Source organism: Falco rusticolus, chromosome 5 (assembly GCF_015220075.1).
Source record: "Falco rusticolus isolate bFalRus1 chromosome 5, bFalRus1.pri, whole genome shotgun sequence".
NCBI lineage: Eukaryota > Metazoa > Chordata > Aves > Falconiformes > Falconidae > Falco > Falco rusticolus.
In genome coordinates this window covers 76,992,001-77,136,179 of record NC_051191.1, presented here as the reverse complement: position 1 = coordinate 77,136,179, position 144,179 = coordinate 76,992,001, and the positions used below count along the sequence as shown (strand labels likewise).

At 40.2% G+C, this 144,179-nt stretch overlaps 1 protein-coding gene and 1 long non-coding RNA gene across 6 annotated transcripts; one reads left to right on the top strand and one right to left on the bottom strand.

Annotated features, from left to right (window-relative positions):
• The first annotated feature begins 44,322 nt into the window (after nt 1–44,322).
• On the top strand, nt 44,323–131,128 carry SHISAL1 (shisa like 1). Of its 5 annotated transcripts, XR_005104563.1 has the most exons (8): nt 44,323–44,848; nt 84,613–84,711; nt 93,620–93,833; nt 101,708–102,031; nt 103,574–103,603; nt 105,351–105,542; nt 119,789–119,905; nt 127,229–131,128. XR_005104563.1 is itself a non-coding variant. In XM_037389931.1 (6 exons), the coding sequence occupies exons 2-6, from the start codon at nt 84,645–84,647 to the stop codon at nt 127,239–127,241; spliced, it is 648 nt and encodes a 215-aa protein (XP_037245828.1). In that variant the 5' UTR covers nt 44,323–44,848; nt 84,613–84,644; the 3' UTR covers nt 127,242–131,128. The 5 variants fall into 5 exon arrangements, 3 of the variants coding, with proteins under 3 accessions (XP_037245828.1, XP_037245830.1, XP_037245827.1); XR_005104564.1 differs by lacking the exons at nt 103,574–103,603; nt 105,351–105,542; XM_037389931.1 differs by lacking the exons at nt 105,351–105,542; nt 119,789–119,905.
• LOC119149066 lies at nt 105,463–113,941 on the bottom strand. The gene is made up of 3 exons (XR_005104565.1): nt 113,898–113,941; nt 111,458–111,508; nt 105,463–105,566 (listed from the first exon to the last, which is right to left on the bottom strand). It is a non-coding gene; the product is annotated as an uncharacterized LOC119149066 (long non-coding RNA).
• Nucleotides 131,129–144,179: the final 13,051 nt, after the last annotated feature.

The following is a 144,179-nucleotide window of genomic DNA, read 5'->3' as shown; positions in this document are numbered from 1 at the left end:
TTCAAGCAGCATTAGAGCTATTTTTACTACCAAAAATCTAGAAAACAGTTCTTTTAAGAACATCTGTCATTATTCACTGAAACAACTGTTCTGTCTTTACTGCAAAGGGCTATCTGAAGCCCATCTATTTTCAGTGTGCCATTGCTGGGTCACGTTTTCACCTCTGCATGAGGGCAGACATCACCACTAAGTCATAGCGCAAATTTATCTGCCAGCAAGTACACGTACTGTGTTCACCGAAACCCAGCCATAAGTCTGAGCCTTGTCACACTGTGATACAAAATCATCTCCTTTGAAACCTCAAGGTACGTTTGACAAGTGTGACCAGTGCCCCTTACACCTAGTCCCTGATGGACCATCTTGTAGGGCAGGTGGCCATCTGCCAGGGGTGAGCTGGTCACATACCCACTTTATCTTTAAAAGAGGTCCTGGGTGCCTGGGCCGATGGGAATGACACAGGCTGGGGAACAGGGACACAGGTGGCATGCTGCTGGTAACCATGCACCACGGCAGCGAGCCCCAGGCAGGACCTGGGCTGCGATCCGGTGGGTCAGGGATGTGTCTGCTGCCGGCTGCTTCCTCTGAGGACCGAGCAAGTTCCATATGTGTACTTTAAGCTCATGCCGTGGTTGATGTCTAACAATGACCCTGTCTGCAGAGGTCCTGCATATAAATACCATTTTGATTGTAACAGCAGCAGTGTTGTGTCACAGTTCTAGTGAGGGTCTGTGAAGATCAGGCTGTTCCCATGGTGTTGGGTGAGGGTAAGGTAGCTGAAAAGCAGATTTTACTGTGCATCATCGGTATTCAGTCAAAGTCCCTATTTGTCTTCTGTAATATCACTGAAGATATTTTGGATAACTCCCAGGTGTAGCTTTAATAGACTTATTGGGTATGGTCATGAGAGCTTTGATTGTCAGGGTATTCCCAGCTTTGCCCTGTTTCTTAATGCACTTCAGAAGTCAATAGTACTTGGAAAAAAGCCTAGAACTTGTGTGAAAATAGTAATATGCATTGTGAATGTTATGCTTGTCACTGGTTGTCAGTAAAACATGTTGCCTCCATATCAAACAAAACTTCCAAAATTTAGCTTGCACAAAGCCATATTTTGTATACCATCTACTTACTGAAGGCTTCCTCAACCCAGAAGAAGAGAAAAGAGCTGGAGTTGAGTGACATCTCTGTAGAAGCTATTTGGATCAGCTGCCTTTAAAAATCTTGATGTGATTATAATCCTGATGATATGCAACTACATAAATATGAATGTGAGCCCTACATTCAGGCATAAAAAACTGTCTGTCCCTGGAGTTTTCCTCTGTGCATTTCAGCTAGACAATTAATTTATCCATGTATTTGTTTTGTGATACTAAAGCAAAGCAAGACGGGATAGTGAAGATCAGAATGTGGATATTAATGGTCCAAATTCACCCTTCCTGAAGGATAACTGACTTTAGCTGAAGTCACCAAGAATTAAAATATTCCAACAAATACAGGAATTTTTTTCTCTGCAGTGATGAAGTCCTAGTGGTGCATCAGAGGAGTTGGCTGTGAAGTTTTTATCTCCCAGGAAGTATCCACAGGATAAGACTTCTGGCAATTAAAGCCCAGTTCCCTGTTTCACCATGCTTGTGCTGGCAGAGCAGGGGGTGTTGTTTGTGAGTGGGTGGTAGGAAATGTGAAGGATGATCTGTCAGGGAGTTCGGTACGAGTGAGCTGCCTTCACGTCCCTGAATTTCGCCTGTCCACATAGCAGCTATATAGAAGCTGCAGCATTACGCCAACCTTTGGCAATTGGCAGTGACCTCAAGGGAACAGCAGCAAGCTGACCAGCCCGCCCCATTCAGTGGAAGAGTGTACTATTGTGCATATGGGTCTTCTGGGGAATCCATGCTAGTGCAGCCATTCTCTGCCCTCTCTAAGGAATAGGTGGGGAACATAGTCTGCCTGCAATTGTCCACATGAAATCCTGTCCTCAGGAGATGATGTTAGTGTGCACACAAATGATAAGTCTTCTTAGACAGCAGGCTTTCCATGTAGCTATCAGTGACACAATCTACTCTGTGTACATTTCAAATAACAAATGCAAACTATTAGATTAAACAATGCTAAGCAAAGACAAAGGTGGATAATTTTAAAGTCATATGAATTGTTCTATAAATGTCTGTTATCCTCAGCGAGGCTTTTATGTCAATACAAAATGCCATACAGTGTAGCAGTGTTTGTTTGTTTCATTCTGCAAAGGCCAATTCTCAAGGCAAGACAAATGACAGATGAGCAGGTCCTTGTAGCCAAATATTTGCCAAAAGGAAAATCAATCTTTTTTTTTTCTTCTTTTTTTCTCTTTTTTCCTCCTGTCTGCGATAGTTCACTTCAAAGCTAAGCAGAAGCTGAAGCAATATCCCATATTTCTTGTGCCTCTGTTCATGCAGTGCAATACCTGCTGCAGTAGGTCAGGCCCTTAACTGTTCAGGAAGTCTTGTTAATTTATGTGGCCAATAACATGGTTGATAATAATCACTCCCCAAATACTACTTTCGTACCATTATCAAAAGGTGAGACATGGAAATCATCCTGTCCCCACATTCCCCTCAGAGGATGAGTGTCTTCCTTGGAAGAAGCACTTCTTATCCCTTCAACATCTCCATCTGCTCTCTCCCATAAAGCAGGATCCAACTGCAGATGCCTCCATGCCAAGCGGAAGGCTGAAGGCTGCATTTAGCTGGCAGGGTTGCGGAGGGAAAGATGATTCAGGCAGTCTTTTTTTCCCTCCTTTCTGTGCTGCCCAATTCCCCAACCCCTTTATAGGAAGCAAAACATGATTTGGTTCAAGCTGAGCTCTGCTGCATGTGCAATGGAAGTCTGGAAGGTGGCTGGATCCGGGAAAGATGCAGGTGACCAACAACTAGCACACTCAGCAGTGTCACCAGGGTCAGTGGAGTCCCAGCCTGAGCAGTGGGCAGAACAAGATGAGCCATGAGACTAAGGCCTTCTGAAAACCAAACTCACTAGATTTCACAAGCTCAAAGGGAAATGTGTGAATTTTGCAATTTTACCAGCTGTATAGCACCTGACAAAAAAACAAGAGCCAAGCCCTCAGGGTTAAAGCAACTGTTACAGTTACTAGACAGTGGGGAAAAAAAACCAACCAAACAAAAAGCCCTGTAGTTTTGTCTGATTTCTGTGATTCTTGGAAAAGGTATGCTTAGTTTCCCTTCTTATAAAAGGTATCCACTCCTGTCTCACAGGTTAATTTTGCAGATGTTTTATGACGTCTAATGAATCTGTCATTCTAAATTTCTTCTGGGAAGAAGGACAAGAGCAGAGACATGCTTGCCAAATGCAGATTAATTGAAGATATTAACAGTACATCCAACCCATTTATAATGAAATGGCTTAATATTAATCACATCATTAGTAGTGTAATTCTCTAAAAAAGTATGAGAGAGAAGACCAGAATTCCAGGGTTGGCAAGTGAATCTTATAAGCTGTAATAGCCTTTTAAAGCTATTGAAATTTAATTAGGAAGATGCTGATAATGTAAAACCCTTTATAGAACCTGTGTCTCTGAGCTGAACAGGAGTAGCAAATCCACCTGAGAGGATATCACTTCTATTGCCACTTCTTTGGTCTTTGGAAATGTCTGGACACTTTGAGTCCCCCTTTGCATATCAATTTACCCATGTTTGAGTACTAATTAGCCCTCAGCAAGATGCCTTTTCCAGCAATAGGTGCAAAGAGAAGAGAGGAAAGACAGCATCCTCTCTGATCCCTGTGTTCAGGAAGCCCTGAATGTTAGAAAGACTCACTAGAATGAATAAACTATGTGCAGGTCTGGGTATTATCTCCTGTTATCCCAGTCAAATATGCAATATTTTGAAAGAAAAAGAATGGAGGCTTCATACAATCTATACCGAAAAATGTTCACAAATGTTTCCACAATGTAGCTCATATGAGAGGAAACATATAGTAAAGGAAATTCAGTTCAATACCGGATGCTTCTAACTTGAGTAAGTGAGTTAAGACCTTGCTAGAACAAAAACAAGCTGTATTTTTATTACTTTGTTCCATTCAGATTATGTAATGCCTTTTTTTAGAATGTTGATACCAGGGTAAGTGTTGTGAATTGGATTCTGGATTTGCCACTTTGAAATTATTTTTGTATTTCTTATGTCATGGTTTGCAGAGAAGCTTCCCTCCCTTCCAGACCTCTGTCACACACTTCCATTCTTCGCCTCCATTCCTGTTCAAAAGGAAACATTTCTGAATTTGAGGCAGACTTCCCCTGCGTGTGTGGCAGAGTGTGAAGGGACTTTCATAACAGCAAACAAAAGAGGTGCATAAACTATCACTACAGTAGGCAGGGATCGCTTCCTCCCACGGCCGAGGCACATATAGTTCTATGGGAAGAAGGAGTAGCAAAGCACATCAGAAAATGCAGCACCATGGAACAAATTTAGGACCACGGTGTAAGCTTTGCCTGACTGGAAACACAGCAGTAGTGTTGATAGATTTGCCTACCTGCAGACGTTAAAATCCTGCTGAGTTTGGGGGTTTTTTTTACAAGCAATGTAATTGCTTTAACAGTGCTCTGTTTCATATTAGAATAATCTTTCTCAAGATCATTGGTAATTGCCCTTATCTGTTTTGGTTCAGTAATTATTTATTACTGCAGTAAGGGAGGAGGCTTGATATTGTTCTACTTGGTATACCCCACTGAAAGGCTCTGTCCCTACCCCAGGAAGTCTGCAAAAGCAATCTTCTTTCTTTTCCACTAATGTCACTTCACTCCAGCTCTGACAGGTTAAGAAAAGTGGGATATTGCTTTCTGACTTGCAATTACTAAATTACGACAGCTTTGCAAATTTCTGCTTGCAACTGTGTTCATGATCTTTTTAATCCATTTGAACCAAGAAGTAAAATTAGCTTAAAGAAACTAAGCATTCATATTAGCTAGCATATATAAAAGGCTATGAATTATCATGGTACCCAGCTGATATACAGTAACATAAATTCCAGTACTTCATTTGCTTTGGATTATATGACCATAGGCTTGCACTCATCTTAGCAGTTTTTGTGCTGATGTAGCTATTATAGCCCTCCGTGGCTATAAGAGTGACAGATGTATGGTTATACTGGTACAAACCTTAGTATGGATCTTTTCAGTATTTGTCACTACTTCTTCCTTTACCCTATAGTTAATAGCGATAATTGAAAAAAACATCTATTTGTCCCGGTAGCCGTGCTAGAGGAAGGAATCTGCTTCATGTATTACTCTGTAATGAAAACCAGTACAACACATGCAAAATGAACAAGTCACTTAACTGGGAGCAAAAGCAATGCTTCTTAAAGCAGAAGCTTGAGTGTTAGAGCAGCACTAGCCCCTTGGTAGGAAAACACTGCAGGTCTTTGCAACACAGAGGAATGTGGCCTTGTGCATGCCCGGGAGGGGAAGTTGGAGCAAGGATGAGCAGGATGGGTGCTGAAGGCATTTCCAAGCCAGGGGCACAGCTGGGCAGCAGGTCAGGTCTCCTGAGCCTCACTGTGGCTCTTCACACTACAGAGCTTTGTGAAATCTCGTTTGCTTGGGGTTTGGTGGGGTTTTTTTACTGTTTTTGTGGGCTTGAGGTCTCTGAAAATGGAGGCTAATTAGTATCCAGTTCGATGCTTAACCTCACAAGTATCGGATAACATGCATACATGGTTAAGCTCATGCGTATCTGTAACACTGACAGCAACTTCTGGAGTTTTTTCTGTCTACTGTCACTCTTCCTGACAGCTGGGGCTTGATTTTCTGTTTTCCATGTCTTTGTTGTGGAGTAAGGTGCTTGGTGTGGCAATTAGTTTTTATGAGGTCTAATTGTCTTTAGACTGATGAATCCCACAGGACTCCCTTTCATCCAAATGGTGCCATGTAAGCCATGTCTGTGCACAACACGCACTGTGGCTGAGGAGTGATCACCAACCAGTCCTGAACAGCAAAGCCAACCTTATCCCCAGTTTTATTCTCTCACCAGCTTTGACAGTTGCCAACCCAGAGGTAAATCCTTTGCAGCTGATAGTGTCCAGAAACACTTCTGGGAGGTTTGAGAAAGGGTCCCAAATACTTTACCGCTGTGGGTAGCACCACCATCTCAACTTCTGCAGTAGAGCCTGAAAACTGTTCACTTTCTTGAAAGGCTTTAGCCTCTCTGTAAGCTACATTATTAACACTGTATAATTTAATTTTTATATTAACAACTTAAATAAAATTTTAAACGCTGCATTAAAGTGTGATGTATGAGATGAAAGCTGCTCAGAGGAAATTCATTAAGACTCACCATTCATTTTCTACTTTTCCATGCTGCCTCCATTTTCTATCAGTCGTCATAAATAATACTGACCAAACTTTTTTGACCAAATTTTATCATTCCCAACAGTGGCAGGTGCCATTGTCAGTGCTGGCAGCAGCTGTACAGATGAGCAGAGGAAAGGGAAGCCCTTCTCTGAACCTCCTCAACCTAAGCTCTATGCTTGGGAACAGCATAGAGTTGAGACCTGCCCCAACCCTGATTCACAGTACATCTTGCTCTTTCTAGGCCGTCTCTTGCAGGGATGCTCAGCCTCACCAAGCTGCCGGAGCACTTAATGCTTTTCACTTTGTCTGTGCTGTTAAATGAATCGGGATTCAATTCCAGCTACCACAGCTGCAGCACCGTACAGGCACAGCACTTTAAAATGGTTTGTATACCATAGTTGGAGAGCCCCTGACGCAGAGTAAGATGAAGTCAGAAGTGAAAGCTAATTCAGAGGCTGTATTGATTCCTGGGTTTATTTTGCAAGAATTGGGTCTGGTAGCTATTGAAAGCAATAGGAAAGATCGTCTTCTGCAGACAGTACAGCAGGGCTTGCTGTGTGAGGAGTCTGCCAAATTGATAGCTCTGCAGACCAAACCCTCTCATTCGTGGGAGAGTAACATCATACGCTAGTACAGACAGTATAAACTTTTCCTTGTCTTGTCAATATGCTGCGGTTCTTACCCAAAGGGCATAATTTGCTGGGAGAGTAAGTATTTTGTGTGCATCCTAAATGCAGTCCTGTGTATTTCTGCTATTTAAGAGGCCTAGAGAAAGTGTTTGCTATTTCTCTTTGCATGATCCTTTGTTTGATTTTAATGCCATGTGCCTGAGTTTCTTCCCTATAATTCCATGTGATACTGTATAATCTTCAAACTCATCCTTTTACTCTTTTTCACCAAATGCATTTTTAAAAACAGTTTTCCATCTCCTTGTCTATCAATGCTTGAGAAGCGGTCTTCAATCTTCTGTCTTAGTAAGAGCTGATACTTAATTACACGCCTTCTAAACTGATTAGCAGAGGTGAAGAGGGCTCTTAAAGATGTTTGGACTATTATTGAAATCAAGAGCCTGAGACTGCAAGCTGTGCTGTGATAAAACGTTGTACAAAGTGCAGTTCACCGCTACCACACAACTCTTCCCGTGCTGTCAGTGCTGTTGTACAAAAGGGTTCCTGTGTTCCACCTGTCAGTCGGTTACCTGGAGTAAGAGATATGCATCTTCTCCTCCTTCAGAAATGCTTCCAGAAAAGTTACTTCTCAGAAGAACCAGTTTTTCCTTTAAAGAAGGAGAAAGTGTTGATGCCCTGCAGTTGACTGGGTTTGTACTGTTTGTAACAAATGTGTTGAAGTTACATCTGGTGTAGTTTTAATGATGGCAGCAATAGGTTTCAAATAAAGGATCTTATAGGAATTCACAGAATGGCTGAGGTTGGAAGGCACCCCTGGGGATCATCTGGTCCACCTCCTCTGCTCAAGTAGGGACAGCTGGAGCAGACTTCCCAGGACAATGTCCTGTTGGGTTTTTAATACCTCCAAGGATGGAAACTCTAAAACCTGTGGCAGTGCTCAGTCACCTTCACAGAAAAAAAAAAATAATTTCTTAGGTATAAACAGGATTTCTTCTGTTTCAGTTTATGACCATTGTCTCCTGATTTCCCCTTCATAAATCCATGCTGCCTACTCCTAACCATCTTTTTGTCCTGTCCTTGCCTTGAAATGACTTCCAGGAGGATTTGCTCCATCACCTTCCCAGGGATTGTGGTGAGGCTGACTTGTTGTTCCCTGGATATTCCTTCAGCTCCACAGTGTCATTAAAATGCTTCTCCTGGTGCCAGTGGTGACAGCTAGTGTGGAAGTTGGTTATAAATTGAAGGGGCAAAGAACATTGCGGCACTTTCCTTCCTTCCTGAAGACTGCTTGGTGCCACGTCCACCCTTGGTCACAAGTCTGGAGGGACAAGGCCTCTGTTCAGCTCTCCACATATCCCCAGAACAGCTCCACACTGCCTTTTCCAAACAGACACCTTCCAACCTGAGCCGAAGGAGAACCCCAGTTTACAGTACAGGGCTTGTGCTCGGTATGGGTTAGCTGAACTGATCATACAAAATGCAATGCTGCAGCCTAGGTAGCTCCACAGCGAACAGTACAGTGAAAGGCAATGCTTGTGCTTTGAGGGATGGGAAATAGCAGATTCCTCGCTGCTAGAAGTTTTCTGTAAATGGGACAAGATTGTTTAACATTGCAATGGTTGCTGATACAGTGTTCTCTGTTACTTGTAAACGTAGCTGGATCTCAAGTGTAAAGCAGCGTTCACTGGGCTTGAGGGACTGAAAAGTAGCTCACAGATACATTGGCCTCCTACTGAATTCAGGCAAGTTCCCACCCTAGATTTAATTTAGCAGTTGAAAAAAGTCATAAATTCAAAGCAAGACACAACTGAACCTAGAAAATTTAGCATGATTTCCAGTGAAACCATGCAATTCCAGGGAGCTTACCCTATTTTTTTTCCAAGCTGTAATGTGGCTTCATACTCATAAAATTCAGTCCAGTTTTTCTGAAGTCTTATGAACTCTATTCAGCCTGGGAACTAACTCAATTTTCAGACAGATAACATCATATCTAGATAGACAGTGTGTGGGTGGGAAGATGGATATGTGGCAATGACACAGGTTTTCATATCTATTTGAATTAATATTTTAGAAAACAAGAACATTAATATTAGCTGAAAAACTAACTTCAGAATCAATTTTGTTCAATATATCTTGGATTGAACATCTGCAGCCCGAAGCTGATGGGAGTTTCTGTCTTTGATGCCACTGCCTGGAAACCAAAAGTGAATATTCAGAGTGCATCCACAGAGGGACCCGCTCCCTGGTGCTCCCCATACCCACTCACTGTTCCTCAATAGCTGAAACTTCCACAGGATGGATTACACATTTTTGGTCAATTTATGGCTGATAGATGATAAAATCTCAGTGTCAAGATGTTGAAAAAAAAATCCAAGATGTTTACCGAGTAAATAAAAAGTACAGCAGTAAGGAAATGAAGGCTGTGGGAATCCTGTCAGAATGGTCCTGGTCATGGGAAGCTCCAGGCAGGCAGGGTGTTTCCAGCTCATACCTTACTTCTCACAGCTGCTGTGTCAGATTGCTCTTGCTTGATGTTTAATGATCAGATCAGCCATAGTTTAAGGCTGTATATTTTCTGATCGCTCTCTCTGTGCCTATTCATGACGATAAGGAGAGCAGTGGTGCTGCTATACTTGCCAAACATCAAAGTAAAAGGACTTCTGGTCCCCTGGCGGGTTCAAATCATATGGCCCATGCCCTGAAGAGCTGGGTAGCGTTGCTTTGTGCTGCTGCAGGGCAGTGGCAATGCACTGAGAGCTTTGTAACCCCTAGGTAGCTGACATCTATACGGCATGCCTGTAGCAATCATTGTGACTGACAGTTGACATACCTGGGCAGAGCTCAGCCTGTGAAAAGGGCTGTGGTTATGCATATTCAGCTTATTGAATGTAATGTTTAAATGTAAACTTGCTACGTAGAAGCACATATTTCATAGGGCATTTTCATTTGCAGGGTATGTTTTTTGGTTGGTAGATCATTAATCACTGGCATGTTAAAAATCATTTAATGTAAATTGTGTAAAATCCTTCATGCAATGAAATAATGTTCAAAATTATATTCATTGCCATTAGGGCAGTTTTCCCACCATGAAATCATTTTTCGAATGACTTGACTCAATAGACAAGAGTAGCAGTTGCAATAATAAGGCGTCATTTGTCTTGGAAGAGCTGATTGGGAAGTCTAAAGACAACAGCTCTGTAACATTTCAAATGATTGAATTTTGAATTGCAGAGAAGACTGTAGCTGTTTTTGACCGCTACAAAACAAGCTGGTTGGTTTTTTTGAGGTGTATTATCAAATTCTTTCCACAGTTCATATGTAAACTACATTAAAACTGTTGAATCCCGATTGAAAGAACTGTAGCTTCTCTTAATTACTGAAGGAAGGAAAGTTTTTTAAACTGCAAAAAATGTAAATTTACTTCCAGGTTTTCCTTCATGGCAATATCATGCAAAATTTTTGCTTTCACTGTTCTTAAGCAACAGTATTGCAAGCACAGAGGAAAGGCTTTTTTCTTCCTTATAAAGATCTGCCAGTGCTTGGGAGCCTTTTTTAACAAGTTGTTTTGTCATGGTAGTGAAAAGGTAGCAATTCATAAATAATGCAGTTGTATGTTTTTACACAAAAGCTCAAGAGAAATTAATCAGATGTACCCAAACACTTCCAGCATTGCTTCCACCTCCATGTTCCAGGGCAAAATGAATGTGTGGGTCAAGAGCTGTGGGCACTTGGTAAGAATGATGCAAATGTGCTGGCTGCTGCCAGACCCTCCAGACGGGGAATGTTGCTGTTCAGTGTGTCCAGAGCAGGGCTTGCCTGTGACCTGCCTTTCGCCACCACCTAAGGAAATAAAAAGCTACTTTGAGCTACTTTATTCCCTCTTTGGTGGGCAGCTGCCCTGCCCTTCACAGAAGAGCAGTGCTTGAAATCCCTGCAAAGCTGAGGAGATGGTAAAGAGTAAGCTGAGCGTAGACTGGGATGCTGGTTGCTGTCCCCAAGAACTGAGAGAGGGGAAGCTGCAGACAGGAGTGTAATTATGGCCCAGCTCTAAAGCAACCCGGTACCATCTTGAAGAGGAGAACATCGGCTCTTTTTTTTTTTTTTTTTCTTTCAATCTCAGTAACTTGGGACACCTTGACTCAGACTGAGGCATAACTTAGGTGTGGTTTCAAACAAAGAGGAAAAAGTAATACATAGTCTGCAAAACAAAGTGTCTTGTGTTAAATTAAGGTTTTTCGCACTTGGAAGTCATTTCAACTTCAAATGTGAATGCAAAATGAAAAGGCCATTGTGAAGCAATGCCCTGTGCAGATGCTCTTGTTCTGTAACAGGTGTGCACATTTTGATATTGATTGATCCTTTTCAGAAGTGTATTATGTTTGCCTGGAAAGAGCAAGGGTGTCCAGGAAAGGAGCTAGTTAAAAAACAGCTGCTGCATGAGGGCGTCTTTCACCGTGGCTGTGTGGCTGCAGTCTCACGGCAGGTGGGCACCTGCAGCTTCATGGGCCTTGTTTCTGGAGGGCTATTTGCTCTGTTCTGGATGAAGTGGTGGTTCACACCCAACACACAGAAGAGTGAATTGCCGGAGTCAGCCCGGGGAAGTTGCTAAGCAACATTGCTGGTCCCTGGCATCCTCAGCCACCAGCCACCTCTGCTGCCACTTGATGCCTGTGGTCCAGCACCTGCCCTGCACGGTGCAGCAAGGGAGTGCTCTGAAAAATCCCCTCACATCCTGAGATCCTGCAGTCTAATTAAGCTTACCTGATGAAAATATCTATTTAGTAAATTTAGCTCCAGTTGCTTAAAAATTATTCCGAGTATGAAGTTTGCCTGTAGACTAAAAACAATTTATTCAGTTAATATCCTTTCATTTAAGGTGTTTAAATCTGTCATTCCTGCCTGGTGATGAGCTGATTGGCTTTTATGATTTTAAAGTGTCATTGTAACAGGGGAACAGAAGTCATGTAAGTCTGAAATGGGATAAACATCTACCCAGTCGCTGCAGTAAATATGCTTTACAGAACTGAGCCTGAGATTTTCCAATAAATGACCACATGCTTTTCAGCCTGGCATCCTAATCAAAACAAAGCTATCAGGGAACTTGCAAACTTTGGGTAAATCAACAAGTACTGAAATCATCACAAATGCAGGACTGTGTGTGCTGTCACCCCAGCCTGCTCACAGAATTCTGGGCTACACCATCTGCTTTTAATGGAGCCATAACCCTAGTCCATGCACACCGTGAATTTTGCTCTCTGTAAAAGGTTAAAGTTCTGAATACCCTTGAGACAGTAGCAAAACTCCTAATCAGTAATACACCTATTGTTACATCTGTTCTCAGGACAAACCATTCTGGGACTGCCAGAGGTAATAAAAACTGCATTTTTAAGGGTTAGTGTCCCACAGTGATTTTGAGGTCTGACTGAAAACAATGGCACGCAACGGGTTTGCTTTCTGTGTGGATTCTTTGGTGTCAAGCAGAGTAAAACTCACACTGCAGCTCCTCCCGCATGCCAAGGTGCTCCTACTCTCATGCCTTTTTTACCTGACTGGGCTTACAAAACTTGCAGGACCTTAATTATTGGTCAAGTTTGGCTGAACTTGGACTGCTCAGAAGCTGCTGGTGGAAAAGTAAGATAAACAAGCACACAAAAACTATGAGTAAAGCCGTTTCTTTTCCTTAGGGAACCAGGCTAAAATCTTAGTAACCATAAAGAACCCATTCTCGTATAGGTTCCCTGTCTATCAAATGTGCATGGATTTCAGTCTGAGGAAGGTACCTTGATGAATAGGTTCGCACGCAGATTCTAACCCCTCATTACAGTGGTTTGCTACTCCATTTTTTGTGATAAGTATTTTGCATTAATATTGATAATCCTAATTTTCTGAGTTCACTTGTGACACCTTGCTAACAAGTTTAGCAATATCACTGTTCTAACATGTTTGATTTTTCAACTTCTTTGAAATTTTGGATTCTCAAAAACTTCCATGGGCAGCACAGGCATCTGCAGAGTGAATTTATGTTTGCTGGCAAAATAAATGCTTTTCCTCATTGCCTTTTCTAGGATTTTAGGAATAGTTTATGGCGCTATAGCCATTTGCAGACCACAGGTAGAAATGGCTACTCTAAATTTGTCCTTTTATTTTAATTTGATTATATTGTGTTTAAATTCAGCCACATCTTGAAACCAATCTCAGCTACAGTCTGAACAGCATTCTATAATATTTAAGTAGGATTTTTTTGTGTCTTTTGATTTTCAAGCAAATCTGTACTCCCTTGGTCTAAATCAGGTTAAGTATGTGGGCTGCTGTGAGAAGTGGATCCACATCTCTGGAAATCAGAGTGCAAGTAAGAAGGGTAACAGTGAAATATTTTTGGGATCAGTCACATTTTAATGATGATTGCAATAGAGTGTAATACTGACTAGCACCTTGTACAGTGACAAGAAAACAAGACTGCTGTGGAAGTAATTCTGCTCTTGTTCAGGTTAATGGGAGTTTTACCATTGACGTCAGTGGAATCAGGATTTTGATTTTTTTTGTTATTATTGTGGTTTTTTTCATATTTGCATCACTATACAACATAGAAGATTGACAGAAATCTAACATATTCTGCTTTTCTTAGTATTGCTGTTCTTCCTCTCTTCTTCTCTGAGTGTTTTTTGAAATTCAGTGTAACGCTTCTCAGCTAGCCTTTATCTAATTTCTTATCATTATAGACAGACTCCAGGTATCCTGTTACTGTTCACATGGTAATTACAACTTCTTTTCTTCTGAGTAGACTGTAAATATATTGGGGGGTTGGGGTTTGAATGTGGAGTCTGGAACAGCCAGTGGTCATCTGAGATCCATGAAGGAGCAGCAATAGCACTGTGCCTTGGCTGGCAAGTAAGAACTGTTCTGCATCAGCCTGTTCGGTGCAGCAGTGGTTAGCTTGGGTGACTGGTAATGACATAAGGAGCCTTTTCCAGAAACGTGCTGGAAGGGGGCTCACAAGAACATGTTGTTAAAATTCCACTTTTATAAGTGGAAATTTCTTTGCCTCAGAGATCAGTCCCTTTCCACGTATCTTTTAATCATGACTATGAAAGATGAGTCATCTCTAAGGCTATAAAAATATTTTGCCTTCTGACACACATTATATTGTATTTAAAAAAAAAAAGAAAGAAAGAAAAAGGAGGTGATACAACACATAAAAATTCCCAGTGAAAGTGATCTAATTGAGTATTTCCCAAAAACATTAACATTCCTGATTCCCCAGGTAAAGTCCCTGATGTCTAACCTCACAAATCACGACCATCAGAATGAAGAGTATTTGCATATATTTGCATATACTCATAAAATGGTTGCAGAATGGTGGCGTTTTCTTCATTGGTTGTGGCAGGGAGATGGCAAAACATTTCTGTTGTGAAAGCTATTAAATGAGGTAATCACTATCACCACTGTCCTGCTTTCACCAAATAAATGAATCCCATTTGTACTGATTAACCACTGATGACATGCTGAACATAAAACTAAGCAAAGAGGAGATACAGGGTGAAATCCTGATCCCTCTGGAACCACCAGAAGTATTAAAAATTCCAATGACTTCAGAAGGATAAAACATTGGGATTTAGCTTGGGTGCCTGCTCAGGGTCTGTGCATCTCAGAGGCTAGCAGGCACGGCACTGAGAAGCGCATACTAGAAGCCAGGTTCTCAGGTACCCATTTAAGCCCTGAAATAAAAGGCCTAATTTTCAAAAGCATTGAGTACTTACTGGCTGGTGCTGATGAGACCATTCCGATGAACAGTCACTAGCTCACTCTAATGTACACAGACCAGTGCATAGTACCCCAAGTAAGCATTGTTCACTTTTTTTTCTTTTTGCATCTGTCAAAGACATTGCAAAAAAACTCTGAAAAAACCCCCAGCTTATCAAAAAGGATACTGTAGGACTTACCTTTTCTCTTTGGTATTTTCTTCCCCATATGTTCAGGTACGAAATAAAATGAGAATTTGCAACTTGACTGCAGAATTACAAGCAGATGAGAATCAGTGATCTGTTGCCTGCTGGATGGGCTAGATCCTCCGCTGGGAATGCAATGAAAAAACTTACTCTAGAGCACAACCTGAACATACATTGATGAGAAAAGGGATTCAGTATTATATCAAACTCTCAGTTTTTTCTTCTGTGCACTGTAGGAAAGCATTCTGATGATCAAAACTGGTGGGGTTTAAGTGTCCTTCACAGCCTAAGATGATCAGTGCTGCTGGAATACTGAGTATGAGTTTTCCATAAGTATGAAGAAAAAATTGTGGCAATGGGAGGATGATGAACACATATGTAAAACGTAAATAAAGGTAAAAAAAGGATTGATGGAAGACATTAAAGCCCTTTAAAAGTAGGGTCAGCTTTATTATAAAAGGATCATAGGTCAAACCCCAAAATTTACAAGTCACCATCTCAGTTGATCCTTGGTAGTTTTGTATAAATAGACAATCTGAGGTCTGTTCCATAAAATTTAACTCAGACTGATTTGAATCTCCTGTTCTTTGAAAAGTGGCTGTCATCTACCTCTGCGTGTTTACTAAGACCTAACCTGCTATTTAAAATGTTGCAAAAGTGGCTTAACTGAAGTCTTGTTTTAAGTCTATTTAAACTGAACCCTTGCAGTTTTGCGTAGATTCACTTAAGTCAATGTATAGCTGCCATATAAAATTCCACCCTTTGAATTAGAGCTAAATCAACATAAGCCAGCTGTAAATCAATTTAACTGTGTCCACATGTGGATTTGCTTCATGTTTAATTAAATTGATTTAAAGAAACAATCCTAGTGAAACCACTGCCACGTTCTTTTGCAGGCAAAGCCTATTTATGTTGATTTATTTGGAACTAGAACTCTTCTGGCATACACACTGAATAGCCCGCATAGCTCTGCAGCTGCACTGTTGAACATCAACCTGAATTCTTGCTCTTGTTATGGATTTGACTAATAAATTTTCTTGCATGAAGCCACGTTTCTCCCTCATTGAGATTTAATCCATGCATTTGTCTTCCCAAATGGGTTGGGATTTTTTTTTTTTTAATCTGATTAATTTAATCAAAACAGGATTTTACCCTATGTTTTTGTCCTGCCAGAAGTAGTATAGGCTCCTTATATCAGCAGTTACATTCTTAACATAATAGTCTAGCTTTTCAGTTTGATTTATTAACACACAAACAAGGAAAATTTTTAATTCAATCAGAATAAATGGCCATATATGTCTAGCCAGGATGTTCTGGTGGGGTTTCCATTGTATCCTGTAAATTGATGCTTCCATGAATTTATGGCTTCAGATGACAGCGGTCTTCAGGTTGTTCCTGATTAAATAACAACATTAGTTCTACAATTGTAGCTCCAACCATTTGTACTTCTGGAAATTGTGTGAAGATTAATTCATCCTCATGCATATGTTTATTCTTTACTGAGCTAAGTTTTGGTTTTCTTTCCAGAATTCATAAGTGTTTCTTATATATGTGACTCATTTTGGTGAATAACTTCAAAAGGCAGCAAGAACGGAAAAGTTCATACTTGTATATCCCCAGTTCCTAATGTCTTCTCTGATAATCACAAATTTACATCCATGACAGACATATTAAAAAAACCCAGCAAGTACCTATTATTTTGTCTAGACTTTCTTTCCAAAACATGCCAGTTATTCTAGTAAAAACTGTTACTGCTCCCTGCTGACTTTACCTGGCTGGTAGCTGTAGACAACTACAGCTAGAGCAGTGCTGGTGCTGGTGTTGTGCTCTCCGGTGTCATGTGTCCTGCACACCAGTCAGAAATTCAAATGGGGACACTAAGCTAACGAAAAATTAGTAGTGGTGTGGCCTTTCACACCCATTTCATCTGGAGTAATTCATACATCTAACAGCATTTAATTTTGTACCTACTCATTTCATAACTGTATGCAGGACAATACTAAATTTCTTATTTCGCAGTGCCAAATCCTAAAGAATCTTTTCTGTAGTATGTAATGTATTTGTCAGTGATGGTCTTGTCTTCATTATCCCAACTTGTAGTTTTCTGTAAGCACTCTAAAGGGAACTTCAGTAAAAACACAGATATGGAAAGAAGAAAACAGATGCAGAGAACAAGCCAGACCCTCAGCTCATGCTAGAGATATACCAAGTGCAAATCTGTCTGCCAGCCAGTGCCCCCTCAGGGCTGTCATTCCCAGCACAGTGTGATCATACCATTCTCAGTATAACACTAACACAAGCATCCAAATGCTTTGAGATTTTTAGGGGGAAAAATTTGGAAAACCATCTTGGATTTGCTGCAAGTACTTTCTTAAAAAAATGCTTTGGTACAATTAACTTCAGTAAATTATCCAAATGAAAATACTGAAGGAATGCAACCAAGAGAATAATCAAAGATATAGAATTATTGATTCAGTATGTTTCATTACCAAATATGGAAGTTTTCAATCCAATTTCTTGTTTGTCGCCATCAATATTGAGATTCAGACCACTACAGTCGCTGGAGACAAATCCCCCTATTCTGAGCTGTGCTTAACTGTCTCTGATCTAGACCCACCTTTCCCCATCCCTTGCTTCTTTGTCCTTTGTATGCGCTATAGGCCTACCAGCTGCGTCTCTCAATACAAAACAGTCCACTGTCCTTCCTTCATCTCTTCTTTCCCATGTTTCTACTCCCAGATCTTACTCCTTCCCTCTGAAAGGACATAGTCACATCTCCTTATCCCATGCTTACTGCCCAGCTCCTGCTGCCACCTATTCCTTCAGTCTTGTGCCCTCTGGAGTCTCTAAAAAGGGTTTAATTCTCAAACTACTGATCCATGAGGCAATGGTAAGTAGTTTAGGAAATAATTTCATTTTCAGATAAAGTATGTTTTCAATTCAGTTGGTGACCCATGAGGAATTCAGATGGTTGAGAGGCTTTACTGAGCAGAAGACTTAGGAACTCATGGGCTAAAATCCATTTCCACAGTTAATTTGACAATAAACTTTTTCTTGCCACATACGTGACTTTTAAATATGTAGAAAGATTTTTTCAATCTCAGATTTATAATCCGGTGGGTTGGCAAAATCTTCTATGAATTCCTTAACTGTGCACTTTGGCCTGACTTCATCTTTCCTCCAAACCATCAATTCTATTTCTGTTCCCCTAACAGATCTATTTTTACATAAGTACTTTCTGTGTTATTTCTGCGCTGTGCTGGCCATTGCTCTCTCAATCTTCATTCAGTCACACAGTTTCCAGAGCATTGTCTTCCCAAAAACTTCTTGTCTCCCATGACCCTGTTTGCAAGCTAGCAGCTTCTCTTCTCAGTTCTTACTTACTCCAGAGCTATTGTCTTTAATCTCTACCTGGCACTTATCCCACTGCTTCCAGGCACAGGCATCTTCTCCTTGCCTTTTTCTTTTCCTTTTTAAAGCATTCTTTCTCTTGTTACTGTCAAATGTAGCTCCTTTCTTGTACAGATTCTCCTGCAGAATCAGAGCTGCGCTAACCTCCCTGTTCCAGCACCAGCCTTTGCCATGCTGCTTGTTTATGCTGCTGCTCACTGTTCACCATCACATTCAGCAGAGTATCTCCTGGCGACAGCAGTGTAAAAGGATATGCTAATTTTTTAAAATGACAAAAAAGGTTTATCACATTCTCTTTGGAGAACTTGTATTCTAGCCTGTTTGGGGAAGCCCTTTGAATTATTTTTTCTGCAAAATCAGAAAAACAAATGAGAAGTACTTTTTTTTTCTTTTTTTTTTTTTTTTTTTTGCATGTTCCCAAATGCTGCATGCTTCCCAGAATCTCAGAACTATGCAATTAGGCAATTTTAAAGCTTGTCAAAGCTGCAGACAATACAAGGCCAGACAATACAGCGTAGACATAACACATTAGAGTGAGTGTTACAGCTATAAAATAAGAGAAGATGTGCATAATAGGGAAAGGAGTGAATCAAGGGCAGGGGGGAAATGGAGGGCTGAAATTCCTTCAGCGGTCTCAGCGGTTCTTAAAACAATTGTATCGAGCTGCACGCTCCAAGTGTCTTTGAACGTGCCTCATTTCTCTCTAGGGTGAAAAACTGCTCTTTCTGTGCTCTTCCTTCAGAACAGCCAAACACCCTTTTTTCTGTTCTGGGCTCAGGCTGATTTCTGTGTTTTCTGTAAATTCATACACTTGATGCAGGCATGGTGCCTGTAGCTGTTAAAACCCGAAGTCATTGCGGCTGATGTAATACATTTCAGCAAATAAACATAGTGAATGTGATGTTTTGGCAGATGTTTGCCTGCTAAAGGCCACTTTAATTCTTGGGTCTCTCCCTGTTCCTTCAGCTGCCTGACTGCTGGACAGTCCTGGGCAGTGCTTGCCAGTGCTCTCTTTTCTTCGTTAAGGCATTAGAGATAAAGGCCCTCGCCAGCTTAAACTCCATAGTGTATCTAATAAAGCTGATATTTATATTTTTCTATGAAGCTGTCTGCAAGCCATAGAAGTTTCTTATTACAACATATGCTCTGCCACTGGGACCCTTTCAAGGGGTGACCTGCTTTCATAAAAGAGCTTCAGGCTGGTGCAGTTGTTCATTAGCAAAGTGTTGTACGGGGCATTCTGGGACCTGTGACATTCCAGGAGTATCTGATCTACTTTCTTAATTTTAACTATCACTACAGTAGTAAAGGCAGCAATTCAGAACACTATTTAGCACTGGGAAAGGGAGAACACATTTGCCACTTTGCCCATAATAATTTGGATTTTTCTAATGATAGACAGGGTGCTAACCAGAATTGCACAGGAGACCTCAAAAAATGCTGCTAATTTATTTTTAATAAGTTAGGAGGGTAAATGCAGAGAGGCAACAAAAAATACAGATATATTTATGTAGAATACTCCTTCTTGTACTTAAAAATCCTTCTGCAGCAGCTCTGGGACAGATGACACTCCCTGTTCACCTCACTGGGGGAACTCAGGGTTTAAATAAGGCTTCTCTAGCTAGTTAAAATTTCTTGGCAGTTTATTACCTTGGTCCTTAATTGCATTCATTTCCCTGCGGAGATTCCTTTGAGAGAGATTCTCCATTACATGACTGCTGGGAGATTTCCAACAAATCGCATTTTTCCCAATTAATTTCATGCTCAAATATTGACTCATTTTGGGAATGAAGGGATAATAGGACTGAATTTCTGGTTTGGAGAGTTGGATATATATACCATGGGGTATTAATCAGTATGTACTATTAATTTGTGCCCCACTGGATGACTTCGTAATGTGTGCCGTCTGGATGAACTCTCAAAGTCTTTGCTTCAGAAGCAAATCGAAAAGGATAATGTGGTGATGGCTTAATGCCTCTGAAGGTAATGAAAGTGTCAGAGACTCTTTAGCTTATGATGTGAGAAGCTGGTGAGAATACAAGATCTGAATGCTGGAATTAAACTCAGGATGAAACCCAAAAGTTTGTAGATGGCAGAAGATAAACCTCCTTTCTTCTATGTAAGCCTAAAATGTCACGTCATGATCACTGGACTGCATGCAGTGGTACAAATAAGTTGTCAATGGCTCCCAGAGTCTTTAACAAATCCAACTTTATTTGGATACAAAATAGATCCCAAAAGCATCTTCAGGCTCATTGCTAGGATTCATTCTGCCCGTATCAGTTTCTAACCAGATGTCTACCAGCACTGCTGAAAAGTGATACCAATTTGAAGTTAAAACATAGCATGGCATCCCTGCTCTAGTCAGGGAGTACAGTATTAGGGCTTTCCTCAGTGTTACTCCAAAAATAACACTTAAACTGTCCAAGTACCTTTTAAGAAAAAAAGTTAAAGGAATAGTGTGTGAATCCCTGTGACAATGTCCTCCAGGCTTTCCCTACTTTCAAACTCTTAACGTACTGCCCTTTCATACGATGATGAAAGCCTCCCTGCTGCGTTACCATAGCTCCTGGCAATTTCTGAAAAAGTAGCCCCACCACACTGGTGTGCTCATACCCGGCGGGTCCTCATGTTCTGAGAATTGAAAAGATTCTTTCATTTCATCAATATCATCTTTGGATGATGTTAATAATTTACCATTTCTTATTATAGAGGGCTAGAGTTCTCACCAAAAGGGCTTTTTAATCAGGCCTTTCAACCTTAATCAGCTGAGAAATTCCTGTTTTTTCAACTAATTCCCCAAAATAATGCCTGTCCATAAAGAAGAAATTCAGCCTGACATTAATGCACTTTTTTGAAATCATACTGCTGTTAGCCAGAGCTTGCTACGTACCTGGAAACAGAGCCTGCAATGCCAGTTAGAACACAGTAACTTGTATTTTTTTCTCACAGACTCCTAAAATTTCTCTATAATGCTAATTTAACTTTTCAATAGGATGTATCTGGTAGTCTATGTGTAATAGGTTGAAGTGGGGTTGCTTCTTTAGTTTTCACTAGCAAGTTTATTTTCATCTAAAATTCTCAAATTATTTAACAGAAGTGTATAATCCCTGGAGTGTCTATTCCTTGGAAATGTTTCCATTCAGAATATTACAGGTGCTTAATCAGGGAAAACAGTTGTAGCAATATGGGAGGCAGCTAGAAAATTAACAAACCCTTGCAAAGCAGAAGCAAAAAGAGATTTTTACAAGTACAGAACCCAGATAATGGAAAAAGTATGAATAATCTCCATGTAGTAAATAAATGAACTTCTAGGTATTACTTCCCTGTACATCTTTGAAATGTAATTATAGCACCATTGTAGTTTTGGCTTGTTTACAAGTTTGGGGACAGATGTGCTCATAAAGGGAATCGAAGTACCAAAGCAACTACAAAAGCATATTAATTATACACAACAGTGTATAATTATTTAGATATGTGTGTATATATATATATAATATTTTTTTAGAAAAAGAAGAAAACAGGACTGGAAATGCTTATCATAATATACATACAGATCAACAATGATCCATTAGATCCATTTTAACCTTGTTGTCAGGGCCCTGAGGGCACCAGCAAGCTCTGCAACCTCTTCTCCCACCCTGGGGTTTTGGCTGATGTGATACAGTCAAGTGACGTTGGGTCAGGCTGCTGGGAAAACAGCTAGCTTGGGAGAAGGAGCTGCCAGAAGCCTTGCTGGGGGCTTCCCCGTCTAGCTTGGGAGCCAAATTCATCTCAAGCCTCAGTCTTGGCCCTTGTTTGAGCTACACTGGAGGAATGCCCTGCCTGGCCATGCACTTTGCTGATCCTGACTATGTCTTCATGACTTGACTTCCTGACTTGGTGCCACAGAGCTGCCCTGGCATTGTGGACATGTCTGGAAAACATGGGACTCTTGGCTGACCCCAGTTAACATCAGCAGAATGTCTCAGCTCCCCTTGCACTGGTACCATGGCTCTGACCCTTGGTGAGGACACTGCCCCAGCCTGCCTTGTGGTTGCCCTCAGCTCCCTGCAGCCTGACCTTGCCACTCCTTAACAATCTCTTCATTCATTTGTTAAATATCAAGATGTAATGAAAAAGCAGCACTTAGCATCTCAAACAAGCTAACCAATGTGTATTTGAGATGGAGGCAGAGGTGGGATATGGTGGGAAGATGTGACATCCTGGTCAGAAGGTCTTCCAGCACTTAGCACCTTCTCCAATCATTTGGCATTTCATGGCAGGGTAGCAAGTACATTGTAGGGATATGGAAACTTAGAAAATGTGCTGGGGTTTAACCAATGTCAAAATATTCCTGCCTACTACTGCTTCCTCTTAATGTGTTTGTCAAATGCAGCACATAACTACTTATAAGAGAGACATAGGCTTGAACTGAGACATTTGACACTCTGCAAGCTGTATATCCTCATGAGGAGACTTTACATGCAAAGATTATTTCCTTTCCCATATAAAAGGCAGATAGAAATAACTGAAGAAAAAAAAACCTATTACCACAAATCGTAAACTTTTGTATTAAGGTTCCTGTTAGTATATTTCATGTGCCATACTCAAGGTCTGAGGATTTTTCAGGAGCTCTGACTAGAAAATAGGGACTGGGAACCACAGATCCCAGGTGAGAGAGGGTGGGAAAACAGTGGAAGGGACTGGGCCTGTGGAAAAGAGGGGATGGGTAGGAGCCAAGGGGGAGCATTTGAGACTAAAAAAGTCAAAGGTGGTGAAAGAAGGACAGAGAAAAGCTGTAGATGGCTAGAAGTCACAGTACCCCATAACTCAGCACACTGTATTTATTTCATTTCAGCCCCCCCCCCGGCCCCCGAGTGCATCATTCAGGTTATTCACACATCACAAGGTGCCATTTTGCAAGAACAGCTTTCTTCTACGCTCCCAACGCACAGAGTCACAAGCTGCTGTGGACTCCAAGAAACCAGGCAGGATGGCACAGAGGGGGTTTCTGCATGCACACTTTTTCAAAAGCAAAGTTAGTGCTTTCCTGCAGGGAAACCATCTCTTTGGTGTACTTCAGTGCTGAGATAACATTGTACTATCTGCAAACAAATTATCTGTATTGATCTGTCCAGTTAGGTGTGCCTGCCAACATGTCATTAACTCTCTGCTGCAGCTAGAGGAACCAGACACCTCATGTAGCTCACAACACAATTTAAAGCATCCTTCATACCAATGTTTCATTCTGCTAAGACCCTTGTGGAATGTGATACTCCTTTTACCCTCTTCCTGGACCATTTCACATTCAACCATGAGGTAAACTTAACTATTTCAGGATAAAATAAAGGATGCACTTGGAGCAGAAAAGCTTACTAGATGTGCTAGCCACTGGTTAAATTTTCGTATACAAGCAGAGTAGACAACTGTAACAATAGAATGAACTTGGTGTGAAACAAACAACAAAAAAAATACAGTAAAAGTATTAAAAACTTTTTTCTGGTTTCTGAAAAGGAGCACTATGTAACCAATTTTAAATGAAAGCAGGGCAAAAAGTTCATGGAGAAACATGGTTTCTCCTGATTAGCATATTTCCTTCAAAAGTCTGATCTCTTTTCCTGCCTGTCTTTTGCCTAAATCTTTAAAAGCAATTGTCTTAATACCCTGTGTTCCCTAACACAGTTTCTTTTTTTAGCACAGGCTAACTGCCATTTTTTTTAAGGGGAATTTGAAAAATGTTCCAATCAATTCCTGAGGTTTAGCATTCAATGCTGGCTTTAAAGACAGTAACCTATCAAAATTAATTTTATTTTTATCCAGCAGGGTAAAAAATTCTTCAAGGAGTGGGGAGTGCCATAGTTTCAGGGGGTGCTTTTCTCTGTCCTGTGAGGAACTCTTACAGTTGCAGAATTACCTCTTTTGGAGTTCTTCAATATGTTGGATTTAACATACCCCTGAATGTTTCCCTTCAGCTGCCTACAAAGCTCTTACCCATCATCAGTATTGTCCCTTTCACATCATTCTTCCATAGTATCAATGATGCAAGGCCTTCTGTGTTTTAGCTGCTTTTTCTAGCTGGATAATTTTGTCCTCTTGAGCCTGGAAAGAGAGAAAAAGGAGTCACTGTTCCCCAAGTCTTTTAGTCACTTGTGAGCTTTCACCAAGTAGTTAACTACTTACTCTTCAGAGATTTCGAAGGAGGGAAGGATGGTCAAGGATCCCTGGTGCTGAGTGCAAAAGTACAGAAACCACCACAAAATCAGAAGAAACAAAGGGAAGTCTTAAAACAACAGGCAGTTCAGCAGTGGAATTCCTTGCCCCAGGAAACTGTGGATGACAACAGTTTACACAGCTTAAAGTGGACATTTGACAGGTTAATATAAGAGAAATACAATTGAAGGTTGTTAACTACAAAGGATTCCCCTGAGCCACAGACTGTTAGAAATTGGAAGAATGTTGCAGAAAAAATGTCACAACGTTTGTGCTCCCCCACAGACAAGTATTTCTGGCTGTTGTTGGGGACCAGGTACTGGCAGAGATGGACTTTTGGTCTGACCCAGGACAGGTGGTCATACGTTCCTGAGCAGGAGCCATCTCAACCAGAGCAGGAGGGTGAGGTGTCTATTTTTGGCTTGGGTTCTTTTCTGGAATGGAAGGTCAGAGGACAAAATGGGACATCAAGACTGAGGGACAGAAGTTCTTCTATAAAGTGTTAGAGTTTTCTTCTTATCAGATCTTCATATACCAAATGTGCTTGGGTTCTTTAAACATAGCATGTCTTCCCATTTTGTCCTGCCTTTTTTCTCTCTGTAATCTAAACTTATCGAACTATCTACAGAGCCCTGTATTCCTTTAAACTAACTTCAGATACCTAGCTAAAGAGTCTATTTTTGGATCAAGGTCACTGCAGGGTCCCTTTGCAGTTAATGAAGAATGCCATGCACCTCCACTGGGTGATTCATATCATAGGTGCGCTCTGTCTCCCTCAGGAAGCATGAATTAACTATGTAGGAAGCCTAACATGACCTTGTTTCTAATTTAAGCACATCAGCTAAGTGTCTAACTTGTCAAGGCCTCAAGTTAGGTAGGAACAGAACTTACTATCCTTGTACCTTATATCCATTTAGAGATCTAATATGTGCATGTGTCGTGAAAAGTCATCAGCTCTTTCAAACTTCTAATCCACAGAAACCGTGTCACAGCTGTTGTGACATGAATATAAATACAAAATCTACAATAAACAAAAATAAAGGGCAGGTGCTTGGTATCCTCCATTTCCAGATAGTTTTCATATAGAAAGTACATTATTGAGATAAAACAGAACAAATTTAATAGGCAGAATAGAGCATACATGATACCACTTAAAATCACCATTTTTGCACTATACAGCCAACGACACAGGTCTTGCTATAATATGTGGCTAATCATTCTTCATTGTCTAAGTCAGGAAGAAGGAGCCATAAGGATTTTATTTGCCATACTATTGTTATATCTGTTTCTATTGGAATTCTTTTCTGATTTAGTAATTGAGCTAATTTTGTACACAATAAAATGTTGTCATGATAACTTAATTTTGCATTTTCCTAGGAAAGAAAAAGCAGATGTATAAATGAGGTTTCCTGTAAGCAGTATAACAGAATGTGATTCTTAAAAATGAGCACTTAACAATTCTTACTTGCAATACAGAATAACAATACAGTTACTGTAGCTTTCCTTTTGGAAAGCAAGAATTCACAGTCCTGCTTCTACCACAAGTGGCAGAACTCTAGAAACTGTTATCACGAGTTTTACTTTTCTTCTCGAGAGTTTCATTAGATGAGCAAGGGTGGTTTTCAGTTCTCAGTTTTAGCAAAATCCATGCAAAGAGTATGAGAGTTAAATGCTGTTTCTCAAGATTTTACCAATTCAGTTTTCATTTTATGAAGGGATGATTCATATATACTTTGTGCAGTTTTTTCGTAGGTGGTTTATCCAAAAGGGATTTTTCTCAGTGATGCTTTCATGTTTCTTTTGTCTGGAATGTTCAAGTATTCTCATTTTGCAGATGGGAAGACTCTTGTTCAAGTATCCTCAGATTTATACACTGAGGCTCATCTCTGTCTCTTCACTGATATAGGACGTTCCTCTTGAGATTGTCACAAAGCACCAGTTGGCATAGGTCTTCATATAAATAACTAGTGGTAATGCTATAACAATTACCTGGGAAGACCATGTTAAGGTCCACTCCAGTCCCTCCAAAATAAACTTTTTTAATGTGCAGTAGTGACTTTCCATCTCAAAAGTAACCTGTCATGAAACGGGGCACAGCCTCAGCTTAACAGTGGCCCCCAACAGATCTCAACCCTGCCTGTTCATTGCATAAGTTGATATATATATCAAGGGCAGTAGTATAAAGAGATACAGGAACTAGAGACCTGTCTCTGTGCTACAAGCAATGCAGTTTCCTTAGCCCGGTACTTCACTTGGAGACAGCTGCGGCATGTCTGTCTGGTGGTGTATGTTACAGCTCCAACCTGACAACAGAGCAATCCTCTCCCAGAGAACCGTAAAAAACAGGAACAGTTTTGGTTGCCTGAGAGCTGTTTGTGGACCTTCCTTCCCAGCAGCCTGTTCTCAGTCAGGTACTGAGCATAAAGCTGGGACAGAAAGAGTGAACAGTCTCTTTACCCATTAAATCACAAAGAGAGCTTAGGGAGCAAGAAATGTTTGGCCAGCTGTGATTATGGCCAGGATGGTGACATCCCGAACAATAATTGGAAGTGACTGGGACCATGGTGTTCTGTCTCATGCTGAAGACAGCAGTTTTGTCATTTTCCAGCTTTTCTGCTGTTTCTCAGCAACTTGGTATTCTCCAAAGGTCATCTTCTATTCCAGTGCCGAGTCGGCTTCACCCAGCTCTAGTTGGAAGGCCTGACGACAGCTCAGCCATGGCCTGGGAATAATGCCAGCTCCTCTTAGCATGCCTTGGAATTGTGTGTGAACACCAGGAGAAACACATGTTTAAACACAGCTCCCGGAAGGAAGACTCACCAGCAAAGACTAATTATAAATCACAAAAATAGAGCTGCAAAACACCTCGGGATGTTGTTTAGTTTATCATTTTGCCCAAGGAAGCAAAGTGTCCGCTTTGTTCAAAACAAATGGTGGTACAACCTGTTGAGAAACACTTCCACTGATGGTTTCAGGCATACAGCTTGCCTTCCTATATTCCAGAAACTTTCCTTGAAATCTCTTACCATTGTGAAGACAGCTTGAAACCCAGTGATTATTGCAGTGTGGTGAATTGAGCAGCAATGAGCTGCTGGCTCTTTAAGCATTTTCCTTAAAACACTTTTTCCGTAACAGTAGACAAATGTGCATTCAGGTCAGTGAGATGAAAATAGCAATGTCATTGTTAAGTAACTTTTATGTTTTAGAATGGCCAAAATCAGGGGGGTTGATGGAAGCTGAACAGGACCCTAGCTGTTCTGAAGCTCCTGTCTCATCCACTTTCTTCTCTTCTTGAGAAACCCAAATACCCTTGTTGCAATCACACAGAGAAACTTCCCATGGGAAAGTAACCAATCATTCCTAATGGATGAAATGATGAAATGGATGAAGTGTTGGAAAATGAAGGGGTTTTCCTGTCCATTTGCATAAGATGCTAGTGCCCTTTTAATATTCATTGAGTGAGAAACTTTCCACAAAGCATTTAAAAAAACTAGAGAAAAAGTTGATCTGTGGTGTTAAATATTAATTAAATGGACCACTCTCCTCCTTCTTCCTGGAAAAGGGCTCTTGCTGTAGATCTTGTTTTGCTAGTGAGGTACGGTTGTTGCATAAAGTGAGAGATGCTAACAGAACAGTATCTGCTTTCTTGAAATGGCTTTTCAACACTCTGCAACTCTATACGTGATATAGCTCGGCTCATTATCACTAACTAATGATAAAGAGGATAAAAGTTAGCTTGATCAGAAAGAACTAAATGTTCTAATTTAAATTTATTTATACACAATCTGTTTTGCCAGCAACAATTTAAGGTGGTTTTTTTTTGGGGGGGGGGAGTGGTGGTGGTGTCGTCCTTGGATTCAGAATACAAAGACCATTATGTTACCATATATTTTTGTGTTAATTAAAATTAAAGGTAAGAATTTAGCTCAGTCTCTTTTCTTTCATTTTTTTTCCTCATAGACTTTTATTTTTCCTTTTCTCATAAATAGCTGGACTACTTTTAGCAAATAATTATCCCTAAAGACAACTATATCCATTTAATTTGCATGCCAGCTAGAAGAAAAACAGGTTTCTTTCATATTTCCATGTAATTTGTCTTGTTAAAAACAATTATTTCTCACTTTATGTCTTTCTTCCTGGAAATTTTATTGCAAATAAATACTTGAAATCTCCCAAAGAACATAACATTTTGAATAGGAAAAAAGAAGAACTTGTTATGATAAATGTCTTCCAAAGAGATTTCTTTTTCTGAGAGTATAAATATGGAACCTTTATCAACATATTAAAACTCAGATCCTCATATGCCTCTGAGCCTGTCATTACTTACAAAAATAATGAAGCCTTACATACGTAACGGCTATACACTCCTGATCTCATTTGCAATCATAAACACTTCAGGTACTGGAGGTACCAACAGTGCTTCAACTATGAGCTCTTTGAGAAAAGGGTTATTGTATTTGGGGTGTGATTGCACAGGGCCTACCACAGCCTCATCTGGATCTGTGGCTTAGCCTCAATAAAATATACCAATACAAAGGGCAATTTACAATGAGAAAACCACTCAGCTCACTTGAGACTGTTCTGCACCAGCCATCGGAGCAGTTAGTTTCATGCTCATGGAGACAGAGGCGATCCTTGGCCTAGCAGCTCCACCACATTCAGAGCTCAGCAAATGATGAAACAATAAGTGTGGTTTGTCTCGTCTTTCCAGGAAGGATTGTCTTGTAGTAAGGCACCACAGAGGGCCTCGGGAGGTGGTGGTTCGGTTTCTGATCTCTTCTACAGATTTCTTGCAAAACTTGAGAGAAATCATTCACTCTGCCTTTGTCTCAGGACCTAGCTTCTGAAAAGCAGATTTTGGCATTTTCTTCTTCTACTGATCTTTTTAAAGCATTTGTATTACTAGTGATTCTAAGCAAGGAGATTAGCTTTATTTGCATGTAGTCCAACCCAATGGGAGTCCAGTATCAGTGGGGACACTGGGCTGTGCTGTAGTAGAAATGATAGAAACATTAGTGATTAGCCATCAATCAGTTATAATTCAAAGTTAGATATCCATTCCATGCTTTACAAATAGAAGACAGTGAGACATATTTCTAACCACAGAATGGTCTTAGAAAATTATGACATACAGTATCTAGATTGGAGTGACTCAGACTCATAAATTTTACTAATGATTTATTTACAAAAAATGCATTTGTTCAACTGTCACAGTTCTTCACTGATTTGGCTGATAGTTTAAAAATGAAAAAAATATTGGTAATATAAATATGCTGCAACTCATTGTTTTCAAACAAGATTTTTCAATTTTTGCCTTCAAAATTATTTTCAAGTTGCCAACATTTAATTTTTTTAAAAAACAGGATTAAAGAATGAAAGATAACACTTATGTTTTGGTCAGCCAAAATATTCAGTAATTCCAAATTATTCCTTTTACAATCTGTGATACTGAAAAAAATATATGTTGAGTTTAGCCCAGTAAAAATGTAAGGTAGCAGACACTCAGCTGCTCTGGCTTAAAACAGGCAATTAGCAGTGAAGTTGGCATATGTTGTTGGTTGGACTATTTAGCTGGCTGGATGTTCTTGGGCTTTCTTATAAGCCAAACTATTAAGAAACTGCCTCTACAGATTTCCAGAGCTTTATTGCCATGAATAGAAGAGCAAATGTCAAGAACAGAGTCAACTTTCTCAAATAAACAGCAGTGTCTCAAAATGTATAAGAGCTGTGCTATCGTCTACGTTTACAATTCCATGGAGTTTTATCAACATTTTTTTAATATCAAGGATTAATTGGATTCTCATTTAATATAGTGTGTGTTCCTTATAAAAGACAACGCGGTAGTAACATATTGCGGTTTTCTTTCATATTCCTGTGTTATTTAGCATTTCTGTTTCTGAGTCACTCATCATGTGTGACAGCGCCTAGTGTATCAGGTAATACTGCCGTTCGGTCGGGATTGAAAGGCTCAGTTCACTTTGACCAGCTAGCAAGCTCCTTCTACGGCCAGACGTAGCCCCATACATTTTGATGGGCTCACACTGATCATAAGGGCAGAAGACATTACTGAATGCTAAACATCAGAAAGTACAGAAATGTTACATAGGAGAAGACAGCATGGCCAGAAAGATGATTCTCCCAGTACACCTTGTTGGTGTCTTATTTCCTGGGAATGCTAAAGTAATGTGCTCCTCTGCGCGCTGACAATGATACACCAAAAATACCCCTTAGCATAAATCATCCAGTTTCTGCAGAAGGCTGAGGTACTGTGCATGTACATCTTGCATAAATGCAAGTGAATGAAGTCAATCATGTTATTTTGTCTCTGTAAGTGAAAGGCAAGTTCAATTCATTCAGACTGAAGCATCACCAGCCTAGCCTAACTTCTTTCTTATTTCTAACTGGTCTTACATGGAAGAATGAAAATGGAAAGCTGTTTTAATACTGCGTGCTCACCTTGTGGTCTCAAAAACAACCACATCTCTCCCTTCTATCTTCATTGACTGCCACCGCATTTCATGTTTGCTTGCCGTTGCACAGAGCATTTGTTCTTCCAGACCATAGTAAGCTGACATTTTGGCAAAGCAAGCTTTTTTCTTATGAAGGAAGGAACTGGATGCCTTGGCAGCTTTTTGTCATAGATCACCAAGGTGAGCTACAAACTTGAATTTCTCATGAACAATGTGTACATTCTGCAGAGGAAGAAAGGCCCCACACCAGCCATGGCTGTTTCTGGAATTCACGTCTCAGTTTTCATTGTGCCTCCAATTTAAGCTGCTGCGAGGGCAAAAAGAATGAGATCAGCAGTGAGATTTGCCTGTAGACAAAGCACGTGATGTAAGTTTGTCCTAAAAAAATCCCACCAGATTCCCTTAAAAATTAGTATGACTTATCAAAAGTGATGATTTTTGTCTAGCCTGTAGGTCTCCCTGCTGATTCTACATTAGTAATGGTATCTTTCCAAATTCAAACAGTATTTCAATTGGTGCTGCTCTGAAACAGATTTATACATGTATCAACTACAAAAAGGAAATAAATTAACCTTAAAAATATGTTTCATAAGAAACAATAGAAGCTTCCTTCTGTCTGGCATTGTTGAAAATGCAGTCAGGAGCCTTATCTTGAAAGGAAAATAGGGACATCATTTAGGGAGGAAAGAGAGGTGGAAATTTCCATTAATGACACAATTTAATACAGCAACCTCAAAATTAAAACATCTATCATCATTTAGACTGCAAATAACACTGAAAATATTTATTTCGATTTATGAGTGCAGTAAGACGGTAGGAGAATGGGGTATCCTACTGCTAAAATAACGCTTGTCAAGAAATTGAAGACACTTTTAATTTTGTTTGGCTTCATGATCCATGCACTGTTATGCAATATTCCCTAAATATGGCCAGAGTTACTTATAAGTTGCAATGTGGCATGTGCTGCTTGTATTGACTTTATGACAGTAGCATTTTCTGGTCACTTTAACCTGTAGCTCTTGTTTTGTGCATCACTGTGAACAATTTCAAAGAACATTTAACATAACACTGTTTAGTTTTCTGCTCTTTTACAGTGTTGCACAATGCTATTTAATATATAGGGCAGCCTATTATGCAATGTAAAATGCTGTGCACTTTGAAAGCCAGTACACATGAGCTGAGTTGGCAGTAACATGGGCATTTCCTGTAGAATACAAGCCTGGTGTTTGTGCTCTCTGTAGTCAGTGCGGGATAGCTGTGAATGGGCAGAAACCCCCTTCCCATCACTGCAAATGATCCACCCAAAGCACCGGTGACCTGATATGTTAGGACCAGCATTTCTTGTCTTCCTCCATGTCAGCTGAGGCCCATGAGAAAAGCTGGAGCTCAGAATTTCTGAAATCCAGACTCTTCAAGCCCTATATCCTGCATCTGTTCAAACCAGTATTCTCATGGATTTTAGCGGAAGGAGCACAGTCCTTTGGATTTGAAATTAAAAAGTCCTTTCCCCAGGCACTGGCTGACAGCAATGGATCTATATTGTGTGTATCACTTGGACACATAGATCTAGCCACATTAAAACAAACAAAAAAAATATCTGGATTCTTGACCCATTCCCTCTTAGGTGGTCGTTTACAGCTCATCAGGCATAAAGTACCTAAATTGACACCATTCTACCAGCTTATTTAAGGAGGGAGAAAAGGCGGAACTTCATTGTTTCTCAAAAGAGTAGAGGGAAAATATAGAGATGGAGAGAAATCAGGGGGTGCCTTCTATTCCTATTTATGTTGAAATATATAATGAGTAAGTTTGCTGAAACCGGAGACAAGCAGATAGTAACAAAGGGGGAAGGAGGGTCACAGAGCGCAGAGGGCTAGCTAGCCAGCCTGGGATCTTCCCACACCCTCAGTTTAATGGTATCTTTCTATATGATATTGGCCTGTGACTTACATGGCTTCAGATGGTTTCACTGCCTGGATACGTGTCACCATAAATCACTGATCTCAAAAAAGTGAGAAAGGTCCTAAGTTTATGCCAGCTTTGTGCATCTACAGCTGAGTTCCATGAAAGATCAGCCAGACCCTATGGAGAGACACAAATCACTAGCCTGCTGCTGTAATACCTTAACAACCATTTCTGCTGCAGAAGTCTAATAACTATATACAGGTTTCCAAAAGAAATAGTATCTACTGAGCAGCAAATATAAGTTGTTTGGAAATGCTGGTCATAAAGCTGAGCAGAAAGCTAAGACTGTTAGGTCTTATTTCTGTAACGTGGTGTTTCATTATGATCAGGGGACCTGTTGGGTTGGGTTGGGGTTTTTTTGTACCTGCACAGCCACAGAGACTTCTGCAACTTCGGCTCACAGGAGTAAAAATCCAATGTGAGCTTTGTTCCTTTTCAGAAAAGGTTTAACAGTGTCTGCACTAATGGGAAAATGCTTCACATTCCCCCTGGAAAAAGCTCGGGGGAAGTGTTTGTCCCATTTTGCCTTTATCAATGGCCTGTGTGAATTTGTTCTGCTGCATGTTAGGGAGGTTATCTTTTTAATTCCTCCTGTATTGTTTCCATGAGCAGCTAGCACACTGGAGAAAACGGATTACACTCTGGGGTTCAGGGGTTTGGATGGCACCATCACAGTGTTTCTAGAGGTATGTTGACACATTCTATATTTTTGGTTCAGCCACTCTTTCGTTTTCCTTTTGGAGTATAATGGACCACTGTCAGCAAGCTCCTCATTTTGAGTTAGTTAAGCTGGGTGAGCAGGAAGCAGCTGGAAAAATAGGAGAGAATGCAGTTTTGTTATAGGACCTTCTTGAATTTGTTTAATTGTTTAAAATGCATGGGTGTCAGACAAGGTGGTACTGATGATCTAGTCAAGGGGAGCTTTCTCAGTGCATTGAAGTTCTCACACAATACTCAGATGTTTCTTTCAAAAATTGTGATTGAAGAGTTTTCAGAGAAAGTACATTAAAAGTCCTGCTCCTCCCTTCCTAACTTAGAGACACAGAGCTAGTTAAAAGCTGCCTGCTAGAAGACAGACAGAATAAACCCTCATAGAAACTGAAACCATTAGGAAGGTATAGATGTATATATACATAAAATCCAGAGGAAGTGACTATCTTTAATAAATATTTCTTACAGTAATTGCAATTCAAATGTTATATTGGTGTGTGAGAGCTAGAGAGAGACCTAAAAATGAAAATGACTGGAAAGTAACTATTTTTATTGCAAACAGAAATAAATGTACAAGGTAATCAAACAGCATATACAATGAAAAGCAAATTAGATTTCTGAAACTCTTCCTGTTTTTACTGACTCCCATGTGGCATTTGCAACACAAGCAAGGAAACTTGCTTATTTTGTAAACAGTAAGCCAAATCCTTACCTCCTCCCCATTCCACTCACACCAGTCTAACACCATAGGTGATGATAAATTGATTTAACAGCTGCTTTCTCAGCCAGCCTGCAAAGGGATGTCATCTCCCTTCAGCTGCATCCAGTGTAGAGGGTGAGCTAGAGAAAGGAGGAGGGCTGGTCACAGACAGAATATAATTTAGTGGTTTGAGCTGGGCAAAGGGCAAAATCAGGCACAGCCAGCTTGCATGCTCTGAAATGACAAGAGGGAGCTGAAATATGGTGTAAGTGAAAAGGACAGAGATTGATTCCACCTGGCATGTTAAGACATAATACTTTTCCTTTACCAAATGTAAGATACTCTCACATTTTAACTATAATACCCAATTACATGTGAGATAGGTGAGAAATACTGCCAGAGAGCAGGACTTCATACCTCAGTAGTGACATATATGCAAATTGATGACCCCAGACAGATTGCCTGAGAGCTATTTTAACTAATGGCTGGCATTTCTCACTATTCTTCAGCATTTCTGTTTTCTAAGTATTTTTGACTTTGTAACATCAAGGAACTTGGCAGTGACTCATGTAATCTGAGTTCCCTCCTGCCTCTCCCATCATTTCCCTGAATGATCCTGAACAAGTTACTTCATTAATTTTAATTGGATGCTGTCATGGGAATAGGCTTGTAGGGCTGGGCTGCAAGTCTGCAGTCATTCGACCCTTGTTCAGGCAAATTCCTATTAATTCTAGTGGGAATTTTCTCGGTGTCAATACTGCAAGACTTGCCACAACTGCATGTGCTTAAAAGGCTGCAACTGCAACAGTTGGATTTAGTTTCTGGTCACGTGAAGGTTTATTAGAATCTGCTATTAATACTTATCTTCTTGTTTGCCACTTGGACAAATTCAAAAAGGCCCTTCCTCAATTTTACTGGCTGATTCCAATCAACAGGAATTGTCAAGTGAGTTTGGGTTTCTGCTAGCAGCTCTGCTTAATCCATTCAAACTCGGGGCAAGTCTTGGCCATGAAAGAAAAAAAGCATGAAATGATGTGTCATTTTTTTCCTACCATTGTGCAGCAAAAACGAGCAGGTAGATACAGTTTCCCAGAAAATCTTATGTTCTTGTTCCCATCTTTAACTGGGCTGTGAATAGCCCAAGAGAAGGTGGCCAGGCTGGCTTCAATTGAGAAATCCAGCCAAAAGTGATTCTTCAGCAGAGGAGACCAGAGACAGTTTAAATAATTCTTACCAGGTTCTTCAGAATATTGCAAATACATGGAATGTGGAAATACTGGATTAGAATGTGAGTGTGCCTGATTTACATAGCCTTGTAGAGTGAATATTGCTATTATAAATAAAGCAGTGACAGCTGTTGATTAAACAATATCCTTTTAAATGCAGGAGTACTATAAAAATATAAGAAGAGTCAAAAAAGAATATTGGAACTGTGTAAAATAAAGACAAAAATTAAAACAAATGTTATTATTATGTTCCACCTGGACACTCTGCAATTCCTCACGCATCCATTTCTGGTCCTCGGGAGGCTGGGACAAGCTCTTCATATGTAGGAGGGGTGAGGAGGATGTACTTGTGAATGTTTACCTGCATAACTGTGAAATAGCTCTGAAAATATTTGTGACTTCTTTTTATTTACTCATTCGTACATTTTCCTTTGCAAGTGTTTTTGCCCCAAGAGTGTTCAGAACGCCAGTGGGCATGACCAGTCATGCTGGTAGCATTCCCTGGCTGCCTTGAAGGGGCTTTAGCATGAGAGTCAACACGACAGGATTCAGAAACCCTGACATGTAAAAGCCACCATGCATTTGGTTAGGAAGCAGCCATGGTCAGTATTAAAGACCTCCAGCCCTCTAACGCTGCACATACTTTACAGAGGAGCCCTGAAATCCTTACGGTGCACTGGTTTCTGTTTCATCCCTGACAGTTCCCTGTGTGTTCTTTCTCAAGCCGCTTCGATCCCTCCTTCATCGGTTCTCCCTATAATTCCACATTTCTTCTCTTCTACAGCCCCTTCTTACCTGTCACTCTTATGACACTCTGAAACACCTTGTCTTTTCAACCTCTGTTCTCCACCAACTCCAAAACCTGACATTTCTCTCTTTCCCTGAGCCTCTCCCCTACCACATACTGCCCCAAAGTCCAGACTCTCTCCCTGTTTATGCACAGTGAGCAACTCAGCGCAACGGACATTTCTTGGTGAGTTAGGCAACCTGAGCGTGACTCAGTAATGACTGATACACTTTCTGGCAAAATATAGTTTATGTTGTGAGAAGTAAAAAGAAATATTTTAGCCAAGATAAATCAAAATCTCCCCAAAAAGCAGCATGCAGAACAGTCTTCTATTTTTATGAAAATTATGGAAATACAAGTTTAGTATTATGACATGGAATGACTAGTAATTACTACTTCCAGACAGTGATATTGTTTAATGTATTTCATCCAGAAAAAAAAATTTCACCAGTCATTGCTCACAGAACATCACAGGTACGAGCCATCATTTAGCAAAGGACAGCAAAACTGCAACATCTTATGAGGTTTGTGATGAACAGAAAAGGACCTTGTTTTCAGAAGCTTCACTTATAATCCCTTCCTGTAGGAAGGTACACAGAGCAGTATTTCTTTAGGTCAGAGAGCAGTGGACAAATTTCAACCTATGCTTCCAGAAAGAGCAAGAATTTCTAACGTGCTCAGGTCACCTCTGCTTGCTTTCTCCCTAGGTTTGGCTACCAGCCCATCAGTCAAAATGGTTTGTTCTGCCAGTGGTATGTGGTGTCTTAATGTAGGTGTGCCCCCCCCCCCCCCCCCCCCGAGATGTTCTTGTCCTCAAAATAAACTGGCCCAAGAATGCATGGTTAAGGGACTGAAATACAAAGTAACCTATTTCTGCTTCTTTCACTAACAGAAAGGTGTCTGCTATAAATAAGCAAGAAGGGAAGGAGCAGCATGAAGCAAGTAAATTTGTATTGAAGTTGCACTTCAAAGTGAAGATAAATTTTCTAATACATCTGTGACCCAGATCCTCAAGGACATGTAGCTGTTTTACTCTGATGCTTAAACAATTTTAATGTTATGGGCACAGATGATTTAGCAGGACACCTAAATATCTGTTCTCCAAACTGCCTGTGGCTGACGTGTCCATTTTTGCAAAGGTTTGCAAAGGACAGAATACTGAAGAGAGCATAATACAGGGCATAGCAGAGAAATGAGAACACTGTATGAGCTCACGAGAATTTCTAGAAAAAACCCAGACTCTGGTGAAAGCAGTGGTGCAGTTTGGTACCCTGGCTCCTCATGCATATTTCCATGAACGCTTGCAGCACATTAAGCATAGAAGGGAGGATATGCAGCAGTGCATTGAGGGAGAAGCATGGCATCACAGGGAGGTGACCATCCCAGTTTCCATTTCAAGCAAGAGAAGAATTTTACAGTGGAGTTAAAAATTTCCTTTTCCAGTCCATCAGTAAGAAATCCTAAACAGGAGGATAGAATACTGTTCTGGATGTAATCACTTATTAGTACACAGGGGATTTTGATTATGAGCCATGCCCATTAACAGTAAAGGCACATTCACTGTATGCAAATCCTAGTCCAAGAATGGCAATCTAAAATCTGTGAGCATGGAATATTGTGTGAGAGAAACCTATTTACATGATGGTTTTATAGTTTATTTTCTCTGTGTGTCTGCTCTGCACTGACAGATTCCATGGAGATTGAATATAAAGGAAAACATAAGCAACTTGGCAAAGTATGCCTCAGTCCCTGGGTTCAGCTCACATTTAAAAACCATTTCACCCAGCTTTTGCAGTTCATTACCACACAGTAGAAAAATCCCTTTGCTGGCATGGCTCAGTGTTGCACTGCATGTTTCTCATTCAAATACTTTCTCTTGTGGGTTTTTTTTTTTCCTTTTTTTCCTGTGAATACTAACTTCGAGGAGTATTTCCAGTGAAGTCTAAGATATGAGTGATGTAAATCTTTATTATAGTATAAAGAGTAGGGAGATCCAACATCTTGGCCGCTTCTGCTGAGCAGTATGTTTTGACACTTTCAACGTTTTAGGTTCTCTCCGTAATAACAAGGATTAATATGATGTGCCTACAAAGAGATTACGTGAATGAATTACACAGGAGATTAGGGGAAAATCTCATTTGGTGCACCCATCAAGATAAAACCTTTTCTGACTCAGAGAAAAGCATCCTTCCTTTTCTCCCTCATTGGACCAGATCCTTAAACGACCTACAGCTATCAGAGGACTGAAAAAGACCGGTGAACCTGAAGCCGATCTATATTCCCAGCAAAATTCTAAACAATCTGTCCTGCAAAGGTCACTGAGGCCAGCTGAGAAATATGAACGTGAGTCAGTCCTGTGTGTCTCTCACATGTACCACCCTCCAAACCCCATAAAGTGAGCGTGCAGCGAGGGAGCCAGCTGTAGAAGAGCTCCTACTGGCTTAGAATAAGCGAGATACCATACAAATTCCTTCTCATTTGGAGAACCTTAAAACAATTTGCTAACAATATGTTCCACAGCATATCTGGGAGACCATATATTTTTGTATTTATCTTATGGATAGCTAAACTAAAATGTTTTCCACTTGTCAAAGACCTGGAAAAAATCACCCGATTCCCAAGAATCTTGTGCTGTAACTACAAGAAAGGCAACCCTATTTGCTATCCTCACCTCTTTAGTTTAGTATTTCCCAATAAAATATAGTCACCCCACACCTGTGTAGGTCTATCCATGTCAAGGATTTCGGACTCCTTTAAAAATTGCAAAAGATATAATTCAGCAATAACTATCCCGCCCCTTCAGTGTAGCTGTTTGGAATAAAATGTAGCCACTGTTCCACAATCCAACTCTGTGTAGTAATCTCTAACAGAAAGTGAACACTGTCAAAATGAACTGTGTGGAAAAACTATTAGCTGATATTCATTGTACAATAATCTAAACCATAAATGGTGGAGAATATAAAACTCATCCCAGCATTTGTTCTCTTTTCTCTTGACACTTCCAGTTTGTTTTGCATAACCGTACCTACATTGCAATTGTTCTTCCACCACATTTTTCTCTTATTAAGGATTCTGCATCCAATTCCAAATACTCCATCGAGCTGCATCTCTTTTTTCGTAGCCGGAGGGCTTGGCTGGACACTGTGGCCACAAAGACCTTCTTGGATTTCATAGAGGCGAATCTTCCTTCTTTCCACCTCCTCCCTCCTCTCTCCATCAGCTCAAAGTTTTACAGTCCCATCCAATTCTGACTCTTTTGGAACAGGTAACTTCTCTGCGGTGTGCAGAATGATTCAGAAGGGTGGGTTGTCTTTTAAAAAATGGTGCCTTACAGGAAACTGTAATGATACTTTGCTTTTAATGTCAGACAGGAACACTGCTCCAGCTCTCCGCCCTCTGCTTAACAAGTCCATTGTAACACAACCTAAAAGCACAGATCTATTAAACTTTCGGGAACAATGGACACCATACATTTTCTCCTAGGCAATCAGTAGAAAGTGAAAGAGCAAAAAGTGTTTAGAAGATAAGGAGAGAGAGAGAGGCTGGGGATGGCCTCACTGAGCTATTGAGGGATAATCCACCCATTGCGTAATATTTCTATGACAAGTGTTAATGGGTTTTAAATGTCAGGTGTTGTAGCATAACCCACTGTCTACACAAAGAAGTAACCAATATTTTTTATTTGCTTACACAAAAATAGTCACCCTCCTGTCTTTCCCTTCTGAACAGCAGCTGGCTGGGGAGCATGTGAGTGGGAAAGAGGTGTTGCAGTCTGCCTTGCTTAGCGATCTAATGGAGAAGAGTATCCTGAATTCACAGTAGGCTGCTCTGTGGGAGGAGGAGTGAATGTCCTTCCCTCCTTGATAACAGGATTAATGCCAATCCCACACATTTGTGTGTGTTCTGAGGCAGATTTCTCAGTACAAGCCCTCACCATGAGCTAGCACGGCAGAGGCAGCTGCACGGTGTAATGCTGTGACCTGTCCTGCTCCCCTAGGCGTGAGCTTGAAAGTAAATGTGCATATTTGTGTACATGTGCCTATGTGTGTGTGTAAATCACTACAGTTAGGTGTCCTTGTGCTACTGTAATTAATTATTGTTTTACCTCTGTTATTTTATTTTTTTCTTTTTGGAAACCTCGGCTAATTAAAACAGTAACAAAATGCTTATGCTGTAGCTAGTCCTTTCCAAAGTCATAGCTCCAGCAATGTCTACAGAAGTATATGCCAGTGTTCTTGATTCTCATCCACTTTTAAAATATCAGTTTCTTCTTGCAAATGAAACATACATATATATACACACACATATACAGCCTGGACAGCAACAGTAAGGCCTGTCCCTGAGTCATTTCTTTGACGTTTAGTTCTGAAAACCATCTTTGGCAGTCTTTCAGGGCCATGTGGTAGCCAGGGCCATGTCCAAACCACCTGAGTTTGGACTTCCCTGTTTGCAGTCAGCACTTTGATTGTTAATTCACTACAGATGTCTGACTTCTAATCTGGAAGGATCTAATGCCTTGGGTGTACCTTGTTAGCATGCAAGTCTCTCGCAAAAAAAAAAAAAAATCCATGCAAGTTCCCCTAGATAATATTTAAAGATGAATTATGAAGATGATTGAAACAATACTTGAAAACACTCTCTTTTTCCAAATATTGTGTGGTGACGGTGTGCCTTTCATATCACAATAGTCCAATTAAAACAATTTAAAATACTAGAAAGGTGAACTAGCCATTTAGAAAATGAATCTGATACTGACATGTGCTGTACTTCCGTGCCCATAACGCATTATTAAATTTCCTGACACGGTCTAGGAAAAAAGCTGTGTGTATGTCAACAGTTACACAGAGGGTGAAGGCGCATGGAATTCCAGGGATGGAATAATACAGCCTTGTTGGCTTTGGCAAAGTACAATCTTTAGTGATGAAAACCTGAAAAATCTGGGGTCAGTCCCACAAAGGCTTGCACATACGTTTATCTTTATGCACAACTCATGTGTGCAAATCGTTACAGCATTTGGCCTCTGACACGGCTGCTTCAGCAAAGTTCTGTACTGTAAAGCCCAGGGTGTGATCTTGTCCTTACTGAATGAAGTCAGTGGGACTTTCCGTGTGAGCAGTTATTTATGTCAGCCAGCAGAGCTGGCCCACAAGTGGCTGAAGCAGTAAATTAGCTGCTCAAATGTTGTAAACTTTCAAATAGTGCTTTCCTCTAACTTCAGAGGGAAAAAGGGAATCTTTTAATAGCGGCTCTATGCTATTTTTCATTATTATATTATTTACTGTGGTATCATCCCAAGGCCCAGATGAGGTTCCCATTCAAGGCTTCTTTATACCACAGTTAAACAAGCAATCACTGTTTGGATTCTAACCAACTTCTGTATTTTTATAGAGAGCTTTAATTCTGAAACCTTGAAGTAGTATAGGCTTAATGAGGAACATTGCCATACCTAGCAAACCTGGTCCTAATACCAGTTCCAGCACTGGTTTAGGCAGGAGTGGTAGATAGCTCAGTCAGTTGTCTTCTGTTCAGTGTCACTCTTCGTACCAAGACACGTACTTGAAGTTTACACAGTGATAGAAGTAATGATTTTAAACAGCTTTTATTATATGAGACAGGAGTGCTAGAGCATGAAGACTTATAGGTATTTAAAAAAATATTAAAAAAAAATATTAAAAAAAAATATTTAAATAACTACCTGAAAAGATTGCTTTTATTTTATATTTACTGCAAAAGAGCCACAAGACATCAAGCAGATGACGACGAGGCTGTTGGGACACAAGCATTCGGTTGCTGCATCTGGCATTAGCATGGGATGGCAGAATCACTGATCAGGATTTAATTTTCATTTCTTGTCCTAATTTGCATTTCCTATTACTGTTGTTGCATTTCAGCCCTGTGGGTTTGGGATCTGACCAAAAGCCAATAGAAAGCTCAAACCAGTAAAAGTCCAGCATTTTTTTCTCTCCTCCGGAAAGAAGCGAACAAAAATAAACACCCTCCCTTCCTGCTCTTTCCCCTCACGCATATACCTCCTTGAAAATGTCTGCTCCTCAGGAAACAGGCAGGAGTAATTAATAAGGAATCATTTGTGTCTTATTTAGAGGAGACTCTGGCCACAGCTTTTCCTTCAGTCACTCACAACAATGAAACGGAGGAGGGTGACAGTGTGTCACTAACAAAGAAAAAAAGGAGGGGCTGAAGCCCAAGTACCTCACAAGAATGGCTTTGAATCTTTGTGTCCATGTGGGAAGAGCTTCCTTGATACCTCTGCTTACAAAGAAAAAAAGAAAAAGAAAAAAAAAAGGGGGGGGGGGGGGGTGAGGAAATAGGGAATAGAACAGCTTAATGTCCTTGTCCTTTCAGGGTTGAGTGAAATGGAGGAATCAGCAATCGGGTGGAATTGTAAGAAAAAACCAAACAGATGAACTGGTGGTCCACCATTCCTGTGCTCTATGTTTATTTTATGAAAAAATAACAGCAGCCCACCTAGTCATAAGGAGTTTTATTTGGTGTTTGTAACAGAATTGGTCCCAATGGGACAGTGCAGCCTGGTTTTATGTGGCTGTGTAATGAGACATCCTCGTATGAGAAATTGGCACAAGCTGACAGGGGACCTTGATTTCTGTTTGAAATCGTTCAACTTACAGTTTTTAAACAGCTGGCTAAATTGGCTAATGTGAACGAAGTCATAGGTTATACTCCTGCCTGATCTGAGAAGTACATCTGCGATTGCTCCTTGCCACGTGCAACACGTGTGCAGAACACGCACCTCGCCATGCCTGAACACCCAAAACACGCAGCTTCACACAAGGCTCTGAATTACAACATGTCGGGGGGAGAGACTAGGGGTAAGACAAGATGCTTTACTTCCTTCAGATCATAATTATAGGGAAGCAGTTCAGAACATCCAGATTATGTTATCCGGCAGTATGATTTAAACGTAGCTTCACCCCCAAACAATAAATAATGTACATTTGGTGGGCATGAGTCATCACTCTTGCAACAGCGTCTGTGGTGCTCCCTGCTTTGTACCCGTCACACATTAACATGTAAATGAAAAATAGTTCTTATTAAAATTTGAATTCGTATGAGAGAGCTCATTTAGAGACATCGGTTTAGAGCAGTCTCCTTCCCCGAGGTCAAAACCACCTGCTGGACCGCGGAGCTGTGGCGCCAGAGGAGGGAGGGAGAAGAGGAAGCTTTAGCCATCTTTAGAGAAGGGAGCCCGTAAATCAGCGTCCATCTTCCCCTCCCGAAGTTGCTTTGCCTTTGCCTCGGCGGGGCAGGTGCTGCGGCTGCAGCACCGAGGGCACCCTGGGCGCGCAGAGGCGCTTGCGGGTGGCCGCTTGCGCGGGCCGGGGGCGCGCACGTTGCGCTGCCCGCGCCTCGCGGAGCCACCCCGCAAGAACGCGGGCTGCGGCTGCTCGCACCGCGCTGCGCTCCCGCGGAGCGGCCGGGCCCGGGCTCGTCTGACGCGCAGCGGGACGGGCCCGCTGGGCTCCCGCGCGGTGGCGGAGCGCGGGGCTGGCGCGTGCGTCACGCCGCTCCCGGGGGGGCCGTGCCAGCGCCTCGCGCAGCCCCGCCGCACGCACCGCGGCGGCCCCGCTCCGGCCGCGACGGGCGGGCGCGCAGGTGCGGGGGGCAGAGCCGCCGCCCGGGGCTGCTGCCCCGCTCCCCCGCCGGGCCACCCCCCTGTAACGCGTGTTCTGGGGAAGTCCCAGCGCAGGGGCCTCTGGCCGCGGCTTCCCGGAGGGCGAGCGGCCCCGCGGGACGCGCTGATCCCCCCGATTAAAGCGTCCCCTGGGAGGATTGCTGCTGAACAGGCTGCCGAACGCTCCCGGAGTAATTTAAAAACACCGAATCTCTATTTTATTAACGTAATGCTCTTAAAATTGAAAGTACGCTTAATCCCCGGCGCCCTCGTAACGAGCGGGGGGTGGGGTGCGGCGCGGGCTCGGGTCACCGCCCGCACGCCGGCCGTTGGGAGCCGGGCAGCGCCCAGCGCCCCGCTGCAGCGCCCCGGGGGCGCCGGGGGAGGGGGGCTCGGGGCGGGGAAGCCGCCGAGCTTCGCCCGCCGTCCCCCGCGAGAGGAGCGGGGCCGCCGCTCGCCGGTGACAGAGCCCAACTTCAGCGGGGAAAGCCGCCCCGCGGGCACCGGAGAGCGGCGCCGCACAGCAGCCGCACCTGACCCGCTAACTCCCCCCCCCGCCCCGCTCCCTCCCGCGGGAGGGCGGGGGGCGGCTGCGGCGAGGCACAGAGGCGGCCCGTCTCCTCGGCGGGGCGGCCAGTGCCGGCAGCGCCGGGCGACGCGTATCTCCTCAGCGAGCCCGCCGGAGAAGGAGGAGGAGGAGGGGGCGGGGGGGACTGGGGCGCGCCCCGCGCGCCCGTTAGTTGTCACCTCCATCGGTGATGCCGCGGCGACCGCCAGCGCTGCCTCCACCCTCCACCCCCGGAAGACGCCGCCGGGCTTTCCTGAGGTGAGCGGCCACCTCCGGGGGTCTGCGCTCCCGTCAGCGGTATCCCGAGCGGGGCCGCCCGCTCCGTGCCCCGCCGGGCAGGGAAGGGGCGCTGGGTGCCCGGGCGGGCGGGGAAGTTTGCGAGCGGGACGGGAGAGCGGCACGTCCGCTCCTGCGCCTCGCCTGCGGTAGAGGGGACGGGCGTGGGCGTGGGGAGGCACCTGGAGAGCCGGCCCCAGGTGGGGGAGAGCAGCTGGCTGGGGTGGAGGCGGAGGGAGGGAAGTGGAGAAGCTGGGGCGGGCGGGGGAGCCGCGGACAGGGCAGATGGGGAAGCAGGCAGCGGCTCCTCCCGAGCAGCGGCGCCTCGCCCCCCGGGTCGCGGAGTGAAGCACCGCGCTCCGCTCCGGGAGGTCGGTTCCGCTGCCGGCCCCGCCTCGGCGGCGAGTTTTCCTTCGGGGGCTTCGCCGGGCAAGTGTTGGGAAAAGTGGCCGTGCCCTGGGAGCGACTTAGCGCAAGGTGGGGCTGATTCTGACGGGGGCTGCGGAGGGCTGGGGCTGTGTGTGTGTCTGTCCGTCTGTGTGGTGTCGCGGATCGCGCTGGACCGAGCGAGCCCCGTTCGCTGCCGGGCGCTACCTCGGAGGGACCTGGAGGCGCCGTTCCCGGTCCCCGATAGCGCCGCGGCGGCCGGGCCGGCCGGAGCGCAGCAGCGGCGGGAGCCCTGCCCGGCCCGGCCCGCCCTGTCCCCGGCGCGGCTGGTGGTCGCTTGCCGCTCGGAAACTTTGCGGGGTCGAGGGCGCCGGGGCGGCGGGTGAGCAGCGCGGCTCGGGGACCGGCGGAGAGCGCACGCCGCGGGATGCCGGTCTTGCTTGTTTACCCGTTATCTAGGCTGCTGGCAGTAGGTTTATTATGTGTGTGTTTGGGGTTTGAATCAATATTTATTTACAGGACTTAAGTATTAATCACTCATGTCTTGGAAAGCTCATTAGTGGGGACTTGTTTCCATGACAACAGGACCCCTCTGTGTCTTCAGGGTTATCTATTTGCCCGATTTAATTTTTTTTTCTTTTCATGAAGCGTATTTGTACTAGTACTGTGTTTTGTCACCGAGGAGAAAATAAAGGAATTAAAACCTGCATGATCCTGTGGCCTCTATTCAGTGTTCCTCTAACGCTCAGTTATTTCCCCAGCCTTAATTCACGATATACGGATGGGACTAAGCAAATGTGTGAGTTATACAAGGTTTCTTAATACTTCTTTTAGTGCCTTACCTCCTTTAGCTGTAAAGCAGAGACTAACATACGGTTTGACTTGTCTGCTGTTCAGAGTACCCCTTAGACGTGTTAGTACTGAAAAAGGTGATGTCTGTTGCCTTTTTGTTTGTTTACCATTTAGTAGCCCTTTGAGAGGCATTGCGTTGTGGTCTCTGTAGTTTTATTGGTACAGCAAAGCTGGGTATCGGTAGTGACTTACTGTGTAACTTTGTCACCTTCTTGTGGTGTGACCTTGACAAGTCTTTTAACTTCTTGATATCCCACCCTGTGTCAACAAAAGGAAATGCCCACTTGCACCTGTGAAGCGCTCCAAGTTAATCAAGCTAAACTCTTCTAAGACAGAATACTGTTAAAACAATGTAGTAATCATGTCTTAAACATCTGTCTTCCCCAATGATACAGGTGAAAATCCCCCTTTATTTAACATAGCACAGTGGTGTTAGCTCTTCAAATGATGTGTGCCCTTACCATCCAGCTGAAATCAGTGATTCTAATCCTTTTTATGCTAACAACCAGTCACTGCTTTCCTGGGTTAATTTAATCAGTCTGGTAAAAAGAAGAGCCTTTAGCATTCTTAAATTTGTAGGACTATCTGCTATGACAAAGAGTGTACACCCAGTGAGAAGACAGAACAGTGAGAGAAGAAAAGACTGTAAAATTAACTGACAATCTTGATTCCTTAGTGTTGCAGCTTGAGAAGGACTTAAAAGCTTTTTTTTAGAAAGAGAGCAGAGCAAGCACACACTTTTAACTTAACTGTATAGCAAGTTAAACATCTGAAACTGTTCTACCAATTGTCATAGCTTTCCGAGAAACATTTTAATATGTTGTGTTCTTTTAAGAAGCATTGGGAGTGTATAAGAAATGTTAGAATATATGTCAGAATACTGCCTAAATGTTAGAAGAATGTCAGAATACTGCCTGAGAGATGTTCTGTTGTGACCATTTTAGATGACAGGAGTAGTAAGTTAGAATATTAGGGGAGCTTCAGTAAGAAGCATACATTTTTCTTCTTTCTTGAAATGGTCTTATGAAGTGAATGAACTATTACAAAGTAACTATCTCTTCCATACTTGTGAAGAAGGGTCTATGCCTAGCTCAGTTCAGCAAAGTGCTATAACATATGCCTCATTCCAAATGCATTAGGTTCTATAACATCAGTAGGCAAATTGCACGTCAGGCTTTTATTGGAATATTCTAAAAGGTCTGTGACCTTGACTTTTGTATTCTGGGTTTTTTTAGCAGCATAGTAGTGAGAACATCTGTCTGAAAATATTTCTTGGGAATTGAGGACCGTTTGATCATTACTAGCTCGTAGTTACTAGTGAAGTAATTTTATGACAATCCCATAAAGAGAAAGAAAGAAAAAGAAATGACATCTTAGTCAGCATCTCATCTCCTTTGGATGTCATTGACTTAAATTTCCGTACTGAACTATTAAAGTTTCACTACTTAGTGCTGCACAGTCAATAGAGGTAGAGAGAAAGTGATCTAGGTTTTACTCTGTGCTTTATGTCTTCTTCAAAGCTCAGTCTCTTGTTACTAGTGGTAGAGCAGATACTCCAGTTCAATTCTCAGACCCTTGTTGCCAGGAGAGGGGAAAAAAATTGCATCATTTTATTTTTTAAGACTGATAACAGGGCAGCAAAAAAGGTAATTCATAAGAAGCCTGTTTTAAGTGATTATTGTTCTGAAAAATAACTGTAAGATTGTAAGAAGACATTTGAGTATATGAGATGCCACTGGTAGTGGTGTTCTTTTTGAGGGAGTGAAGAAAAAGTACATAGATCTACAGGCATGAATGATGATACTGGTTTTTGATGTATTTTACTCAGTATTATACCAAAACAACTTGGATATAATGTACACTGGGTTTCTTAAACAAAAGTGCTTCTAACTGTTCATATTTAAGTCATATATTGCTCAAGCTGCATATTGCTTAAACTTTGCTGGCATGTAGAAATAAACTTAATAGTCTTTGTTTTTCTGGTGTTGGAAGTCCCTCAACTGGTTTGGTGAATTAAGATACTGGACTGGTATTTAGTGGGGGTGGTTGAGCTCTTTCCTCTGCAACTTGTCTACTCTGGACAAGTCACTTTACCTTTCTATTTCACCTTTTTTCTAGTCATCCTTCCCCTAGTTATCATTCAGTCTTGTTCATTTGGAGTGTAGGATCTTCAGTGTAGAGACTTATTACGTGCATGTATTGTGCTCGGACAGATATCTGTTGGGGCAGCAAAATGTTACAGCAGTACAGTAACTAGAAATGCTAGCCATCATTTTTCCAGTATCAGTCATTGTGGTCTTCATGTGATCATTAGTTACTACCTCTCAGTAGTGGAGATGTAATGGATGCATTGTTTCTAGTGCTAGTTCCATAAAATTACTTTGCTAAATACAGTTGAAGAAAACAGCTTTTGGAGAAGTTCAGAGACCTGTCCTCCAACGACTAGAGAGTGAATAATGGCTCGTTCCTGCTTTTCCTGAACACCTATGTTTGCTGTCATGTGGAATGTACTGGTTTTCTGAATGTAAAAACAAGGCAATCGTGAATTTAAAATATGAGTATTAGTGGCAAGGGGCTCATCAAGGGCAGAAACCAGCACCAAATATCCAAAGTGGAATCTTGATTTTTTTTTTTTCCTCCTTTTTTTCCTTTTCCAGTGTTTTTAAGAAAGGCAGATGAGTTTCCAAGTATACTTTGTGAGCTTATAAAACACACAGCTTCATTGGACAGGAATGAGTAATGGTGTTAGGAAGGTATGACAGCTGTTTCTGTATTATTCCAGTTGGGAGCTTAATTATGTTCTTCATAAATTACTATAAAATGTTTACACTTCAAAATGTGATGTACTTGGTTCAGCTATTTTTTTTTTTTGTTTGGTGTTACTTTTCAAAATCACTATGCTAATTGATACTGATGCTTTCTGATAAACCAGACTTTTAGACTGAGGCAGGGTTATTTCCTACGAAAGGTTTACAGATGAAAAACTGATTTTTATAGAGATCTCTTTTCTGTTACATATGGTAAATTTACTTCTGTCTTTCATCAGAATTTAGCTGACAAAATTAAAACAAAGGATGTATTTTCACATACCAGTGAAAGGTAAAGTAAAACTTCTGCTTTGCACATCTTATTCTTCTTACAAGATGAGGCTCCTTAAATATGAAGATGCAGAAAAGCTCCTTTCTGACCTTTCATTAACTTGCTGTATTTTAATGAACTGTGTACAATGATTTCAGAATGACTCACACTTTTAAGGCCCGAATTTGAAACAACCCAAAGAAATCTGTTTTTTAAAAAAAATGTATTTGAAAGGAAACCTCTCCTAGGTCTCTAAAATGGCTAATGTTGCACACCTGCAAGTTCACATGCACAAACTCTCTAGCCGCTTTGGAAGTTTTGGACCTGGGTGTGTTTTCTACTTGCCAAAGAGATGAAAAGAGACATTATCTCAAGTTACTTCCAAATATTTTTATTGCTCGAGGCAATAACAGTGTTCGATAGTTGTAGAGCTTTGCCAATAGTCAATTTCTATATCACTGCAATATAGACTTTAGGAAGTCTGAAGAGGATAGTATATCTTCCTTCTCACAGAGTCCCACTGAACATGGTGTGGCCTTCTGCATGAAGGAACAGAATGCATGAATGCTTTTATAAGGATTTAAAAGTGCAGGAAAAATATGGTACTCGGTGAAGACAAGCATTACAAAAGAGTTATCCAGATACTGGTGAATTGGATAGTAATAGTTAGTGGTCCAGTAAGAGCAGAAGCGAAATCACAGATGTTAAAGTAGATGAAAGCTGAGATTGAGCAGGCCAGCCTGCCTTACTGCTTCAGAAACGCCAAAAGGATTAGTTTCAAAGGCCAAGAAAACGAAGAGCTGTTTGCTGGCCTCTATAGATTCTGCAGTATGAAGTCTTCATTATAGCTGTGCCATTGCCTTGGTTGTAAAGAGTTCATCCACTGGTGATGGGAAATATCAGTGGTGTAATTCTGATTTAAAGAAGCTGAGTAGAGTCTAGAGATAGAAGCAAAAAACATGTGGCAAACAGTTTGTCTTTGCCGTATCATATCTGTGCTCTGGCATCTGGATAATATCCAGTAGACTTCAGAAGCCTCTGTTCTCAGGAGAATCCTTAAAAATCTAAGAACAGCATAGTGCAGCCTTTGGAACAGTTCAGATTGAAAGCACTGGAGGAAAAAATGATTTTATTTTTTTTCTCCTTTCTGATAACTGGAAAAATGCAAGCAAATTTATCTGCTAGCTGTTTGTAGGACACATGATAGATTTCTGCTGTGATTGGTACCCCAGATGCACATACACTGCTTGCCAAAATGCAGAGAGGGAACACGCCACCCCCAAGAAATCAATACACAGCAGGAAAAACAGCATGTTCACCACTTTCAGCTCAGTATATCCTCTGTCAATATATAACGTCTACATAGAGGAACCGCTGAGTATTTATGCGAGGTCGGGTGGCATCTCAACTGTTAGATGCTTCTTCTGAACTGCCTTTTCTCTTCAGCTAGCATAATACAGCGTTGCTTTTGTGGTAGGACTGGTTTGCCTAGGCTGTTCCACTTGCAGGAGTCTGAGCACAGTAGTTGACAGGTCCACCTGGCTGGCTGTGCAGGGTTGGAGTCAAGGGGCACATTTGTGATGTTCTCTGGGGATAAGGCAGGGAGGGACCTCACCTCTGCATGTGTAGCAGCCCCAGCCTGCGTGTTTCTCCTTTTGGGTTTCTTGATTTGTAGGCTGACCTTTTCATGCCAGTGAAGCTTAGCAGGCCCACCCAATTTTGTCACTTTATGCCAGGATGTCTGATGTTGCAGACAAGGACTCTTGTTCCTGCTTTATTTGGAGTCAAGGGCAGGCTTCTCACTGATTACCATAGGAACAAGATGTGTTCCCAAACATACTTCAGTAGCTACAAAGAAACTTCCTAACAAAGAACCAGACAGTAACATTACACAAAACATCAAGCATTGTTCTAGGCTTCAGAGCTTTTAACAGTAACATGCTTGCAGACCGAGGGCTGCAAACAACAAATCTCAGGGCATTCCTGGCGGGACTGGAGGATTACCAGCTCTCCTTGGCCCTGAGAAACAATTAAGACTTGATCATGTTACTGATGTAATCCTACTTACTCTAATGGACACCATTCAGGCCCTTTAGATTATATCGGGAATGGAATTCTAGAAGCAGTGAAGTGTGACATAGTAAATCCTTTGTGTAACAGCTATTATGTCAAGCAGAAAGGGCAGTGGGATTTCAATTTACCTGAAGAAGCAAAAGGTCCTTTCCCACACTCATATGGAGACTGTTGGACATTACCAAGGAAAACTTTGGACTGCAATTCTGCTGCTTTGAGCTGTAATACTTTAGTCAGACCAGTTCCGAACTAAAACTCCTGCCCCCCTCGTTCCTGCAGGCATGATTTTTTCTCTCTGCCCCTCATCTTACCCTTACGGACATTCCTATGTTCCACTCGGCAGTGAAACCTGTTCAGTTATGTGCTTTTTCTTTAAGAGGAGTTAAAATGAAAGACCTAGAGCCCGTGGGAAGTAGGGGGTTCCAAAATGTAGCTCACAGATATCTGCAGTTCCTTGCTTACTTGCCAAAATCCCTGTATTCTATTAATTTTGCCACTAGAAAACCATTGTTGTGTCCAAATAAAGCTGTTAAAAGTGCAAGTGGGAAGGCAGTCACTTGAGTCATACATATTATGCATTTGCCATTTATCTTGCACTCCCAAATATAAGAGATCCAGGGCTGCTTTTTCACACAATTTTCTGTTTATGGTAGTCAGAATACCGTTTTCTCTGATTACCAAGTGAGGCATGGTTATCTCCTTATCTTGGGCTGGTTTGGTTTTGTGGTGAACATTTGGGAGATTGCATTTTTTTTTTCCCCTGTAGTGTCCTAACAGCATCAGTGTTTATGAAATTCTTCATCTACTCCCCTGCCCAACAGTTCTTACACTTGTTAAAAAAATAAATAATTAAAAAAAACAACAGAAAAAAAGCTTTGTCTGTAAAGCATGTGGCCAGCATGCTTTCCCATAATGTCACTTCCCAGATAATTCATATTTTAATATTCAAAAGCATAGGCAAAATTCTACAGAGGTAAACGTTTCCAAGCTAATTTGACTGCTTCAGGCGCTTTATCTTGAATGGCACACTACGAATACTCAATAAGCTTTAAAATCCGGAACACTGGCATTGACTTGCGCAGTTGAGGTTGGTTCTTTGTTCCTGTCTTGTTTTTTCAGTATAACCATGGCATGTCATTTGGACAGAAAGCTGCTGAGATAACAGACCAAACTTTCTATTCTAAAGACACAAAATACTTCTATTTCTAAAGGTACCAATATCACAAAACACAAAACTTGAATACAAAGTACCTGAAAGCTATAAAAGACAACGTAAGACTATAGACAGACGGTGTCAGCCCAGATTTTCATAGTCATGAAGAGTGTAATGCTATGCAAAACAAGGGAAATGCTGAGCAGGTGTAAATGGAAACTAACAGCATCTTCTCAAGATGATCTTCATTGCTATTTCGTGGGAAAAAAAACCCAAACCAAAACACTTTCATTCTTCTAAATTTCATGTTGTCGGTTACACCAGCAGTTAAATGCACCTTATAGCTATGTGGTGCAGGAGCCCTGACCTGAATAAAACACTGGTTGCATATCTGGCTTCTAGGGAGAGTTGCTTGCTGACAGATTGGCTAGAATTGAAAAGTCATGAGAGAATTCAGTCAGTGGCTGTTCTCAATATTGAAACCATTTTTATGAAGCAAGTTCAGTATAACCATGCTTGCTATCTTTTCTGATTGTGTGGAATTTTGAGAGTAATTCATTGTGATCCTGTTGTAAAGTGTTGTGACAGGGCAGCATTTCCTTGATTAAGATACTGCTGAATTTTCATTTTTAGAAATACTATTGGCAGGGATTTAGAAACCTGGACTCTAGCCAGAAAATGAACAATCACTGAAGCCAACGATGCATAGAGATTCTATACACAGAAGTTGGGCATTGCTAATTATTACTTTGTGTTGCAGCCTCTCTTGGCCATGTTTGGGCAAATCTGTGAGTTCCGATGTCAAGTAACTGGGTAGCTGTGTAACTGGCTGCAGAGGGATCGCTGTAGCGCAGGGCCATTAGCCAGCGTGGTGGTTACTGACTCATGTCCTGTCCCATAGCCCAGCAAGGACTGGTGGCAAGCAGAAAGGGTCCTGTGGGCTTGGTGCTTTTCTGCTTCTAACCTGTGATTTGTGACAGTCTTCAAGTTATTCTGTTGCTGGAAGAGCAGCAGGGTGTTCAAATCACTATGTGGTCAGCATCTTCGCTGCAAAAATCAGGCTCAGTCACTCTTAACTTCTTCCCATTTCTGTTTCCTTTCTTTTCACTCAGGGTGAGCATCATCGTTCATCTCTTAACTGGTATCACTCAAAAGCAGCTCTCTAGAAACTCTAGAGGTTTTACATAAGAAACATAATTTTACATAAGAAAGCAGCTGACATCATACGTTGCTGATGATAATTGCTTTTTAGGAGCCTCACATACAGAACTCTGTAAATGACAAGCCCATCTTGCAACAGAGAAACAATTCTTTGTTTCAGAGTAGAAGAGCACAGGTGAAGAGTTACTAAACGGGGATCAAATATTTCTGTAACATGGAATAACTCCATGTTACCAAAAAAGTAGGCATGTATCCTACTTTTGTAAGTCCATGGACGAATTCTTACTTATTTGAATGGAAGTAGGGTCAAGCCCTATGTGTCTGAGGGATACTATTGTGAAAGCAAACCCTTGCTGAGTCGCCTCTGCAGGAATTGGGATGCACTCCTGGCCAGTAATCTAAATACAACAATGTGAAATTTATGAGGAGAGGAATTGGCAGTAATAATACTTCTTTTGCCTTTCTACTCTTTATCATTAGCTTCCCACACTTTTGTGTCAGCAGAGAGCTGTTCAGTCCATTAATTGCCTTTTTTAGACAGTTTCTATCTTCTTTCTGATAGTAACATATTCATAGCAAGGAAAGCTCTATCCATCATTAGTCATTTAAGCCCTAAGGCCATAGTCCAAAGCTTACTTCCATTTTTTTTCTAGAATCTATTCTACATAAAAGAAACGAATGTGTATCCACATGCACACATATAGGCATGCATTGTGTAGCTCATTAAAATGAATTTATGTGTGTTCATTTTATGTTTTTGTAATTGGTCTAATGTCTCAGTGATAATACAAGGGGTGGAATGAGGTTAATGGTTATGGCAAATTTTGAGCCAGAGTTTGTAAACCTCATGATTATTTTCTAACTCCACCTAGCTTCTCCCAAAATCCTCTGAGTTTGGACTGCAGTGGAAGATTTGCAGTAGCATGAACATGAGTCCAAAAGATTGTGAACTAAAAAGAACAAAATTTATTACTTTACCTGTTGAGCGTAAGTAACATCACTCTAAGCTTGCTTCAATGATGGAAATGAAATAGGAAATAAACATGTTCATGAGGCTTCACAGTCTTAAACACTTAAGAGATTATTTTTCTCTTTTCTTCTTCTCTGAAGTATGAAATGTAATCCAATAGTCTTAAATCAATGGTGATTATAGTTCAACCTTAAAAGATCAAGCAAGAGCTCCAGCAACACAGGCATGCTTTTCAGAAGCACCCTGTGCTGTGTGTGTCCCACGGTAAGCCCTAATCAAGATTCTTAGTGCCAGGTGCTTTTTAAGGAAAGATAAAAGAGAAGCAATATTCTCAAGGAAGTCAGCACCTTTCTTAAGCAGGATGTGTTTATATTGTCCATTTTGATAATTAAGCTTTAAAAGCAAGCATTGTTTTTCCAACCTTCTGCATAATAATTACAACAAACAATTAAAAGTCTCATATAGAATAATGTAAATGAAACTGTAATGCTGTTGCTTATCATGATCAAAGCTGAGATTTCTCTTCCTTTAGTTTCTGAACTTGCTCTTCCTTTTCTGTTCTGTCTGCCTTGTCAGTCATGTATTCCTCTTTAGGCAGGCTTAGGCAGGCACACAGTGGAGAGTAATGGAACTTGTCACTTATTTTGATTACCAAAGTGAGGGCTGACTGTATTTTGCAGTATACTGGTGTTATGGGCTGGACTGTAGGTTACACCTACAAAGCAGGTGTCCAGCAGCTGCCTGTAAACTTCAAAAATGAGCCAGGCTCTATCTCTAAGAAATATTTATTGTGCCTTCTTCCTTTTCATATCGTGCATAGGAAATGGTACTAGGAACAGCAGCGGTGGTTTTGTTTCATGCAATACTGATCAGAACCAGGAAAATGCTTTACCTGTTTCATGAGCCTAATAGCTATTTCCTTTGCTTTTTCCATTCCTTTTCCTTTCTGTCTAGTGAAGCAAATGTTCTGGTGTTTTAGTTTCAAGAATCAAAACCAAACAAATGTTTATCCCATTTAAATATGAATGTCGTTTCTAATTTTTTCCAATTCATCTGCCAAAACAGCAACAAAAAAAATACTAGTCAGTTGCATAGCCTTATTAGAGAATTTATATCTGGCACAGAGTGCCCCCCCCCAATAACATGGGGTTTGCTGGGAATTGAGATGATGAGCACATGATACAAACAGTTTGTTTGCAGAGTTGTCCTGTCTTCTTGCATGAAAGCATTTTCTGTGATTGAAAAGCCAGAGACTCACAGTTTGAAGAGTTCAGGAAACCACTAAAAAAAAAGCCCAGAGCTTGTTTTAAGAGGGTATATTATCTATGTCCTTTTTCTTGAAAACAAAGCTAAGACATATGGTCCTCAAGAAACTTGGTATCTTCAGTTTTTAATTCCATAGTGGCTATGGTTATCAAAGAATCACAAACTTTTTCTAGCCCAGTTTCAAGAAGTGCTCTTAAAATATTTTTAAATTTCATATTTTGATAGGTACCTGTTGGATCATACGGTGGAATCATCTCACATGTCGTTTCTATATCCATGCTAAATGCAATCCATCAGTATGATGGTGGTGTTCATTTTGAGGGGGAGGAAGGATGTTACCTAAATTAAATTGCCTGGCTATTAGTAGCAAAGCAGATCCAATAAAGGTAGCTGTGTGTTATATGGCTTGCTACTGCTAACAAATGTAATGATGTAACAAAAACAAATGTAATGATAAGACAAATACAGAGCCTGAATTTTGAAGCACCAAGTGATTATGGATGCAGCTGAAATTCATCAGGATGGCAAATTCTCTGGCCTGCCTTCCCACATGAAAGAGGTCCAGACTTTCCAGCAAGACTAAGCAGAAATGTCAATGATTTAAAATATATAAGCAAGCACTTAAGCAATACTGAAGTTCGTGCTATCACAAGGGTGAAGAATCTCTTAAAATGTAATGATATGAGTAGTTAGCAGCACATCTCCCACACTAGAAAGATGAAATAACATCTGAAGAACGTGCTGCTTTAAGACAGAAGTAGTAAAGTACCACTTAAAAAATGTCTTCTGCGTGGTCTGTTTTCTTATATACCTGCTGTATCAGGTTTTGGTCCAAACTGAGGTTCACCAGGATACAAACCCTCAATCATTTTTAACCGTATAAAGCACAATACATTAGAAAGTATAACTCTCAAAACACCGGTGATAAGCAGGACACAAGGCATAAATATCTATAAAATATTAGATTCCTACCAAAAAAAATCCCACCTTGGGAAGGTTCTCATTATGAAAGCAAAAGGGATCAGCTGCTTTCCTCGAAACAACTTGAGGACTGCATAAGTCTGTTTTTTCTGAAGACTTTATTCTATAGAAGCCAAAAACTAAGCAGTGTGCAGGCTGACTGCTTCACAAGAGTCTGCTGAAGCTTTTGCCTGCTGCGTACCCCGTGCTGGGTCCAGAGCAATTTTAAGTTTAGTCTCTAGACAGTAGTTGTCTATACGCAATAGTAACTGCACATCAGTATGGTGGCTTTGTCCTGTAACAGGAATCTGGTTTCAAGGTGCAAAAGTCTGTTTGAAGAGTTGTCTTGCATGCTCTGACCATGTGTTGTGACTTGATTGTATTCTGTGACTTTAGAATCCAAAGCTGCATCAGCTCTTCGGTAAAGACACGGTGAAGGGTGGGTTTTAAGTATCAAATTGTAAAGTTGGTTTTGGTTTTTTTTTCCTGTAGAACTTGAGGCTATGGTAGTTTGTGTATGCTCAGAAGCAGACTTTCAGGCAGCCTGGAGAATGTCTTCTAGTGCCAAGAGGTTTCACAAAACTGTGATCTTTGTAGCCATCAAAAGGTGACTTTGAAGTCTTGTAGAATAATGCTTTGTTTGGTTTTGTGTAGGCATACTGCAGGGGTGGGGAACAGGACAGGGAGAACTGGGCTTTGGTGTGGCTCTTTTGGATTGAGCAGATGACACAGAAAAAGCATGTAAGAGTGATTGTTTTGGATCAGGTTAAGCATCCATCTGGCTTGCTGCTGTCTCTGATACTGGGCTTGATACCCTAGCCTGTAAGTATAGGACAAATGTATTTCCCCACATATAGCCTTTCAGCGCTTGGCCATCTGCATCACGGGTACTTTCTGCATTAGAGATCATAGTTTTATGTTTAATAGCTGTTGGTGGATGTTTTTATCCATAAAATTTGCTTAATTGTTCTTAAAATATAAGTAAGCTTTTACGTAAAAAAAATAATAATCCAGTTAAACTGCATGCTGTGTGGACAAAGAACCCCACCTCCTTTTGTTCATTTTAGAAGTGCGATCTGATAACTCTGTAATTCTTGTATTATGAGAAGTGAGGCATGATTGTTGCCTATTCAGTTTGTCAATGCCACTTGTAGATTTTTATAGACTTTTATGAGATTCCTTCCCAGCTGAATCTTCCTAGTCTGTTCAAATGGTTGCATACAGAAAACACTCTATACCTCTTACTATCCTTCTCATTCCCTCCTGTTCCCTTTCCAGCTCTAGAGATGTAGATAAACTGTAAACTAGTACAGTGATATAATGGACTTTTCTTTTGTTCCCTTTTTTCCTCAGCAGCTTGTGAAATTCTAGCTGCTCTCTGACTGCTACTGAGTGCTAAATCACCATCTGCACAGAACTGGCATGCATACTTTTCTGTTTTTATTATAGCTTTCATATCTAAGATGCAGTAGCTCATGCCGTATTGGAGCTCACCATTGTGCAAAGCTGTGAGGGGAGGGGGTTTCCTCCCTGCATTGCTTTGCATTTACCAGCGTGAATTTCCTTTGCCATTTTATTCCCCAGTTACTCAGTATTGTGAGTTATGGATTCTACTGGAATGATTTTTGGGTGAAGGCAAGGAAGTGTTCTGCTAAGCTGTGGATGCTTTGAGGAGGGAGTCAGCTCAGTGTAAGGGAATGTGTACCTCAGGGCTTATCATAGTTTTGTAGAATTGGAACTCTTAAGTTCTCTAAATCAGTCAATAAATTCCTCTATTAAGCCTGTGTGTTTCTTTGCCTTCTGCCAGAGTCTTCGAAGGACTTAATAGGGAAAACCTGAGAGCCAGATGAGGTTACGGAGGAGTAGTGACAGCAGGAATGTGGAAGGTCTGCCTTACTAGTGTTCAGGATCAAGAGCAGCAATGGGAGGAGCAGAACACATGGTTCCAGGAGGTAAGTTGACAAGAAGGAGAGGAAAAGAGACCTGGAATCACCAAAAAAGAGAAAAAAGATTTCTGGTGGAGACCAACCTTTAACTTAGAAACACAGCATCTTGACAGCAGGATGATCAGGTCATGTATTTATGAGCATATAATTAATGAGCAGGTCAGGTATTTAATCATTTGACAGCAGAAACATTCATGGAATGTGAATGCACTGTGGTCATAATGGTTCTGTAGATTTTTGCTTTTTCTCAAGTTGCAACAGTGAAGCAGTTTTCTGCTATGGCTTTATGCCGTGTTTCTTGTACAGATTTAAAGTTTCTGAGAAAGAAATGGTACTTGGTTTTTGCTCACTATGGAGTATTTTGGTCAGCAGTCGGAATTAGACTCTGTGGTGCTAAAAGAAGGGACTTTCAAAGTGATCTGAATTCCCCATGCTTATTCAAACTGCTTTAAAACCAGAATATGTGTCCTCAGGGATGCAGTACTCAGGCTTCTTGTGTAAGGCAGTCTTAAGATGTGTCTCCTCATAGAATACAAACAAAGAAGAAAAATCTTTAAGGCTGTCAAATCTTCCTTCCCATATAAATTGTAAGTTTTCCCATGTGAAAACTAGCAGAGTCTTCAGTGAGTCACCAGATGCTTAGGGTTTTTCACTCCTTATGTTTTTACCTTGGCTAGGGTATGGGTAATCGTTACCACTTTGGGAAATCAAATTTCAGTTATTGGTGTTGCAAAAGAATTTGGTTAATTGTGGAGTCACAGAGTATGCCTAGACAAAATACTTAAGGGGACTACTATCTAGCTAGTCTTCACATGAGTTTGTCTCGAGACAGAACAACCATTGAACATCAGCAGCAGCAAACACTAGCAGCTCAGCTCAGCTATTGAAGAAAATTGAGTTATTTTTGCAATAGCCCTTTGTTGTGTCATCCTTGTGGTCACCTGAACAGTTTGAAGTGCCTCCATTTCAAAATATAGTGTTTTTATTTTTATTTTAGTCTCTTTACCTTCTTGCTTTGATTTACTCCGTGAATTCTAGTTCTTTCCAGAGCTGTGCAGACTTTCTAGTCATGCTCTTTTGCTGTTTCTTTTAGATTAAGACGTCAGTGTTGTCAGAATTAACCTTTGATATCACCAAAATATCTATGATTTTCCTTTAATTTCCTTCTTTGCTGGGAAAGTAATCTACAGAATACATTCCCTTAAGGGGTACCCTAAAAGCATCCTGTTTTTGTAACACTTTTAGGCATAACCTTGGGCTGCCTAAGGTATAGGAAATACTTGGAATCATTTGTCTGTCCAGATTTCTTCCTTCATTCTCTTTTTATATATTTGATAGGTATTTCTCAGCCAGTGTCATAAATTCTGCCTACTTTTATACTGCAGGTGCATTCTTTGCTTTTATGTGCTATTCCAACAGCCACAGGACAAAAGACTCCCCTTGTAATCAGTGTCCTAAGGCACAGACTGCAGAGTGCTTGAATTTTTTGACCTCTGTTCCGTCCCTTCCTGTAGCCTGTTAGCATTGTCCTTGGACCCTGCATTAGCAGTTTCATATACACAGGAATGGCCTGTCTAGTGAGCAACATGGTTTAACTCAAGTGATGGGTAATTCCTTTTCTTCCATTGCTGCACATTGTACCTCTCTCAGTTCATTTACTTAAGCATTTTATTCTATATTCTCCCATTGTGGAAAAAAAAGTACTCTTGAATCTCAAATTAACTTCTTTCCATGAAGTGTTTTTTAAAAAGTTTTGATACTGTGATTTGGCCAACCATGAAAACTTTTGTATGCCAAATAAAAAAGTAATAAACAACCTGTATGATTTCAGGCTGATAGTCTTGCTTATCTTTTTCTAAAACCCTTTATGTAACTTAAATAGAATGCCTTTGAGTTAATTATGTTATTGACATGGTTCTCATTTGTGTTATATAAGCTCTGGTTCATATATGCTCTTGCTGATGTGACATAATCCCCTTGTAGTCACTGCATCCATTCTTCATATGGCAAGAAGTTATCTTGCTGTCAGTTACCGTCGAACTGTGGGCAACTTTTTGTATTGGAGTTGTGGGAAAATTGCTTTGAGGGGAACTGGAGCAAATTGGGACCCAACATAGGTATAGTATTACAGAAAGCTTTTTAGGGTAAAATACAGTTATCACTTTCAGGGTGGTTGACATACATGAAATCTACTTTACCGTGGCTCCTTAAGCGACATGTCCTGCCATCTTAGCGCATGCTGTTAGGAGTAACGAAGGCAGAGTGGAGACACCATGGCCAGGCTCTGTTGTACTCCCTGCAGGAATGGGAACTTGATGGTACCACACAGCTGGTAAGATGAAAAGATGTCCGTTGCTGAGCCAAGTTGTGGCAAAATTGCTTTCCTTGGATGAGATGACCTCATTGTAATACTAATGCACACCTCCATCCCAAAGTTTCCTGCCTCCAAGGTACTACTGCAACTCACTGGGTGTGCAGTGCCAATCAGTAACAAAAATATGTTTGACTAGAGTCACTCAAGCTCCACCTAAATGTAAAGAAAATGAACTGGTCTTGGACTGAAAGAAATCCGGGGTGGGGGGTGGGGGGAATTGTTGTCTCTACTCCCAAATTTCAAAACCCTGATTTAGTTTTTAACTATATGATAAACATTTCTGTGCACAATGTTTACGTTGAGCTAACCCACCCTCTAAAGTGATCAAAATAGATGAATGAAAGGAATTCTAATCAAGGGAATCAACCTTGGGAAACAAAGAACAGGACAAAGAACACTGTTACCTGAATTGTGCAGAAAGACGCCTCCAAATGAGAAAGTTCTGGCTAAGCTGATAAGGTGAAATCAGGACAAAGGTAATTGCGGTGGTGGGAGATTGCAACCACCAACTCAAATAGCCCTCCTGAAAGAGGGCAAAACTTGGCTTGGAGAGCATGTGTAGCTAGTCAAAGGCTTCAGTGGTGCTATCTGAGGATGCATGCTAATTTGCATCAGAAACAAGAAACTTAAGCAATGCTGTGTATGACGATGAATATGCAATGTGCTATGCAGTATAAAAAGTAAGCAAAGGAGGGGAGAAGTTAGGGAAGACTCCATCGTACCTTCTGGGATCAGCCGATGGGCTGAACCTGTCTTCTCCCCCATAGGGACACCTACTGCGTAAGGACTTTATTCTATGACTAAGTCATGCTGGCTGTTATTATGTGTATTGTTTTAAGCTTGTTTGCAGTTAGTGTATTATCACCAGCAATCTTTGAATCTTATTCTGTCACAAACTTGCATTTTGTATAAGAAAAATCTTCAGCTGACGTTCGTTTTATATAATCTCTGGAAATGTGTAGTTGTTATAAGTAATTTGACTCAGTGACACTGTCAGCAGGGGGGCCCTGCATAGGTCAGTTGAATCACCCTCCGATACAAGGGGCTGTCAAAATGCAGGTAGTGGACAAGCACACAAGAGTCTCATCTTCCTTGGGAAACTGACAGGCTGATCAGATATAATGGGTTTAAGGACCCCCCCCTTCTTGACGTGACAGGAGTTCTTTTGCTCTTAATAGTTTGGGTTCTTTGCAGTTTACATAGTGGTTGTCCACTGTATATGTAGATTTGCTTCTCTTGGCACATCCTCATTGCCTCAAGAAAGTTCAATTCTACATCTTCCAGCGGTCTTTCTCTGTTTCCGTGTATATTGTTGTTACAGCCTGCTCTCTTGTCGGTGAAGTATTCCTCATTTACCTCTAAGGAAATTCCGTGGTTGGCCCTTGCTGCTGGATTTGGCTAAAAGGCTATCGGCCGCTGTCAGAAATAAGGCTTCTTAAAACCGTCTCACACTTAGCTGGTCCCGAGTGGTAGTAGGTAGAGTGTGATTCATTAATTGGATGTATTCATGCACAATGGAGTTCTCACCACCTGTCATAATTCAGTGAAGTCAACAGCACATTCCTTATCTTCCAAATGGAGACGTTCATACTGATTTGCATGTGGAAGCTGCTTCTTTCTCTATTGAACTGAGTTTAGATATAGATCTGTATGCTGAAAAAAAAAAAAAAAAAGGTGAGATGTATCCCAGGAATGTCTAAATATCTTCCAGGGGAATTTCTGCTTAGGGACCCTTAACTTAACCCCTCTTCTACTAGATGCATTGAATAGACCACAGATTTCATGCCTTACTGTAATTTTAGTGTGGTTTGTTTTGGTTTTATTCCCTGAATACCATTCTGTACTTGATTTTAGAAATGAAGCATGGGGCACAGCAGTCTCTTCTGTAAGAGCTGGGCACTTTAAAAGGTTGTGTCTGGAGACGGGAAGCAAGTGCAGTGATCACAGCTAGTAAATCCATCATCATGGGCCAGTAGGCAGTCCCTACTTTAGGTAATGGAAGCTTACCCAGAAGACTTGTTTCCAATATCCCTCTCTTCTTAATATTTATTATTGGATGAATACTCAGTCCATCCTTTTGATGAAGTTGATCTTGGACAAGCAAAGCAAGCTGAGACAACAGAGCTGTAGAAAACTCAAGCCCTGCGTATTCACTACTGCCTGACAGTAGCAAGGCTGATGTTTCAAATAAAGCACTTCAGAGGTATGTGCAGCATCTTTTAGGTAGTTAATTTATAAGTAAATTAATATATTTTTTAATTGATTTTGAGTATTTTAAGTTCTGTTGCTTGTTCTCATTGGTCATGGTTTTTAACCTTTAAATTCTTTGGAGATGGGAGACTGAGGAGAAGGGATATGAGTTGGTGAAAATCACACAAATGTGCCTGTTGTATGGTACCAATTAAATAGATGAGGGCTAAAATGAAGCAGACATTAGAAGAACCATTTGGATCTGAGATGCTGTGTAACAAAACTGATAGTGTTTCAAGTGCCAAAAGATTTGTTCTTTTCAGGTAGTTTGTAAAGTGACTTAATGCTTCATCACTGAACAAAGTTTTATATGATGATTACTGTGGAAATAAAAAATACTACTTTTCCTGTTGTTTTCACTTAAGTCCTTCCTTAGCTGCATTGTTTTTTTGAAAGAGTTGGAACAGGCTTTGAATTTTCATTCTACACAACTGGTTTTAGTTTCAAGGCAAGAAACTCTTTTTAAAACATTCCCTATACCTCGTAGTACAGTTATCAGTAGTGAGTAAGTGCTAACTAAGTACATTTTCCTAAACATCTGAAAGCAGTGTGCTTTTATTACCAGAATATAGATAGTTGTTCAGTTGGACTCTAGCCTGTGTTTTGCATAAACTTGCTGCATATGTGCAGCATCCTTTTCATTCTGGTACCTTGTTGCTAAGAGGCTTTCTCACATCTTGGTCCAACCTCTCACTATTCATTTTTATTATTATCCTATCTTATATTAGTTTCTTGTTTCCATTTATGTAGTGCACTGTATTTCAGCATAGTTAATAGGTGATTTTCACTGGAAGATACTGAAAAGGGTTTTGGAAGAGGTTTTAAAACATGTTTCAATAGATTTGAAAACCTGGTTTGTCACATTTAACAGCTTGAGACAATGTACTGTGATTTCTGGCTTGATTCACACAGATTCCAAAAGATCAAGCTATTAAGTCAAAATACCTTCATGAACTCGCCAGTATTTAAAGTTTTTATTACACTGAACATGTAGTATGCATTGTAGTAATGAAAATGGTTGCTTTGCTGGTCATTGAAGGTTCACAACTGCACAAAAAGTCTAGATAAAAGGAGAGGCTACTCTGGTGGAATGTGACTAATCTCATGAGGGTCTGTCAAAACCAAGGTCCTGTTTGTATCATCATATCTCATATGTGCCATATACCCTATATATTCTATCACATCTCATATATCTATCTCACATATATCTAATATATCATATATATGTATCATCGGTAATACGTATTATATATGGCATATAATACAGCATATTGTATATTTCACATATATCATATATATCCCATATCATATCTTCCATATATCATATCTCATATCTTCCATATCACATATCATATATCTCATATCATATTGTGTATCTCATCTATTACATATATAGGCCTCATGTATGCCATATATAATTATATTACGTATCATGTATCTCTGTTATCATATATGCCATATATCACATCTTAGATATACGATATTTCTCTGATATATGAGATACAATATATGCCATACAGGATATTGCATATATATCTCTTATCATGTGTCATATATGCCATATACGTCTCTTATCTGCCAAATATATCATATATGCCAGATCATCTCTTTCATATAATATCTGCCTCACATCATACGTAGGTATTGTGTATATATAATATATGCCATATATCATATCTATCATGTGCTACATATATATCACATATCATCTACTTTTATCTCTCATCATATAGGCTGTATATGATATATATATGATGTCATATGTATATCACATTGTAATTATTTTACATATATCAGCTATATACACACGTCTCATGTATAGCTTATCTCACATATGTATCATACATGCCATACATCATATATTTGGCATATATAATATGTATCATATATTAGATGTATATATCATATATGCCATGTATCATCTCATATATGCATCATATCTAATATGTATTATATATGGCATATAATGCAACATATTGTATATCTCACATATATTGTATATATCCCGTATCATATATGCCATATATCTCATAATATATCTCACATATATCCTGTCACTTATATCACATCATTTTAGCACAAATAACTAAGGACAAACATTCAAGCAGGAAAGCCTAAAATGCTGTTTCTGTTGCATTGTGAAGTACATGTAACAATAAACATGTAGAGGCAATCGAACTAAAACCAAGAATTTTTCAAAATCTGGCATCTGCTTCTGTTCCCACGTGTTGCTTACATGAAGTATTCCAACTTCCTCTAATACAGAATCCTTCTTGGTGACCTAAAGGACTAGCAAAATGACTGCAAAATCTGAAGGGTGATAGTCAAGCCAATACATGCAAATAGCGACTGTTTTTGTTGAGGCAGTATGAATATACCTGTCAGATTTTAAAAACCTTCAGGAAAAACTTCAGAAGAAAAAGACTATTAATATCCAAGAATATTTCTTGTCACATAAGATGAATGCCTGAACGTATATTGCCTGAAAATGCTACAGAAATCTTTCAAATAAGGGGGGAATCACTTTCACATCACGTGTTCTCCCGAAGTAAAACTTCCTAGTGTTTGAATAGAAGTCACGCTGCTTTTAGTTAATGACAGAATAATTTTTATCTTTAAAAAGGTTATTCCTAAAAGAGTGAGACATCAGAAGGGTCCAAGGCCATTAAAAGAATTAGGACCTGGGATTTTTTTTTCCATCTGGCTGTCACTCTGCAAACTCTGAACAAAGACATTGCATTGATATGTGTTGCAATACTGTGAAAGAACTATACTTGTATAGGGGAGAGAGGGTGTGCTTACGATGACACGTTGACACTGTGGTGGTTATTATGTGTTTTTGTTACACTGGATTATCACACTTGAGACCTAAGCTGCCAGTTGATCGTGGAGTGCTGAAGCAACTGGACAGATTTTTAGCCTGTGTGTAGATGAAAAATAGAGTACCATCTGAGGCTGTTAGGTGCTCTCTGCAGGCTGTGCTTAAATATATGGAAATTACCTGTATGCACGCTTTCAAACTGCATCAGGTTTGTAACAGTGGAGAAAATATTGATGTTTGCACAGTAGTTATTTTGTCTTGTAAAACTGCTGATTTTCCTGATGAAAAACAGCTTTCTTCAATTATCTGATTACTTTTTTTTCCAGTAGGAAAGTTCTGAAGGATTGAAGTATTCATATTTTGAGTTATATTATGGGTAGCTTTACAGTGCATTAATTTTCTCATAGCACTGAACCAATGGGAGAATAAACATGTTTATCTTCATGTGAATGACCAATCTGAACAATGTGTTTGCATGACAGAACAATATGAATTATACAGAATATACAGAGTTTTTATTTTCAATAATAAATTTTATTAAAAGCAAAGAAGCTTTAGTCTGGCTTTTAGCAGTAAAAATGGATGACGTATATTTATGTGGTATAATATAAAATACTTAAGGCTCATGATTATTTTTTTTTCTTAGGGTACAACCAACCTTTCCAGAATGTTTTTTCATGCGCCAGCTAAAGAGGCAAATTGAAATATAATGCAAGGTGGATAAAAAAGCATCAGGCTAATTAGGTGCCGCAGTGTAGCGTTGACAGGTTGATAGATCCATTATACGGGAAATGCTTTTGCCGTGGTGCCCATTATGTAACTGCTTGCAATAAAATCAAATTACTTTTAGATTTCTTACATTGCATTCTCTCTCTTAAATACACAGATATGCACACACATTTCCCTCTACCTCTGCTCATGCTTTGCTAGAAACTTCTTTGCATGCTTGAAGACCTCCCTGTGTAGCCAGATGTGCTGTAGGAGGCCCTGATGTTCAAGGGGTTTGTGTTTTCATGTACCATGTATGTCTCAGCTGGCTCCCTACCCTGTTTTTCTGTCTGTCATCTTTTTGGAAATGCTGCTTTCCTGGTAGCTAGTACCTTATTAGTACAATGAGAAGCCTGACTGGAGAAAAGATGGCTAACTGGGATGCTTTTGCCTTGTTATGAGACCAAGATGGAAGTTTTCACTAACGTCCCTGGTGGTACTGGTGTTTGATCTATGTGAGTGGTTTCAGAGACCCACGGGCATGCTCATATGCTGCGTTAGGCTGAATTCAGTTGGCTCCTGCTCTCCTCCACCTGTAAGATGAACAGCAGAACCCAAGCACTTGCCTCAGCTTAATTGGCAGCAATTTCAAGCTGTGATTTGCTCTGAAACTTTGTATATGGACATCTGTGGGAGATCTGCCTTTTTAATAGTAATATTGGTAAAGCTTTTAATAATAATAAGTAGTAATACTTTTTAGTAGTTGTATTACCTAAGGAGGGCCTTCAAGAAGGCTGGAGAGGGACTTTGTACAAGGGCCTGCAGTCATAGGACAAGGGGTAATGGCTTTAAGCTGAAAGAGGGTAGATTTAGATTGGATATTAGAAAGAAGTTCTTTACTGTGAGGGTGGTGAGGCACTGGTACAGGTTGCCCAGAGAAGCTGTGGATGCCCCATCCCTGGAAGTGTTCAAGGCCAGGTTGGATGGAACTTTGAGCAGCCTGATCTAGTGGAAGGTGTCCCTGCCCATGGTGGGGGGATGGGGTGGAAATAGATGATCTTAAGGTCCCTCTAACCCAAACCATTCTATTTTTCATCATCATCATCAATCAATCATGATATTGGCTTTCAAAAAACATTTCAATCACACTGTTCCCACAGAAAGTTTGAAAATGTCTGTGGGTAGTCACACCAATATGACTGCCTGGATTTTTAAATGTATGATTTTAATTGCAAGTACTTTGTTAGCCTTTCACATGGATATTCTTCTGAACTGGCTGTATTATGCAGTTGCAACTGAGACAGTGCTATACTAACAGCTTGTTTCAAGTTCATTGAGCTGATATCCCCACAGGTCTCAAGTGCATTTATTTGTCTTGTATTGCATGCATTTAGCAGTCAGAGATCTTCAGTTCAGAAGTCTACATATTGCTGTCACATATGTGGCTGCTTTGGCTTTTCTCATTACTTGTTGGCTTGTAAACATTAATTGTCATATTTGTCTTCATTCATAGCCAATTTTCCATTCTGCTTACTTTAACAATCAATGCCTTCTAGATTTCTTTATGGCTTGCTTTATCTATTTGAAAATCCCAGGTATTTTTCTACTAGATAAAACAAATAAGCTTACTCTTTTGTATGCATCAGCAATTCTTATATATATGATTTTTTTGCAACTTAATTGTTAATTATCAAATGACTGTGCCCTGCAAGGAAGCAAACTGTGACATTTAAGCTGTGGTTGCTACCTTTTGACTTCCCTGAAGAAGATTATTACTTTTTCAGATGAGCTTTGGTCTCATCTCTGAGTATATTTTGCAATAGTCTTCATTTGAAGATCCCCTTTGTGACAAGGTTTATGACACTGGAAGGCAATTGCAGTGCAGGTGTCTAGCCTGGTTATGAAGGTTTCTGTGAAGAATTCAGTGACACTTGGTGCCCACAATGTTGCAATTTCAAGATGCAGGCCTGATTAACTGAGAAGTGTTTTCCTAAGTGATTTTTCTTAAATTCTTTCTTAGTCAGTGCTCTACTTCAAGGCGAGTTTTCTTTTTAGACTGAGAGAGATTTCTGTGATTAAAGTGGCCTTCACAATTACTGTTAATTACCTTATAATATGAGGAAGATGATGAATTGTGTGATTTGCTTTGGAAATTCATCTGTTTCAAAATTGTCTTCAGAAACTGCTATGCTTAGAGCTTATGAGCAAAATGAAATGGCAGGATGGCAGGTTTACCCTTTTTGTTTGACATTTTCAGTATACAGTTGACGTAAAGACGGGGGGCGGGGGGAGTAGATACAACCCAAAAGCATCCTGTGGTAGTAAATAGCTCTTAGGTGGAAGTATGTCAGGTTGAGAGGCGGCCATCCTTCAAACTGACTTTTGTTATTCACTGGATGGTGTTTCTGATTGATAGGGTTTCTGAACTACTGTGATGTACCTTCTCAAAAAAAACATTATTTTTAAGCTATGGAAGCATATCTTACATGTCTTGTCTAATCTAAAACATTGCCTTACTTCTTCAATACTCTTTCATTTTCTAAGTATTTATTTGAAATAAGCATTGTGATCCAAGCCTTATTAAAAGATAATTCTAGCTTCCTAATCGGGGACTCTTGAGTTTCTCCCATATTCCTCACATGACAGGTGGTACAAGATTTGCTCCAGAGGGAATACTGAAAAGATTGAAACTGTTTATTGGAAGGTGGAATGCAAAAAAGGACATACAAAACCAGAAGTGATACAGCAAGGGAAGATCAGCCTTTTTGTAGCGCAAGAATAAGCAAATGTTAAACTGATCCAATAACATTTACTGTTTATTTACAACTAATCTATAGAAGTCATTGAGCTAAAAGGTATTGATGCTGATAAGAGCCCCAGAGAAGAGCAGACATTTGTAGAAACAATTAAGTAACTGTGTAATAATTCAGTCATGATAATTACACAAAGAGTTTTCAGGTGTAAATTCTTTCTTCAGAACTTTGTGAGCCTCTGATGAAAGGGGTATAGAATAAATATACCTCCAAGACAAACTTCTGCTCATGTCAACTTTCAAATATCTATCAGTCTGTCCTGCAGAAGGAAAACTGGATTTGACTTATAACTGATAGGACAGCCAGATTTTCTGTAGGAAACTATAGCCTCCTCTTACCTGCTGAAATACCTCTACAAATTTACTGTTAAGAGTCAAAACTTTGTGTTCTTATGTTGAAACTTTTGTCATTCACTACAGTGTAATGAAGTTGGCATTAGAATTAGATTTCCGAGTTAGTGGTCATATGGTAAAATTAAATAAAGCCTATTGTGTGAGGAATCGAGTGACATTAAATAGGGTGAAACAGAAATGTCTTTGCCTTTTCAAGGAGGAAGAAAACCCACAACTGCTAAGTCAACCCAGAATGTTTCGTTTGACCCAGGACAGTGTATGTTTCTCTTGCTTTATAAATCAGAGAGAAATAAAATAAGCTTTTGGACATGTCTAGAATAAAATTTTGGGTGGTTTTCTGTTGTTGTTCTCAAATGTCTACATTAGAATGTGAAACATTTCTCATTTTAATAAATAGTCATTTTTAGGTGACTTTATAAATAATTATTCTTGTTATATAACTTTATTTTTGCCTTAATCTTTGCATGAAAGACATTGGATTGGCTAAGCCTTCTTAGGAGAGCTGTGTTTATTTGCTACATTTTGCTATAACTGCAAATCCAGATTGTTTTCTTAAAGCAAAAGCATATGACGGCATATGTTAAAGCTTCTTTGACTTACGGTTACGTTTAAGACCTACAGTAACTACAACAGCTGCTGCAATGACTAATCAAAAACCCCTGGAAAAGGCTGAAAAGCCTCCTTTACCATCGTTGTGGTGCATGAATAGTACAGTAATCCTAGGTGGTAATTACCTGACACAAACTACACCAAAACATGTTGCAGTCTATGCTTACCCTTTTAACTGATGTGCAAGCCTAGGTATTAGGAATGAGGAACTGGGGCAAGAGGGTTAACTAAGATAATGATTTTTCTGAGAAAGAAGATAGGACAGCAAGGAGAATAGAGAGTCATACATGACCCTTGTTCCAATACCACAAACCAAGGCAGTATGTTTAATAGTGTAGATGACACTTGATTACCAAGGAAGCTGAGGAATAGACTGCTGACTTTGATTTTTGGCTAAAGAAAGATGATGTGTCGATGATCTTAGAGATGATGGGGCGGTAGAGGAGGATTTTAAGAGGCAACTAGAAAGCAGAATAAAATTCAAGAACAGGAATGGTTCTTCAGAAGTCACCTGGTCATTTCTACTCCCACCATTTTGGTTGGAGGGACTAAATCATGATTTAAGCAGCTGAAGGAGGTAGAAGATGGGAAGGAAGAGAGTAAGGCTATATAGAAGGGGAGAAATTGCGTCTGCATTTGGCTTCTATTTCCTTACTTGAACAACCCCATTTTCCACTACATTGTCACTTTAGTTTCTCTCATCCCCTCCTTTGCCTCTTGAAATATTAGCCCTCTTTCCCCCAGAGTTTTCCAGAGGTGTCTCTGTGAGTTATCATTCCAGGTGACATAAGGAAGGCAAATTTCAATCCTTTCTCCATGTCAGGCCTCTTTATTTGGGGGAAGGCTGGAATTCGGGTTTGTAACTGCGTAACCTGTAACTGAAGTGGATTAATCCTGAATACAAAAACCCCCTCTGCTCTTCACAGACTCCATTAGATTCAATTCAGCTACATTTGAGTTCTAATGATTTCATAGTTTGGTAGATTTTGGATGCAATTTACTGTCCCAAGACACAACTGACTGACTGGGGTATATGACTTCATCCATACTGATAAATATATTACATAGCAGGCATCAAAGGCCTTACGGTTAGTGAAAGGAAAATCACTGCAAAATGAGCATTTGTGGTGGCTGCCAAAAGGATTATATGTTTATTAGACAAGAGGGTCAAAAAAAAATCTGTTACAGTACATACAGTGTTTGGGAACAGACCTTGAAAATGCATTGAGATACTAGAATTAAAATAATACAGTGCTCATAAAATTTGCATGCATATTGTGCCCCCCCCCCCCCCCCCCCCCGCCGTTAGAGCTTCTTTTTGTGTGTGTTCTATGATCAGATTTTATGATAAGTTGTCTATGTTCCCCATTCAGGCAAAACAGCTAAAACTATCTGCATTACAGGATAATAAAATTGTCACTTAACAAATGTAACTAATTTCATAATGCTGAAACACCTGAAAGAATGGGTCATTGGGACCAGACTCTGAGGAACTGTTTCCTGTGCCCATAAAGGATTGTTTACATAGACTTCAATGAGGTAATGCATATGATGTTGTATTATTGTAGAGACGACATGCAGTTATTCAGCCAGAATTTCCAGAAAAAAAGCATCTAATTTTTAAAATCATTCTTTAATGTGTCCAAGTGGTGTCCTGTTCCACAGTACCTCTGAATGTGGATGTTAAAGATGACCCTTCAAAGATACCTAAGCTTGTTTTCTGCAAGGATAGTTTAAGGTGATATTGGTATCCCTGTATCCTTTCATCACAGCCTTCCAATAAATTGAGGTGCATATCTTAATTATACACAGATCAAATAATTTTCTTTTAAATTCTTGGGTGCTGGCATCTAGTTCCTGTCAGAAAGTTGTAAGTTAGGCTTCTGACTGCCACTTTCCAACTTTACTAGTACAGAAGGTATCACTATGGCTTATAGTGACTTCAAAGTTGACCATTACTAAATAGGGTACAGCAGAATTACCTAGCCATTCACTCTTTTGTATGTAAATGTCATGAAAATAATTTAAACATCAAGTGGGTTTATGTTCTCCTAGGTCATTGGTCGGGGTCCTGTCCCCACTCTCCCGGTCAGTTTTCACAGGAGCATGGCATTTTTCATAAGTGTTTCCTGTTTAAAGGCATTAGACCTAGAAATTTGATACACAGTTCTCAAATCTGACATATTCTTCCTTTATGACTGTAATTGCTCTGTGCTTCTTGTCTGTAGAATAGAAATAGTACCACCTCTCCACTTGTCTTTTTCCATTTGTTTAGACTTTAAAGTATCTGGGAGAAGAAATGGACTGCATGACTGCAATACTGCTTGCTGCTAATACCTTTGCTGTGTGACATATATGATGAAGGCTTTACTTTTTTTCTTTACACAGGAATTCATTGGACTTGACATGTTCTGTTAATGATGCTCAATATACTGGTCTATAAGGTAAATAAGAAATTAATGTGACTGTCAGAAGAACCATTTCAGAAAGTTCTGTCAAATGGAACTATTCAGTGCTGCAACCAGAAAAGAAGCAGTGGTTTGTTACTACAGATGTGAGCATCTGATGTAAAAAGCTGATCCTATTGACTTCAAGGCAAAACTCCCAGTGACCTCAGTAAAGCTGGTGGGGTTTTTTGCGCTACAAAAACACCTGAAACTTAAGTTAGCTAAGGAGCTAATTGAAATATTATGGTAAAGTTACTTTGGACAAGATGCAGAAATGAATGCCTTTCTCTATGTAGAGGAAACTTACATGGCATAAACCAGTTGAAGTGAATAAAAATACATGGCTGGGTCACGTTTATTTTATGCATGACTCCATGTACTTTCTCCATCTGCAAGTTTTAAGGTGCTTACTACTAGTGCATGCTGAGTTAAATTGGATTTAGAAGGATGCTGAAACTAGAAACATAATGCTGGCTTCTGGAAAGACAGATATATATATATATATATATATTTATTTATTTATTTATTTTAGGAATACTTTGTTTCCTGCCATGGAGCACAGTTGTCAGCTCAAGGGCTGACCTTGACCACAAGGGCGGTAATCGTTGCTTTGCAGTCATGAGCATATGTTCAGGGTCTTTTACTGTTGATTGGGGTGTGGGGTGATTGTTCGGCAGTCTCCAGTATGTAGAGCAAGCCCATCAACTAACTACCAGCCTTGCACCTGTACCAAGCAGAGATAAAATTGTTCCAAGTGTAGCTGACAGCAAAACCTTCTCTCAGTAGTGACATACTTTTGCACACAGCTAAATGTAATAGGACTTAGCCCCCTGACTGAAACCAAGTATATTCTTCAGTCTTCATAATGGCACTTTGTGCAGTTATATTCTTTGAAGGCATTTAAATTTTGCCTTTAAGCTTCACTGTTTAAAAACGTAAAACTAATCGCCATCAACACTGGATATTTTTCAACAAGGTAAACTATTCTAGTAACTGTGCAGAGAGAAGCATACAAATAGGTCACATGCAATCAATGCCAGCTTTCTGCTGGAATGACCCAGAATACCGTGCCAGAACCTGTTTCAGGTGTGAGCTGAGCTTCACCTCCTCCCTGCCCATACATGAGGCTTTCAGAGCTTCTTTCCAGCATCATTTCCATACTGATTGTTTTCTGGGTCTACTGTAAATAAATGAGACAAATGTTTCAGGTGGAAGCCATTTCTTAGTATGTGGCTGTTTGGAGCGAAGTATGGTGTTGATATCAGAGTAGTTTCAAGGTACTATCATATTACCTGGAATACTAAGGAGTACAGTCTGTGTGTATGATGTATGCCTGCCCAATGAGCATATATAAATAAACGTTGAACAAAGGAAGCCACTTCTAAATCAGTCATGGCTGCAATCTGCAGTTAATGCTTCTGGTACATTCCTGTATTTTTGCTCAACTCCGCTGGGTTCAATGGGGAGGGGATAAGGGATGTTCATTGCTTGATCCAAGTGAGGTCAAGAAACAGGATTTATGTGGAATTCTACACAAGGATTTTCAAGTAGCTTCTCTCACACCTACCTCTGTGCACAACAAAAAATATGCAGAAACCCCAAGCTAGGCATAATATGAGAGCTCTTTACATCCTGTAAAACAACGGATGTGAAACAAAGGTTGGGGCCTGCAATGTCATCACCAGCAGAACAGCTTTGGTTTTTGTTTTACCTGGTTTATCAATTCCAAAATCACATGCTCAAAAAAAAAAAAAAAAAAAACTGTTGAAAGGCGCTTTTCTGTTGCTCTGCATGCCTTTTTTCCTTCTGCTCGGCAACCTCCACACCTGCTGTTCTAACTACTAAAAATTGCCCTTTCTTTTGTTCTTGCAAGTATTTCTGCCTGCCTAAGAGGAGAGGACAGAGGATTCACTAGCATTTTTTCTTGGTCCTGTTGCCTTTTAACATTCAGAATTAAGTTCTTGTTAACAATTCAGTGTTCTTGGGGCTCCAAAATGTCGGGGCTTTAATTAGAATGTTTGCAGTAGCACAGACACACACTGCTCTTAAAGCCAGCTTTTTAATGTATTCTTTTAAGTGTAGAGCAGTGAAAAATGGCATTTTCTGCTTCAGTGAGAGGCTGGTGTGTTTAACAGGAATGAGGTAAAAGAACAGGTGAAAAGAAGTTACTCCCATCTTCCCACCATACAGTTTTTCTCTCCAACATTTGTTGGTTCAAGGCTCCCACATAGTTCCCTTTTTCCTTAGCTGGTGCAGTGGCAGCTCCTTATCCTGCTCTACTCTGCTTTAAGAACAGCCTTAATTTGTGACGTTACTGAGAAACATTTCAGTATATGAAATGTTTGAACATAACATTGCAGATGTTTTAAGGAGGAAGGTCGCTTCTTTCTCTGTTTACATCGATGGGTGTTTTTCATCATTATCTTTAATGAGAGGGTGGGCAAGATTTGACCAGAATGTTTCCTGGAATCCAGAGTTATTTGCCTCTTGAGGGAACAGTGATGGCTAGTTTCAGATTTCAAAAAGGAAAAAGTCCTACACTTTCAACAAATTCATACAAGAACCAACCCATCCTAGAAACACCAACACCACCACATGCATGGACACGGTAGATTAAGTGCAGAATTTTGCCAGTTCAGTGCAGGTGACTACCTTGGCCGTTTTATTTCTCATAAGCCTTGTTGCTGCAAGCAGTAAGGGTATATCAACACTACTCTGTAGTATGAAGACAGCTGAGCTGGTTCTAGATGAACCAACATAAATACTTGGAAGCAACCTGTGTTCCTTCACAGGATAGACGAGTCTACGTGTAGGTCTGCACTAGGACAACTCTTGTGCTTTCAGTTCACATTTAGAACTGGCTTGCAGGACACTTTGAGATGTTTTCCTTAGGAAAGTTGGTATAATACTGCCAAAATAGTTGTAGTGCAAATCCATCTATGTCAGATAAGCTACACATTGTGTTGGCATAGTAAAATGATCCTCATGAGGGGAAAAAAATATATATTTTTGCTAGTTTAACCACAACTGGCAGCTTCTTCCTGCTAGCTGAGGTAAAATAGCACTGCTACATAAATCGGGGGTTGTACCCTTTCTTGACTTAGCTAACTGTGCCAGCAAAATTACCTGATTTTCTCATTGCAATGTGTCCTGGTTTTAAAATGTGTTAAATAGCATAGTGACATTTTTGAGTAGGAACACAAGTTATCATTTCAATGCTTGCTGGCCAGAAAAAACATGTTAGACCATTTCAGCAAGCACTAGCTCTGGTGCTGTAAGATAGGGCGTGCTTAAGGTAATAACTTTGGAAGGATTGATGCCTCGTGGTTAGTCAGAATTAAATTACAAATTGGTACCCATGCAGGGACTTGGGATGTTTAATTAGACTGTAAAGGAGTGGAGTAATAATTCATATTTGTAAAAGGAAACATCGTTTCTAAAGTTGATGGAAAGAGGAAAAAAGTATTCATGAGAATTTTGAATTCCTTTTAATTTGACCTGTTTAAATTAATCTTTTTTTTTTCTGAGTCCACTTTAGCTTTTGCCTAATTTACTCCTTGTGTTTTATCACTTTGGAGCAAAATACTTTTTGAAACAGTTAGAAGGTTAGAAACCAATCTGTTTAGATACAGATGATTAATGATGTTCAAGAATGTGAGAATGAAATAAAATTTAGATGTCAGCAGACTTCACAGGAAGGTTTATTTTTTCAGAAGAAGCCATTCTGAAAGGAAAATTTATCAAAAGTGTTCCTATGGAGGCTATAGGTAGTTCTTAATTTCTGTACTTATACAGCTGACAACATATGGGTGAAAACAGAAATTTACTCACACTTATTTTTCACTGGATGAATCATTGGTATGTTACTTTTTTTTCAAATGGATAATAAAAATACACTAGCTAGGTTTACTGCTGTGTTTATAGATACACATAGTCTCAGGTTTTAGCGCTATGCTGTAATACAGACATGAGTGATATTTATTAGGTTTGGGAGATTTTTAAAATGTGCCCATTATGAAGGTAAGATTAGAGGTTTTATAACTTCTTTTATTTTCAATAACATTTTTTAAATTGCATGGATAAACTGTTTCAAATAAACTAGTAGAACTTGCATTGTTAATTTAAGATTTGGAAATGGTAGTATTTTAAACTAAAAGTACATTTACTCTGGTTCTGTACTGAAAGTAGCTCAAAAACACAAGCTTAAGTTTCCCTAGAGAAAAGTTTTGCATTTGTTAAAAGCTGAGATAAGTTGATTAAAAATAGAGATTTGTAATCACTTTAAAATGAATGCTGTCCTGCTCTCGAGCTATCTTAGAAAATTATTACAAAACTATGTAAGTTTCCCTATCATTCCTGCCTCTTGGGAGACCAAAAGCATTTAAAATTTTAGAGTCAAAATTGAGTTGTTTCAAATTACTTTGTTCCCTGAATGGACTAGACTTGATAGTTTTATCTTACTAGATTTATTTATTAATTTGTTAATGAAACTTCAGTTCACACAGCTGGCTAATCTTAGAAGTTGGTTGCACAAAGTGCCTCAGGTGCCTTGTTTGACTCAGTAATCCAGGTATACATCTGAACTGAGTTTAGTCCATTAAAAATAAGGATTCTGGATGACTACAACAAATTTTTGTCAGCTGCCTACACTCATGCTGATACAGTACATGCAAATGAGCATATTTCAGTCTCTTGACAAAACTAAGTGGTGTTCTGAACACTAGGAAAGGTTGCAGCTCTTGGCTGCAGAAGGAATTTTGCTTATGAGAAGTGAGAAAGTTTCCACTAACTTATAGCTGAAGTTAGTTATCAGTGTCAGTAATTCATCACAAGTGCAACTGCTGTTTTTATAGCTGTCACCCCTAAGTAATTTGGGTGTTTTTCCCCAAAATGAGATCTAATATGTACAGTGAAGGGCCAGCAGGACAGATAACAACGCAACATTTTCTAACCTTCATGGGCAATAAATCCAGAAGATCAAATATTTACCCTACCAAATGCAAATATGTAATGAATTGTACCAAGAAATTGATTAGTTTGAAATAAAAATTAGTTTATTTGCCCTACAGCTACATTATAGTACTATCTTTAGTTTTGCTGTTTAGACAGTGCGGAATTTGGCTATGAATAAAGATTTTGTGCTATGTTACTGAAGTTTCTCATAAGTTAAATTTTGTGGTTAAAAGATCTGAAAGTACCACTGATTCTGTAAATTTAATTATCTTGTAATTAAGGAATCCGTTAACTTCTCTATCAGATTCTAATACAGAATATACTGCTTAGTCAGGCTAGGAACTGCTAAAATCCATTTCCAAGTTGCAGGCATATGCTGTGTTTCTCAGGACGTAGGTGTAGGGTAGGTCGCAGTGGCTGATTAAATGTGTTGGTGAGAAGGGAAAGGGTTAAAAGAGGCAGGAGATGAATGAACGCCCTTGAGAGTTGAGAGTTGTGGCATGATACAGGTTTCTTGGCCTTGTCCTGTTATTAACAGCTATAGGCTGCTTGAAGTTCATGAGATGGTCTTCAGGCTGTACTTAATAGCTTTATTTTTTGAGGACTCATGCATGTATCTTCGTAACTGTTTGGAGAATAGGTGGGGGAAATAATAAACATGGGGTGAAATAAAACAAAGTAGTTCATATTTTCAATTTTAAAATTATAAAATAAGGGAAGAATTTCATGAGCAAGTTACTGTGATATAAATTTGCTTGTCTTTAGCAACACTAAAACACTAACTGTAGAGACTCAAGCATGCTTAACTTCAGCATATATGTGGTAAGATTTTTTTTTTTTAAGGAAGAGGCATTGTGTCATGTTAATGCTGCACTATAATCCAGAAGGTTTTCTAACAGCAGTTCTTTTTGATAGGTTGTTGCAATCGTTTCAAGTAAGACAACTGTCAACTGAAAAACAGTATCTGTTTTTCAAAACATTTTTTGAGGTTACTGTAGTGTGAAACCATGTTTTTTTCATAATCAGGTTTTCTTTTATGGCACTTACATTGATGCCCTTGCAATAAGACTGTGGTTTCATTGTAGTAGCATTTATGAACTCATAGTAGATGCATTTTAAAACTATTTTAACGTAAGAAGCGAACAGAGCTGGACTAGAAGTTAGGTTTGGATCACAGCCTTCTCTTTTCTATCTAATTTTAAACAATGCTCTCAACCGTTGTGATTGTCTTGGCCACATTGTTTATCTCTTTACTGCTGCTGCAGTGCAACCGGTGTTGTCTGTTGCCTCCAGATGAGCAAAGGTTGAGAGGAGGCTATCCTCGTTCCCACAATGTAGGTAGCGCAGCAAAGCTAATATGTGTCCGAGATTAGCGAGTGTGTTTTCCAGGAGGAGACTGGGGAATAAGAGATTATGGAAATAGAAGATTTTCTAGGTGTCATTTAATCATAACTGTGAAAGGTGACCGTGTCCCAAGAGAATGGAGAAAGCGGAGGGAAACCCATAACTGCAGCTGCTGCTGTGGCGTGATTTCCCAGGGCCAGGTCAATGGTGCTCGCTGAGATTGGAAGGCGTGCTGGGCATCAGTGTGAAACGAGGGAGGGAGTCATCCTCAGTTATGTCATGCGTGGTGTGTTTTTACCTATATAGTTATGTCTGTATGTCAATGTACCTATCTTGGTATAACAGTGATATACCTATGTATATTTTGATTAACTATGAGAATTAGTAGAAGCTCCATGGTGCTCTGCATTGTTGTAATTCCGTAATTTTATTTACCTCAGAAGAGCTGGCTGCTATTGAGTTATTTATTAGGACCTTCTGGGCACTAGGAAAATACAAACAGTTGAAACTGTAACGACAGTGAACTTGCACAGACAACCTTGCCATAAAGTGTAGAGCCACATTTAAAAGGAGGTATAGCAAGTACATTTTTTTAAAGAAAGATTTTAAGAAGTGGAAGTTGTTAGCCTAAGAAAAGGCTGAGTGAAGATACGACAGCACTTTTTGTATGTATTAATTAAAGACTGATGCAAAGAGAGGTGTAAGCAATTTGTCTGTAGGTAAATCATTCTCCAGCTCCACTGGGGATAGGATGGGCTTGAATCACAGCACAGAAGCTGCAAGTTAGACACAGGAAAACCTTTCCAGCCACGAGGTTAGAGAAATGCTGGAAGGGAATTGCCTGAGAAGGCTATAAAACCCCTCGGGCGGTGGAGATTCTGTGAACTTATGCTAAGAATGCTTTAGGTGTAGGTAATCCTGTGACAGAAAGATGGATTAAATGATCTCTTGAATTGCCTTATTTTCTGTTACTCTGTACAGAGAGCTAACTTGTGAGGCAGTGCTGATGTATTTAATAAATTCTCTTGCTAGCTCCTTTTATTCTAATAACAAAAAATTCAAAATGTGCACTGTTTTTCAAACATCTCTTCTAAACATAGCTTTTCTTTTCCTTCAAAGTGAGGGGAAAATTATTTCTACATATAAATCTTGCCACACAAAATGGTTATTTGTCTTGGCAGCTTTTCTTTCCAATGATTCACTCATTCCCTTCAAGAAAAGACAGATAAAACTATAAGGATAACCAAAGCAATGTACGTAGCAGCAGAGTAAGTGCTAAAATGTCATGGTGTGCAAGTAAAAAGTAAAATCTGGTGTGATGATCTAATACATATATCTGATCCCTGCACCTAAAGTCCATGGTGTGAAGGGAGTTTAAAGGCAAACGAGTTCAATTTCTGCAGTGATGACATTAGAAGTTACGGTGCAATTGCAGGCTCTTCATCGACTGAAACAAAAAGCCACCCACCTGCTCTGTCCAATATTAATGTCTTTTCTCCTTTATCATAACTTTATAGCACCCTTCCTTTGAATGTTGCTCTCTTTGAATCATTCATTGTTGCATCTTCTGCAAGGGAAAGCAATATTCTTAACATAATCCTTATTCTGTGAAAAGATAGCAAAGCATTTAAAAAACATGAGTAAGGACCATTTCTTCTATTTTATAGTAGACATGTTGAAACAGAGAGTGAAAAAAAGCCTCTAAAACTGTGATTCCTCAACCATTTCTTTAATCTGCTTTATGATGTAGCTGCAGAGATACTTGTGATTGCTAGCAGAGGCGGGGAGGTGGTGTGAGGCTAGGAATCGCAAAGGATATGGAAAAAGATAAGTACTCTTCTTCCCTCCACAGTGACCACAAATAAGCTTAAAATGGTGCATTAAAAATTACAGTTGATGTATGCATTAGACTACCCTTCTAATCATTGATTTACAGAATGAGAAAGAAAACCTAATCTCTTAGCCTTCAGGCCCTCAGTTTACTATAAAAAAAAAAACAACAAAAACCAAACAACCCAACAAAAAAACCCAACCAAACAAAAAAGAAACTATAACAAAATCTACCTTTCCTCTTTCCTTCAAATGTAATTCTCTAATTTTAGAGTATCCTGTCAGTCTTGACTAATAATAATAATGAAAAATTATTCAGCTAGATCACTGCTAATTGCCATGTTTCTACCATCTCTGTTCCGTGGCCTAGCATTAGGAAACACTTTGTATGATCCAGACACTTTCTTTTAGCGTGCCACCTGTTCTCCTGTCCATCTCTTCCACCCAGCTGATTGAGCTCTAATAACTTGGAGACATCCTCATGATATTGCACTAAATATAACTGCTTTAGTCTGACAACAGCATGTAAAAACATTTTTTCAATATGGTCAAGTAGTGAATGGTTAGTTGTATCCCTGTCCTCCTAAAAATGGTCATTCTCAGTTTAATGAGTATAAGCAGTACTTATAAAATTGAGTGTTTCCCTATCATCACAAATATGTATATATGTGTACATCCACACAGATTCTGTCACTCTCCCGGCTCCCAGCCTTTGATGTGTGGCCCTAAAGTTCTAGTCTCTCGCTCTGATCTTCCCAGCTGGCACTTAATAAAATACAAGCATCACAAGACTTGGATTAAAATGCCAGTTTCATTGTTGCTAGTTCTATTGGACATAATTGAATAAATCTTCCCCTCCTTGAAAAGCTTCTGGATTTCTACATACAGGACTGATTAAAAAATTACCACCAGTAAGGCTGTATGTACTTCAATATAGCAGCAAGACTGAACTTTGCAAAAAATACCCATCTTCTTTCCACCCCCACACACCCCCACACCTCCCACCCCCCGACCCCCATCATTCTAACTGCCTGGTGAAATTACAAGAGATGTTTTACTTTACAGAAATGAATGTACAATGTAATTACTATCTTTAATCTACTTTCATCAACAACACTGAGAGAAATAAAATTTAGCATAAGCCCACAGTAGGAAGAATTAATTATATTAGTCTCCTTAATTATTTATTAATTGGATTCTATATTAACCATTCCATTAACTTTCTCTAGATCCACATCATGCTTACGAGCTTGTAGTGGCCTGGATTATCTCATTTACTTCCAAAAATGTTCTTACATTTCTTCGGGTCCTCTGAAAGCTGCCATAGTTGCCCAACAAACTGAAGAAAGGATATGTATGTCCCCCAGCCAACTCTTCTAAAATAAATGGATACAAATTATACAGAATTGCAAATATCAAATTACGAACCTTAGTATCAACTCATTAATGTCATTCTAAATTATTCTTGATACAGAAATATTTAATAGTCTTAGCTATACCAAACATCTGTGTCTTCCCAGATACACAACAGAAGTGCTTATTGATCTCTTTTTAATTAACTGTTACGAAAGCCAAGATTTCCCTCTAGTAATGAATCACTATCAGAATTCCTGCAGCTTTGGTTTACTCAGGAAAAAATCATACTCCTTTTATTCCCAATAATACTGGCAACAGCTTGTTCTTTGTATCTGTTTTTTTTTTGATTAAACTCCTACATTCTTAACCTCTGGCTTATATTCAGTAGTATTCTTTTTTATGCAGATCTAACTTTAAGTCTGCTTGTTGTTTTAATTATATTCCTCTGAAAAAAAAGCTGGCGGCTTTTTCAAACAGGATTGATGCTTGGAGAAATATTCTTAATTAGCATTCATAGTTTTCTGCACTTTTTCCTCCCTCATAGTATTATGTTTATGATTGTTTTCCCCTTGGAAGAACTGACAGTTTAAAGCTGCAAATGCAGTGGTTTGGATGTTACTTATGTTTGCAGGTAACAGTATTGTGATTTCTTGTAGAAAAATCACAATGATCTTTAGGTTTGCGATCTGTTGTTTTTCATATGCTAGGATGACTTCTTAGAGAATCTGCATATTTTTGTTAGTGAGAAATCTTTTGTCTCTAAACACTTTGTAGATAGCCCTGTGTCTCCCCTCCTGTGCCCACATAGGATACTCAGAATTCAGTTATTCATGATAATGATGATTATCTCTCCCCTTTTGTTATATGCAAGTGCAGTTGTCTTGGGATTTTTATTTTGATTCAGTACATTGTAGTAGATGCCTGTCAGTAAACTACCTAGTATTTATATGATACAACACTGATTTCATAAGCATTTGGCATCATGTTGTTCTTGAGCTGTCAGAAACAGTGTAATTTTTTACATAAACTGTCATTTTCCTTTCTTTTTTCCAAGTTACTCCTTTATACTAAAAACACTTATTTTAACAAACCAAGACTCCCCCTACCAGCTTTCAGTAGCACCGCCTAGGCTTTCTGGTTTGTAGCCCAAGCTCCCAGTGTTGTTGTACAAACCCATAAATTACATCTTTATTACTCCCTAATGTGAATGTCAGTTTAGGATGTTGAAGACCTTTACATCCAGCTTTAGTCTGCATTAGCAGGGACAGCAGGATAGGCTACCAGATGTTCGTTCCTGCTGATGTTGATAACAACACTTGAATTGGGACAGAGTCTCTGCTAGAGCTGTAGAATGTGCAGCTGGTGGCGTTGAATCAAAGGATATTAAGATGCGCTTGGATTCACCCAGTTGCGCGGCTGTTGTGCAAAAAACTGGGATAGCCTTTTTATGATGACTGCTGGCCAAACTGCATCACATCTCACCCTCATTTCTAGGAAAACAAGAAATAATAATCCCGTAAAATGCGCTTGATTCTAATGAAAAGACATTTTTTGAAATGTTTCCAACCATCTCAGTTGCTTGACCCACTTTCTGAACGACTGCACCCTCTAATGGGGTAAAACAGATTGACTTTCAAAGCAGCCAATTTATTTTTATATTATTTATATCCTTCTAGTCCTTATAGGGATAATACAACAGCCCATTCTTGTGACAGTAAAACAAGCACAGTTTTGCTGAATGTAGATTACAGGGGAGGTGTGAATATCCAATAAAGACTTTATATGATTCATCTCTACTCTGGGTTAATGAAAAGTATGTGAATAGCTGTATACACTCATGGTGAAGTAGGAAGGGAATTTTAACAAAATTGTAAAAATAGAGTTTATTTTCCTGGACTTAGAACTGAAATAACGTGATTATTTTTTTTCTTCTTGTGTGAAGCCATCTTATTTTACCAAAGGTTTGTGGGGAAGTAAAAGTTTGAACAATGACAGTGTAATGAAACAGGCACTTAATCATGATATTGCATCTTGCCAAACAGGTAATTCTCTAATGGACCAATGAAAGCCAACGATGACAAGTTGTGGTCAACAGTCCTTGAATGTGCTGATGGTTCTGCTTTCATTACTCTTATCAGCAGGTAACTTTTATACTTTGAATTACTCTTTACTGATCTGCGCCACGGGGAAAAAAATGCAAGTTAAAACTGGATTCCTACAAAATAAACAAGAACAAATGAATTATGAATTAAGTAATAAATAAAAAAAACCCCTCTTTGTGTTTACAAACTGGAAGCTGGAATTTGAAATGCAATTGAAAATTCAGTGTAAGAAGGAAAAGGTGGTGGGACACTGCCATGGTAAAGAAGGCTGAAAATTAAAAAAAACCCACAAAGCTACTATTTTGATGTGCTAGTTTTTCAGCTCATCTAAAAGACAAAAGCAAGCTCTACACCACCGTACAATCCAACCATTTTGCTAAATAACCATCTATTGGAAGTAGAGCAAGTCAGGTTCCAATGATGTGTAGTTGTACGTGCACTCAAGAGCATGTGATTGAACTTGGAACTTCAGTTATTTGTGAGATGAATACATGTTAGATACAGTGTAACTTGTCTTATGTATATATTTAAAAGAAAAATATATGACATCATGGTATGCAAATATTATGTTATTTTCCTGAATCTAAAGAGCTGACTGGACCAGGGAGTGGTTCCAGAGATTTTTCTCCTGATGGTTGGTAGATCTGCCCTAGATATTTGCTGCTAGCACATAGAAAGGATTGGTGCAGAAATCTGTCAGTTGTTAGATGGAGAATTAGTAAAATGCTATGATTATTAGTCGCATTTTTTCTCCAGGAGTTACTTACAACATTAGCATTTTCTGTAATTCAGAATGAATTTTTTTTAAAGTATTTTAAAAGGTTCTTAGTCCAGATAGATTTGATTCTATGAGTTTTTAACTCTCTTCGCTTTTATCCTTCATTCTTGAAGCACTTTTTAATCCAAAAAAATGTTTTTTTTTCCATCGCTGCTTCATATTCCCTTGTACTACATAATACCCTTAACCACCGTTCTTAATAGTTCACCAGGCATTATAGAGCTTGAAGTATCCTTTTGCTCCAGTAAGGGTGGTTACTACTCTGTCTGCGTAACTTCTGTAATATTCAGTGTTAGATTCTCATCAGTTAGTCAGGGGTGTGTTTTGTTGCCCACAGTCTCATTGCTTGTTTGCAAGTGTTGAAGCTGATTCTTGCTAATGATAGTTCATTATTCAGCTATAACTGACACAGTCCTTCTGCTAACAATATTACAGTATTACCACCTAGACTATGTTTCTGCCTAACCTTAAAACAGTTTTCCTTTAGAGTCCTTCCACTAATATCCCTATGTATGGCGCTGCATCCCTAGTTATGTAACTGCCCTCCTCCTATGCACTTGAATCGGGCAAAGGGGTTGTAGCAGCTTCTTTGTTGTTTTCCAAGTTAAAGTGATTTCAGGAAGCTATTTCCCTGGTGCAGGAATGAAGCAGATTATTCAAGAGGGTGTCAGTGAATGTATCCCAGTGATCAAACATCGCAAAACTTTTCCAGCTGCTCTATCTCTTCTGTTGATTTCCGTTACATTTTCATCCTTTTACCACTTGTTGTAGGGAACTTCTACTAGCTACTTCCTGAGATCCCACTTCTCCAACCATTTTCCTCAAGATGCTATAAATATTTGTGTTCAAGTTGAAGGGGACACTGTGATTACACCATGTGTGCAAATAGTAGTCACTGGTATATATACACACTTACTCCCTCAAACCCAGACATAAAGCCAGTGTTCTAATATGTTCTTCTCATAGAAGAAAAGTACCGCTTCTGAAGTACAGTGTTTTTATTTGAAATTAATTACATATAGGCTTTACTTTTTGCATAATTTATTAACATCACAAATTATTGTCTGTGTAAATGTGTGCCTTATCTTCTTGTTGCTCCTTGGCTATTAGTATTTTATTATCTGACATCCATTATTAGCATGTAGAGTACAGGCTTGATCTGAAATCATCACAAGCCTTTCATGCCAGTCTAACTCAGCTCCTTGGGGAATTTTACTACCGACATCTGAAGGAGTGGGTTTAGGTCATTGCTAACTCAAACACATTTTACAGGATGAAACTTCTTATTTTGCAGCCAGTGTGAATTTGATTTTTTCTTTTGTTCCAGACAGGTCAAATTCCATAAAGAAAAACTACTGGCTTTATGCAGTGAGAATGACAGGGGGGAAAAAAGGATGCTACTCTCACTGGAATAATACAAACATCTTTTTTAAACTGAGCTGAAATGGAAATTTAATGGCAAGACTCCTTTTGAGTTCCCTAGATTTACAGACTTCTGTTTGTAAAGTCATGTTTTACTTCCAAGTCATTGATGTACTAAGATTCACAATCTTAGTACTAAATTTTTAGAATCTGTACGCATGGTTGAAAGCTGCACTTAACAATTGGAAGCGTAACTTTCACTGGCTCCACAGGAGAAATGAAAGTAAGGGCACATGTAACAGGAAAGTTCCCAGAGCAGCTGTTCTCTGAGGCTGGTCTTCATTGTGTCAGAAAAGGAGAGAAGCAACGACAGTGGCAGTGGAGCAGAGATGTGGTCAGATACCAAGGTCATGGCTCAGAATGTGGATGAGGTTTGGCAGCTTTAGCTGTGTGGTTAGGAAGGAGATGCAGTTGTGGTTGCCTAACACAGGCACAATGCTCTCAGGGCAGGGACTAACAATGCTGAGAGGAAAGGGTTCAGCTCGGAGTAGGTAAGCTATGGCTCCATTTAAAAAAAGGATTAAATTGGATTAAGAATACTGAAACTTCAGACTGGTTTTATTTCAGTGCTATCAAGATCACAATGGCATGCACTTTTGGGGTTCATGAAGGCTTACTAGTTGTACTAGCAGCACAAGGAATGCATAATAAAGGCAGCAGCAGCGTGCAGTAGTGCCAGAACGCCATTTCTGACCACTAACTCTTAGATTTGCTTTGCAATAATATTGATACTTATATTCATTTAATGGAGTGAAACACATTTATGAAATCAGGGATGAGGGCAAGGCTTATATTTACAAGCAAAAAATGACAGATTATTTGGACATTACAGTATTTTTTCTTTAAAGTAGGAAATGAATGTCCACATAGCAAAATTTATCAGAGGATCTCGGATGATTGGCGTTGTGCTAAGTAAACTGCATACATGCGGATCTATATGGAAAGCTTGTAAAGACCAACCATTCTGAAGGCCTTGGGGCTTTAAAAATTTAGTAGCCAAATAAAAATTTTATTCAGCATTACACAGATCTGTAACCATGAACATATAGGGAAGTAACAGTTTGATCTACACTGTCTCTTTATTTTTTAAGTTAGGAGTAAATAAATTTAAGATGAGCTTATATCAGTCATTTGAAGCATGACAGACTATTCTCTCAAAATTAGTAGGAACAGAGATAGGAGCATCTGTATCACTTACCTGTTCAGTAATACTTTCAAAAATAGCATGAGAATTTGCACATGTGATTCCACTTAAGAAACAGCTGCCATCTTTGCAACATACAACTTAAAAGTATTGCACCTGAAAGATTCCTATCTGAAGTATTTCTGTGGAAGTAAGGCTCTTTAATCCTCAGGATTTAAGTGAAGTTATTTTCAGGAAAAGTGATTGAAAAAAAACCCCACTTTGTTTATTGGATCTCTGATTCTCTGAGAAGAAAAGACAGCAAGTAAAATTATACAGATTAAAAAAATCTTTATCAATTTATTGTACTGTTTACAAGGTCTGGCTGGGATGGGGTTAATTTTCTTCACAGCAGCCTGTATGATGCTGTCCTTTGGTGACCAGAATAGTGTAGGTAGCACACGGTATTTTAGCTGTTGCTGAACAGCCCTTACATAGGGTCAAGGCCACTCCTGTTTCTCAGTGTGCACCCCAGCGAGGAGGCCAGGGTGGGCGTGAGTCTGGCAAGGGACACGGCTGGCACAGCTGACCTGAACTGGCCAAAGTGATATTCCACACCACAGAACAGCATCCTCAGCAATAAAACTGGGGTTAGAGTTTATGCAAAAATTGCTCAGGGACTGGCTGGGCTTCCGTTTGCTAGTAGTGAGTGATTGCTTTAGCATCACTTGTGGGTTGGGTGTAGTTGTTGGTGTTGGGGTTTTTTCCTTATTCATTTATTGAATGGTCTTTATCTTGACCCATGAATTGTCATGCATTGCCCTTCTGATTCTCTTGCCCATCCCACTTGAGGCAGCGGGGGAGTGAGCAAGGGGCTGGGTGGTCATTAGCTGCCTACCAGGGGTAACCCACCACACAGTGACTACCAAATTCAGACTGTAATTCAGTCATCACATTATGGTCTTACTTGTGTATTTATTTTAATCAATGACACACATTTTACAATTTAAGGATTTGCTTGAAACTACATTTTATTACAGACATCACTCCTCCTCTGACCTGACGTTATCATCATTCTGCCTTCATTCTGTAGTCATCCTTCCCCCAGTTTTCATCCCCAAAGAAATGTGGGGTTTATTTTCCTTTTAAAATGAGCAAAGGACCCATCTAGGGATCAGAAGACACTTTTGCATGTCGTGTTAAGCAAACCACTTTGCAGTGATGAGCCAACTAAACTTCTTAGGGTCCTGTAGCCCTCTAGTACATTCTCACAGTGCAGTGCCTCTATCAGAGCACTGGATGATTGCAGAAAATGGAAGTATTTGGTTGCTTATGAAACATAAAGAACTAGTTTTAGTTCTTATAACACCCACTAGATGTATAAACAAGTCAGGCATAATCTTACGGGGCTGTTGGTTGCTTGTGGTGGCTTAACACAGGTGTAATTCACCTAAGCTAAGTTGTAGTAATAACATACGAAAAAAATTGGCTATACTATTATTTGCAAAGCTGGTTCTAGCAATAAATATCTTCCATTAAACTGTCCCAAACTTGAAACTACCATCTATACTGGAGGCTTCAAAAATTACTAATGTGTAAGTAGTTTAATAATGTAACTTTTAAAAGAAAAAATAAGTTAATATTCTTTAGCCATAAAAGGCATTCATTTTACCTGCATTTTGAAAAAAGGATGATTCTGTTGATAATGCATGATAAACAAAATTTGTGTTGCACTCCGAGGCTTTGCAGGTATCAAAGAAGAAAATTTTGTTTCCTAGGAGCAGCTGATATAATCAAAGTGCAGATATTCCAACTAAGAAAGAATAAGTCAAGATAGCTACAAAGTGAGAACTGTCAAACTGTTCAGGTTCTGATCAATTATATTTTCTCTATGGCTACAACTGAAGTAGTACATACATTAAGCCATCTATTTCAGATGAGAAATCTGTAGGTTCGGTGGAAATTTTCCTTCAGTTGGATAGGGAGAATGATGGACAAGGTGGGGAGAAAAAACCCAGACACATATGTTCAGGACATAAGCAGTCCCTGAAGGAGAGGAATGGGAAGACATTTTTCTTACTAGAGAGTTTATTGCACAGCTTTTTCGATACAGCGCGTATGTGTCTTCCTTTGAAGCATCTGAAGCTGGACATTTATCAGAGAAGGGTTAGATAAGTGCTCTTCTGCTGGATACTGTAATCAAAGACACTGTGGATAAGCATCACTATTGGAAGTGCAGCGCTACACTATGAAGGCTACCCCTTCACTTGCATTTATTTGGACCAATCATAAGACTTACTTTCTGTTTGTTGACATCAGGCATAGACTCACTTTTTTTCCTAGTAATGACGACTAGTGGAACTACACGCATTGTAATACATGTAATGCACCCTTGCAAGCAGGTACCAAACATGTACAAAACACTTGGGAACCTTTATAGATGCCCAACCACAGGCATCTCATGTGATTTGACTTGCCTTGGATCATCCACGCGTGCAGTGGATCTACAAGAGACCTGCTTCTCCTCCACTGAAAGCTGGAGACTAGACAGAACAGCCTAGGCAAATCTTAGCTGACACTGAAAAACAGTGTTCAAGTAACTCAGTCGAGCTCCTGTTCTTATTAGAAATCAAATACTTAGTTAAAAGTTCTGTTTAATTTATGGATTTCTCCCATGCCACACGTTACTTCCATTATTTTCTAGAGTTCAGTTTTCCAAAACCAAATGGTATGTAGTTAGAACTGATGTGATGATGGGACAGAGGGCAACCTCAGCAAGTTTCCTGTTGCTGTAGAAGTGGGAAGAGTGGATGATATGCCATAGGGCTGTGCTGCTATCCAGAGGGAACTGGACAGGCTGGAGAAATGGGCTGACAGGAACCCCATGAAGTTCAACAAGGTGAAGTGCGAAGTCCTGTGTGGTGCTGCCAGCAGGCTGAGGGAGATGATCCTTCCCCTCTACTGAGCACTGGTGAGGCCACACCTGGAGTGCTGTGTCCATTTCTGGGGCTTCCCAGTACAAGCGAGAAATGGAACTACTGGAGCAAGTTCAGCAAAGGGCCACTGGATTATTAATGTGGCTGGAGCATCTCTCATATGCAGAAAGGCTGAGAGAGCTGGGACTGTTCTAGTCAAAGGAAGAGAAGGCTCAGGGGAATTTATTGATGTATATAAGTACCTGAAGGGGAGGATGTAAAGAAGACTGAGCCAGGCTCTTTTGGGTGGTATCCAGTGACAGGACCAGAGGCAAAGGACACAAACTGAAAGAAAGCAGTTTCTCTCTGAACGTCAAGAAAACATTTTTTCATTGTGGGAGTGACTGAGCACTGCCACAGGTTGCCTGGGGAGGTTCTAGAGTCTCCATCCTTTGAGATGTTCAAAGGACATGGTTCTGGGCAGCAGGCTGTAGGTGGAACTGCTTGAGCAGAGGGCTTGGACCAGATGACCTCCAGACATCCCTTCCAACTGCAATCCTTGAATTTTTTCAAAATTTAATCAATAATGGAACACTTTCATTATTGCTATTAATTCCTAATTAAGGGGGAGTTCAGGGGAAGTAAGTGCTTGTTCAAACAGATATACTTTCATGCAATTACATGCTTTGTGGATTTTGCAATGAAATTTGAGCATGTAGATTTGTTGCAACAGTTACAGAGGGTTTTGCAAACCTAGGGCTAGAGACAGAATTTCTTTGCTGATTATAGCATCCTCAGATTTGCAACACAGGTTTTTCCAGACAGGGCAGAGTACCAAACTGAAGAGAACAGGTATGTAATTAGTTTTCTCAATATCTGTGTTCCTTTAGAAGTAGCATTCTTCTCACATTTTCAGTTCCTAACTGAATTAATCTACAAAAGGATTTTCTTTTTTGTTAAAGTAATGATGACAGGTATGTGTGTGTGCACGTGCCAGTGTGTGTGTATATATATAAAAATGTAAGCTGTTCAGAGTGGGTTTCCTTCACTCTGAGAGCAGTACAAACCTTGTTTTCTCTTGTTTAGTACTCTGTTTTTGTTCTAGGCTCCCTCTATACACACAAATAAAGAAGTAATCTCCACTGTCACAACCCTTAAAATGTCACTAGACCTACAGAAAGAGAGTGAGAGATTCTTGAAAACAATATATTTTACAAAATTGAGAAACAGAAGTGTTAGGAACAGGCTTTTTTAAGCAACATCGAATGAAATGAGGATTAGATGAATAAGGTGCACAGATGCAATTATAGATCAACAGGATCTGTGTGCAGAGAGTTACAATACTGTTAAGGTAAATCCATGCAAGTATCCGTAACCTCTTGTACTGGTAAACTGATACAAAAATCATATACCAAGTTACAAAGGTTAATATTGTATAAAGTGAATATCCTTTATTAATTGGTGTAACCTTATGAAGTACAGCTACCCACAACATTGCTGTGCCTCTGTTCTTTAATCAGAGTAAAAACTTTTCACTGCTAAGAGTATTCGGACTCTTGACATCTACATTTCCTTATGTAGATAAGAAAAGTAAGTTTTCCTTGAAGTGTAAGGCCTTTGGGGGGGTCTGTACAGGACATGTAATCTTAAATGATGTTGTAAGGCCTACCATAACACAAACTATACATCAGTTAAAATGTCGGCAGTATGTGGAATCTCCTATTGTCTCTTAACAAGATTTTTCAAATCAACCAGGAAGTCACGTGTGGCTGCTTACGAACACGCTGGCAGGGATTTATCCCCTGCCCCTCGGCACGGCTGGCTGGCGCAGGGAAACTAAGACGATTGCACAGCTCCCAGCTCAGAGCTGTTTGCAACCAGCAGGCTTAGGGCACGGTCAGAGCTTGCATCTGCCCACGGTCTTACCATGTAGGTGTAACGCCACTGTACCTCTCACCACACAACAATCGGCGTCAAGTCAGCATTCAAAGGGTATGTGTGGAGAGCATTTCTTTTTTTCTTTTTTTTTTTTTTTTCCCCCAGAAAAAGTGTTGGTGAAAAAATGTTCTCAGAGACATAATAAACACTTTACCTAAGAATTTAATAAAAGAGAAATGTGAAAACTCCCAGGAATAGCTGTATTTCTATTAATTCTATCTGTTTGCAAATTCAGAGTTGTTCAGATCTGTTGTAGTGTTTTGTAATTACTATTTCTGGCAGAATAATCTGTATCAAAGTGTGACCTTTACAGTAGAGAAGATATTTCGTGTCAAGAACAGTGACTGTAAATCAAGTGATATCAAACTTTTATTGCGGTTTTTACATAGACTTTTTGTTTTTCTGAAGTCATCCCAGGAGAATCAAACATTAACATTGTTGGGTGTTTATAGATATACATATATTTAGAACAGCGGTATGATAACATTTCCCTGAATATTTTTGTGCTTCTTGGCATGGAGGGCATTTCTTCTCTTCCCTTAAAAGAAATAATAGTAATCAGAAACATAGTAACAATAAATGTCAAGATACAACAAGATGCTAAATATTGTAATCTTTTAGTACTAGATGTTATGATGCTGAAAGTTCTGAATTTTTAAGGTTTTTCAGAAATCAAACAATTGTTTAAGCTTAACTAGTGAAAAATTATAATTCATAAATTACAGATAACACAAGTGACTCACAAAGCCAATATTGTTCTTTGTTTTACAGTGTTGTCTGCACATTTTCGGGTCTGCGAGCCATATACAGACTACAAAGGTCGCTACCACTTTGGTTTTCACTGCCCCCGTCTTTCTGACAATAAATCTTACATCTTTTGCTGTCACCATAACAACACAGTGTTTAAATACTGCTGCAATGAGACAGAATTTCAGACTGTTATGCAGATGAACTTAACAGGCAATGCAGATGGATATATGCATAAGTAAGTAAATGAGTTTTAAAGTACTCTTCACCAAACTGTGCCTGCTCTAATAACATATTCTGAGGTGTAGTTAATGATGGAAGCAATTAGAATAATTGCACATACAGGAAAACATTACTAAATGTTTTTTGCTGTTAGAACTCCTAAAAGAAAGGATATTTTAGCTTTGCTTTCTTTGCTTTGACATGGGCTATAAACATTGCTAGAAGAGAATTTATGTAAAAGTTGCATATAAATGTATCAAATATAAAGTTACATATAAAAATTACAAAAGTCCTCTCCCCTGACCCCAATCTGATCCAAACTATGTTTAAATGTGTATCAGTAAAAATAAACCCCAAAGCTGTTTATAGGGGAGGGAGGGAGGGAGTTGACATTTTCCATATCAACCCAAATGCACTATTTTGAATCTTTGATGTTTTGAATATAAATGTCTTGTAATCACTAACCTTGGGGATAGAATGTATTTCCTTATACCAACATTGTGTGGTCTCCTTGCATGTTACCTGGGGCCTGCCCTCTAAGATAAAGGTCTGTAACTATTTTCCTGAAGAATCAGTAAGTAGCAAGTAGATCTTTTTTACTGATGTTTATAACAAATTCTTCACTTGTCATCTGACTTCTGTTTGGAATCTGATATTTTGGCCACACTAATCTGCTGCGATTTCTTTTGGTGCAGAGGGCAACTTTCAGTTGATGCAAATCCCCCAAGGTCAAATTCTGATCTAGCTGCCATTTTATTTTGGTATCCAGCCCTTCCAGGGCAAGGAAAGGACAGATTGAGGACAAAAGTAATTCCATTCTATAGATTTTTGTTTACATCAGGGATTTTAGTATTTTTTTCTGAAGTGCAAACTTTAGTCAATGTGTCATCATTCATTCCTATAGAAGCAGGTGCAAGGCTGCTAGGAGGCTATGGTGCTGGAATACTGATGTCTGCTCTTTTAACTTATGGTGTGCAGCTGCAGCCAGCAGCAGCCAGCTCATGGAGTCAGCAAACTGTCGTCTTCCTTAACAACCTCTTCTCATACAGCTCTGCCTGGAGAAGTTGGAATCTGGCATAGATGCAGAGGTTGCATACTCTAACTTTACAGGTGTTAAGGTGACAATCACCTACTATAAAAGAAGACCGCGTACTTGTAGTGTAATAGAAAGATAAAAATAGAATCTACCCATATAAGATACCTTTAAATCAATGTGGGTCTATACCGTCTTATTACTGTATGCGTGGCTATGTCCTTGAGGTGAAATTTCCTTGCCTTGGCCTTGTAGTACATCTAGGAACATCATGAGAACATATCACACAGAATGCTAGGGAGACACTTCAAGTCTAACAGGCCCATTATAGACCATCCATTTTTCTCCACCTCTTGTGCAGCCTGGACAGTCTAGAAGCTGGTAGCACCCTCACCTGGGACTGCCCAACGCTGCCAAGGTATATGCCTTGAGGCAACCTGGTGGAGTTTATACCACTGTATGCCACAGTGCCCCTATGCAATGCATACTCTATATACACTCCATGGTAAAAGTAGGATCTGCTCCCCCTTTGTTTACTGGGATGGCCATGCTACCATGGCAACAATCGGATGCCAGACTTGAAGAGAGATCCTCACAAGACTCAGTACTGAAGGGCTGTGCATGCAGTTGCAGACAATGCCAAAAACTGCTTCACATTCTAGAGTGATGAAAAGAGAGTCTCAAGAATGGACTAGTGTGGCTATTGCCCCCACACTTTCCCAGTTCTTTGTCTTGCAGACAGCAAATTTGCTTTATTTCTTCCTTGCTTTTCTGTAAACCCTGCACTGTAAACACTGCTGAGCAACCAAGTCTGCCTAACAGGCAGCTTCATCACAGAGTTTGGGATGTTACTGGCCGATTGTAGTTCAGCCAAGTAGAAAACCAGTATTTCAGGCTTTTTCCAATATCTTAGTAGCTCCTCTGTGTAATCATGGGCAGAGCTTACTAAGGGAAGGCCCTTCTGTTTTTCACCAACAGCCTGAAATGGACAGGTAAATCAGCCACTTTCCAAAGCAGACATGCACAGAACAGGTACAGTCTGATTGCACAGTATGCCCTTGGATGTAGAACATTCCTCTGCCTCCTGCATTCTCTGTTTTCATGCCCACTCACATCTCGACATGTGCACAGACATGCACACACACCCACAGAAATATAGAGCTGTTCGTATTATAGAGCTGTTGTGTGTGAGCAGTTCCTCAATGGGAAAAAGGTAATTTGGTATTCTTATGAACTACAGTATTTAATGAAAATACATACAACATAGTGTAAGTATTACATTAGTTTTCATTTAGTAATCTTTAAAAGAAAAAAGTCACCTCGTTCAGCTGTGAAGGAGAAAGAGCTCTCTGTAGTCTTTGTTAGTAAGAGTCATGGTTGAGAACCATCTGCAGACTATTTACCATGTATGTCTTCAGTACAGACTTTTCTGTGGACATTAGCTATGTGGGGGTTTGTGTGTTGGGGTTTGTTTTTTTTTTTCCTTCTTTTTTAAATCTTTTGCAGTGGTATGTGAAATCATGCTAAATGAAATAAAAAGCTCCTGGAGGTGTAGCTTAGAGAAGTGCAATAGTGAAACTGGTATTGCCTTTTTGTAACTTCCGGAAACATCACTTCTGGTAAATCAGTTAGGGCCAGGAAAACAGACATTTCTATGTAAAGCTCCACCAATGCAGTAAGACAGAGGGAGAGAGATCTCCTCACCCTGAACTCAACTTCCTGATAATTATAGAATGCTGTGGAGGAGCAGAAAGAAATAAAGCCTAGATGCATACAATAAAAAAAAATTATAAAAAGCATCTTACTTAATACACTCTGACTTTATTTACCATATATGATGATTAACTTTATTTAGATTCTAATACAGCCTGGGTTCACTTTACAGTAACGAAGTCAGCTCTTTGTTTAGATCTAATTTCACACACCACTGAAAAAAATTCTGATGAAACCTATCATACTGTGACTGGGGAGATTCATATGGGATATGGGAATAGCAACAAACTGAAAAAAAGGATTATAGTTTTCAGGGAAGAGTGATTCAATATTATTTTTTTTGTTTATTTCAATGTTATTATTTGGTTTATTTTTCCCCTTAGCCATTCTTGCGATCATCAAAACACATTTCTTGTTTTATAATACAGTTGAGGGAAAAAATTAATGAAGTGACTTGAGACTTCTTTGTCATGGCATAGCTAAAAACACACATTTGTCCTCTACAGTAACACAATGTAACTATAGCCAGGTTTGTTTACCTTTTTCCATTATGATAACAAAGTATTTTTGTGGTTTTATAAGTGCAGAATACTGGGCTACTCTATCTTTGTGCTCATGCAGATTAATCAGTCTATAATATTTTTGAATGTGAACAATTCATTTAGTATTAAATATAGAAATACCAATGATGTCTAACAGACAAGAAAAGTTCTGTCATCCAAAGTATTTTTCCATAAAGCTTTGTCTAATAAGTTGTTTAACTATTCTTAAAAATAGTATTCATTTGAATCTAGTATTCATACTCTCTTAGAAATAGAAAATACATTTTCTATTATACATGTTGTGGTGGATTATCAGCAGTATACTATGCTAGGGGTCCTTAATCTGATACTGGAACAGTTTATGGCAGTCTGTAATGCATCCATGGTTTTCCTTCTCTCTTAGTCCAGTTTCTCAGGGTTGAATGGCTTTTGCATGACACACTACAATATCGCACCAAAAGCAACATGAAGATAGAATAACACTACCTTTTTCCATGTACCACGTCCCCTGCAGAGCTGGCATTTGCTTAAATATCTCCCAGAAAGTAATCTTTATAAGAAACAAAATAATAATATAAATCAATTCCCCTACCAACTACTGCAAAAAGACGTAATTTAGCTAGGAAGAGCTCTCGTAGGTACTACAGCAACAGATTCTACAGGAAAACACAGGATTGGGTGAAGAACTTGAGATAATAGTGAAAACAAAAAAGGGGAGGGAAAAATCACATTCGAAGTGTACATGCAAAAAACTGCACAGATTTCCTCACTGTTAGAAGTACCAAGGCATTTGCTAGGATGTAAGCTTGCATTTCCTTGGGGCAACGCTTAAAAAGTGTTACTACTGCAAGTAACAGCCCCGTTTAAAGGAAAATAGGGAAAGAAACAGTTTCCGTGGCCATCTGCCCACATTTAAAGTCTGCAGCTGTAGAATTCTGCTCACAATTGTTTTGATTTGTTGGGTTTTTTAAGCCTGAATTCCCAAATGAGTTATTTTCTGTTCATGTGCTGCACATAAAACCCAACAAACTCTTCTAAAAAATAATATAGCCTGGTGCTAACATGCTTGTCATCTGTCTCAAAAAGTTAATGAATTAGGTGGAAGTTATCACATGGGTAAGAATAATAATAAAAGAAGTTGTATTTTCATTTGTGTATAGGGATGTTAGAGAAATCTAAGCAGGATTCTGTAGATGGAATAGGATAAGATGGATGGTAAAAGTATTTTTTGTTCTCAGAGAGCCCAATCCAAGACTCCCATGAAGTCAGAGCAAATAATTCCAGTTATACAAATGGGCTCTGTATCAAGGCTATACCATATATACATCATATTTCCATAAAAGACCAAATATCTTAAAATAATGAGCTACTTAGCTTTTCAATATGTCCATGAATTACCCTGTTTCACAGACAAGCTAAAAGGAAATTGTCTTATAACTGTTACTCCAGATTTGGCTTCTGTCTCTGTCTGCCAGCAGCAGCAGGGGACTGGGCAACGTAGCTTTAGAAGCTATTTTCAGTGTTATATTGCTAAACCTGGTGCTGAACCTAAACAGAAACCTCCAAAATGACTGATCGGGAGAGGCAGGAGCACTAGCAGGGCAGGGCAAGCTTTCCAGCTGGGGAAGGGGAGAGGAAATACAACCATACCAAAACAACTTCTTGTATTTGATTGTCCCTGTGAAGGAGCAAAGCTCCATAATGTGAATCTCAGTAAATTTGGAACCTGTTCACACTTTATTTTTAATCGAAACAAAACTTCTACACAAAAGGGAAGGAACATCAGATTGCAAGGTGAAACTTTTTACAATAAAATAATTCAGTTCAATAAAATGAGAGCAAGTCCTAGGAGTTTTTTGATTCCCAGTTGTTTTCTGTGTCACTGGCCTTACTGTTACTCAGTGTAAGCAAGATTAAGATACCTGATTAATTTTTAGGCAAGTTTTAATTTTTACTATAATTAGTAGACATCAGCAAAATTAATATTTTCTACCATCTTAATAGTTTAAGAAAACATCAAAGTATGGCATTTCCTTCTGTGTACAAAACATACTACTTGGTAATTTTGAATGTCATTTTTCACAAGGCCCTTTTGATAGTGCTATTGTCCTACTGTCTGTTAATTAAAATAAAGCAGCCTTTCATTTTTGTACTTATGAGAAACATGCTGTTTAGAAGGTGCAGATAGAGAACTTGCATATGGCACAATTAATAAATTGTTGCTTTAAACCGTAACACTCAAAATAGCTCTAATTTTTGCTAACTGAAATTTTGATGGGTGAAACTAAATACCTAAAATACAAACAAATTCTTTTGAGTTAAATATAAGAAATGTTCCTGCCTCTCATATTGTTGCCAAAACAAAAATAACGTTTTCTAATATTTCCATTTTTAGTGTGGGTCAAATACAACTCACCTATTTGTGAAATACAACTCATATTTGTAAAATTGATCCTATAAGCATAAGTAATGAAGAAGAACAGGATTTGTTACAGTGGATTTCTTCCTGACTTCTCCAGCCTGAACTTCATTTTATTTATATTAGCAGGAAATAGAAGAGTTTATCCCAATAGGAATAAGTCCACTGAAAAGTCGAGTAGCACTGCTGAGAAGCCTGGATTAACCAGATCCTGTTACACTTTCAAGTGCCTGGACTGCAAAGATTTTAGTGCATTGCAAAGGTCTACCCACTGTTGCGTGAAGTTAGGCATGCATGTGTAAGTCTTTAGTGGAGGTGAAGACTCTTGAGTTAAGGGTTTTCAGAAGCACACTGTATTCTGTCTGCTTCCGATCCTCCTGGAAATTTACTGATTGATATATTTTTTTTTTTTTTTTTTTTAATCTTAGACTTGCATAATCCTAAAGTTACACAGGAAGGGACCCATTCACAGCTCTGATCTTCTTCCTGTTGCTTACAGTTATTTGCTGTGGAACTTCATTTAATCTAAGCATGTTATGTCTGCATAGTGGAAAAGCCATTCCTTGGAGAGGAGAATCAGTCTCACTAAGTACTGACGGGCAGCAACACAGAAATTAAAATTCTGATTTCTTACCAGATTTCTTGTTTCAAATCCTGATTTTAAAGTATAAAATGAAAGAGTCATACCAAAGTTTAAATGGAAGCACAAGTTCAAAGCAGAGACTTGAAATGTTTTAGATCCAAAAAGGCTTGGGACATGTTTTTTGAAATGTCAAAATACTTTTCTGGCTCACATCTATAATATGTCTTCTCAGCCTTTTTTCTTCTCACAGCACTTCTGTTTTGTTCAATGTTCTGGTAAAATACAGTTCCCTCAAAGTTTCTCTGAAAGAGACCATAGTTGAGTGTGTGTTCAATTTTATCCATATAAGTTCAGGTTCATGTGGGGGTGGGTTGCCCACCTATTTGATATAATTTTTCTCCAAGAAAGTCTTCCTAATGACGTTTTTTACTAGTATCCCCTCTGCTTGCTGTTGTTTTTATAGTCTCTGGTGTGCATACTTCCACATTAGCTCATAGGTCTAGATTAGCTTTCTTCATTGTATACCTTAACAATCTTATTCTTAACTCTTTCTTTTCCTCTCTGTTCTGGCCTCATCCTACCTACTGGCGCAGTTTCCAATCCAAACTACATTCACACCTGGCAATCATTTTTATTTTAATAATACCGCATCCCCAGTAGAGCTTTAGCATTTCTTCCCCTTTTTGATCTCCAAATTCTTGACCCCTTATACCTTTTCCTCTTTTCCCCCTCACCTTTCTTTTAATATCTTTAGTCACCTGTCATGGTTTTACAGCTCTTTTTTTTTGGCCTTTACATATATATACATGTTACAACTACACCAACATATACAAACAAATGTAGTATATATTTTCCTTCCTGTGGAATGCATTGATCTTGTCAATGTTTTTCCCTTCTAAATTTATTACCAGTGAACTAAGGGATCTTTAGCAGTTGCTTTTGAAAGCCTATACTTCTAGTAGTATCTTCTGTATCCAGCAGTAATTAATTCTTAAATTCAGAGCAAATTCAAGCACATTAAACACCTTTTAAGACAAGTGGTTTATAATGCATGTCAGCAGTGAATGTTTTCAATGGCATAATAATAATAATAATATAGTTTCAATAGAAGCAAAAATCTGTGTTTCAATAGACACTCCTCAGTCTCAATTATTACAGTGTATTTTCATATGGTTAACGGTCACTGTCATAAATGCCCTGTCACTTTCCATAGGGTGGCTGTCTGGGAGTAAGAATTTGCAGAATAAGACGCACAACCCATCAGCCATGTGCGTATTGGTGGTCTCACTTAAAACATTGAAGCTAACTGTACACCAGATTTCTGTGCTGATACAAATACACAGATGAGAGAGAGAGAAATTAAAATGCGTATAAGACACGGGGCCTTCATTTTTAAAACCTCCCATGTCATGCATATAGCAGTATTTAAACTGAAATAATAAATAATTTTTAGGGATACATGCTTTAGAACAAGATTTTTGTTTATCTCTCTATATATTATATTTATATAATTAATGAAACAAACAGCTTTGATAAACTAATGTGATGACCATTACTGATATAGGAGATAACTTTTGGGTTCCCTTTTTATCTTTCACAGCAACTACAGTGCACTGTTAGGAGTGTGGATCTATGGCTTTTTTGTGGTGATCTTGCTGATACTGGACCTTTTATATTACTCTTCAATGAACTATGATATTTGCAAATTTTACCTGGCACGGTGGGGAATCCAGGGAAAGTGGATGACACAGGGACAGAGCCGCTGGATTAACCCTGCTCAGGATCCAAGCCAAGTCCAGGCGCAGCCTCAGCCAGAGACACAGCCTCAAACTCAGCCACAGCCTCAAACATCACAGACAGTACATACTTTAAAAGGAGATGCTTTAAGTCCATCCCTGATGTCTTTTCAGGGTACATCTGCCTGGTAAGTAAGTTAAGTCATATTGTGATATATTTTTTGACTCTTGTTTTGTAGTGCAAAAAATCGCCTGTATTTGGAAGTGGCTGCAAATTCAGGCAGAACAGCACCATTTTGAGCACATAATTCTTTACATCATGAACTGTCTTACAGAATTACTGCTTAGGGGTGATTTCTTACTCTGGTATATACTAAGTCGTGTTTTAATACTGCGCTCAGAGAAACAGGTGTTGCCATTTTTCAGTTCTAAATAGTTTTGCTACTCTGTTGTACAAGTAAACTACAAATCTTTTTTGACATCAACCATTATAAAATTAATTTTAATCTGGTGTAAAAGACTAATTACTATGTGCATCTATCTGTTGGTCTGGGTTTAAAAGACTATAAATGACAACACTGAAATAACTTCAGTGCGAGATGTCAGAAATCCATACTATTTATGGCATGAGACACAGAAACAGGATAAAAACCAGGTTAGTTTTTTTATATGTATAGCCAAAAAAGCATAGCTTGATCTCATTTGACAGAGTGATGCAAGTAGGGTACTGTAAAGTTAAATGTTACAAAACCAAAAGAAAGCCCCCCAGTAAACCCAGACCAAATGGGAGACAGATATTTCAGGAGCAGGCAGAACACACAAACAAAGGATGAGAGCTGAATAAAACGATGCTCTGAATAAGGTGTCAAGAAAGGCAGGGACTTTTTTCTCAGCAAGAAAACATAAAGATTCGGAAAGTGGGACGAGAAGGGACAGGGTCACCATTGTGTTTTGGGAGTGTTCTAGAAGGCTGAGTGTTGAGTTCTGGCAAAATAAAGTGATCCAGTAATGAGTAGGGTGAAAAAGGTGACACCAGTTCCTGAAGCTGTAGAGCTTATAAAGCCACAACATTGACCTTGGTCTGAAATTTTGGGTAGCACTGTGTCGCAGGTGGGATGATGGTGGCAGTAGTCCTTTTATTTCCTAACTTGCCCTTTAATTTTAAGTGTGAATCCAGAGCAAATATGGTTGAAGATTTTTCATAATAGAAAAGGTAGTGATAGTGTTACCCAAGGACATAGGGATCAGGGAAAGAGGACATTGGTACTAGATGTATCCGCTGCAGGTCAGACGTAAGGACCATTCTAGCAGGCCTTGCCCAAGCAGAAGAGTCTAGCAGTGCTGCTTAAGATAAGAGACTTGTTCGTGCTTTAGTTGTAAGCACTCTTCTTTCCACCACTTCTTCCTCTTTTTTTGTTTCTTCTAATCCCTTCATCGTTTTTGCACATTGATTTCCCAATCTTGTCAGAATTTCCATACAGGTTAAGACCAACAATTGTAGTACAACAGTTATATTCTAGTTTAGTACATGTGTGTATATATAAAAAAAACATAATGACGATTACGTGGAAAAAAAAAACCAACCATGAAAAAAGTAAGAGCCTGGTTATACCACTTGGAAATTCTCCATACTATTACAAATTAAATGAAACTATTCAAAAATTCTTGAAGGATTCTTCGTCATTTTCCATTTCTTACCTTGTTGTTCTGTTTCTTTGCTTTTTTTGAAGCATTAAACGGGGAATGTATGTTAGGATCAGGTGAGCCATATCCCAAATGCTCCTTTTTCTGTGTTTGCAGGAGATGAGCATTGATAAAGTCACTCCAGTAACCCTCACCCCTTCCCTGGTGAACCGTCTGTCTGTGCTCCCCTCAGTTCCCATAAAATTGTTTCTTTTTTCCCTAATCCTTTCATTGTTCAATGGAAGAAATAGGTAGATGTTTCCTTAGCAAAACCATATTTATCCATTGTATTTCAGCATGTAGAACGCTACAAGAGATGCCATATTTTCAGACTTATAACCTGCAACTTTTGAAACTCTCAGCTCCTTAACTAAGTGCATAAATAGTCCGAGTTGGATACATAAAAAATACCAAGAAAAAGGTAGTAGACACTGGTGATCACAGGCAAGGTGTTTAGCATGCGAAGGAGGTTTTTGAGGAAACAGCTCCCTCAGAAAATGACAGGCTTGTGTACTACAGCAATTGTTAAGACAGTGGGGAGTAAGGGGAGGTTGCCTGGCTCTTTATTTCTCCATTAGATAATCTGCAGGTTATATACATGAAACTATGGTAATTTTGCCATATAGAAATCAAGCTTAGTTTCAGAGTCCGGTTCTGCTGCAGTCTATATTTGATGAACAACCTCAGTACTGTCTTCTCAAAATGTGCTATCAGTGAAGAAGTGCAGTGGGGTTACTGAATTTATATTTTCCATTGCTGGTTTTAAAATTGCCTAATCTATTAATATCTTTCTGTATTTTATACCTCAATTTCCATTATTCTAGATGATGACACCAACCTCTTAGATGCTTTGGTAACAGCAAGTTTCCAGTCTATGAAATCAAGTTTTCAGTTTGTGTTGGCATTTGTAATGTGACCTAAGCTTATCCTAGCTTTTCCCTCCCTAGAGAAAGTACGCGTTTCTCTTTAGCACCCCACAAACACCCTTATATATGTATAGGTGGTATACCATGAGAACAGTTCCTGTTTACAGGGGAGCCTTTTGAAAATACAAAATAGATCTTTTAATCCTGTCAGATATTCATGTATCCCAGGGCATAAAAACTTAAATACTGTTAAGAAAAAATTTCCAAAACAGTTTGCAAGTTTTCATGAGAACAGATAGTGTTGAAGTTGTTAGCTTCCTGTACTGCATTTATCCTAATACAGTCTAAAAGCATGCCCATTCTAGAACACACTATATGATGATAATAGGAGAGTGATTCTTGCATGTCAAGAACCCCAGCAATACCAAAGACTTCAGGTATCCTTATTGCAGAGAATTGACAGTGTAAGAAACTATTCCAAGAAAGATGGCAGAGTTAACCTATAGTTTCTAAAGCAGTTTGGGATCTTCCTCAATTAAAAAAAAAAAATAGCGTAAGTGCTTTTTATTTTATCTCCTTTCTTGTTGTACTTCAAATGCTGTGAATTGGCAATGAAACCAATGACCGAAACAGGTATGTCAGAGAGAAAAATCAAGCAAGTCCTAAGTACAGTGGGTAGAAACATCTTCAAGATGTTTAAACATTTTGTTGTAGCAGATCACTTTATTATTTACTTGAGACAGAGAGGACAATGTATAGCCATAATATTATTATAACTGCAGAAGTCTGGAATCCATTATACATGCTGCTGGCTTCTCTGCAGAGAGCTTGCGGTGTTGTGCAAGGGCAGGAAGGAAAATCATTAATCTCAGAAACATGGAGCCCAATTTAGAATAACATTGCTTCATCCTGTAGTGTATGGATTTTGTGGCCCAACTAATGTTGATTTCTTCTTTAGTATGGAAACCATCTGAGGGCTGTCCAAAGGCCTGTGTGGCCTGAAGGTCCTGGTGGATCTACCTTCCGCAACCCAAACACCATCACAGACTGCGAGTGAATGAGCTTAAATGGTCGTGGCTTGCCTCACGGTGGTCCCTCCAGGTCATGGCTGAGGTGCATGAGCTGGACCCTTCCACGCTCACTGGTTCATGTAAGAATCTGCAGTCTGGTTAGCCTGAGCAAGATTTTAACAACTGGAGATCAAACAGCAACAAGCAGCAGGCAAATCATTGTTACTTCTACTCAACAAAGTACAAGCCAGGGAGATGATAAAATGAAATACTGTAAGTTGAGGAATCAAAAACCTGACTACTGAAAAATATTGTCTCACAACCATGGGAATACTGTTAATTAATAATCACTAAAAAAGGTCAGACTAGCAAGGAAGATCACATAAGAGGAAGAGTGGGCCGGGAGAGCCTGGCAGGGTTTCTCCAAATTCTCCGTGGCTGTGCTGTGTTCCAGATGTGAGATGGGAACAGATGAACGTGATCTCTGCCTTGGTCTGGTGATGTTAAACTCCTCCCCACCTCCATCAAGGATGCAAATCACAGGGATTACTGTCCTGAAGTCTTAACTTTTGCCTCTCTATTCCCTGCCTTTCTGCACAACAGCAACAGAGGCAATGTCAGCTCTGTATGTGATCTTATATGTTATGCTACATGACTCACAGTTTCGGAAACCTGCTGGTTGTCCAGAATCAGGAACAGTATCAGCCCAGCAGGGTAAGCCCATGCTTATTTCCTTTGTGCAGTTGGAATGGGATAAACAAAGACAAGTCTATTTTACTTCCCCTCATTAGATGTTGCAATCTGCTTTTGCTGTGAATTCCTCAGAGTCACGTTGTCTTTCAGACAAGAGGTAGAATAGTTTTTAGCCTGCTGCTATTCGCCTGCTACTTGACAACTCATATAAAGCCTATAAAAATATTGGTAGGGTTTAGAAGCCAGCAGGTAACTGACTATGCCCACAGCAACTGTGCAAAAAGCAGAGGGAATAAATACTTTGCTATTGGCTAAAAAGGTTATGTGAAATTCCCTTTGATACCAAATTTTGAATCAGGGTACAGACTATCCCTAGAGTGAAATGTCCATATGCAGTAGGTCCTCTGCATCAGTCATTTCTAAGAGTTGCACGTGTGGCCTTGCCTGTGACACCTAGCTTCGGACATTGGCGCTGAAGTGGGTCACCTGGCAGTGTGAACACAGTCTGCCAAAAACATGAGGTGCTAGGGTGGTTGGGAGGGTTTTATGCAGTCTGCTCTTGATTACAAGATATTTATAGTAACAAAGTGAACAAAATCTGCCTCCTTTTACTTTAGGTAAAGTGTTTTGAAAATAAGAAAGACCTCAAATTTACATTTGCAAAATCGCTACATTAAAGAGGAATATGATGGTACTATTTTAAAGATGCAAAATTTTGCATCAAAGGGCAAAGCATAGTTTTTGTTTACAGCTTCCACCTAGACTTTTATATTATACTCTGACTAAATATGGCAAACCAGAACACCTATAGGTTTTTTTTAAAGATGGAAAGAAATAAAATTGGATACTCATATAATGCTTTTATGAAAGAACTGCCTGGGAATTAAAATCATCCAGAGAATTCTGGTAACAGATGTTAGGTATGTCAGGCAGCATCTACCATTATATGTGTGCCTCCATTCCCTTCAAAATATATTGGGTTAGAATAACAATATTGTTGAATATATTTTCTTCTAAATATTCTTGTCTATTTGCTAGGAACTGCATCACCGTAAAAACAGAAATTGCTTAAAAACAAAAGCACAGCTAAGGAAATCACTTTCTGCTCCTAGAAGAGCCAGATGCTAAAACTTGTTTTGCGCTGCACGTCCCTTCACCCACCTGGCATCCTGTTAGATATCAGGGCAGGAGACTTAACAGCACTAATAGGCAGTGGGCTTGCAACCAAACATCTCAAAATCTGCAGTGCTCCAAGTCTTACTTGCCTCAGTACTATATTTATGCAAATAAAGGGGGAGATGTAATTTTGATTTTTATCATTTGCATTTAAATAATTCATGATACGTAAGTTACTGAGTACTTGCTTTCTTCCTTATATTTAGGAATGCACTATTAGCATGTGAAGTTAAGCCAATATGCAAGGTTTCCACCTCAGTCTGACTATAGGCAATCTTTGTGTATATTGAGAGACACTGCATCTTTTGTCAATACATATGTAATACATATTGTTCATTTCATGCCACTTTCTCCTTTTCTGTTTGCTCTGTAAATTATAGACCTCATATTACAACATTTATTTCTCTACATCCTTGTTAACTGCAGATTCATTGGATATGGGCTGATTGATATTCCTTATTTTAGCTGTTTCTCAGCCTTTCCATCAAATAGGGACTGTCACATTCATCAGCTTCAGGAAAGGCTTTCTTTTAAATGGACTGCAGTGATTTAACTTAAATGTGGCAATGAAGTGGCAGAAAATAGCAATTCATACAAAAGCGAGTAGTTAAAAGGTTATCTGAAGACTATTGACAAATTAACTCTGCACACTGAGAAATGAAAGCTAGTAAAAATACTGGAAACCAGTTCTCAACATGTTCCATGTTGAAATTTTCTCATATATTTTGAGTAGAATTTTTTGTGGCAAGATTGTTGCCTCATCTACATTGTAACAAATCTGAAATAACACTACTGAAGTAGCAGATAGTAGCGTAAAAATCATGTTGAATCAGAAGACTCCAATTAAGCCTACAGTTGTACTACATAATGTCACAACACTATAGCATCACACACAGGATGAGCGTGATATCTCAAGTTTTACCAACCAATTCCATCTTCTCTGTTACAATAGAAACCACTTAATTTTAAAATACTCTGCAGTTTTTCAGTAGTTACAAAACTCCTACCCCTTACATCCTTTCAGGTGCCAGGTGCTCAATAGTAATTGTAATACCACATGTACATTTTCCATATTCTATATATGCGCTGAAAAATAAAATAGCAAGGTTATTCTAAAGCTCCTCACTCAGATTCTGAGGTATCACACAGAAACTTTAAATCAGCCCCAGCCACTTTGCAAGTACAGCCGAGCTTCATACCCACCTGCATTCATGCAGTCTGGCTATTTCTCTCAATAGCATGTCAAAGGGGTCCAGGCTGCCTGATTTCACTTTCACATTTGCATTTAGAAAGGTAAGTCAGGTGCTCACAATCACTCCTGAGTTAGATCTGTAAATACAGATGTAACTGAAAATCAGCCTAGTTGTCTCTGACATGCTTTTAAGAGTACCTGCATCTAAGGTAGCAAAGGCATGAAGCAGTGACTAGCTCCCATACCTCGTACTGACTTATGCAGTCTCAGCTGTATTAAGCTTTAACTGGTATGGATGAAAAGTCTTGTTACATTGATAAAATTCAACTAATTGCTTTTAGTTTTCCAGAGACTAAATAAGGCGGATGGACAAGCAAATGACAGGGAGAATAAACAGAATCAGCCAAAGATATTGCAAGTGGTAGAAGAAATAGAAGGGGAGGTGTTAAGGAGTGAGAGTTCATGATCTAAACAGGCAAGCCTTCCTGTGTTTCTGCAAAGTTGCAACAGGATTTTTAAGTAGGAGATTTAGCATAACTCAGAGTTCTGTACTGAAAGAAAGCACTTTTTTAAAAAAAAAGGAGAGAAAAAAGGAAAGAAAATGATGGTCAGAACAGTAGGCTATGCCCCAGAGAACTATTGAAACCATCTGCAGAACAACTATCTATGTACACTTGATACTTTTAACAGAAGTGAGAATGACAGGGGAAAAAAAAAAAATAATTCCCTGAAGTAAAATCCCATTGTTTTCAGTGTCTTGGAAAATCAGCTCCCAACAAGTATTTTAGATGGCAAGAAACAGATAAGTCCCTAACTCAAGGAGGAACAAGCAGGTAGTAAAGCTGAAAATCATGTACAGACTTATTTATTATTCTCAGAATTATTATTAAATAAAAAGCCATATGCAATAAATAATCCTTTTATGGGGTTGCAGGAGATCTTTTAGAGTATGCTAAAATTTCTACAAAAAACAATGACATACTATGGAATACCAGACAGGAATGAAATCATCAAAAGCGTGTGTGATAATGCTGAACGCATGACCATAAACAGTAACAATGTCAGACAGTTATTTCCAGTGACATCTGAGGTCAAGGATCTACCACATCATTACTTCCATTGTCACTGTTTGCTGATGAGATCATGACAAAGAAAACCACAGGAAGCAATTAGGCATTTCATCAGAAAAGTGATAAAACATGTTTGTATGACCTTAGTTTTATAATGATGTTTTACTGCATAGTTCAAGAAAAGGCCAGCAATTAGGCACAGTCAGTTTGTTCATCATTAGGAAGATATCACATATATATGGCTGTTTAACTCTCAAAAGCAAAATAGATCAAAAAGCATTGAAATGTGAGAAACATTAGAGTCATTTTACTGTTCATTAATTTATGAGAGGATGCTGATGTCAATCAGCAAACAATTTTCAAGCACTTAAAAGGTTTTGAAGAAGTTACATGATCAACACAGTCATAGATACATATACATGAATATCTACAACCAGAACTGTGGAGAAAACCTATTCACTGCAGAAAAAACATGCCTCTGAATAGACTTTTAAATCCACTGTAAAAAATTTCTTGGAAATGCTAAAGAGACAAAACCAGTTTAAGACATTAAATGTCAGCAATATGACAAATGTCACCGGAACACAATTAAAAATGTTGCTAATGTTAGTCCCATGTCAGATGATAACATGATCTCGAAACAGAGCAAGTGAGACACATTAAACATCAGAGAAATGAGTTTAATCGGCACAACACTGTGTAACCTCCACAGAGCAGCATCAAAGGAATAAATGGAGGAAACTGGGTGCCCATCATAAGATGCAGGAGGGTAAAAATAACTGTAAAAAGTGGTTCTATGTGAAATAAGCTACCTCACTTTGCTTCCTGATAGGGTAAACGAATCCTGGTGTTTGTATGTATTGGTAACCTTTACTTAGGCTCCAAAGAATCTCAGAAGTGGAACAATTGTGGAGACATAACCATTTACAGTAAGTCTTAAAAGTATTTGATGTGTTTGCACAGCAGATCACCTGGTGGAACAATGGCTGTTGTGCTCAAATCTAAAAGGGAACAAGGTCCAGCTACGATTTTTGTTTCTGAAGGATTGGTGCTCTAGTACATGGTTGAGTAGTTTCTGCACAAAGGAACCTTCCTGTTACAGGAATTGTGTGTATTAATTAGCTAATCATATTGCTGAGCTGAATTCTGTATTAGGGCAGTTCCTTGCCATCATTAGAATGTTCCGTCTCTGAGAGCTGACACATGCTACACAGGCTGCCTTCTTTCTGTTGAAAATCATTACTATCATGTAGCAGCCTGTGGAAAAGTAATTGCAGTGAGCTTCATCAAAGATTACAGTAAATTAATTAAACAGTCATTAACTATATTCTGCGTAGATTAGTGATACAGATTTTAATCAGTCACGCAGACGAGGGAGTCAAGCTATTTTCTATTGCATTCCCAACTTCTCATCTCTGAAAAGTGATGAGTCACAGGGAGCTGGTAAACTCAGCACTTTTCATCCTTCTTATTCCAACAGCTGATCTCCGGCAGTTTCATCTAGAAAGTTCTAAAGAAACTGATAGGAAAGAGTGAACTCGAGCTTGCTTTCCAATCACCAAAAACCTCCCAAAATTCTCTTATGCCACTGAAATTAACAACTGAAATCAACTAAGCACCTGCTTAATTTCCATTTAAAGAAAATTACATGAGGAGCTGGGAGTTTACTTTTTTTTTTGACTATTCGATGAAGCCTCTCAGAGGTCACAATAAAAATAGTGTCCAAATAAAAAAAAAACACTATGCATGAACAACTAAAAGAAGATAAAAATATGGATGCATGTTTGTGGATGTGTTAAAAATACAACCTAATAGTGATGCTATTGGAAAAAAAGATAATCTTGGTTCAGCATTTCCCTACTATTGCTCAGGTTCACTCTTACTGTCTTTTCCCTGAGAATACATAAAGCAAAAGTAAACTTACCTGAAGCAGTCCGACAACCATACTTTTAGAAAGTCCACAAGATGATGCTGGCTGTAAGGGACAGGTTTTGAAGGAGTTAGAGACAAATGAGACAACAAAAAAGAACTTGTTAAGCATTAGGGTAGTGACATGAGTAATACACACCACTTTAAGTCTTCCAGTGTTTGTTACATTAATAAATATCACTTGTGAGGGCAATCTCTTGCTCATTTTTTTTTTTTTTCATTTATTCTATTTAGATTAGTGCAAACATGGTCTACAATGTTTAAAAAACAGAGTTAGTAAAAATTAGCTGGGGGATTGGCTGGCATTTCCCTATCTTTCTTAAAGGCAGTTCTCATGACCACTGGGTATAGCTGGAGTTAGCACTGCTCCTATATACTATAGAAGTAAATGAGTACTTAATAGGTTGTGGTATATTTATCCACACAGCACTTAGGTGAGCTAGTCAAGTTTTGTTACTTCCATTTGACAGATGAGGCAGATAAGCTTATCTGGTTACTGAGGGCCACACCGAAAGTATTTGACAATTCTTCCATTATTGTAACTTCTGTAAAATTGTGTAGATTTTGTAATACTGTGAGAACAAGAAATTGCCCTCTGCCCCCTGTTTGACATTGCGGTTTCCAGAGGACTCTGGGAATTCTGGGATTCCAAGCAGTAATCCTGGGACTGTGGAGGCATGTTGAAGTCTGCAGGTTTGGGCTGTGACAGTTTGAGGTTCAACCTGATCTAGAGACGAACATATGCAAACACTGAGTCTTCTAGTTGGGTTTTGTACCTTATGTGACATTTTATGAGGAGACCATGCAGATGCACATGAGTAGATTTGCTCACACAGTGCAGCATGTAATCTAGGGCTTTGGCAAGGTTCTAGTAGACTGTCTAAGAGATGATGAAGAGGTAATTAAAGGATCCACAGACTTTTGGCACAGCACCTAGTTTCTACATACTCTCCCATAGTTCCATAAAAATTTGCCAATGCATTACAAAGACGAAATATGCAACAGGCTGTAATATAGCTCTTAAAGACTGATTATACCATGCTTTGCTTGATGTCTAAAACTTAGCTCACCTACCTGGGACAACAGAGTTCGTGCTTCACAACACGAAGATTGCACATTTTATGTAGTAGGAACACAGACATAAGGCTCAGGTAATGGCACAACTTACTTTCTACTGTTCTGTTGCAGGCATTGCTGATACAGAGTATCTTGGAACCATTTGAAATAATACAATGGGTAATTATGCACCATCAGATTCCTGTAGAGTATGACGGCTAAGCAAGCTAACGAAATTCTTGAGTATATGAAAAGGAGAAGTAGGGAGCTGCTATCTCACTAGCAGTGGTGGGACTGTTTCTCTACATCACCATCACTAGGGCCTGTAGCAGAAAAAATCGCAATGGCAGATGGGAAAGCATTCAGAAAGAGCTGTGGAGCTTATCTGACTTTTGGAAAAGTCTGTCAAACTGCAAGAAGTTTAAGAAGCTCAAAGGTGAAAGAACATTATAAGACAGTTTGATTCCAGTCTGTAAATTCCTCATGGCAAGGAGATTTCAAATAATAGAAGACTGTAGCAAACAGACAGAAAAAGATCCAATACCTGGAATATCAATTTATACAAATCCTGACTGGCAATGAAGAGCAGGATTAACCTCAGTCAATTTAGCCATCCAGTCGAGCATCTGTTATTTAGTTATTTAGGCATCCTCATTAGCGCACTGAGAGGAATTTCCAGGGGTCTATTCATCCCACCTCTCTTAGGATGGATTGAATCACTTGGAAGCTTCTTTTCATTGATTTTTTGACATTATGCTGGAAGATGAGCTTATACAAGTCACTAACATCTAACTAGCTGTAGTCTGACATTGGGATTCATCTCACCTAAGTGTGCATTTCTTTTCAAAGTTGGCAATTCACCAAAGAAATGTTTTGAGATGCAGCAAAATACCTGTTACTTGTGATTTTAGAACTGGCAAGGGGCCTTGTGGAATATAAGCAAGTCACTGGATGGGAAGCCAGGTCTGCACAGGAGGCCAAACTGAGGACCCAAAGGAGAATGGCTCTTTAAAATCTGATTTATCTGGGGAATGTGTGAGGCTGTGTTCCCAGAAGACTGACACCAACATCCATTTTTACAGAAACATAGAACCATTTAGGTTGGAAAAAGCCCATAAGATCATTTGAGTCCAACTGCAAACAACACTGTCAAGTCCACCACTAAACCATGTCCCTGAGTGCCACATCTACACGTCTTTTAAATACTTCCAGGGATGGTGACTCAACCACTTCCCTAGGCAGCCTGTTCCAATGTCTGACACCCCATTCAGTGAAGAAATTTTTCCTAATACCCAATCTAAACCTCCTCTGGTACAACTTGAGGCCACTTGCCTTCGTCCTATCACTTGTTACTTGGGATATAAGGGACTGACACCCACCTTGCTACAACCTCCTTTCAGGTAGTTGTAGAGAGCAATAAGGTCTCCCCTGAGTCTCCTTTTCTCCAGATTAAACAGCCCCTGTTCACTCAGCCGCTCCTCATAGGACTTTTTCTCCAGACCCTTCACCAACTTCACTGCCCGTCTCTGGACACGCTCCAGCATCTCAGTGTCTTTCAGCGAGGGACCCAGAACTGAACACAGGATTTGAGGTGCAGCCTCACCAGTGCCCAGTACAGGGGGGAGATCACTCCCCTTTTCCTGCTGGCCATGCTGTTCCAGATACAAGCCAGGATGCTGTTTGGCCTTCTTGGCCACCTGGGCACACAGCTAGCTCATGTTCAGCTGGCTGTTGGTGGGCACCCCCAGGTTCTTTTCTGCCAGACAGCTTTGCAGCCACTCATCCCCAAGCCTGTAGCAGTGTTGCACGGGGTTGTTATGACCGAAGCATTCCATTTTCCTAGCATCACATTCTCATCAGATTTACAGAGCAGTCAGAAAACACAGGCCAACAGCTGCACATCAAAAATCACACAATGCTTTGTCCAATTGTTTCATCTTCTACCATTAGGGAACACAGGGGACAAACGTGGCCTTCTTCCTCCCCACCTCTTCCCAGAAATGCCTGGTTATGCAGCTGGTGCATAATAGCTGCTGATGCCAGCGGGACTGTGCGGTGACTGCATAATCACACCAAAGAATGGAAATCTCCGGGCAAAGGCTCATCTCGGAACCACCAGCCAAATCTTCGTCTCTCACATTCTGTGGGCACAGAAAGCCAGTGGTGGTAGCGGAGCTGAAGAGGTGAAGATCATTTTTGTGTGTAAGTGACTGGCTTCCAGTTCTTTGTTTGGATGCTGTAAGATTATAGTGGTCAGAAGAACATTGACACAGCACAGCAGGTTTCTCTGTTACAGTGCAGTGCATGTGATAGCTGTTGAATTATTCATCCTGAATTACTACAGTCTTTCTGCCTCTCATCTAATATTAAGGTGCACACCTGAAAACCGCAGTCATCACTGGGCAACTGCAAGAAGCCTAAATGTCTGTCATGAAAAAATGAGTATACAATAGATCCACAACACAAAACGTGCACACACATCCAAACAAGTGAGTAAATAATGATGAATAACATAGAAGAAACAGAGAATAACCCACCAGCTGGCAGTCATAACTGTTCAAAAATTTCCATGCTTCATAAATTATCATTCAAACCAAGCCATACCAAGTAGAATACCTCAGCCCAATGACACAAAGCAAGCACTGTTTTTCTTTCTCTGCGACTCAAGAATGCTGCTCAGCAGGGGTCATACACTGTCATTGATCCATGCACAAAGATCCTGTTGCAGCCAAATGATGCTTTACGCCCTGGCAGACCAATATCTAGATGCAGCTGTGAGACAGTTTAAAAATAATAAACCAGTCAGAATTCTGCCCCTGGCATCAAAACATGTTTCTTTGTAAAGCTGGCAATACAGTTCAGGTAACTTCAAAAGAGAAACTTTTCTTACCTCTTGGGTTCTGCTAAAATTGTCCAGGGTCCTTGGCCTCTTTTCTTTCCACATCTCAACACACCTCAGCTTCTCCTATGGCTTTTTACATGGGAAAGGCAGAGACGTTAGGAGGAAGAGAGATTTCTGCATAAAACTGTCTTTATAACATGTCTTCCAGGATGCGGTGCTGTTTCCATTGATGGCATTGCAGGTGTTACCCTCTGCTCCTGACTGCAAATAAACAAAGTTAAAAATTATTTGTTGCTTGGATGGTTATGTGCGAAGAAACATTCCCTGGATCTACAACAGGAAGCCAAACAGTAGCCAGATTAATTTGCAAGAGCTTTACTCCTGTTTTTTTAATTGTTGATAATTTTCTTAATGTTAAAAAGCGGTTCCATGATCTTTTTTGAGGTGTCTGCAGAAATTTATTTTTTTAAAAATATAGTTTTAGATTTTATACTGCTAGAAAAGCCACACAAGTGCAGCTGAGGGGAAAAAAAGCCATGCACAGAAAGAACAGTTACAGGAAACACAATGACTGTTTCATCCTACATTGAAATCTGGCTCTTGTAGCAATTACATATTTTTTCTTAAGCTCTGACTCAGAAGTCTAGTGCTCTTAATACTAAAAAGTGAAAGTAGAAAATGAGGCTCTTTGGTAAAAGAAATAACGACTTCAAGCACTACATTTTTTTTCCATATGCCATTAGTATGGATTTTATTTCCAGAAATGAAATAATTTCCTGTATTGTATGAAGGTAAATAAAAAAGCTGATTTAACTGGAAGTAAATATACAGCTCTGGGCTAAACCACAGGTTTGGGGATCAAATTCAAGTGCAGAAACAGATTCCTCCCTCTTAAATAGACCATTCTGCAGCTGGAGCAGGTTCAGCCTCTGGCGAGGCTAAGGGAAGCAGCACACGCATCTTGTTGCACCTCTTCTAGAGGAAGCAGCAGTTATGGAAGTTTTTTAATGCACAGGAGAGAAAAATGGGAACAGGAGAAAGAGCTGGGAGTAACTTCTTAACTCAAACAAAATGCAGAGGCTAGGTGGGGACTGAGGAGCAATTCCGGTGTCCAGAGGGGTCACCGCTTACCTTGCTGCCGGGCGGCTGTTGGATATGAGCACAGGAACTGGCCACCTTCCTCTTCAGGGCCACTGCTCTGCCCCCTCTGCCCCTGTAGCACCCACCATGATACCAGAGGGACGAAGACCGTGGAGTATTTCATAATGTTTTTAGGAATTGTGGGTGATCCAGCTGGGATCCAGTTCAAGCACTATTTTAATCTGATCTCCTTTGGAAACCAGCTTGCCTCCTTCTTTCAAATGGAATCTAGAAAAATTTCTTCTCCTGTTTCTAACATAAAACTCCTGAAATTTTGGTGGCTTTCAGTTTTATTGATTTCCATGGGCCTTCAAAAAAGTCAGCCCATTGAAGCTCTGCAAATGGTACCAAAACACCCAAATCTAATTTTTGTGTAGCCCCTTTCCCCCTTTTCAGCATGTTTCAACAGTCAATTTCCATTTTTTTTATCAGCCAGTTTTTTATCCTTTATTGGACTTGAGGACATGCTAGGCAGCAATTTTAATAGATTGAATCTTGCTGGTGCCAGGGTGGCAAAGAGCACTAGGACAAAAAGAGATAATAAAAGGAGCCGGATATTGACTGATGTAGGTTGGCCTACTTTCGTTTAGCTCAGTAGTTCATTCTTGAACTTTACAAAGAAATGAAGCTACAGTTATATATAAGATGTGTAATGATAATGCACTGGTTTTATGATTATTTATCTGTGGGCCAGATAAATAATACACATATACGCATCTATACATAAACATGTGTGTGTGCACTTATATCACTATAATAATACTTGCACAGTTCCTTACATATGGCCACTTTTCTCTTTCACTTACTAACTTTTCTGTACAGCTCAGTTAAAGTCAAGGTACAAACCACATGCACCATGCTGAATAATGAAGCTGTGTTTAACCTCAGCTATAAGTTGCAAAGACCTGTTACACTTAGAATTGATCGTGCACATGAGTGCACATACTGGACACTGAGCATAGCTTGCATAAACATCCTTTTAAATTACGTCCTTAATTTTTAAATAAATGATACCACTGTATGGCAAAGATATTATGACCAAAAAAGTTACTAGACTTAATAAAAGAATATGCTCTGGAACTGCTTTTCTTTCTGAATGAGGCTCTACTGTTATACTGAAGTTTTGCTGGTTTTGTTTTTAAAATATCCCTAGTAAAGTTTTCGGGTGCATTAGGAGATCGCTTAAGCAGGGAATAGCAGTGTCATAGCCAGCTACATCAAAAATCACATGGCAAGTTTTACTGCTTGCTTTTCAAACGTGGCTTTCAATCTGTAGTGGTTCTGTTAAATTCAAATTGTCAGCCAGCATGAAAGGAGGCCTTTTTCTCATATCACGTACCTGAATTTTACATAGAAGGGCACACTGTTGTAAAGCCTCTTGTACTTTTCATTGTGCTGCCTTGGATCTTGGATGTATGCGTTGACACTGCTATGTAAGAGCTCAGCAAATGTGAAGAATACTTGAGGATCGTAGGTATGTCAAAGCCACTTCGTGGGGACAGATTTTGAAAGCCCATCAGCTTTTGGGAAGTTGGGATGAGCTGAAATCAGAGACATTCAGATAATTCAATTCAGTCCTTACCATTGATGTAGAAATATTCAAAGGTTCACAGACTTTATTTTAAAAGCTTTTAAAGCAGTACCAAGAGATTTCACTGTGCAAAAAAAAAAAAAAAAAAAAATAGTATCAAGCCTTACTCCAGAGTGCCCATCTATTACCCTGTCCACAGGAGCATGCAGCATCTCTTGAGGTGCTACAGTCACAAGCCTCAGGGCTTTCCTGCCCTCAGCCCATGGAAGTTTGGGGGTGGGGGTGGTGGGGTGGGGGAGAGAATAATCTTTGGGACTGCACATGCACGTGTAGGTAAGCAGCTGCTTTTCTTTCCAGAGGTAGATAGCTGTACTTGAGGAAATACTTGCTTTTTCCATCAAAATCTTTTAGTGTGTTGTAGGTCCTAAACACACAAATTAAATCTGGTCATGAGTAAACATGAGGAAGGAAGGTTTCTAACCAGAACGTGGAGACTACAGAACAACTTCCACTTAGTGGTGCTAGATTGTAAATACCACAAAGCTGGATAGAAGATTGTGTATTTGCATGTGGCCGTATGAGACTGAACATGATGGTAACACAAATCCATCCTATCCTTACACATTTTTACAGTGCAGCTTTCAGGGGCAGTGGGGACTACTCATTTTCTAAGTCAGGCATGGGACTTTGAGGCACCTGCACCTGAACTGGTTAGCAGTTATTTTGGAGCCAGTAAAGACAAAGGGAGTCACAGCAGCATCACTCACCCAGCTTGACGCCTGTCCCAGGAGGAGAGTAAATCTGCACAGGTTCTTGTTGCTCTCTGTTAACATAAAGGAGCCCGAGGTGACTCTCTGGAAATGAAGGCATCTAATAATTTTGATGGCTAAAGTTAGGTGAGATGAAACCTACTTAAAGTATCTATGCCCTTAAATTAAACATAGCAATAATCTCCTTTCCAAAGAAACATGCCTGCCCCAGACCTTAAAGAGGCAGGGGTAAAATATACTATCTTGCCTTTAGCAATAGTTCCTCTTGGCTTCTCTGTGCCAAAATATCTCAAGTCATCTTCCTGTATGACAGGAATGCAATTAAAGCTATTTGCTTAGCTGAAAATATGTGAAAATGTGCATTGTCTTAAGAACAAGAAGTCTAGAGTTCATTACATTGATACCCCTATTCAGTTTGGCATTGAGATTCCTTGAGGTCATGAAAAAAAATCCAGGCAGCTCAAACTGCATACGTAACAAAACCAAGTTGGGTTTTTTTTGTGAATCATGCAAATTAATTTGCCTTCAGGTGTATTACATGTTTAATGGTTGCCACACATTATCCTGCAGGAAAATTTGGCAACAATCAGCCAGATGAGTTTCATCTGCTTCAGACACCCTGCTGGTGACTCGAGGGTTTCATAGATGTCTGGCAAATTAGCAAGTCCAGCTCACTTTCAGTTTTACTTGTAAGTGGCCATCCACACTTTTAAGATGCTTTGGAAGGCCCAGGCCCAGGGTGTTGTGAGTGTTTTTTTGAAATAGCCTTAGGAGGAGGAAGAAAACTTTTCAGGTTACTAAAAGTCGGGCTGCAATGCTTCAGTGAGGGAAGATACATGCAGCTTTTCAGTGATCATCTTTCAATTTATGTTCTCAAACCGTCATCTGTTCCTCTATTCAACACTCATAAATCAGAACTTCAAATGCTTCATATTTCCTTTTTAAAAAAAACCCTCAGAAATTCTCCTGGATGTTTTTACTTTCCAGAACTGTGTTCAGGAGTATCAACCATTTCAGGAACTATCAAATGAAAAACATTGCTACTAACTGAAAAAATACTTGACTTTCAGAAGCATAGGATTACTTCAGAAACCATTCTTCACAGTAAGTAATATTTATTTATGTTAGCAACCCTATTGGTTTCACATCATTGCTCTTTGTAAGTGAGAATTGTAAAATATGGCCTTTAGTAAAAAATAGAGAAAATTGTATCCTGTGTGGTTTCATTCCTTTCCCACCCAACCCAGTCAATGGGACAAAAGATGTATTTAATTTATTCAATTACAGATATTCCAGAAACTCTACAGGAAACCTGTTTTCTCTCTTAGCTTTGGTCTGCTAGCCAGACAGCCATATTAATCACAGAAGTTAAGCTAGCTGCTGTTTTAACACCCACAGTTCTGGTGGAGGAGGTGGGGAAAGTAAGTCCTCGCCTGCAGCAGCTCTCCAGGCTCACTCCAAGTGCCAAGCCTCCTCCTGCATCCGCCTGTGAGACAGACCTGGGATCCGAGCAGCCAGGCTTCACTTACCAAAAAAGCAACCAGATCATCGGTAACGAGACTATCCGTTGTGCCAAAAACAGCGCTGGTGCAGGGCCCTCCCCTTCATTGCAGGGGAGAACTGGGAGGCAATTTCTAACTGATTGCAATTTCTTTCCCAGCTCTCTGGCTACCAGCTTAGAGCACTTCCCTAGAGACAAGTCCAAACCAGTGGACCCAGCAATATGAATCCCAAACACATGCTATAGACAAAGTGTTCCTCTGAAAACCATCTGTGAACTCTATATTAGCAGCAGCAAGTCATGGAATCAAATTTAAAAGTAATTTAAAGAGGCAACTTTATCTTGTGTGACTACACACCGGTGGGGGGCTTGCCTGTCATTGATTAGCAGGTCTTAGTACTGGGTTCAGATTTAGCTAGGAAATAAGCAGCAGTAGAATGTAAATCCTTCAGGTTGCTGTACGTCCCTCTGGTATAGAGAGTAGCCCTGCACCTCTCCTGACCCACCAACCTTTCATCTGCAGGACAGCTGCACAGCCAAGGACCTGGCCAGCAGGTACCTGTCATCCACCACCAGCTCCTTCTCCTGTACAAGTGCCCAAGCCAGCCTACCTCCTGGGAATGCAGGATCTTCCCAGAGTTTCTAAAGCTCCTTTAAAGCCAGTGAGCTGCTCTCAGCAGCGAAGTGCAGTTTGGTTTATATCCCCCAGTCCTTATGGGAGTTACACAAGCTTAATCCAGGCTGAAAGATTCTTAAGAAATGGAGCAAGCAATATAAGTCAGATTTACCAACACTCATAACATTATTAAAATAGAAATTTCTTAAAAATTGCACTGCTTCATAATTTGTGCATTTTTTCTAGTAACCCTTTCTCAAGCCTTGTAAACAGTCATTGCTACTCTTGAATATATTGCTACAATGCTCCAGTGTCTAAGACGGCTGTCAGCATTCACTTTTGTAACATATTAAGCTTACATGATAATTAGCTTCCATGACATGGACAGGTGACTCTGCTCTGAAAGCGCAATGGAAGTAAGCACGTACCTGTGTCCCACCTGTATTTCCCAGGTGGAAGGGAGGAGAATGGTTAGACAGGTGACATGCAGCCACATTTCCAGTGACTGGGAGGTAGGACCTATTCCACCTGCACTTTTGAGTTGGTCCCATTCACATCCTGTGTCTGACCTGTTCCTCATTCAGTACACTGTTGTACTGATGCTAACGCATTGCAGCGTGAGCAAATACACTGCTGTAAGCACAAGCCAAAGGAAACTAATGTGATCCAAATGGCTTCTTCTCACCTGCAAAGCAACAATGTGAGCAGATAGCATCTCTTGCATGACTGTGGCTTTCCCAACATCAATTACAGAAGCAGGCTTTCTGGTATTTCAGTAGGACTGCTATAAACTTAGTATAACCTGCCCTATAGCAAAAGCTTTCTCTCCTGGTACCCTTGTGTATGTTGAAGTACACAGTGCATCCAAGCACTGCTCAGGGCACATTGCAGGAGACTTCTAAGTAGGCCTCGACTTTCCAGAAGATACCAGCTAAATGCTTGTTCTTCCACTCACTGTTGCAACTGATCTATCCTTTGCTTGAGTGATTCACAAGCTGTGATAGCAAAATGATAGGTTATGTCCTCCAAAAGAGCAGGAGGGAAGAGAAATCCTGCTGTGAAAGTCTCTTGAACTGACAGGGAACTGCTTGTCTCCTGACCGCTTTGGTGCTACACCCCAGATCCATGACTCACACGAGTTGTGGTTCACAGTTCTTTATCTATGCTTAATCCAAAGCATGTAATAACCTTTCTAGTTGCATTCACACCTGCACAAGGTAAGTTATGGGCGACCAGCTTAATAAAGTTGGCACCTGCCCTCAAATAGAAACCCCTCCAAAATGTCCCCACAGAAATACGACCAAGATTTATCAAGTCCGTCTGTCCCCTGCCTCCCTGGGGCTTACTGGTCTGCTTCAAAGTCCCACAGTGTTTCTTTACAACTGATGGATAGAAGCGCCCCACACACTTCTGACTACTCAGCAAAGGAAATCTCTCTGTTGGCCCCATTTATAAATCCCCCAACCACCAAGAACACACTTACCAGGGCAGAAGCTTCTGGTTTTGTTCTTAACACATCCCAAGTATTTTCATTGTCTCTTCTTCGGTCTGCAGGCAAGAGATTGCTTAACTCTGATGAATCTGGCATGTGTTGCACATCTATTCTGTTTAAACCCCAACACCTTCCTGAGGTATTGGCTTTCAAACATATTTTGACATTTCTCTCCACCTTTGCAAAATTGTCAGCTACAGTAGAAATGACATTTGAGTTGAAAATTCAAGTCTGCTTTTCAAGTTGAAAATTTCCAGCGCCTGGGTTTTGTTTAAACTCTTAAGTGCCAGGTGTCTTATCTTCCCTGAGCCAGCTATTATTTTAGAAACATTAGTGGTGGCTTCCAGTGATGGTGGTCATTTTACATAATGGCTGCAACAAAATTGATTTGCCACCATTTAAGGCAGCCCTCTCATCTGACCTCATGCAGGTGCCGTGATGCATTTCACGGCTAGACCAGAGGAGAATTTGTGCCTGCGGATGAAAACAGGGGACAAACCACCTCTCCTTTATGGCAAGATGACAACGTCCAATGCTACTGCTTAATGCTGAAGTATTCCTAGTCAATTCAAAAAAGTGAAACATTCAACTTTCTCAGGACTGAGCCAACCTGAAGCAAAATTTAGTTGCTGTTAAAGTTTCCCATACATTGGAAAAACCTGAATCATTCAGCTATTTTGATGTTCTCCCAAAGAAAAAAAGACAACAAGCACCACCTAAAAAGTCCGAGACTTTCCGCTTTCTTTCATGCAAACAAAATAGCCAAATTGAGATTGCACTAGCAGTGTTCATTCTGGCATTTTGTAATTTCTAAGATTTAGACTTGGTAACCCAAGCAGCCTTTCAGCATACATTTTGGAAATAATGTTATATGCTATGTATAATATAGCCATAGAAGTGTACAGATGCCAAGCTATGAAAATTATTTCTCTGCTCTTTGGCAGACTGCACAGGCAGAGAATTAGATTATGTTCTATTTCTTTCTGGTTTGTAATATATTTAGACAACTGAATGGCTTTTCATTTGGTGCTTGTCCTGCAATTCATTTCTCATATCCTTCCTTTCAGTCTTGTGAGCCTTTTTTCAAAATCTCATGCATTGTGCTTTGTCCTCCCTTGTCCTTCCATTTATGAGGAAGGAGGACATTCCTATTGCCTATAATAATCAGTGCATCCGCCAAGGGCTTCTTATTGCAGAAAGCTGTTTGTTAGCCTGGTACCCGAGCTCTTCCTATGAACAGAGAGAGCAACAGCTTTTCTTCCGCTCCCAGCATGACCAGATTTGAAGGCATTGCAGCAGAACCTCAACAGATGCAGATCAATGCAGGTCTCCTTAGATCAGTGTAATACAATTTTACACCAGAGCGAGTTCTGGACATTTGCAGACACTGTTTGCTTTGTTTTCTGAGGTCTGAAGGGGCTCCGATGATTGATGGTGCTTTTATGTGAACACTAACTTACCAAGAGGCCCTGGAACGGTGAATGTGACAACCATTTACTTCATTTGTCAGAAAATTACAAAGGTCTCTGAACAAAACTTGTCTCCAGAGGCTCTGATTCCTTCCTTCATTATTAACGGATGTCATTTTTTCTAGTGGAACTAAGCCGCCATGCAAAGTCATTGCTGTGGAAGAGGAGGCAATCTTCTGGTTGGCCTCTTCCTTGATGGGCAATGAAAATCGATGCGGCTTGACAGGGTGCTGTTCCTGAGCAGCCAGGTAGAGCAGCGGTGGCACTCAGGGGTGTCAGAGTCACACAAGGGCAGTAACCTTTGCTAGCGAGTAAGAGCAACCAGAGCCACCGTCCAGAGCACACGCTTCAGCTCTAAATACATTAAAATCCTGTAGAAGTGACCAGAAGTGACAAATAACAGGGTTTCTGTTGCCAAGCATGCTGTTTGGGGATGCTGGGATAATATACTCTGGCTAACTGTACATGGAAATTAGCATTTGTCTTTCTTAGGAAAATGCGAGTATTTTCAGTGATCCCACTATTGTAAAACGGTCTGAAGCAGCATCGCTCAATGCTACTGATCCAACCCTCAGTCAGTCAGTCACACACCCCACTTCTCCCTAGAGGAAGAGAACCCTTTAGCCTGGCATCTGTCCTGTCAACGTTTGGTTTCAGGCAGAAACTATTGATTCAGCACCAGGCTCAGCCAGGAGCTTGGAAAATGTCGGGTCAATACTTCGTATTTGATGGAAGAGGCTTTCAGAGCTGCATATGGTCTGTGTGTTGCTGGCTCTGCTGTTCGCATCCTCCCACTCATGCTCCCGTAGCTTTATACACACATTGGGGAACTGGCAGAGAACTGAAGCTACTCACAGGAGTGGTATTTTAACTTCTGTGCTGCATGCAAATATTCATAAACTTTCCTATGGTCTTTGGATTTGGGAACTCTCATTTTACACCACCTTGGTGACAGTCTTGATTTTACATTACCCTTGGAAAAGGGATCTGTCCAGGAGCAACTTTGGGACTCTCAGGTATGGAAAAAGAGTGACTGACCGATGGGTCTGACACATTTCAAATTGTATTCTGTCCTGGAGCATGCAAATCCCGGCTTTACTTGCTCCATCTCTAAACATTTATGTAAAAATAAATAAATAACCAAAAGAAACCGCATCTTGTCAAACAAGCTAGTGATTTAAATTATGCAGACTGTAGATTAGTAAAGCATTTCATCTAAGCTAAGGCACACAGCAGTCTACAGAAGAGTGGAAAGATACAACTCTAGGTGCTGTGCAGGATGTAGGTTGCTCCAAGCCATGACACGTGCTCATACTCTTCAGTTTCTCTCTCCCCAGGTATTTTTAAAATTCATTATAACTAAGTCTCAGGAGACTCTCTTCTAGATACAAACAACTTGTTTTAAACTTTTGCATGCAGACCTCACAAGGGGCAGGTTTGCATGTTTTGTTAATATCCATTTCTACCGGCAGCAAAAAAAGGACAGTGACAGAACAAAACAATGCAAAGTAATTATTTTTTTTCTAACATGAATAAGGCTAATCTAGGCTGTTTGGTTATTAGGAAGCAATTAACTGTCAAACCTTGACATAGGCTTCATTTGATGGAGTTTTGGGTAAAGACTTAAATCCTCAGAATTATTACAAGAGAATTGCATATTTCTGTTCAGAGATCCTCCCTGACTAACGGTACTGAGAGAAATGCAAAGATCTGAATTAAAATAATACAGCTGAACGACATCTCAGGTGGCTGCTGACCCGACCTTGTGCTTCTGAGCAGATTTACCACTGCAATTTCAATGGGGTTATGCTGACAGGAAAGTTTAGACTCAAGCCTCATATACTGGATAGATTTGATGGGTAGAACATTAGAAAACCTCAAACATACTGATCCCCACAAATATCCTGCTGTCTGAGTAGATGTTTCTTTATACTTTATACATTAATGGAATGCAATATGTATAATGTAGCCCATAGACGTGGGAATACCCAATATGCAAAGAACTCTGGTGGGAAAAGTTAAGTATTGTTGCTACTAGGATACCAAACTGTGCCTCCAACAGCTTGTATTCATACCATTATGCTTGCCTGCTTGAGCAAACAGATGCATTGTTTTAGTTTGTTATTACAATTAGTAATCCTGGTCTACCTCAGAACTTTGCCTAGTTGAGCTTCCAGCCAATTACCTACATGCTGCCATAGTTCAAATATGGATGGATCACACAGCTATGTGATTTGCACATGGTGAAGATGGGTAGATTTAAAGCATTTGTTAGTCCAGGAGGTACTGCAAGCAAAAAATTATGAATATTCACAACACTTTTGTGAGGAAGGCACATGAATATAGTATTTACTTATTTACTTATGTGGAAATAAAGGTGCGTTTTCTCATCATATGAAAGGAATAGGGGTTAGAGTAAGCAGCCTACGCTTGATCTGACAAATACCTTGGTAATGAGTGCAAAAGGAAGGCTCCATGCCATTTGATAAAGGCATTTACCGTATGGTCACAAGCACACTATAGTCCTACACGAATACACACTTTACTCCGCTCCAGTGAGATTGCCCACGGAAGTAGGATTTACTTCAAAGTAAAATTATGGCTGCAGAAGGAAGCTCTTGGCACTTGGTACTTTCAGAGTAGACTACAAGCAGTAGAAATGAGATTAGCAGGTTTTTGCATTTCCTCTTTCACCTTTGCAGGCAAGTATTTGATCTTTTCATCTCACAGGTAGTGGACAACACAATGTGGAATTAGTACACTGGCATACATACAGAAGGAGGGATATGGGGTGAAATCTGTTTTTTATCACGTAGCATACAGCCTTGCTGTCTCCAGCAGCCAAGGCTCCATGATCTGCAGGAAAGTATCCCATCTCCCTCCCTCCTAAGTTCCCAGGGTTCCCCTTTTGATGATGCTCACCCAGGGGTTGGCCTGGCACATCATGAGCACCTCAGGTGTGCACCCAGACCCAGGAGCTAGGCAGCACGCCACATCCCCCCAGGTAACAGGTAAGAATAAGCAACTTGTGCACCTACTGTGCAATTAATATTTTGCAGAACTGGGACCAGTTTAATACAAACAGGGAGAAACAAGGTTAGCCTCCTGCTCTGACTACATAGAAAAAAAAGAAGGCAAATGCAACCATCTATATCACACAAGCTCACACTGGGCCAAACAGAGCTAATAAGGGAAGGCAGAGGCCTCCTACACCTCTTCTTCTTTGCTTTTCCTTCCTCTTTTGTGCCTCCTTGCATTAAATCCACAACCAATTTTTTCTTTAAAGGAAATACTGTGACATTGTGTGCTCGTGAAACGTTATGGGAACATTTGTGTTTATGTCTTCCAGAAAATTATATTGATGTGCCTCAAGATGGGAGAGGTAAGATCAGACTTCAAGGAGCAGCTTTCAAGAAAATCAGCTAAATTACAAGAGTTGAAAAGCAGGAAAGAGGAAGACTACAAGAGGGAGATTGAGCAAGTCACCTGAAGAGAAACATCATTCAGACAACTTCTATAGGCAAACTATATAGAAAGAGTCTCCAGAAGAAAGTAGCATGTAAGCAATATTTTAATTCTAGACTGACAATACTATCTCTGAAAAGAAGCATCATATCTGAGGAAATGCTTAATAGGAAGAAAATTAAGTTGCTCTGGCAAATCCACACAAAGGTGGAAAAAGCTCACAAAACAAACCTTTGGTAGATAACTTTTCTTTGCCTTCCCATCCATCTATTGCCATTTGAGCCTAATCTAAGTGTCAGAATACTGAATGTGAGTTTTTCCAAAGTTCTCTGGTGAATATTTTGTCACAATAGGGTAGATGCTGGCAATCCCCATCACTGTTAATCATATTGTCATCTGCATTACAAGGTAAGTGAAGCCCTGTCATTGAGTCAAACTGCGGGGTAGCAGTCGTTTCAACCTTAGTACACATTTTAAGATAATTGGCAATGATTCTGCTAAGATATCAGACATCTGAGCACATCTTGGCTTCAGCTTCACCCAGCCTCCTGAAGAGGGGAGCTTTATTATGAAGCAACACAGACACACCACTCCACCCACATACTCCTAGAAGCCGAAAGAGAAACAGAAGAAAATCAACAAACTATATATCTCAAAAGCAATAATACCATTGTCCCTCTGTTTTACAAGGCAATAGTGCAATTCATTTAGCCATCAACTGGCTTCAGAGTTTACCCCTCACAAATCTAACATTTCTAAGCCAGAAAGGCAATGATGCTACCACAGAAGTATGTGGAGTACTTGGTCATTAGATTGCAATAGCTTGACCTAACTTTCCACAGGACAGGTTTATTTTAAAACCATACAGTATCAATTACATGAGCAAATCCTGTGAAATTCAGTTATTTAATGGAGAACCTGTCAACGACAACCAAACAGAAGAGTTCATCTAGAAATCATAACATAAAGCCATGATAATCCCAAATTAATCCTTCATGCCTAATACTTCATCCTGCAAATCTGAATAACTTTAAAATACCTGTGTATTTTACTGTATAACAAACATGAGAAACACCTTGTCAACAAACAATTAAGTTTTCCTTTTGTACCTCTTTAATTTGAGTGAATTTTAGTCTTCTGTTACACTCAAAAGGGATAGACTACTGAGTGATTTGAGCTAATTCACAGCTACCAGGGTGCACGATGGTACATGACCAAAGCCGTGCAGGATTAAATAGTGCTGGGGGACCCAACAAGGCTGGAGACCACAGCAGTGCTCAGTCTTCAAAAGAGGCCCAGTCTGAGCAGGATACCAAATATGCATATGGCCCCTTTTCTTTGCAAAGCAACTAGTAAAAAATGCTGAGCATTAATGAGTAAAGGCAGGCAGCAGCTAATACGAAAAAATTCAAATGCTACAGGTGGGAGCGCCGCTCTGCAGGCATTAGACTTCATCCCGTCCTGGGTAAGCTTAAGGTCTGGTCCATTCTCACGCTTCACAAATGCTGCTGCATGTGCACCTCTGCATGCAGCTCAGCTTGTAGAGGCCTAACGGCTCTGCCACAGTGCAGCTGGGGTGTTTTACATTGTGAGGAACACCACACTTCAAATAAACTACTATTTTTTAAACCTTGATGCACACTGAACCCAAGAGACTCTAGTTTTCTGAAGAGCATTCCATCAGAGCATTGCACCATTCAAAGCACTTCAGCTGGGAACAAAAAGAACCTCCAGCAGCGACACACCTTAAGTGGTTTGCAGATACTGGCAGACAGTCCAAACTGCTCTCTCCTTGGTGATGAGAGGCTTCGGCAGGGAAAGGTCAGTGCTCCTGGCAGTGGGAGAACTGGTCCTGTGAGATGTAAGGCTATTAGTGCCAGCTTGCAAGAAATACAAAGGAAACCAAGTAGCTGGAAGCAATGCCATCCATGCCTCCGCCAACATCACATCTCCACACCTCCACATTGTCTCCCAAGATCCATAACCCCTCCAAGACACCCAAAGTATGTATCTACAGTAATCAGTCTTACCTTGGCGCTTTGCAGTAACTCTTTGCTCCTTCTATCTTCTACCAGCACCTACTTTCATTGTGAGATGATGACCGCCCGCCACAGAGAGCTTTGTAAAAAGCTTATGTTCATGAAGGAATTTGTATTAGATACTGGTTTGTGTGACTTACTGTATTTTGTAAGGGTTTTTTTCCCTTTGGGAATTGTGCGTTATTAATGAGCAGTTTTATGCTTTACTTCTAGTACATGTATACCTTGTAATTGATGTGCTTTTTGTTTGTTTGTTTTATTTTATTCTCTATACAGAGCCAGTTAATATAAGGTAGATACTCTCTGGCTGAAATTCTGATTTTGCCTACCAATTAATTTATGGATAATTCCTTGTCATAGCTGATGAACAACTGTTCATCAATTGTGTTGTTATAATCATCTGATAGCCTCTCTAGTTCAGCAGAATATAAGATCCTGAATAAGACCAATGCTCGTTGGGCCTTAAACTAAAGGGAAATAGTGTATCACACGTGTTTCCCTACCACCATCACTATTGGCCCTTCTCCCTTAGCATCTAGGACATCGTAGAAGAGCACTGGCTAGACAGTCACTGGAACATTTCAACCATCTGTGTAGCTGTGCTCAATACCCCTCTGCATTTACCTGATCAAAATTATGGTGAACCAGATAAACTGCAATGAATTCTTCAACTGCTTTTGCAGAAAGAGACTGGTTCAAACACAATCTTTCTCAAAAATAAAAGACCTGGACTAAAATAGATATATTTTCCTCTGTGTCCATCCTGGTATGGTTGGAAAAATAAGGGATCTAAAATTAACATTTAAAGAAGTGTGTAATTCCATCATACACCCCGTTTAACAATGGCAGCTGTCTGTCTCAATGGCTATTAATGACCTTTGTGCTCCAGAAGCCTCCTTCCTTGTCCAACTCATTTTCTCTCTTCAGTTTCACCAAGAACTGAGTGTCCAACTTCTTAATAATTGCTGTGTATAACATAGGACATAAAAAGATAAGTTATAAAGCTTGTGCAGGACTTGGTGTTGTAATTAACCATCTTTTGTGCCTGGTTATCAATCTTACAAAAATACAGAGTGAAAACAATCCGGCCTCTTAAGGTATACTTCAGCATATTGTAGCAGCTATTTTAGATAACTGTTTTTATTAGTTTTATGATGGCTGTGATTTCTAAAGTCAGTTCTATTTTGCCACCAGTGATGGTGTATGATAAATAAAGCAACAAAAACAAAACCTCACCCACCTGCCAGGAAGAAACATCTTTTCTCAGCCTTGAAAATTCTCTTGTATAAGACAGGCATTTCTTCTAGTCCTCCTTTTACATAAATAGTAAATCACTAAGAAGATAATATATAGAGTATGATAGTCTATTTTAATAGTCAGCAGTCAAATTTTAGGCTAATTAAGCTAACTAGAAATTCTAGGGTTGCAGTGATTTCCCATTCTTTATTAATACATTGATAATAATACCGTTTACATAACACTCGATGTTTGAAATCAATACGTGCCAGTGTCCAGTGATTTGCTAATCTAGTTTTTGATCTAATCCTGTCCTATTTTTTGCAGCATTCTCTAACTTCATATTATGAATCACATTGTCTTTCTAAAGTGATTGCCAAGTAAACCAAAAATGTGTTTTACAATGCTATTGCACTGCTCTTGTCTTTATATACAGTAGTTTTTATAAAGATGTCATTAGGTTTTAATAAATAAGTGTAACGTAAACTAATCTCTGTAATAAAACTTGCTTTACTGTTTCAAAGACTGTCTGGCTTAGCTTTAGAGATTTGAGTTTATACTTTTTTTTAGTAGCTTCAAACTTCATGTCTTCCTTTCCATCTGCAGGGAAATCCCTAGAAACCAATATTCTGTAGTTTATACAAGGAAAACCAAAGAGAATGTATTTAATACAAAGAACAACACTTGCATTTGGGGGGGGCAAAGCCCCCCCCCCAAAAAAAACCCCACACTACAAAAGAAAAGACTAAGTCCATTTCATAGATAAATACATGGTCCATTTAGTCTGCGTCACATTTCCAGCAGTTGCTAATACCGGGTACTTAAGAGGGAATTGTGGGATACTGAACAGAGACTGCTAAGAAATAAACATAATCTTTCCACTACTCAGGGCCAGCTGAGAAGGCCAAACACGCAACTGAGCGGATAGAAAGCAACATTTTGATTTCCACAAAGTACTCTCACCCATACAGATGTTACGGGAGGTCCACCTACCCAGCTGAGACAGGGGTGAACACAACTGAACTTTTAACAAAAAGGCAGGACTAACAATTCACAAAGGCAAGAGATAATTTTTTTTTTTTTTTTTTCCCCTGCCAGGCTGAAGGATTTGGACAGTTTATACAGAAACATTTAGACTTTCTAAGCACACTGTGCTCTCTCAGGTCCTTTTGTCACCTATTGTTTAGGAGGCTTCATTACCTATGCTTGAAAAAAAGCATTCTGAGCTGAGATTTCAGCCTTCAGCCTAGTAAAAAGGAACATTTTTGACAACTGCATTAAACGCAGACACACAAAAATAACCAACCAAAAAAACTGACTCTTTTCTGTTGGTATCTTTGCTTATACTTAAAGCTTCTTCTCCACCAACACTCAAGAAAATTTCAGTAATATGCATGGGCAGTCTGAGTCCCAGCACAGTGCCTGGGCAAGGGGGAGAGTCATGGGGGTTTTTTCACCTCTCGGTGCAGGTTGCTTCCCCAGATGGAAACGGCTCTTGCTCTTCGCTGTCCTGTGGCTCCCAAGCATCAGTTCTCTTCAGCTGTTGTCCTGCCCAGCACTTGTCCTTGGCTCATCCCGAGTTTTGATGTCCAAGTGACACAATGGCATTTACAAACACAGGATGTACCTTTTCACATTAGAAATTATGCTTTCAGTATCGGGTCGCTATCCCCAGACTACAGACTGTGCTCCAGGAATTGCCTAAAAAGTCAAAAAATACAGAAAATGTAAAGCCAAATTTAAAAAACAGATGAGAAAACCTTTGTAATGTCAATAATTTCATGTAATAATTTCATTAGTTCATTCCTGTAGCTTCTATAACTGCACATCAGCTCAAAAATGGAAAAGGAACATTTTCATTAAAGCAGTACTTCAATAATTCTTAGATTTTTACAACTGTAAGAGACTACAATTACATCCCACTGTGCTGAGATGGAGACATAATGCAGAAAGAGGACAAAAGACCATTTTAAAAATACATAAATATGTAAAAATACGAACAGTAAAAACCTACTCCCCTTCTCAAACTGCACTTGCAGTTATGAAAACAGCTAAATTTACAAGATAAATTATAAGAGAAATGGTAAATTGACGTATTGGGTGTGTTACAGCTCCCTTACCACGTTTCAACAATTTTTATAGCATACCTCTAGTAGTTGAGTAAGAGTTATATTCAATACATTATGCTCAGCAGGAATGTTTTTTATATACCAAGTGAGCAAATTAAGTGTCTCTGGAATTTCCATAGAAGCTGTTAAAACGCTGATAGTGACTTACAGACTGCCATTACCAAGCCATTATCACCAAATCGTAAGCAAACAGGACAATCACAACCAGTTCCTTTAAATATTTGTTCTTACTGGAAAGCAGAGACCATGCTGATCCGCTTGCCATGCTCATGTGCAGAAGGACAAAGAGAGAAAAGGTATCTGGGTTTTGATATTTACTTCCAAGAAAGCAAAATCCTCTCACTCTCACCCAAGTAATTCTCAACAGTTAATTAAATTTGTGCAGCAAATGGAGACTGTAACATACTAATATATTAGGTATGTATGTGTGGGCATCCATGTGTAAGTGTGTAATAGCTTTGATTTCCCATTCAGAATTTTATCTCCCTTCTTTGAACAGCTGAACTGTACAGAGCCTCAAACTCTTCCCAAATTTGAATTCATCATTTCATCCTTAAGTGCAATTCCATCACTGGCATTTATTTGCAAGGATAACAAGGAATCAGTAGGATTTTATAAAGAGCTGAAAAGATATCTAAAGAGAGGGAAACTCTTCTGCCTCTTTCACTACACTTTCATCTGCTAGCCTTTGTGCCTGCCTTTCTACACTTCAACAAAATACAAAGTGGAAACAAAGCATCATGTTGAGATGCCTGTACCTCCCTGTTGCACCCCCCACTGTAGAGGACAGCACTCTGGAGGATAAATCCTTCACAAAGCACATGCTCTCCCAGCTTTCCAGTGGGAGCACAGTCCATACTTCCCCAGTGGCATGTGCTCATCACAAAAACTAAAGCGATATACTTTCCAACACAAGGTGCATGCTTGCATACTTACCTCTGCTATTGTGCAAGCCTGCTTTATTTTTCCAATTTTCTTTGGTTTTTTTAAGCTAGAGAATAGTAACGTAACATCTCTCACTTGTTTCTCTGCCTCCTTATCACTCACAATCCTGTCCCACTGGAACGAGCTATTCATCCCACTGTTGAGTCTCAGCACACAAGGCAGGGCAGGCATAAACGAAGAGGCTGCATGCGTCAGGGAAGTTTCTGGTAAGAGCTGCTGGGAGTCCCAGGCCACGTTCTGGGCTGTGAAGGGTGACAACACTTGAGCACGAATAGCTGCTTTGTTGCTGTGAGAACTACCAGTGACAATTGGGTTTAAATCCATAGCTTTATCAACAACAACAACAAAAAAAACCCTTGATCTAGGTAATATTTGAGAATATTCTCCTACTGGCCATCTAAACTCCAGTTTTAATTTAAGGCATCCTCCCAAATTACTTTTTTTAATTACTTTGGGTTTAAACTGCCTTATAGTCACTGCTGGAAAATGCCTTTTTTTCATGTAGGACTATTGAAAACAATTCACATCTTAGAAGCATCTAAAAAGTTACGTTGCATTTGACCTCAGGTTTTTTGGTCCTCAGCACAGGATCTACCAGCTCCTTTCTCCAGTAGTTGCTGGTCTGCGAACCAAGTATATTATATCATGAACAACTAGTATTGTGCAAACTATTCACTCCAAAGCCACTTTTCTCTAGCACGCCTGGATTTTGTTAGATTTTATGGTGCAAAACGCTGCTGTGGTAGGTGGTAGCGCAGTAGGAAGTACCACCTTCCAGTGAGTAAGTGATAGCTGGGGTTCGCCGTATAAAATCCATTATCGTTTTAACCACACGGCACACCTCCTCCTTCCCTGGATGAACACACTGTAAGCAGCTGCTGGAAAAAACCAGCTGGGACTTTATCTAGCCAGGAGACACAGCATCCCTGTGCTACATCTGCTATTATTATGCAGATACAGGAGCTCAAAACATTTCATAACCTTTCCGTTTTCATTAACTAAAACCCCCAAACCCTACGAAAAGTAATCATGCAATACTCTGAGTCTCACAGATTTTACGTTTTGTTACACTACCCATACAAACGCCACATGAATAAAAAGCACCGCTTGAGCCCACAGTGGAAATTTTATTGAGTTCCTGGGCTGCAGCTGAGCGGCACAGGAGGTGACTTCTGTTGTTTGTGCAGTGTAGTCGTTATTCCTCCATTTCCTATCTTTTTTCCAGCACTGCCCATGTACAACGAGCTACCGCTGTCGTGGTAGCAGGCAGCGCTTTTTCACACACGTGCAGGTGCTCCCACCCTCCCCAGCGTCCCTGAGCCCCAGCCCTGCCTCCTGGCACTGAGCAAACAAATGCCTAGCTGCAAGGACTGATCCCTTCACCCTCCCAAACCGTCCCTCCTAGCCTGCACGTGAGCGCTCAGCCAAGGCAGCAGCAGCTGATGGGTGCCGGCTCCTTATTCTCAGGTGTTTCAGCCTCACAGTGACAGAAGGGGTAACACAGACATTCAGAAGAAGCGCCCAAAACTGGAACTGATTCAGGACTGAAATAAAATAGGAATACTTGACTCCCTGAACACTGCATCTTCCTCTTTCAACTCCTCCTGCCCTTTCCCAATTGCTCAGACAACAGGAAACCAGGCCATGCTATTACGTGAGAGAATGACCAATATTAAGAAATCTCCTTTCTCCTCACGCACAACCCAGATGAAGTATGCGCTAAAGCTTCCAGCATCCTTTGGCAGAGACACACATTCCTTGTTGGCAGGAATGGACAAATTGGGCAAATCCTGTTTTCCATTTCACTTCTCCTCCCTGACAGTTACATGAAGGATATTTCGGCCGGACTGTGAACTCTACTCACCATCTCTCTCCAGCTGGTGCAAAATGCCTGCTGTCCCCAGAGCCCCCTGTGTGTAGACACTAGAGGTACAGACCTCTTCGGTGAGATGCCAATGCAGGGCCCGTGCTGGAGGTCCAGCATGCTCTGGATCAAACCTTGCTCCCCCAAAAAAAAGCTCTGGCAGATCTGTGTGATGCTGTTGCAGCCCGACGTGGGCAGATTTCTGTGCTACTTGTGGCCACTTCCCGAGGTCTGATCCAGGGTCCCTCGTGCTGCCCTCTCCTCCAGTGCCCAATTCCCGAAACACTGCTATTGCCTTTGCCAGATGTCCCCTTGTCACAGTTCTTTGCCAAGGAAAACCTTGGGGTTTTCCAGCCCCACCACAGCTCCTACGCCTCACTCCATCACCAGGCCAGGAGGCATTCCCCTCCTTCACCCCATGAGCCAGAAACACCTGTGTGTACTAGGCAAGGAAGCAGCTCTTAAAACCCAAAACACTTCCAAGTGCACGTTTTGTGTTTGCGGCTCCAAACCATGCTCTGCGGTCCCGATGCCATCCAGTTTGTACCACAGAGCTGGGCTTTGGCTTTGCTGCTGCTCAGGCTCTGCTGAGATGAATTGAGGAGACAAACCTCGGTGAGCTGGCAACCGGCAAATAAACTTTGGAGCAGAGCAGGGTAAAAATAGCAAAGTCTGAAGGAAGGTCAAGCTGCATGCCTGCTACCTTAGAGACCCTTCTAAGCCAAAGAGAACCCAAATTCCTCTTGTCATCAGGGCTGTTTGCATGTATCCAGATAGCAGCTGCATAGCTCAGCCAGGCTCCCTTCCCACTGCAAACATCCAGAGACAGCCTCAGATCAAAAGCAGCAGCCACCTACCCAGTATGTGCGAGCACATACCAAGGATGTGTCTGGAAGCGTGAAGAGCGATCTGGCCCAAACCCAGAACGCTTCAGCCTGTTTGGCTGAGGTGTGTGGATCTGGCTCACCTTCAGTGTGCCATCTCCCAGCTCCAGCCATCGGCTCAGCCGTCCCCTCCCAGCCCCTGTAAGTTACACCACTAATTCCTCCAGACCTGCTATAGGAAAATGCGCGTTACAAATGGCCACTCACCGAAACACATATAGAAAATGTCAGAACTCACAGGAAAATATAAAATTGAGTGGCATGGGTGGGGCTTCTGCAAAAACACGAAGCTTTTGCCAAAGCAACTGCAGGATTTGCCGTTTCAGGCAAGTAACCGGGTTTCTTGGCCAAAAAAAATTTACCCTGGCATACCCGAAGCCATTCACTGTAGCAGAACTATGACTGTGCTGTCCGTCTCCAAGGCACAAAGGCAGGGTGTAACAAATGTGCACAGAGCTGGGGTGGGTTACACTGGGCAGCAACCAGATCTTCACTGGTCAGCATGGGCCATGAAGGTCACAGAATGCATATGCAGAAGAGACTATAAAGCAAAGGTTGAGCTACTTCTTGCCATAAACTGTGTCAAAGGGATGAAACCAAGAAAATGCCCAGTCTGCAGAGTATCACGTGGTCTTCTTCTCAGGCCCTCCTAGTAGGGCCTTCTTGGATGTAAATATGAGAGATTTCTTCTAATGCTTCGATGTGGAAAATCTCTAGGTCAAGACACATGTAACAAGACAGCAAATCCAAGGCCTCGGTCAGAGCTTTATGAAAACTGCTGCTTTAATTCTCCCTTATTGCAAAAGAAAGGAGCCCGGTAAAAGGGTGGTAATTAATTCTACAATACTCAATAAGGGAAAGTTTGTTTTTAATAAACAAAATGGAACTACTGAATTAGCACAAACGCGTTCAGTTAGAAGAGCGGTGCATCTCAAAAACATTTCTATTAGAAGCAAGAACAAAGCAATAATAACCACACTCTGCAGGAGTATTACTTACTTTCTAGTGATTAATAAACTCCAGGAAAGAATAAAATAGATGTTTTTAAGTTTTTTCTTCCCCATTTCCCCCAAACTGAAATGCACAAAGGAGATAAATGCTTACTGTGAAACCTAAGCCAAAATTCATTATGAGCTTACCCTATTACAGGAACATATTGAGTTCCCCTCCCCAGGGAGCTCAAATTATTTGTTATAATGGAGATAAATGAATAATAGGGAAAGTTTCTTTCTTCACTGGAAATTCAGTAAGTATCCAGAAAATACCCCCTGTATTTTCAGGTGCAGGCAGTTAAAGGTCCCAGCTGTCCCTGGCCGGTGCAGCAGGAGGTGGGTCAGGTACCTGTACCCCTGAAGCAGTGCCTGGATGCCACCTGGACACCTGTGACGGTGTGGCCGGGTGCCAGGCAGTGGGTGTGCAATAACCCATGTGCTTTGCAAAGGAGGGAGAGAAAAACTCTAAAGGTCTCCAGCTTCCTCAGAGCTGACCAAAAAGAGCTGTAGGTTAGTCAGCTGTCATTGCAGTCTTTGTTACCATTTTTCAGCTCTAGAATAGCAAAGAGCTTTCTGATTTTTATTAACTGTCTGTCAAGCAGGGGAATGTTTCCTCCCCTGCCAGCCCCAGCAGCCGCAGCTCCAGCAGAAAGCGGTAGGAGCTCAGGCACACACATCCTCAGCCAACAGCAACGGTTAATCCCTACCAAAACAACGCCAAAGAATCAACTAAAACCTAATTGCAATATTTCTCATCAAAACAGTTAGCTCAACAGGAAATAGGGCGTCATACAGGCAGTAAAAGTTGTTTTGGTTTTTTTTATTATCCTTTGTTTTTCCAATAAACTGTAGGAAAACAAACTACAGATCCAGTCACCCCTGGACGTGTGCCTCAGAATACTCCTTTTATCACTTTCATCTAAAATACCCTCTTATCCAAATCTGCCTGGCAATATTTTCTGAGAATTCAGTCTGTCATCATGAATGTGGCAAACAGATTTTATGGCCTCAATGCCAGACCACGGCACGGGGGCAGGTGGGCTTTTGGCTGTCAGACGCTCTCTCTAGGACCTCAGGCTGCACAATTAATCTCTCACCATCTCAGGACCCTAACAAAATGCACATGTCTGAGTCTGGCAATGCAAGAGAACAACCTGGAAATGTTCATGAAATTTTCAGATGTTGTAATGAAGGTGACAGAGAAAGGCAGACAGTCTGTACGGATTTGGCAAGCAGACATTGGTTTAAAAAAATTTTTTGCAGTAATTTAATCTAAAGTGCATTTATCCAGACCTGTCTTCGCACTCTGGGGATACTGAATCCATCCCTTGCACCACACCACAAAGTTGTCAAAGGAGCCATTACATCATCTCTGCAAATGACATGCCCTTTTCGAGTGGCAGCTTCCTCTCCATGTGCAAAGTCCCCCAAGCCCAGCTGTGACATTCACGTTTCAGTGCTGCATATGTCGGTCATTGCAGACTTACCCTACGGGTCACGCATCGTCACAGTGGTACTGGGCACTCTTTGCTTGCATCGCAGCAGCTAGAGTCTGGCATCATCAGCTAACGTGTGAAAATGACTTTTTCTAGACAACTGGAACTGCTGTAACAGCCTCCTCTGCAATGTGCTTTTTTGGAAGCCAACTGAAATGTAGAAGTCACAGACATGTAAAGAGGAGGTAGAAACATTCAGGATCAAAGCAATGGTATGTTTTGTTTGCTTTCTAATTTAGGGTTGGGCATGTCCTTGGGTTTTTGCTTTGTTTAGCTTTGTTATTTAGCAGCACAGTGACAGTGGGGTCTGTCTGGTACTGTTGATCAAAAGCAAAAGAGTGGGCAAAGTACTGAAAGGTCCCTAGTGCTGGGGTATGTGTGTGGTGGGGATTTGGAATGTGCAGCAGTCTCAGAGGAGCTGCATGTTCACATGTGCCCATCAATTTTACTCAAGCAAGTCTTCACTTTTCCCACCCAGAGCTCAGTTTGTAAGCACTGGGCATGGTGCAAGCTTCAATACCAGAAAGTCAGTGGTGTGAAATGCCCAGAGGAAACATCGCTGCCTCCAGCTTACAGCCTGAGCGCCGTGGGAAAGATCATCTTCCTGCAAGCACAGCACAGACTTCAGCACAAGCTGCACATCCAGCACTTCAATGAAGGAAGCCAGCCACCAGGCAAAGGCTTGCACATGCCTTTTGCCCTCTTTCCTCCAAACACGTATTTGCCAAAATCAACCAAACAACAAGGTAGCATGGGGTTGACTGAATCTGTATTTGGTTTCTGGTCAAATTTGCTAGAACAAAGCCAACAAGAATGCAAGACAGTCTTCTCCTGCCTAGTGGAGGCAGGGCATTAGGCAAACACTACATGGCAAAGGAATCAAACCCTTCTCTTCATTGCCTGTGTGCACAGCACACCCACATGTGCCTATTGCAACACCTGGAGAGCAAGATACTTGGAGCTAAGTCCAAGATGAAAATTTTGTTTCAATTCCCCAGTCTGTTCTTCCTGTTTTCAGTTTCTGCCTCCAAAATGAAACTCTTGACAGTTCATTTCTGACACTTTGGGTTTTGTGCTGGTGGTGGATGCTCAGTAGTTAAACCTCATACCCCTGCGAGGGCTTTGGCTGCCCTCCAGGACCGAAGAGTAAAAGATGCACTTTCTAGGAAACTACAGGACACAACAGGCAAATTACTACAATAGCATGGCACAAGCACTGAGCTATGCATATGCCCCATGGTCCTTGATTTTAGTCTCACCTCTAATGAATTCCCAGCAAATTTACCATAAACAGATAAATCCCTAAGAAATCAGAGCTACCACTGATAGTTCAGAGGAGGGACAGGAAGGATTCAGGCAATGCATTTCAGCAGCTCAAGAGAAATAAATTACATTGTAAGTCACTCTCAGGATGCTTGTAAAGGGAAGTCTGAAAGAAGGAAAAAGAAATAATTTTGTAATACTCTGTGGGAATCCCCAAAATAAGGATATTCCTTTGAAATAGAAAACAATCATTCATTCCAGCTGTGTTCACATCCTTTTTGCCTTCCAGGGTTAATCTGCTGAAAGGCTTTTAGCTAAGATTAATGTATATCCAGTTGTCTCTGGACTTTTCTTTTTTATCCAAAAATTAACACTCACCAAACAAACAAACAACTATTGGCAATAACATACTAGCAAAAAAAGGAACATTTCAATTCAGACACAATTCCCACAACATTGCTTTTCATTCTGGAAAAATAGTTACTTGAATTTGTTTTCCAAAGAAAAAAAAAAGGTTAAAAAAGCTGCTCTACTGATTTATAGCTTTGCTCAGAACACAAGGAGATTAAAGGGATTAATATGTGGAAGTTTAGCTGCCAGTCACCTGTGTGGTATGGGTAGTGATCACATCAGCATGGTAACTGATCTACCGATGACAGCAATGGTTTCATCTTATACCAGCAAAACCTTAAAAACCTTCTGCAGCAAAATACGCCTCTCACTGCAGTGCACTGAATCACTGGGCTTGTGTTTGTGCTTAGTGGGTCGTGAGGCAGGGCTAAAATGTCTTTCCACCTTGCTGGGTCTTTTAAGCTCCTGCACGATGGAGAAACACGGTGCCACGTGCTCACCTTCAGCCCTGCCACCCCATGCATGCTGCGGGGCCATCCCTCTGTGGACACCCTCACCCCCAGCTGCCTCCCAAGGGCCTGCAGCAGCGGGACATGGTGAGGCAGAGCAGACCTGCTCCATTTAGCCTGTGCCCCTGCTGAGCCCCGTGCTCCCAGGAGGGAGGTTTATTGAGCAAGTGCTTGCCCCCACATAACACCGGGATCGGGATCCCTCCCCAGCACCTGCCTGGCCAGCTCGCCCTGCCCTGGTGTCTCTGTACTGCCTCACAAGAGGCGGTGGAGAGGATGCTTTAGCATATCTGAATTAATTCATCAGTTTGCCAAAGCCAGCCAAGTCTTTGGTCAGATGTAATTAACCTTCAGGTGACTGGGGTGGGGAGGTCAGGCATTGTTCACAGCCTCAGAGATGCAGGGGGGGGACCTTGGGCTGGCCTTCCCTCTCCAAAACTGCTCAGCAGGGGTTCAGCATGTCAGTAACAGGGCATCTCTCCAGGGTCATTGTGTCAGGCCTTCTGCTCTCAAAGAGAAAATGGAAACAGGTAAAGCATGGCTCCGCCACAGCTGGCTCTGGTGTCAAAGTTTCACCTGCCAGGTGGCTGGAGGAAACACGGCAGATCTGGAGATCCCATCATGCTGCCTGCCCACCACCAGAACAAGCCCCCACCCCCCGTGCACAGGGCAGACATGCCACCTCAGTGGTCCTGGCCAGGGGCCCGACACGCAGGGACAAGCAGCATCAAGCGGCCACCCCTTTGCCGACAGAGCCCCACAGAGACAGGGCCACCAGCAGCCCCGATGTGCAGCAGGGCATGCGGCCATCCGTGCTGCCCCCGCCCAGGGTGGTTTGGTGTTGAATCAGGGGACTAGATAATCAATTTGCAAAAATCCCACAGCAACTTAAAAAAAAATAAAATAATAAATTAACTTGATCCCCATGGTATGCTTGAGCAAGGCCATCTGCTGAGCAAATAAAGCAGTAACAGTAGATACGGTTTACACCACAAAAACAGACCAAGATGAAAAGTAAGACTCCGGTGGCCCTCTTTTCTGTCTGTGGGTGTCATAGACAAGAACCCCGGCTACGATCTCCACAAGAGACACCTGCTTTCTACCCCTGGAACTGTGCTGGAGGAAGGGGCCCTTGTAGAAGTTTCAACAAAGACAAAGATCTAGGGAGAAAAAAGGGCTTAACTAGTTTAGCAAAATTAATTCTTCACCAAAACACCATAAAACAAAACCCAAAAAACCAAACATGCAAACGTATGTATCAAAGCTGAAAAGGAGGAACATCCGTAACCAGAACAGAGAGAAATAAACCAACCAAGATGGCACCATCAAGCATGCTTGATCTAGTCTTGACATGCAAGGTTTTAAGGCATCTTTCTAGACCTTACTAGATTCCTTGATACACTGCCAAATATAACGTGGCTGTATTTAACTTACTGATTTTTACTTCTAACCTTTAATTTAGGTACTCACCATATGGAATGTTATTTAGTGCAAAGTTGCTGTCATTTCATGGTGCACAGCTACACATGGGTAACTGTTAATATCACCCTTCCCAAAAAGAAACAATATACTTTTTACAGCAGAATTACTGCCTCTCCACATTTAATTAACCACTACCAAATTTTGTATTTGCAATAGCCACCACCTCTGCATAGGCCCTGTGATAAAAGGTATTTTTCTTTTTTTATAAGGAACCTGTTTCCAACTCAATTGAAAAAATATAAACAGAGGCGAGGACAACTTCCCAGAAGAGCATCACAGATCAGCAGAGAACATCTGTGGTGCGGTGGGAGGTTGGATGAAGGCTGTGCAGAAACACATACCTGCCCAAGCAGTATGGAGAAGGTTAATTCTACGGACCAAAGAGAAGTCCATTGACGAAACCGCACCACTACCACATTACGAGGTCCGTGTGTAGGTGGGTACACACAGCAGGTGGCCAGAATCCAGATATTTTTTTCACTGACAGTTTTTTTCAGTGGAAAATGCTGATTCAATTTTAATGAAACTGGAAGAAAATAGAATGAAACAATCTCATGAAAATGAAGTTGGAACTTATTCCATCACAAATGTTTTAGAAAGATGTATTCCAATATGGATTCTTTTTAAAGAACAATCTTTCAAGCTGTATGTACTACACCACATTTTCTTCTAAAGTTTAAAATGGAAATAAAATGAATTCTTGCACACAGTCTCTGCAAATGCTTAACTTGGGGCAGGGGGGAGCTCCCTCCAGTTCTCAACTTTTTTGCAAAGTAAAACAATCTGTTCTCTGATCAGCACTACTAGCAGATGTATACCTTTGGAGACTACTCCAGTCCTTCTCTGTGCTGATCCACAGAAAAATGTGTATCTCTTACAGCTACAGGGAAGTTTAATTGGAGCTGCAGAAGTTCATGCTTTCAGGTTGGGAACTCCCCCTTCTAGGAACCAGCATGTGAACCAGGATGGGCTGACATTTGCCATTGCCTTGCTTCTGTGGAGTCATAAAATGTTGTAACATACAACACTTTTGTTTATTGAAATTTTTTTGTTTGTTTTTAAATAATGAGAGAAAGATTTTCCAACAGCAACTCACTAGGAAAATTCTTCAGGATGATCAAAAACTTCTGAAAAGGCTGAAGTGCTGACAAGGAATGGGAAATTCAGACATCACGGAAGTTCTGGAATTAATTCCCCTAACATGTGTAAAAACAATTATCAAAGAAACCTTAAAACATGAATTTGTTTACTTGTTTTTGAAGGCCTGATGTTTTCCCTGGAGGGTAACTGTGAAAGCACAAGCCTAACTGCATCCAAACCAGAATCCCCTGAGGAACTATTAAAAAAATGCTACATAAAGAGGGAACATTCCCAAATGTGCCAGGGCACTGCAATATCCAAACACTTCACTGGCAAATGAAATGCTAATCATACTATACCGAAGTTATAACAGACATGTTTTAGACTGTATCAAAAAAAACAATTAAAAAAACCTCAAACAAACAGCAACAAAAAAACAACCCAATGCAAACAACACAACCAACCAACCAAGAAAAAAAAAAAGAAACACACCCCCCCCCCCCCAAAAAAAAAAAAGCAATCACAGAGTACAAGATCTAAAAATGAGAGCATCTTGGACAAAATA

Coding starts and splice junctions, on each gene's coding strand:
- SHISAL1 (XM_037389930.1), top strand. CDS start 84,645: ATGACAAGTTGTGGTCAACAGTCCTTGAATGTGCTGATGGTTCTGCTT. Junction 84,712..93,619: donor TTCATTACTCTTATCAGCAG/GTAACTTTTATA, acceptor TTTGTTTTACAG/TGTTGTCTGCACATTTTCGG. Junction 102,032..103,573: donor TTTCAGGGTACATCTGCCTG/GTAAGTAAGTTA, acceptor CTTTTTTTGAAG/CATTAAACGGGGAATGTATG.